The sequence below is a fragment of the Phasianus colchicus genome, chromosome 14, assembly GCF_987193195.1.
Source record: "Phasianus colchicus chromosome 14, bPhaCol1.hap1.1, whole genome shotgun sequence".
Taxonomy (NCBI): Eukaryota; Metazoa; Chordata; class Aves; order Galliformes; family Phasianidae; genus Phasianus; species Phasianus colchicus.
In genome coordinates this window covers 15,136,821-15,280,336 of record NC_143449.1, presented here as the reverse complement: position 1 = coordinate 15,280,336, position 143,516 = coordinate 15,136,821, and the positions used below count along the sequence as shown (strand labels likewise).

The window sequence follows — 143,516 nt, the reverse complement described above, 5'->3', positions numbered from 1 at the left end:
AGCACAAAGAGGGGAAGAACAGATCACTTTTTACTCTATGGAAAAGTCTTCCCACGTATGCAACTGCGTGAAAACTTTATTGCTCTTGAACTTCAGAGCAGCAACCAGCTTTGGGCAGCACTGCCTGGGTGCAACCAGAGCAGCACTGTGCTAAGGGCACTCAGAACAGCACTGTTTACAGCAAGATGGGAGAATGGACATGGCGGTGGTACAGCTGGCTTTTATCTTCCTTTCTAGTAATGCAAAAATGGTAACACCTACTGCTATGCATCTTAATGGCAGTAAGCTTCCTAATTCCTGTTTCCTGTGCTGCAAGCTGAATCTCAAGTCATCTCCAAATTCAGACAAGTTATACAAGAGGAAAAAATTCCAGCCTTGGCATGGAGCATTCTCATGTGAGGATATATGAAGAAGAAAATATGGCAGAAGAAGTGAACTGTGCACTAGAATATGGAGCCCAGAAATAAAATCTGTCCAGAGAGAGAGAGGAAAGCCTGCACTATTTTAATCAGCATGGTTTGAATAATGAGGAATACTGCTACAGCTCTTCAAAAGCCCATGTGCCATCGTCATGTTAACCATTAATCTTTCTTGTAATGTAAAAAGCCTCAGCAGACTGCTCCTCACCTGCCAGGTCCATGAACCCATGGTGAGGTGCCAGGTTTGGCTCAGGCTCTTTGCATTCATTGCAGAGCAGGTCAAGAGCTGATGCATGCAAACACTGATAGCAAATCTCTGCATTAATGCAGTTGCCTAGGTAAGGGTTTTTCAAATAGATCTGTGCTGGGGATGTGTGCCCAGCCACGGCAAATTTATAGTGACCACAGGCTGACAGAGCACTAAAATATTGAAGTCTTTGTATTGTGATTGTACGTGGGAATTGCTCGGTTGGCTCTGAAAGTAGCTATGATTCTATAAATAGTAAGTACTTTATCATTTCTTGCCTACTTTAAACACACAGCTATATTTCAGTCATGATTCAGAGTAAATCAAATAGCATGTGAGCTATGGTAGAAATGTTGTATGCACCAGAGGTATACCCTAAGCTCGTATAAATCAGCACCGCTCCACTGGTGCCTGGGGAAAGGATGCCAATTTCTGCCAGCTGAAGATCTGCAGGGCAGCGTTAGTATCATCCTCTTAAAACTGAGATACAAGTAAACACTGAAGATAATATTGCTCACTGTGGTCCTCACTGTCCTCCTGAGATCAACTGGAAAAAACCAAGCCACACAAACACACAGATAACCAACACTGTTAAAGCATTTATTCTATGTCATTCATTCCTATAAAAATATTATAGGACTGTGGGTTAGAACTGGTTATGATTTATCATAAATCTCAGAGACACGTAACAGAATATTTTGTTTAGGAATATTACCTGGAAATTAGAAACCCAATGAACCATTGATTTTCTGAACGCTGTGGATCCAAAATTTTTTCATAGCAAGATGCAAATAAGCTCAAAGAAAATTAATGTTTAGCAGAGGGGAAAGGAAAACAGGATCTATATCATATGTAAAGTTACAAAACAAAAGATTAATGAAAACCTCACTTGAAAACTCTAATGGCTACAGAAGAAAAAAAAAATACCCATAAAAAGTAATGTTAATTGAAGATCTGTGGGGAAATACACAGCTCTTACAGCACAAATGTATTTTCCTCCTTTCTGCAGCTGCACAACTTGCAATGTACACCATGCCCTTATTCCAGGTTGGGATTATAACTGGCATTGTAAAGCATGGCGGCACAGAGCCCGAGGTCAAAGGGAATCATTCAATCAGGAATTCACTCAGGAAAGCCTGGCTTTCCACAGAACAGATCTTTGCATTTCACCCATCTACCTCTGCACTGAGCCCAGCAACTTGACAGGGGCAGCATTTCTGTCTTGGCCTCAGACAAAAGTTCTTGAGCTCAAATAAAGCTTTACTGTCTTTCCTCTGAGGATGATTATGCTTGGTGTTGCAGCACAAGCAGAAAGGCTCTCGTGCAGCTGCTTTCAAAAGATTGCAAAGTGCCAAAATAATAATCAGAAGCAATGCTATTCCATGTTCCTGAGCTCTGGTTTACCAACATGCTGCTGATGGCATCGAAGAGTCTCTGCTGCTCCTTCAGGAAAAGTGCAACAGGCGCAGCCACCGTGCAGGTTCACCAGACAGCACAGTGATGCATCCACAAAAGAGTTAAAGCAGCACCACATAAAAGCAGGCAGCAGTGCTAAAAATAGGCAACAGTTCAAAAAAAAAAAAAAAGAATAAGAAGAAAAAAGAAAAAAAAAAAACCCTCAACTCTTCTTTAATAAATCCATTTATTCCAGGGTTTCATAGAAACTATATAGCTGAAATTGCTACAGGATAATTCCTTATAAGCCTTATAAGAAATGTTGCTGTCCCAGAGCCCCAGTACAAATCCTGGCAAGAATATTGGAGATAACAGATTGGATGCCATGGAAACCGAGACAGACCTAATTTGAGCAGTAACCATTGCTGTTATTTATTTAATTCTGATAAGCCATCTAAATGTAGAATGACTAAAGGTTCCTCTGCACTAAAAATAGCAGGCTGGTAATATTTTAAATCATAAATCGCTCGTGTTTAACAATATTTTGTGCATCTGACATGAACATTTTACATGCACTGCTGAAACCTCAACATTAACCCTGCTGTGTTTTTTCTACGGTAAGAAGAGTGCCTTGCCCCTTCCTTCTTGTATTAACATCCTGCATCAAGGATGGCTTCCCTCAGCCCAGGCTCCTCGTAGGAGAGCACAAGCTTGGATGTCCCCTCTGCCCTCTCAGCCTTCCCCAGGCTTAAGGCAGGTGTTTGAAAAAAGGCAAAACTGGGCCATAAGAACCAAATTCCTCATCTCCAATTGACATTAAGAATCTTCTGTGGTTGTTTGATCTGAACGCTTCCATAAATAAAACACCTTCTGGGGCACGTTGGCTTTGAGCTGGCTGACAGCTTCCATCTGTTTTTACACCCCTACCTCCCAGTCCTGGGCACCAGAAAAACAAAAACCTACAGGTGTACATGCACAATTTCTGAAGCTTTGGGATTTTACAAAGCTGATGTAACTCATGGAAGCAGTGGAGAAGTGAGGCTGCTGTTAGAGCAGGGAATGGTGGTGCAGATGGCAAAAATAAAGCAGCTGCTGACAGAGCTACGCCATCCAGAAGAGCCCAGAGCAGTGGCCAGGCTAATGATCCTACAGGGCTGGAGTTTCTTGCCAATTAACACCAAATAGCTCTGATGACATCGCTGCAGTGGTGCCAGTCTAAAGCAGCTAAGCGTTTAATGGTGTTCTGGATTTGGTGCAAAAAGCAGGAAAGTGATTAATATTCTTTTCTTTGCAGTGAGCTGAGCTCTGTGCCATTACCCAGCCATTCCTATCTGCAGAGCAGGGCTGAAGGGGAGATGTCAGAGTTGTTTTCTTCAGCGATTCAGAAGTAGGACTTCAAGAAAGATATTCTGGGCAAAAATCAAAACAGATAAGAATTGCTTTCAGGATCTGTCGCACTGGAGTCAGCATATATTTAGCTTCCATTGCTTTCATTTACAAACAGGAAGCAACGCAGATATTTATAGCATTCAAAGACCTTTTCCAATGGATTTTAGCTCCAAGGGTCTGTGCTAGGAGGGACGAACAACGATGTACTATATTTGTATACAATGAGCATTCAACCTATATATGGCACGACAAGACTGGCATTATTTTGAAAAAGTACAGGTTGCAATTGTAGGGTGCTTTTTTTACTGTTTCACTGTCTGTGTGCTGTAGGACTGTTGCCAGTTTCAGGCTTCAGTGGTAAATTATTATACTCAGAAGTGAAGGATTCATTCATCAGCCAGTGTTTAATCTCAAGTATGTTATGGCTGCACAGTGAATGTTCCATAACTTGTCATTCACTTCATCAGGGTAAATTAAATCCTGCTGGGCAAGCTCAAGGTAAAAAAATCAGATGTGGCAGTTTCCTCTAAAAACCTACGCAGGGCTACTAACAACCAGGCTTTAGCTGCTACAGAAAGACAAGCTGTTTCTAGTCCAACTTTCCAAAATTAAAAAGTTGTAGAGGGCACATGAGATCTCACATCCCGATTAGCTCTCATTAATCTGTAAAGACATTCATCTTCTGAAGAGTATCTGATGGCTGCTTTTCATAAAGGAGATCTCTCCTGAGCTATCCAACTAACAGCAAAGAAGTATTTTCTGAAAGGATTTTTGTTCAGATGGATTCACAGCGCGATAAAACACTGACTACACAAATATAATAGGAAGACGTTGAATAATTTCAAACTGAGATTTCACATAGTAGATGTCAGAGTGCCTATATTTAGCCATCCAAATCTATACTTAAACTCTTACATAAAAATGGCCAACTAGAAATTCACTATTGGAAGTTGGTTGATAGAGCTCACATCGTTGTTGTATGAGTTTGTTGCTGCCATTTCATTTTCCCACTCTCTTTAATCCTTCTCCTTTATGCCACTAAGCTTCTCCTTGCCTACTATCCATCTCCGCCTCTCAGTAAGGATATGTGAAAGCTGCATTCAGCTTTAGGAAGATGCCTGGACAGCAGCACTCTGAGGTCTTTGAAAATGTGGACCAAGATTCCAAAGGCAATCTGAAACCTTCTATGACCTGAAAGAACTGATGTGGTGCAGGCACTGTATGCCCAGCTCCATTGATCTCTGGCAACCTCAACTACCACCCAAGCAACTGTAGTGATATCCCAAAAACACGTGTCTAGTTAACCAGTTCCTTGAGTAGTGCACAACATCACGTCCTCGATTTGAACAGACAAACCTATGAGTCTGTAGACTTCTGGGGGCTGGCCTCCTTACAGACCAATATATGCAAGGTGACAATTTGTCCCCAGCAAGTATAACACAGTGATGTTTAGCACCAAAGCATTTTATCACTCTTTCATTGCTCCAAAGCTGAAGTGATTTAATCACAGTGGATGACATGGGAAGAAATAGATAATTCTGTTAATTCTAGATCTGCCTTTGACATTCAGCAGAAAGACACGAGTGTATAGAAACAAGTGTAAATAAGGTTAACATATCAAGGGAATTGCTCCTAAAATTGAGAAGTGCAGTCATCTGCTGACAACGATCTATTCTCTGCTCTCAGAATCATAGCAGGGCCATGGCGATTGTACTTATGGTTGAGTCAGCACTTCCATTATGAGCTACCATTTTCAAGAATTTATGTCTTGGTCATTAAAGCAAAAAAAATCTTGGCTGAAATTTCCAAACAGGCTCCTTAGGTTTGATCACGCCCCTGCTCCCCACCTGGCACTATCAGCTGTTCCTGCACAGCACGATTATGAGGCACTCTGGCACAAAATTACTAGCATCTGAATCGCTTTGCACGACCAAGAACAACAACTGAAGGGGCAACAGTTCAGCAGATCAGTCCCTGCAAAAACACAGGATTCTGCAGAACCCTTTGGAGAATTATTTGAGCTCGTTTCCAGAAATTCAGTCTGGCAAATGACTCCTTATCTCGCCAAGTAGCACCGTCACAGAATCAGACATGTTACAACCTGAAATCACAACTGTTAGGTTTGCAAAGTCAAGGCTTTTCTTTTTCCTTAAAGACAGCTGTTGTGGGTTTTACTGCATTTGACTCCTGCTTGAGCAGACACGCAGCCTGACAGCCCTTTGTGATACAGTACTAACAAAGCTATTGCTGGGTATTAGAAACTGTTTGTAAGAAATCATTTGGCTACATAGGCTAGATCTTCTGCAATGAAGAGATTATTCAGTGACTATCAGCTTAGCAACAGGAAGAGGCACTTTTTATCAAGAGAGGGAACAAAAGAGCAGTAGTGTGCATGTCAGCTGGCTCAGCACCCTCCTGCAGGAGCACAGGGAAGTTTAACCCAAGATTTATGTGAAGGTTCTCCACCTGGCACCAAGTCAGACCGCAGAGTTACTGAACTGCATCGCGTGGGTGAGTTGTGAGAGCCACCAAATAACACGCACTGGAAGTTACACCAAAGGCTCATATTAATCATTGCTTTGCGCTGCCAGCCTGGCTGCTAAGGCAGCTCTACTCATAGAGGCCTCTCCTGCTCATAAAGATCACCATGAGTTAATTTGAAAAGTTAATTTTAACTTATTCAGAGCCTGCAAGCTGGTTGTGTGCAGCAGCATGCAATAAACGCAACTTACAATAACTTCAATTAAACTCTCTTCACCAGGGCCAGTCCATTGTGGATGGGTTATTTTGGTCCTCTTCAGTGTTACAAGAGCATTACATCATGACCTACTTTTGACCAAGTCCTTCCCACACATCAAGGCTTCCTGGGATGGAAAGAACTTTTTTCAGTAGCTCTTCTGCACATTTCTTGCTGTGTGTGTTAGCTAACCTGCTTCCTGGGATGGGGCTGCAGTGCCTCCTGTCCTCCCTGCTCTGTTGGGCATCCCAAAACTCAAGGATTTCTGATCCTACCTACATACTCCGCTGGCACAGCTGAGGTCTAAGCATGTACTGCAGTAAGAACTATTTTGTATGCGCTTATGCAAAGCCTTCATAAGCTTTGTGTTTTCACTCCATTTTTTCCGTGATCTTTTTTCCCGAGGGAGGTTACATTCTGTTGGTTCTCACCTCTAGTCCTGAATTACTGCATTTGTTTGCCTCTTTCTCATATTCTTTCCAAAGCCTTCAGAACCGCATCCATTTCTCTTTGTCAGCATGTTTCTTTTCCTCCTGTGATCCATTGTGGCTGTCATTTACTTTCTAATGACATTCAAATGGAAGTGCCATGCTGTCAGGCTAATCGATGCTAATAACATAATTTAAATGATTGACTAGTCTTCAGAGACTGTGTTTAGTTGCTTTCTATGTTAAAAAAAATAATGAAGAGAAACAAAGCTAAAAGCCTTAGACCTTAGATAAATCAGGCATGTGTAATTTCAACCAGAAAACACCTCACAGCAACTAGTTATGTAAATATTGAGCGTGTCTCAATGAAGTGCAATTCATCTTTTCTCTGGCTTTTCCTAGCTAGAGCTAAATATTGCCATAGGGATATTTTTAAGTTAAACGGAAGAATGAATTTAAGCCTCAATGGGAGGCTTCAACATGGCAGAATATTTAAGTCCTTGTGTAACTTTAAAAGGGCATGAATAGTCCCACTGAAGTCAATGGGATTTAATACACATACTGTAGAGCCAAGTTGAATCACAGCCTGAACAAATGTTGGTTTCATCTTACAGAATTGTGTGACCTGATACCCTACTTCCCAACGTGCCTGAGCTCTGCTGACTGCTTTCCATCTCATACAGCCTGAGCACTAAACCCAAATCCTGTTTCACTTGCAGCTTAATAGGACTCCATTTTTTTTAAAGTCACATTCCAGAGACATCTTATCTTTTTACCTCCTCTATTAGAAGTAACGCCAGATATCACTATCATAAAACAAGATTTCAGGGAAAACTATTTGCCAGTCCATTTGCTTTATGCACTTGTCAGTCATTAAAGTGTCATCACTGTCATTATGCACATCTCTGCACAGCAGCAGGAGGCACAGAAAAGAATTAAAACACAAACGTGAACCTTTTTGTGTTTTACCACAAATGTGGACAGGAAACCTGTAAGAGTTCTCACAGTAGAAGCAGCAGCCGTGGGGATTTGTACCTCTAGGGATGGACACGGTCCTCATCTGACTGCAAGGAGTGACACTGGCCATGCTGGGAGCTCATGCACCATCGTGGCAGGGGCAACAGAGAGAGAGCAAGGACAGAAATGCCTGCAGTGCTCTCATTCCTGAGCTGCTGGCATCCCAGCTGCAGCTGCTGCCCTGCCCAGTTCTGCCATGCTTCAGACCAACCATCGTGCTTTGGCTTCTAGAATGAGGACAACAAAAGCTACAAGTCAATGAGATGTCTGCTGCTGCACATCTCCAGGACTACTTCTCTTGAAGTAGCATTGCGACCTACAAGAGCATCAGAGAGGGAATGGAAGGCTGCACGCTGAGCACTGTGCTGCAGGTGCTCCATCTCAGCGTCCCACTCTCTTCTTTAGCCCAAGAGGACATTAGGCAGTGCCAGGAACACACCCACGTCCCTCACCCGAAGACCCCTTTGCCTCCACCATCCTCCATTCCACCATATGGATGCAGAGGAGGAGTGTGGGCTGAGGCACTTTCTCCATACAAACCACACAGGGGGGTCAAACCTGAGTCCAAATGCTTGTCATCCAAATCACAAGTTAGCCTTACATTCTAGCAGGTCTGAGTCTGGGCTTTAAAAATGAACAGGAGGAGATGAACTCTCACTCAGGCAGAGGATAAAAGCAGAGATGTAAATATTAAACTCTCCTTGTCTTTGAAAGAATTGGATATGCATATGATAGGATTTTTTCTGTGGGCAAAATTTCTCTGTACCTTTCAAATCAGCAGCATCACAGAGAGTTTTAACCATTAACAACAGAACTTCACAGCTGTGAAGGACACACAGCTTCATCCTTACCCCGTTGAGAAGGTTTTCCAAGTTTCTGCTACCAGAAAGAGAACAGGCAAGCTGAGCAAACCTGTTTGCTTGCCAATTTAAGGATTACAATTCATCTGAATGCTATGGCTCTGTACACCAAAGCAACTAAAATATTGACAAGGCTACTTCCAGGACTGATAGTGTTGCTAAAAAAGAACTGCAGTAAATAGGGCAATTGACTGCAAGCTAAAACGGTGTATGCTTTCTGGGCTAAAAAAAATCCTCCAAAGATATTTATTAATTCATTATTCAATGATGACGTGCACAGTGCTGTGCACACTTAAACATGAGATGCTGCTGTAGCAGGCTTCTTGAAATTCTGATTTGCATAAAATATTTAGTCCATTTTCATTCTAATTAAGGTGCTGTCAAGAAGGGAAGCCATGGATCTAGGAGAGGAAAACCACATCTAATTGAAATGAGACTTTACCCCAAGCCTACAAGCAAAATCTTGTACGTGTTTTTAAAGCCTCTGCTATATTTCAGCCATTTGCAGCAAACAGCTGTAGGGCAGATCAGAGCCAGCACAGCTTGTGAGGTGGGACGTGTCAGTCGTCACGGTCAAGAGTTAGAGGTAAGATATAAAATGCAATGAACCTCTATGAAAAGCAAATCAAGCTACTTGGAACCTGCTGTGCTTCCAAGCTGGGCTCTTCTGCTACTTGAGTGGCGATAATTGTACATCTGGCTGCAAGGATTTGAGCTCAGAAGCAGCTCTCCAGTCATTTCTCAATTGCAATTGTGATGGGAGGATGCCAGGGCTGACCAGCTGAGAAACAACAGGATCAAAAGACTAATCTTTCTGAACACTGTGATACTATTTATCTCGAGTTCCAGGTTCTGATGGCCCAGGATTTTCAGCTTTTGATTGCATTTCTCCTTCTGTTTGCCATCCCACTCACTCTCTTGCTCAGGCAACAAAGGATGTCATCCACAGAAAGACACTGGGGAGAACTATGGCAGCTGCAAACCAAATTCCAAATGTTGTGACTATATTGATTATTTTTTTTACTCTATCTAGTAATTAAAGTGCTGTCTGTTTAGACAGGACACTTTTAAGGATTTCCAAAGCTCTTCCAGACAAACCTCTCTGCTTGGCCAACAGAAGATTGACCACAGTATTGCACCAAATCCTGCTGTAGGCTGTCAACCATGGTACACAGTGGGCAGTCTGAAGTCTGGGAAAGCTGGTGTTGGAGAAAGCATTGCCCTAAGACACTCTTTGCAAATACACTCCAGCATTTCACAGTTCCAGTGCAAGTGCAAGGAAAACCATTCTCAGTAGATTTGCTGCTGTGAAATAGTATGAAGAGACTCCAGAGAAGAGAGAAGCAGTTGCAGACTCCGATTACTAGATTTCTAGAGCTATTTGCAAGAATATGAAATAGATCTGTGTGACTCTTCCCACCTGCACAAGCATTGAGTAAGTTAGTAACTTTTTCCTGCTTTACTAATGCTGTTTTCATTGAAAAGAAATGGCAGCACTTGGGTGGTACCCAGTCCTTCACACAGAGTCTTCCCTCTGGAACAAGCCCTGACTCATTGCAGTGAGTCAGGCTATCATTCACTTCAGTTGTCTGATCATTTTGAACTTCAAGGCTTGGATGGCTGCATAGATCTTTTCACTTATGAGTGTCCCAAATTAATCTGTCCATTCATTAAAAACTATAATGACCTGAAAACACTCCGAACCAGAAATTCTTCCTTGCCTTTAGGAGCTACAACAGATCCCTGTCTTCACTGTGATCTGTAGGCTATCCTGAGTTCTGAAAGTGAGACTATTTGCTTAGGAAGTCCTTGATATATACAACCCATCATTTTAGATCAGAAACAAAAATGCCCAATGGATACCCACTAAAACTGACCCCACTCCTCAGTGAATCTGAGGGAATGTACTGCATTTGCATTTTGCTGGCACTGTTCTGCCAACTGAAATTTCCAGCTGCAAATTACATTTGAGAAGATGTGCAAATATTTTAGGTGCGTAATCAATATGCTGTAGATGACAAATTACAAAGTAGGAAAGGAATAGCTGGCCATAAAGCATGGCTTTAATGCTAAATTAAGAAGTCTAACACAGTGACAGCTACCATCACGCAACACAGAGATCTCATTCACTCTACTAGTGAGTGCATTATTTCAAAGAAACATTTATACTTTGCCTGCTTACCAGCACCCATCATATCAAGTGTCCCTATGTTACAGATTCTCCATCTTTAAAATAAAAATTTGAAAACTGAAAGGCTAAAGAGATGACAGCTGCATGATGGAAAGTTCAAAAAATATATATACTAATTATCTTTGTACGGAGAACTTCCACTGCAGTTTTGAAAGCAGTGGTCTGTATATAGCAAGCAGTGAACAATATACAGTATTAGGAGTAGGCTCGTGGAAAAAGCACTCCTCAATGTTTTAATAAATATTTTCATATTGAGATACAATCCTGCTCTCTAAAACAATTTCATTAGTACAACCATTCATATGATGGAGGAAGCCTCTCTGCTCATCCTCTGGACACTCTGGCTGCTGTGTCCCTGGCTCAAAGCAGGCATGCTGGAGCTCAGTGTGATGTGAGGGCATCTGCTCCAACTTCTTCTCTTGTGCCCTGGAAAGCTTTTGCCTTATATTCACCATGAAGTTGAGCTTTTGCAGGTGATACAGCACACTGCCGTCATTCTCTGGAACGTGCCTACTTCTGTGCCTCAGTGAATCTGCTGAACATCAGACATCCCTGATTACCTGGAATGCTGCAAGCACTGACTATACAAGTCTATAAAGCCTTGCCTGTGAGTCTGAGTCTAGTCCAACAGGAAGATGTCTACAGCAGCAGTTATAGGATGTCCTCTGCCTATCTCAACAGCAGCCCTGGTATAGCTATATGCAAAATAAAAATAAAATCTAAAGATTCAGTTTTCACAAGATATCAAATACATCTCCAAGTTGTTACCTACAGCTTTGAACCCTTCGCCACCAAGCTGTTTGCTAGTCTATAACTGCAAGGTGTTACATCCATTTCCAGTACAGGGAAGGAAGGGAAAGGCTAAGAGAATCCAGGGCACACATGTGTACCTCTCTGAGTTTTCCAGAAGTTTCTGAAAGTGAGTTAGGAGTCTATATGGCAGCACTCCCACTTCATACTCCACGTAGAGAAAGTGGTAAAGATCTCCTCAGCTTTGAACATCTGAAGAGCTGTGGTGAGACCAGAGGTACTCAGCAGGTTTTCAACCATTTGCACCACCTGTGATCACAGCCCTTTGGGAAGCCTTCTCCTCACACCTTTGTATTTTCACCACTGCAGGAAGAAGTATAAGTAGGACTGGAGATTTTTGCCTAGAGAATTATTCCTGAGATCAGTCTATCTGTGGTTGTCCCCTAAATTCATCAAGTTTCCCCTTTTCCTGGAGTTTGGACAAGGACCACATCAACTAAGACTGCTGTCTTGGGGGGCTGCCTGTGCATTCTCTTGATGTACGTAAGTACATGAGATGAGCCTTGCAGCTTCTCTTCTTATCTGTGGTGCATGGTGGAGGTAAGGAATTAGTTTGCAGTAAACACTACACAGTTTTTGCATTTAGAAGGGTTGAGGTAAGCAACCAGAATCAGAGGTGTGGAAATGAGATGCAGAGAGGCATTTGCTGTAAGAATTTGATGGAGCAAGGCATTATTCCCTTTCAAGTGTGAGAATAGCAGATGTGTTTTGAAGTCAGCTCCTCTAATGGAGGAAAAGGTGCTGAAACCTGACTTTTTTTTTTGAATCAGAGAGAATAAAAGAGACAGTAAAAATGACTGTGAATGAATGATTGGCCTGTCTCTCTCCTACATAAAAATACCATTAGCTCAGTTCATGTGCCACACGTTATTTACTGACTATGTCACTGAGAAGCCTGTGTTCTCCACTTTGAATGCTGCTGCTGAATGCACAAATGTGTTTTTCCAAGTGTAGGTAGAGGCAGGAGTGGCCCTCCCCAGCAGTTGCTAACACAGTTACTGGAATCAGTTTTCTGTTTAACCAGCAATGGCAGCAGACAAACAGCTTCTACTGGCACCCGAAGCTTGCAGAACAAAGCACACCAGAGGTGTTAACAGTGCAGAGCTGTCTCCTGATAACACTGAAACCTCCCTTGTTGATGCAGGGAGTGCTTGTGCCCTAGGAGCTCTTGGCAGTCTGGATATGAACTTGGGCAAACCCACAAATCTCAATACTGTGGCCCTGGCAGGCCCCACATCACCACCACTAATGAGGAAAGCAGAGAGCAGAGTAGTCACGCCAGACACACCATTGCTTCTAGAGGTCCATGAGCAACACTAAGAGCTGTTATGTTCACTTGGTCATTCCCAGCAGGTAAGCTGAGCTGCTGGCAAAACTGCCATGAGATGAGGCTTACCCATCAAGCAAGCAGGAACAGGATAACGCCCTTCTCTACTGAAGGGATAGCAGAGACCAACACTTGGCAAGGTACAAACAGTACTTATTACCATTTTGTTTGACATGGCAGTGATGAAAGCTTCAATCTGCATCCTTTAGATCTGAAGAGCTCACCTAAGGTGAGATGGACCCTTTCAGTGCCAGAACAGGGGGAGAGAACACATCATCAGATTCCTCTCTATTCTCCCCTTGTGAGAATCCATCTGGAGTACTGGGTCCCAGTCTGGGACACATGTCCCAGGAAGATGTCACGTTTTTGGATAAGGTTTAAAGGACACAATGACGACGATGATCAGAGGGCTGGAGCACCTCTCCTATGAAGACAGGCTGAAGGAGCAGGGCTTGCTCAGTCTGGAGAAGAGAAAGCTGTGAGGAAACTTCATTACACTTTCCAGTGTTTAAAGGGAGATTATAAGCAGGAGGAAAATAAACATTTTATATGAGTAGACAGTGATAGGACAAGGGGGAATAGTTTTAAACTAAAAAAAAGAAAAGATTTAGATTAGTTGTCAGGGGCAAATTCTTTCACTGAGTGGTGAGATGCTGGAACAGGTTACCCAAGGAGGCTGTGGATGCCCCATCCCTGGAGGTATTTGAAACCAGGTTGATTGGGGTCCTGGGAAGCCTGACCTGGTGCTTTAATCTAGCATTTGGCAACTCTGCCTGCAGCAGGGGGGTTGGAACTTGATGATCCTTGAGGTCACTTCCCATCCGAGACATTCTATGATTCTATGACATCAACAAACACATTACAGAAATTGCTGCTTGTTTGCTCAGGATGGGACTAGGGCCTCCAGGCACTGGCTGCAGCAGCTGCAGACACAAACAAGCCAGCAACAGCAATCATCAGCACCATTTCACCAGGAGCTTCACCTCCTCTTGGTTGCTGTCTCTAATTTTGCAGCCCACCAGCCCAGACCATTTGCTTCCATCATTCCCAGCCAGATTAGGAACACAGACAATAAACAGGGCTTCATGGAGTCACTGCTCAGTTTGCTTGCTAGCCCTGAAATTCAGAGTCAGAGAGCTCTCCCCACATAAGACAATCTGTTTCCCTCATAACCACCCAGGAGGTGTGGAGAGATGCAGAAAGCAAAGCAAGTCTTATTGCATGAGACATTTTGCAATGTGAAAACAGCATCAAGACTAATTCTTGTGTTCAGCCAACCACTGTTAAGGCAGAATAGAGGTCTGTCAGCATTCCAGCTGAACCTAAGCAAGATCTCTCAAAAACCGAGCTCCTGAATAATCAGCTCAGACATATTTATTTATAGAAATATAAAGTTTTCAAAAAATTTCTCAATAAATAGGACCTTGGGTTCCACTGCATAATAACAGAATATGAGGAATAAAAATAGGTAGAGAGCCCTCCGGGAAAGAAAGAAAAGTGAACATTACATCTGTTTGTGAAAATGCTTTTCCTGTAAAATAATCTCCTTCAAGCACATTGGCAGCAGTTTGTTTGGCATAAAGCAGCATCCTCAGGAATGGGCAATTTTTGGAAAGGTAATTAAGCCAGAGGTCAAAACACATCTGGGAAAGTAGGTATGGCAATTACTTAGCCTTGATGCTTAACAGTAGCTGACAGGCAAATTTATACAGTACCCTTTTGGGTGGTTTAGGCTTCTATTTTCTTACTCCACTGGCTTTATTGCTTCTAAATCAGCTAAAATCTAGTCTACAATGAAACTGCCTTTTCCCCTTGTAGTTAGACTAAAAAGACAGCCTTCCAAAACTCTGGGAAAACGACGGTCCAAAACCAACCCAGTCTTTAGAGCTCTCCTCATTCTGATCCAGGTTTCTTTAGGTCTCCCTAGTGCCCATCAGAGTTCCCATTTGCAGCAACAGAAGCCAGATTGGTTTAAACAGTGTCTTTCAATGATTTTTGGCGTGGAAACACATGGAGTTCTGTGCCCAGATAGTTTAACAGAGAAGAGCCAGATCAGAGTGGAGAAACGTGGAGTTCAGAAAATAGATAAATGCCCCAAGAGCACAGGAAGCAACATGGGTTCTGGCCTCCATCAGCAGCTCCTAGCCAGTTTTGGACAAAAGCTACTTAGAAATTCAATGCTGTCTCCGCTTTGATCAAGAGGTTACTTACTCTAGATGGCTCCCTCAAGTCTCTTTGCACAAGTGGATATATGGCTTCCCAGAGAAAACGTTCACAGGGACTACAGCCCAACTCCAGCCCACCAAAGAACTGTTTTCCAGTGGTTGCTGGATGAACCTGTAGAGAGGTGCAACCTCCAGCCCCATGGGAAGGAGCTGGCTGTACCATCCATGTTCACACAACGGGGCAGCACTGGCACTGGAAACAGCACGAGGGGAGCACCCAGCATGCTTCTGCTGATGCTAGAAATGAACAGGATCAGCAGAGCAAGATGCAAAGAGGGAAAGAACAAAGGGAAATAGAAACTAGCACATGGAGAAAAAATCTGCAGGCACCCTGCCTTCACAACTCATCAACCAGCCCTGCTGTCCTGAGATGGCTAACTCACCAAAATGGCAGTGGGTCTGTTTGGAACCCTATCTGAAAGCCTATGGACAGGTTTCTGTGGCTCTTCATGGAAGTGTAATACAACACCTTTTTGCGTAAGAGAGAGAAATCCGCTTTAAATCACTTCAAACTATCAAGTTAGAGAAGAGCCTTCAAATTTGTATTATTCCCAAGAAACACGCAGCATCACCCCGCAACAGTTAAATACATAATGGCTTTGATCTCAAGGGAAATGAATATGAGATAAGTGCTTCCCCTGATAGTTAACAATGGAGGTTTCAGTGGGCATCAGATAACACTAGCTGCTAAATGGGCTGCCTCCTGTAGAGGCAGTACACTGTAGTACTTGATTTCATCTTCCCCTGTCATTAGTCCCATATGCATGGCTTGCATCGTATTGCTAGTCAAGAGGATAAGCCTGTAAACACCAGACTCCACAGAGATGTGAAGTGAAGCAGTGTTATGCCAAGAAAGGCAGGCAGGATGATTCAGAGTTGCTTTCAAATTACAGGCTTCTTTCAAAGTGGCAGCCATCTGCAGTCACACAAGCTGCAAGACAAGTGCCTAGGGGAAACAACTTGGTTTCTTTACTAAATGAAGTGGAAGAGGCACCTTACTCACCCTCACCTGCTCTAACTGCCGCTGTTCCCATTAATTTTTAGGACTTAATGTTGAATAAGAAATAGAGCTCTTGGTTTAAAATCATCCTCTGTTCTTCCCTCTGCACAAAGTCAATGACAAAAAAGAAGTAAAAATTAAAGCTTTGATCCTGCAGACTCCTAGAGAGGCTTTAACCACCTTTCATGGACACCTCCGTGTTGAAATGGGTTCCTGTCAGCACAAAGCTGCTGAAGCCACACGATTTCCCCCAGATTGTCAGATTTCAGATATTCAGAAAGGAGTGGGTAAGCCCATAGGACTTTTGGGTCTCCTACCTTCGTACAGGGTGAGCAAAGCTGGATGGAAGCTTCAAAACAAACTGCATAGCCAGGGTCATAGGTCTTCCCAGTGCATCATTTCTAAGTAGCAAACACATCAATTCTAAATCTCTAAGAATCTTTAGCAATGGAACCGGACCATAACTTCCAATGACAGTCACTTGTATTATTTCCAGCAAGGAAGCTTCTCTTCAACTTCCATGATCTTGTTAGAGTTTTGTCTGCTATTTTGAAAAGGTTCCCCTTACAACCTTTCCTTCCAGGTACAGGAAATTAAAATTTGCCTTGGTTAACACAGAATTGTTATTCTAATATCTAAGCAAATAGCTCTGGTTTCTTAGAATAAAGCATGCTAATCCATCCTTCTATTATTCTGGCAAGTCTACGGTAAGGGGAAACTGATGAACCACAGCACTTTCTATAAGGCTCTGCTGTACCAAATCACGCATCTTGAGGAAGTCAAAGTGCACGTATTGTATCAACCCGAGTATCTTCAGCAACCAAACTGGTAATCTCACCCAAAGATACTACATCAAACTCCTTCAACACAGTTACGTTTCTCTTAATCTGCAGTGCTCAGAATGAAGTAATTTTCCCCCTCTATACTTCAACACATTCAGCCTAATTCTTTGAGTTTCCTTTTCAGATAGCATCAACAATATAAAAAAAATTCTCTGCATACACCCAAAATCCATCTAGTTTAGTCACTGTTTTATTTGCATTTGCTTGAAGCATAAACACCAACCACTTAAAAGCATCCCTATTTGGAGCAGGTAAAAAATAAAAAGACAGAAAAAGAAAGCAACAAGAAAGAAGAGCCCATTCCCTCTACACATCTAGCATGCAGGGCTAAATTCATTTTTATTTTAAACCACTAGCTGCTGTCTGTTATTAAGTGTACCACAGTGGCTACAGCACAGAAGACTACAGAGATTGGCAATAATGCCAGTCTGGTTGATATAAAAGGAAGAAATGGTTGAGGTCCTAACAGTTCATTCATTCATTCATTCAAGCATTGGCAGAATGGGGATGCATCAAATTTGCAAGATGATAAAAACAATGGAGAGAAGTGATGCTTACAAGTGGCTCAGGCTTATTTTTCACAAGGGCTTCTTCTAGTTTTAGGCTTCCTTTTACTAAAAAGGATGCATCAACAGTGAGATATGCTTAACATTAATCATGTATGTCAGATCCTGCAGAACATTTACGTATATTCAGGTCTCTCCCAAAATGTTATAGAAAGACCCCCACTGGAATAAGTCTTTGATCACACCAAAATGCTATTTCTGTTCTTAGAGGTGATTCAGCAATCAGCTCACAGAGCTTTTATTTCTACAGCTGAGGACCAAAGGCCTCAAAGATATGCAATCAGCTTCGCTGGAAGATCAGAAGTAAAGGACTAAAGGGCTCTGGGGCTAGCTGCATAAATCAAAGAGAGATGCTCCCATTTTGCTTCTGTTTCATTTTGCAGATCATCTTGAGGGATTTGGACCACTTCTTGAATTGGCAATGGGTCTTTCCACCCAATATGCTCTCCCTTTAATTAGCATAAATCAAAAGCCTTGATAAGCCTTCTGCATTGTGGTCATACATTTGTGTCCTCTACATGCTCCAGTCCCAGACTGCATACTTTTCCATCCAGTTGCTTTTATAAGGTTCTTCTTTTAAGTTTTTTTTGGATCACTTCCCCTCTCCCCCCCCACCTGATCCCCATTCCCTCTGCTGCTGGGCAGTTCCCCAGTTCTTCTTCCCTAACTCTGAAGTAAGAACTCATCTCTGAATTTTAGCCCATACTTATTTATGGATGATCTATTATCTTCTTTCTTACATCACTATTCCTTTCCTCCTGGAGGATGTGAAATTCAGATGAAAACAACAGTAACAACAACAAACAAAGAAAAAGGACCCAAAAATCCCCACAAGTTCTCAAGGTGTGCACACTGGCAAGATGTAGATTTGTTCTTTTCTGTGGATACGCATTTTGTAGTTTTTAAGAAGAAACCAGAGGGGAAAACAGTTACAGACAAGAAAAGCAGAGGTCTGCACCAAGCTCAGCTTGCTTAGGGCTCTACAGAGGCTGTGCTGGAAAAAAGATGTTACTCAGATTTAGCTCTGAATAAATTACCTTCTGGAAAGCTTACATTCCTTCCACAGCTAAAGAGTTCTGGTTTGTTTTAGTGGCACACACTGCAATTCATTTACCTCTGATGAGTCTGTCACCATTTGGAGCAACAATGAAGATAGAAATGGCATTTAAAACATTCACTAGACAGATTAGAGACATTAATTAAAATTCATTTTATTTCAGAAATGATAATTTGTTTTCCTTCATTCTGCCATCAACAGTTTTGGTGCCACCTTATCTCTGCAATGGAGCGTAACTACAGCAAGCCTTTCAGCTGAGATCTCAGTTACCGAGTTATTGCCTTCTGGCAACAGACACGGAGCAGCTGGGCCATCTAGAAGACACTTACTACCTGAGATAAGGCAGAGGGGATGCTCTTACAGGCTCTACTGGCAAACTCATGAGGGCTCAAACTGATGCGTGGAGCATGCATGGCACAGACAAAGCGTCTTGGCTGAAGACAAACTGCATTCTCTAGTTTGATACTCGCTTATCTATGAAATCACACATTGTGGGAAAGTCCTACCTCATTTAGTAGATAATGTCTTCTTGCATCAAGCCTGTTAATTCCTCCATCTCCTAGATGATTTCACCAAGAACTTAGTTAAGTAGGGTAGCTTTAATGCATAGCAGGAAAACATCATCCCTTCTTTGCAGAGACCCTCCAACAACATGGCTGGTCTTATTTATTACTACAGGGTTAGCCTGGAAGAAGTTTCATGGAGATGGATTCATTCTCCAGAAAAACAAAGCTGTATATTCTGATCCTGGCACTCATACAGGCAGACAATCATACTGTCTCTTTCTCCTCTTCTTCCCCTCTGTGGATTCCTCTGTGTGGAGAAGTTTCCCTATGCTGCACGTTGGTACAGCTGGCCCCTGTGGAGCTCTTATCTCCACTGAATCCTGCATGCATTAGTGGAATACAAAAAAAACACATTTTTTCAGGACTTTCCCATAAGAATCCTATCTTAAACATTCACTGCTGAGTGATTAAAACAACCTAACATGGTCCTTCTAGCTATGGTTAATCCAATGACCTTTACAGATAGATAACCTTGCAGAAGTTTATAAATGGGACCATTTTCCATCATAAGCTAATTTTCTTTGGGAGCTCACATTTTAAATGAATACTTCTCACCATTCCCCTCTTCCCAGGAGGTCACTGCACATCCCCAGGCAAAGCAGTGCCAACTTCATGTGCACACAACGTTCAGGGGGTCCTTTTCCAGCTGAAAACTCAATGCAGATTAAATTTGAAATCCTATTCTCTAACTACTTACATGTTTTCACCGCTATTGATTACTGCGTAGAAAGTTCTTTTAAAGATTTTAAGCTTCTTTATTTTTTTGAAAAAGAAAAAGTACAGGTAGTTCAATCAATGCACAGGGAGGTAATCAAGTTATCATCCTCTGAGATTACAGCAGGCCTTTCCTACATAGTTTAAGCAAATGAAAAACTGCAGCACTCTCAGAGCTCACCTCTACAAATGTGAAGAATCCAATTTTTCCAGCAGCGTGGTGGACCTGCTCAAATACCACTATTGCTCCTATAGGGTCAACCCGTGTTGAGAAAGCCACAACACCCAAAGGCCAAAGGATGTTTAAAGAAACAAATACCAAGACTTATTCTAGCTGTACTGTGTGGAAGATGAAAGTACTGTACTGATCGCTTTCCCAAATGCTGCAGTTTGACAAGAAGGCCTTCTTTAGAAACCGTGTTCACTCTTCATTTTTAATCAAATGGATTTTGTTTTCCTCCTTACAATGGGTCTGAGCCTTCTGACTTGCTGCAGAGTGGAGATGCCACTAATAAATACTAAAAGACTCAAAGCTTTAAGTGAAATGAAGGATTTGTTGGATAACATTTCACTTTCCTTAAGCTGTTCACCATTAGAATTGAATGCTTTAATTTTATGCTGATTGCTTGCAGAACTAATGTTGAGACGTTTTCCAAAGAAACCCAAGAGCCAGGAAAGCAGTCTATAAATAACTGCCTTGGAAATAAACTTCTGTGAATTGGACATAACCCAGATCAGATTTTCAAGTGTGCTGTAAATTACCCACAGCCAGAGCATAGGTCAAAAATATTTACTCGCATTGAGCTTCATTCCTCAGATTCACCTCCCAGGAGTATTTTAAATCCAGAGCCAATAATAGAGAGGCCTGAAGTTCAGTTCTTCTTGCCCTCAGCCCTGTGTAGTTATTTATTCCTGTACTGATACAGCAGTATTATCTCCTGGTCTCTCACTAGTGCATGTCTCCCAAAAAACCCAAATCATCATATGAGTTTTCCATTATATTAATACGGAATGGATTGCTTGTGATTAAAGATCTCTTATGATTAAACCTGACCTGAAAAGTATTACAGCAGCTTTAGAGAAATGCAGGAGAGCAGAGCTATGAAGCAGGAAGAGAACTGGAATCAGACTTCTGGCATTAAATGAAGGCAGAACTTGGCCCTAGATCTACGAGAGGAAGGTGGTAGCTGGACAACTTGAGTAAGACTGTGTTCCTGCTCTGCATTACTTGTACAGTGCAACCTGAGCTGGAACTCTTGGAGCCTCAAAGAGAAATGCTTGGGACCGTATTCATTTGTAGGAAGAACATACGGAGTATTTACCCGTTGAGGCAGCGTTCACGACTAGGAACTGTGCTGCTTTTTAGAAGGAATCTACACATCATGAACTCTTCATGTTTCCATGAGTTTGCCATAGCTTTCAAGGTAAAAGCTGATGCAAAGAAGCAGCCATCAAAAAGCTTGGGAGATGCTTTATGTGATTTCTAAGATAATCCTCTGCAGTCTCAAATTATGATCTCAGCCTGAGCTGTGGAACTCATGCATTTTTTCAAAGAGATGAGCCTAATTTAGAAAGAGTGTCTCATATTAGGCATAGCATCTTTTTGCTGGTTGTGTTTCCATGCATGTGAGACATTCCACTTGATTTAAGAAGTTTACAGTATGCTTCAATATTCAAACAATATATTCATAATTAGTCATACGGCCTTAATTGCAAAGAGGGCTAGCCAAACGAAGATCGAATTTTGCTAAGGTAAGATAGGGATGCTGCTTTTTAACATTACTTTGTATTAGTTTAAATGCAAATTAACGCAGCCTTCATGAAATAGAATTGTAGGCTTTTTTGGAGCTGGCAAATCAGAATACCCAACCATCCATTATTGATGGATGCTTAACACGAGAAGTACAACAGGGCACTAGGTCTTGGGGACTGAAGAGAGAACCCAAGTAGTTCAGATGTGCCAGAAAGGCCAATTCAGTCTTAACTGTGAACTGTTTATTGCATCACACACTTCTGACATTCCCAAGAAAATCTGCAGTGACTCAGAGTAGAACCAGACCAGTAGCTTCATCCACCATATGCACTGATTTTAGCAGATAACAGGGACTGCGTGGTCCCTTATTCCGAATTACATCAACAAATTAACTGCTTTGTTCAGCAGGTTCCAGAATTATGAGGAGGGCTTCTAGTTTTTCCAAGTTCCCTTCCAAGTCAGTCAGCTGGAAGAGTTGATCTTAGATCATATTATTTAAGCATAGGGCAAGCTTCAAGTGCAGCTGATGTGAGTACCTACGATGCAAGAGCTGGCTGGTGGTATCAGTTAGGGACACACAGGTTAGAAATATCCTTATCTCTTCTCTGCATATCCTCCCCTTAGATGTTAATACCACAGACTTCTTGGATTCTGAAGGGGAAGAAAGCAAATTATAAAGATAGTAGAAAGAAAGGGAGGAAGAGAAGGTGAATAAGGCACAAGGCTGCCCTGCTACAAGGAGAAAATAGAAACATTGGATGGAAAATGGTCAATGCAAATTAAACAAACAAAGGCATAGTCACAAGCACTGACAGAGTAAATGGATAAAGGAAGCATAATTAATGTTAGTAATTTTAGCTTAATATGAAGTACAAGGTCTAGGACTGTGGTAGGCCTGGTTGTGCTGGCTGAGACTTGTTTCACTCCAATTTTAATTATCCAAAATAAAGTCTGAATAAAGCAAGAGGTACCTCGATCACCCAATGGAAGACATTGGAGCAAAACAGGACAAATCCTCTCCCATGAGAGAAGGAGGAAACGAGCTCCTCTGATTGTCTGGGTGCTGCTGGCTGGAGTTAACCTCTCCCTGTAAACAGAGTCTTGGTACAGGAGCATTTCTCAAGACACTACACTGTTTATACCATCAGCAGATGGTGGTGATGGGTTTACTGGAGGATCGAGAAACATCTTGCAGAGATCTGTTTCAGAGCAATTTCCAGAGCTCACGTTTGTGTCAGCAAGCCTGCAGCAGGACAGACCTCTATCCTATATATGTGCCTGGCCTATTATAAAGATTGTGTCATCTCATGCCAAGACACAGTGGCAAGCCAACTTTCAAGCTTATATTTAATTTATTTCTTGGTCTGTATGATGATGTTCGAATTCGGTGATCTAGCTGACCCATCAAAATCTGCAGGAGCTGCTTCACTCTCAGAGCTTTGTTGCACTGCTTTATCCAGTTTGAAGTGGAGATGCTGAATTCTAAATTTAAAATAACGTCAGCAGCTGGGTGCATCTATCTGTGCTTGCACTTTATTTTCTGAAAGACGATGACCAAACTAAATCCAGATTTCCTTTTAATCTTGTCTATTTTAAATCAAACTGAAAAAACATATTAAAGCTGCTACTGTGAAACGTGCTGCTCCATGAATTAGTAATTTTGTTTACTTTCTACGCTGGGAATTTTTTTGCCTGTGTTGCTGTTTCTTACTGCCACTCAACGTGAGGAGCTTTTATTTGAATGAGACTATTTCAAAGCACTTTTACGCTCATGTAGAGTCAGGGACTTATTTTCTGACAGTTATTTACTTCCAGTAAATATTTCACAGCCACTGGATCTCCCAGATGAAAGCAGAGTTTGCTCTGTGCTCCTTTGCAGGAGTCTAATTAAAAACTGAATAAAATGGGAGGGACAGAGCCTAAACGCTAACTGGGATGGATGCGTCCAGAGGGAATTCAGCAAGGGGAGTTTGCTCCTTGGCACAGGCATTGGAAACTGCACGTGAAGGCATAGGAGTGTCCAATGCAGGAACCACAAGCCCTGAGATGGATGAGAGAGTAGGGGAGAAGCTTTCAAAGCTGAGAGCCAACCCTGCTCCTGTACAAACTGACTGCACGCTGCCATCACTGCTACTTTCTCTAGTAAGTTAATCATTGCGATGGGATAATCAGCACTGCAAAGGGCACGATGGCTGTGCTGCCTCCATGTTTGGGTGATTTCCCACAGAGAAAGGCCGAGACTTCACACTAACTAAATAAAGAGGGGGAGAAAATGAAGACTAAGCCTTACTTTCACTGTTATTTCAGAAATAGCTTGTTTGCTGTTGGTTGAGGAAAGATTACTTACCACAGCTGTCTAGAGGGCAAAGGCAAATTGAAATTTGCTTAAGGTTTTGAGAAGGATTTTTCACATAAAATAGTGCATTTGGAGACAAGGGAGATTATGAACAATCCTTTAACAAGATCCTCAAGCCTGTTTAACATTATTGATCAGTGCAACCAGAGCATGTTTAAAAAAAAAAAATCAGATTAAAATGGAAATACCTTTTTGTTCTGACTTCTCATAAACTTCATTTCTCTTTGCAGAGGAGAGCTTCCCTGAAAGACCAGCAGCTCCCAGGCCCAAGGTGATGGCCCTGCTGGGAACATGATGCTACCAGCACGTGCCAGCTGCTGCTGCTCCCTGTTCTGCTGCATCCTCCAGCCCAACACACCAGTCCCAAAATACACACTACCAGTTTTTCGTTGGCAGTTCACACTTCCTTCCAAGAAGGAATTAGCATTTTTCACTCCAACTTTGAAAACAACAAGATTTACAACTAACAAGCCAATAAGACCCAAAAGGAGAAGGAACAGGTAGCAGCGTACCAGTACCTTAGATTCCTCACAGCCTACAGAGTAGAATCATAGAATCATTAAGGTTGGAAAAGAGTGCTGCGATCCCCACGTCCATCCCCAACCCAACCCACCGTGCCCATAACGACATCCCTCAGTGCCACATCTCCACAGCTGTGGAACACCTCCAGGGTTGGGCAGCCTATGCCAGTGCCTCTCTCCTCTTTCTGAGAAGTTTTTTCTAACGTCCAACCCAAACCTCCCCTGCTGCAACATCACCTTAAACAAAAATAGCCCCAAGCCAGAAGGGACATCTCATAGAAAGCCTCTTCATAGGAAGCAGCACAGCTTGACTCTGCATTTTCAATGCTCTTCATTTGAGAGCAGAGAACACCAAATCAAAACAAACCCAGATCAGGTATTTAATTGATGTCATCCACCTAAACAACAAAGCTTTCATCTCCAAAGAGCTCACGGTGGCGATCACAACTCTGGGGATTTTGGTTTCAAAATAAATAAAAATAAACACTTAGCTTTCTATTTGGTGCTCCAGGATTTGACAGCAATAGTAGTAAACAATAAAAATTATTTGTGTTAATAGCCTTGTTTATTCTAACGATGTTGGCATTTTCTGTGGAGATTAATTAGCCATAATGTTGCAAATAGCATTACTCGTGAAATATGCACAATAAACCAAAAATTATTTGACTGACCTATGTTCTGAAGTAAAATATTTGCAGTAATGAGATTTCAATTATCCTTTGTTATGGCAGGCCATTCTCTACACTCTTCTTTATTGATAGGAGATGTATTGTTTCAGCATTTTAGCTCTATTTATTTTCTCCCATTTGCATTTTCTTATGCACAGAAAATGAGAGATGATCGTTACCTTCTTCACTTTGCATTCAATTTACATCAGTAGCACATTACCTCATCCAAACTCATTTATCCACCGCAGAAATTTGATAACAAAAGCTACTGTCAGTGATGAATAAAGATCATTTCAAGTGGAGCAAGAGGAAACAAGATGAATTATTGGTTTGGGGACCTTTTGTTTACTCAAGGAAAGAAAAATATAGGATTTTTTTCTACCTAGGCAGCACAGATCTCACAGAGCTGTAACTCAAATTCAACATCTCCTATTTACCTACAGCCGATTCTCCTTTCTGCATACAAAAGTAACTCCATGCAACCATAAATGTCCCTTACATTTGCTGCACAAAGGAACATTTTTTACATTTTTGACTTATTGAACAGAATTGATGTTTCACAAGCTCAAGCAAACACTCTTAACAACTACCCAAGGGTTGCTGTAGCCTCAGAGCAACAGAGAGCTCTCCAGCCTGTGGGATGCAGCACATCCAGCACAGCACACCGCTTCCCATCAAAGCAGCCAGCCTGTCTGGGAGCACTCGTGGTGCTGTAAAACACACCGTGGGATCCTCTTGCATCAACAATAGCACAATACCCATCTTGCTTTGCTGGGAACAAGTGAGAGCTGCCAGCTCCTCTTCCAGCCCTTGTGTTTTAATGCTCGCCTCCATCACGCACGGGTGTGATGCTGGACACCAGCTCTGTGCTGTGCACAGGACCAGCTGCAATTGGGAAGCAGGTTTTAAGGAGCAGGTCATTGGCATAAAGCCCACAAGCCCTCTCCAGAGTAAGGTGAATGATGTCAGCTCGCTTTCCCTGCAACTTCTCAAGGAAAGAGAGGAGGGGAGAGCTTTGAGCGCATTCATTTTGACCTTTCCAGAAATTAATGCTTCATTTTTTACAGCATCCAATATTTTCTCCAAAGAAATTCCTCACCTTCACGTTAAGGGAAAGTCAAAAGGCAAGAAATGGTTTCTTAAGAGTTATAAGTAACACACCATTAAACATTAAAGGTTTTGGATGGAAACCTTATTTTTGGGCAGTCTGAAGCAGGAGCAGGTGGTGAACCTGCAGCCAGAAGTCTGCTCACTCTCCCTGCTCCAGTGACAGCACTCGTAGGGTCACCTCCAAGTAAATCTGTGCTGGCCCTTTTTGAAATGTGGGCTCTGCTGAAGGCTTTGAAAGCACTACTATGGATTTTATGTGGCAAATAACATCATCTGGATAGGAATGGGCAATCCAGTGCTTTGAAGAGGCTATTGTGCCTTGCTCAACCTCCAAACCTGGCAGCAACATCTTATAGGGCATCAGATGACCCCAAAGGCTGCAGCTACCTAATACATTTCTTCAGCATGGATGTGTCCCCTCGAATAACACCCTCAACTATCATTCCAAGGCTCAGCAATGGCACATCTGGGGACCTTAAATTAAAGGGTTACCCAGAGCAAACAAACAGGAGCTTGCACTTTGGAACTATTGACCAAGCTCCACCACCTGAACAATTTGTTCCTAGGTTTGGGCAGTGGGAGGAAGATGGCAAAAATCCCCCTCATACTCTCCTTTTGTCTTCTGGAAGCTTTTCTTGGTGCCGAAAGTACAGGTGGGTTCATTTTAAAACCTAGGAAATCCTTTGCTCCTGGGGGTGGGTTACTGGCACACATAGAGGGTCCATTTGTCAGTTCACAGTGGGACAACTTGTGCTGTCTCATGAGAGACAAGGGATCAGGGGGACTGCAGCATTTCAGAGTTCTTCTATTTGAAGCTCTGCTTTTTGTTTTTGGTTGTGGTTTTTTTTTTTTCAGCTTTTATGCCAGTTTTTACACAGAAAGTTTCACAGGGATTAATTTTAAGAATGGGATTTCTCTTGAAATTGTACAGCTTGCAGAGCTTGATTCAGCCATTTAGAACACACGCACCCACACACAAAAGGAAAAGCAGGGAACATGTCACTGGTGGAGTAACATCCACAGCCTCTGTGTGCCATCACTTCTTCCTGGAATACAGCACTCACATCCATAGAACAGTCGTTGGGCTTGCCACGGTGGGAAATGCTTAAAGCCAAACCCAGCATGCATTTAACAAAGACTGTAAGGTGCAGCCAAAACTGTAGACACGATAGAGTAGTTGATGGATGTGGGTAATTGCACATAGTAATGCAGGCTGCTGCATGATTGATCTGTAGCAGCAACAGTTCCAGCAGAGCCTGGTTCACTTCCAGTGCGAGTATTTGGCTGCTGCAAGGCCTTTCTTCTTTTATCAAAACATTGCAAGTAACAGGTAAAACATGGAAGAAACAAAAATGTGCTTTTCTAAAGTGTTTGCTTATCAATGGAAAGTGAACAGTCATCATTCACCCAGGTGTATTTCCTAGAAAACTTAATAACTCAGGTGGCAGGACAGGTCTCATCCCCAGCCCAAACACCCCCTCACTTTTCCAGGTAATGATTGAGAAGTTGCTAAGCCACACATAAGCATATGCTTGGTGGCAGGATCATTTCTAGCCAGGGCAACACCTTGTGTGTGACCCCATGAGTGCCACTTTCAGTTCAAATCAAGTTCTGCCTATAAAGCAGAATGTGGGATTAGTAAACATCAAGAAAGTCAAGATGGGTCTGATGAAGGTGAAATTGTTTTCATTAAAATTAGATCTCCCCACTAAATGGGTTAATTATGGCAGTTGCCTAGCATGTTCCACCAAGAAGAAATGAAATAGCAGACCTAATGAAATGCAGCCACAATCAGAGGCATGCAACTGTGCCCATGTCTGGTTCCCCAGGCACTAACCTCAAGGAGAAGCCAACAGGGCTACAAAACCAATGAAGGCTGCTCCATCTCCCTCAATCCAACCTTTTCAGCCCAGCTTGGGTTCACGCCAGAGGTTGTGACACATGCTGGACGTAAGACAGTGACTTTCCAGTGACTTTCATATACCACATATAAGTCCCAGTCTTGCAGATGAGAGGGGATCAGACAGCCCATGGAAGCTGCAGTGTTTAAACCAAGCCAGAGTTCTTCACCCATCAATATCTAGTGCCAAACAATCAGATTAACATCAAGATTTTAATGCACTCCCCTTCCTTTTAACTGAAAGCATCAGGAAGGCAAAGGTGCAAGCTTGCTTTATAGTGATTAAAATCGTTGCAAAAACAATTAGCACTGCATTGGCACAGAGAGATAGAAATGCTTCCTCCAACCTGGGGAGCAAGGTCAGCGCTGGCTGGGAGAGGCATGCAGTAGCACCATGATGGACCATGTCACCAGGTGGCCACACTGAAAAGCTGGTGGCAACCTGGACATCCCCTCTGGACCTAGGGCCAGCAGTCTGGAGTTAGCAGTGCTCACACCACCTTGCCTCAATTTCTGTGTTCAAACAAGATGTCTCTAAGCAGCAGCATGAGAAAACCTTTGATTTTCCCTTCTTTAATAGCTTATTCCAGTTCAGGCACCTATGATAGGAGGAATTCACACTATCTGCTAAAGTTCAGTGCTCCTAATCGCTCTCTCGCCATCAGCCAGTTTCACCTACCAACTGCTTTGACTCCAGGTTCCCCAGCTTTGGTTCACTGGACTGCAGTTAAATTAAACACCAAAGAAACCTAAAGTAGGCAGTAATGCTTCTGAACCATAGCTGGCCGTGGGGCAAAGGGGGATGATGAACTCATGAGAAGGGTTTTGTGGAAGAGCAGAACCCTGCTGCCCACCCCACGGCCACTCTGCAGCCTGGCTTTCTTTTCCAATTGCAGTCTTTATTGAGAACAAAGAGGCGAACACAGTTCTAAGCAGGACAAAGCGAGGCAATTCAAACAGGCTGGAAGAGTTTATTCCTGGGAACCTCGAGAGAGAATGCATAGAAGAAAAATGCAGCTTTGAAGAAGCCCGAGAAGTGTTTGAGAATACAGAGAAAACAGTGAGTAGCCCTGCTGCAAAACAGCCAAAAGCCTTCCTCTGGGCCTCACCTGCATGGAGCGCTGGGGCGAAGCACAGAGGGGGGAGGACTGAAGAGCAAGGGGGTTGTGTGGCACCCATCACCCCTTGGTTATCATTCACAATCCATCTGTTGGTCTGGGAAACCTCTTTAGGGGGCAGGTGCTCACCGCTGGGATTACTGAGGTGGTTGTTTCCCTTCAAGCCTTTAGCTTTGGAGCCATTCCTTTAAGCCCAGGAAACAGAAACCAAGGGAAATTATTTTTTTTTTTCCTTTGCAGATGGAATTTTGGAAAATATACATTGGTAAGAGCTGCTTTCTTCACATCCACACACATAATATTCATCTCTCAGTGCATAACCAGCAGATGCTTATGGAAAAAAAATATTTTTCAGCATTTAGGAATTGTTTTATCACAGAATCACACATCCTGAACACTGCAGTTGCTCAACCTATGCCCATCCCATTTGTATAAGAAACACAAGGGAAAAAGATTACTTAGCTTTTTCTATATACAAGCAGGGGTTTTTGGAACAAACAGCACAAATATCACTGAAAAAAAAAAAAAAAAAAACAGTTCACACAGACTGCTGCATGCACTGAGCCCGGGTCACCTTCTGGGCTTCTGGTTTCAGCTGCAGCACGGAGCAGAGCAAGATAGTAAGAGGTAACACCCCTCCAAGTAGTAAATGCTCTGTTCTCAAGCAAAGATCTCCAGATACAACACAGCCTCACGCAGGTTCAATGTGAATCCCTGGAAAAGCCACAATAAATGGACCCTCAGTATAGTCTGCAGTTTCACACCAGTGGTCCTAAAGCTTTGCTTCTCTACTTTTTTTTTTTCCCCCCCAGCATTTATTTCCTCCTTTTCAACCCCAAACCCCTATGACTCCTTACCAAGAAGATTTTAATGTCCACTAAAACATCTGAAACAAATTTTAAGTACATTTTGATAACTGAACTGCTTTGTAGACTGGCAAAGCACCCAGAACATCTCTCTAAAAAGCCTTAAATAATTCAGATTATTTGGAAGTTATGCAGTCCTGCATTGCAGGACTGTCCTCCGAAAAACTGTAACGTGATGGAAAGCACAGCATCAAGGTCCTAGGCTACAGCAAGCGAGGATTTGCTCAAATGCAAAAGCCACATGCACAGAAATAAAGGAAAGAAGCTGCTTACCTTCAGAAGGCTTCAGGTATGCAGGGATCTCCAACTAGACTCCCTCACCTCCTCTGCCAACCCTTAGATAAGCTTTGGGAAGGGGTGGATCCTGGCTCCATCCCTTCCAGTCACTCAGGTGCATTGCATACACCTGAGCTCCTGGGCTGGCTCTGCCTTCCCACCAGGTGCTCAATCACTGGTTCAGGCTGTAACTTAGCATTTCCACTACAAAAACCAACTGATGAAATTCAACACTGCATTTATTTCCCTGTCACTGGAACCAATTAGCCCCCCAGAAATACTGAACACCATCTATTCACTGCCATCCAGAGACCTGCCCTACTGCTCAGTTTACAGGATCTCACTCCTCACACTTGAGCTACCAAACCCCACTTGCCCTCCCCAGGCAGCAGCAGCAATCACCATCCAATCCAAACCATCTGTGCCAACCCCAACATCACACCTTAAGCAAGACAATCCCATTCTGTCCTTGTTTGCAGGCTGCCTTCTGCATTCCAATACCTTCCTCAAGGCATTGTTAATAGCCAGGCACACTGGTAGGACACGCCTGTTCCTTGTTGCTGCCTGCATTGCCATTTCAAAGTGCCCTTTCCTGTGTTTTAACGTTGCTTTTTTACTCTTTACTCCAGACCACCAACTTTGCAATATCAGGCATTTGTACTCTTTGGTTTCTCAAATGCAGACAAGTGGGTGAATAAAAGCCTTGGCACATTAAGAAAAATTGAGACCTGCTAATAGTAGTGAAACATTCAGAAAGAAACCAGTGACGTAGGCTCACAGCCCTAGTATTCAAAGAGGTCTCCGGACCCAACGCACAGAGAGGGACAGCAGTGTTCAAACAAATTCAGATGAGTAAAACCCAACCACTCTCAATGGGACAAGTCTTCGAATTTCAGCTGTGCAACCAAGCCAGGACGTGAGATCCTCTGAGACATCATATTAGTGAGATGAAATAAGCAGAACTAACCCAATAGAGACAATGTATATAATTGGGCCCTTGGATTAAGCACTGCTGCTGATGTTCCCCCACTGCTGACATTGCTTGCTGCACAATTGTGTGCCACAGTTGAGCTTGTTTTCCATCACAAAGATGGAAGGCATGCAGCCTCCTGCTTGTCTTCAACAGCAGGCTTGCACTTGGCCACCACCAGACGTGATGGACACTCATGTTTGTTAATTCTCCTGTCTTCTCTCAAAGATGGAGATCAGTGTAACTCCAATCCATGCAAAAATGGAGCCGTGTGCAAGGATGGAGTAAGTTCCTATGAGTGCATGTGCCCACCTGGGTACGGAGGCAGAAACTGCGAGATAGGTATGTACAAGGGGCATGTCTTGTGGTTGTTCTGCCTTCTTTGAAATCCCATCTGATCCAAGTGAGCATAACGATTTTCATCCTAATCAAGGGCTGTTTCATACACACTGCGCCTTGCTGTAAGACACTGCATGAATGTGCTCATTTAGCCTGCAGGCAGCAGGACCATGAGGGGATGTGCTTTAGGGTTTAAGAGCAGATGTCCCCCTCCTCTGCCATCCCCTTCAGAGCACCAAGATGCTCTTACATGGGGCTCACTCACCCCATGCGCTCTCATTCCTCTCCATCCTCACATCAGATGCTGAGTGTGGCAGGACTATGGCAACCTCCTCGCCATGGCCCCCTGCTAACATAGTAATCCTAATTACCATCAGCAACCTTGATTCTAAAAGCAAACAAAAGGCAAATATTTTCCTGATGGCTTGAGGAGTCTGTGAAAACCAAACAGCTGATAATTTAAGCAAGAGGGATATTCAGCTCTTATATTCATAATATAATCAGAGGCTGTGCAACTCGCATAATGTGCTAGACTCACTGCACTAATAAAAGATTCTCTTTCTAGTTGTGCTTCTGCTCTGGCAAGAGAGGAGCGTACGTTAAAAAGAGCATTTCAAAGCTGCATCAAATTTAAATAGTCTCACTGCAGATTTCTCATGGAAGCGAGACAGAAACAAAAATAGCGCCCGAAGTGAGGCGTGAAAAGGATCTCTGTAAAAATAGTAAATGATGGCATTAAAATGACTACAGGAAGGGAGGTGTCCTTGAGGAGGTGGGAGTGGAGTTAATCTGCTGTGAAGAGATCTGAAAACTCACTGAGAACTAAAAGGGTGCCTGCAGATGGGTAGATTTCTACCTCTGAGGGATGGTGGTCCCTTGGCAATGAGGGGTGGGGTGGGAAAAGGCACCTGCTGTGCACTGGGATGCTCACTGAGCCATGGCTGCCCTACAGATGCTGAAAGCAGTCTGACTGAAATGGGTCCTCCACCCCAGGCTGCACCGACCTATTGGTGTCAGGAAGAGCATGTGGTTTGCATGTAGTTCCAAATTCAGAGCCCAGCAGTAATCCTAAGACAAAGCTTTCCTGAGGTACATACAGGGCACAGGGTGTTCTCTGCTGGCACCTGCACCATGGCTGGATTTCCGTAAGCACAGGGCTTGGAGGGGAGCACAATAGTGGGGAAATCACGTGGCTCTTAACCAAATATTTGCAGCAGTCCTTTGGGGCTGCCAAATTTCGGATGGCTCTGCAGGGCTGAGTGGCTCTGATTGCACTGGGATTGGTATGCAGGGATTGCTGGGGCTCAGCAGCACTTCTTGTAGGACCTCAAGGCCATTTCCTTACCCTGCTGTCCCAAAGAGGTGCTCAGCACTCTTTCACCATGAATAGGGTGAGGATTTGCAAGAGGACACAAAGCACAGTCTGGGACAGTTGTAGGCAGCCACAGGCTGAGCCCAAAGGCCCAGGTCCCTACAGCTCCCACAGGGCCATGTCAAAGAGCTTTCAGCATCTCATTTTGATTTCTTTCAGACTCTACTTGTGCTACAAAAAATGGGGGCTGTGAGCACTTCTGCAGGCATGACCCACCACAGAGGGCTGTGTGTTCCTGCGCCAGTGGCTACAAGCTTCATGAAGATGGAAAGTCCTGTAAACCTGCAGGTTAAACGTTAATGCATTCTAAGAGAGTTGGGTTAAAGTTTCCAAGGTCTTCTTCTGGGTTTAAGAATCTCAGAGAATTTAGATGCTCTGTTGGAAGCCAACCTTGTTCTCTTGCTTAGCAGATGTAAAGAGCCTGACACTGCACTTTCCCAGTGGCAGATGTGAGGCTGCACTTGAAAGACACTGTCTAAGCATGCTTTTTTTAGCCTAGGTGCATGGAGAGGAGTTCAGGTGTCCGGAACTTCACACAGAAGGCAAATGCCCATTTCAGAGGGCTGCTCACAAAGGCACATCTCATATTTCCAGATATAGATCAGTAATTTTCTGGAGACATAACTATTATGCTTGGCTATTCACAGGTGGCCATTCAGCCTGAGCTAGCTGAGCTATTTCTTGCAATAGCTACTACTTCATTACCGATCCTCCACCCAGGATGCCCTGGGTTATTATGGGACAACAGAATATCTTTTATCCTGTAAAATCATGTTCCCTGAGTTTTCCCCACTCCCAGGCTGTTAAAACAGCTCCAACTACACCAGCTTGTTCGATCCCAACCCAACAGCAAGTTCATTGAGCCAAGCACACTCAGCAGAGGAAAGAGGAGACTAACTAGAGAAAAAATGTTGTCTATTAAACTCAATGTAACATTTGGTACCATCATATTTCCAACATATGAGTGTGGCTCATAGGAATGGGTTGAACTCCTGAAGGGCTGGCTTTCAGCAATCAGACTCTCAGCCTGAGATACTTCCTATGCTTTCTGCTAATGGAGATACGTTCTTTGGGCCAGAAAGTTTCACTGCTAGCAATAAGACCATCCTTCAGATTGGGTAATTACTCTTCCTGCAAAAGCTTAACATTTCTTGACTCTGCAGCCTTCATTCTGAGCCCAACCTCCTGATAGCTCTTTCCCTCACCGAGCACTTATTGGAGCCCTACTCCTAACATGGACTTTTTAAGCAAATGTGAAATCTCTGTAGGCCACGCTCACATCTGATTTTACACCAATGTTTGTTTGCACAGTGCTGTCAAAAGCTTTTCCGATCAAAGACAATGCCTGATGCTATTTACTATTTTGACTGCCACTATCAGCAGGAATTCAGCACACACTGCGTAGGAGAGAAACGGGAAGAGCTCAGCTGAAATGAGCCCACAGATGAGGTCTTCATTAACAGGAGAATTTAAACTCAAGCATGAGTTTATTAATGTTTTCCTCACCTTGGTGCCAAGCAGGATTATCTGTACAACTGGCAGATATTATTTCCTGCCCTCTCCCAGCTGGACATTCATTGTTCTGGAGGATCTAGCTGCAGAAATGTCAGCCAACAGCCGGGCTGCCCAGCACACAGCTCCCAGGCACGCACCCCTGTGCTCTGCTAAATAAAGGCACAGCTGTGCCGCCCTGTCCAGCGTGCCCTCTGTCTTGCAAGCTTCCTTCTTTATAAAAGTAGCTCACAATTCACAAATCTAAAACCCATTCTGTTTTGTTGCTCTTTCAAATTGTCTGTATGGATGCTTTGGGCACCGATCATTTCATTTACACGCATCTCCTCGCCTGCTCCTTCCCTTGCTGCGACACTCCAAGTCATTGCACTGCCAGGCATAACCTCATCCACTTCTCCTCCAGTGCCATATCCCTGCGGGAGGATCACAGCTCCGGAGATGAGGGGAAAGGTGACCCGCACTGAAAACACCATTGAGCGCTGGAACATCACGGCCCACGATGAGGACGACGCTCACGATGAAGTGCTCGACATCACAGAGCTGCCTCCCCCCTTCCCCACCACCACCACCACCGCCGCCCCTGCCAGGATTGTGCCGATAACTAAGAATGACACCCGTGTGGTCGGGGGATACGACAGCGTGAAGGGCCAGCTGCCATGGCAGGTATGGGCTGCTCCCATGTGCCTCCATCAGGCACTGCCATTAGATCCCTCTGCATCCATGCTCACCTTCCATCACACTGAAACCTGCCTCCAAGGCTGCTTTAGTATGAGATCTCCCATCTCATAGGAAAGCAGCTTCTCTCTGCAGATGGATTTATGCCACAGCAGCAAAATTTCTGACTGGGAGTCTATCCTGGCAAACAACTAAAAGTCAGAGAGGCTTCAGCACGCTTGGCAAAGGGCTACACAGCTCCATTTTGAATGAAGCCTTTCTGAATGGATGGGAAATCTCTTTTCAAAGTAATATTCTGATTCTGTTCTCTTGCAAGCCCTGGCACAGACCAGCGCTGATTGTGGCAATGACCCATAGGGCCCATTCATGCAGGTCAGCCAGGAGGAGTACCGAAAACCTAAACCTAAGAAATCAGCACCCACAACAAAAGCATATTCACTTACTATGAGCCCACCGAGGCTGGCTGCGCTCACGAGGACCTCCACCTCACCAGACACAACCCTCTCAAATTATTTTGCTGTCCCTTTGGTCAGCTGGCAGGTGAGGGTGCCCATCCCGCAGAGGTCAGGCAGCACGCAGGAGGGATGCTGTGCGCTCCCCAGGGCCCGGGATGGCTGCAGGGCACAGGAAAGAGCCCTAGAAAGCCAGCATCGGTCAGCGGGCCAGGCTGCGAGCAGCGAGCGGTGCTGCCATCCCGTGGCTGGCGGCTGGGAACGGCCGAGGGAGCGCTGCCGCTGCGGGAGCGGTTCCAGCGGCTGCAGGGAGGGCAGGAGGAAGCCTGGCAGGATGCCATGCCGCGTGGGAAGGACAAAATGGGTGAAACAGAAAGGAAATCCATCTTTTCAATACAGCTCAACGAGTCGGCTGATGGATTTAATTAGAAGTTTTAGCGTGAGGGATGTCCTGGCTCGGGTCCTGTGAGTGGGAGGGCACCGGATGCTCATATGGTACAAGGACTTAGCATCTTACCTCCTGTTTCTCTGGTCATTGGAAAGCACTTTTAGGAGGTGTGTATGGAAGTGCATTTAGGAAAATGCGTTAAAGTGGAGTTTATCATAGAATACCTGAGTTGGAAGGGACCCATAAAAGTCACTGGCTCCAACTCCTGGCTCTACGCAGGACTATCCAAAAATCAAACCCTATGCTGGGGCTGTCTGACCCCCAGCCTGGAGCAGGGATCATCTAGGGGCAAGTGCAGCATGGCACCAGAAGTGTGTGAACAGTGCTGGACAAAGAGGGGTGGGGGCACGGGGACAGCAGGGAGAAGCTCCTGGCATGGCTGGGGCAGCACTGGCTCTGTGCAATTTAACACAACCCATCCTACAGCCAAACCCACGCCCTGCACCTCCCTCTTGGCACAAAACCCACAGCTGCTGTTTCCTTCTGCTCTCGCAGGTTCACCTGGTGGACAGCAGCGGTTTGGGCTTCTGCGGAGGATCCATTATCAATGAGAAATGGGTGGTGACAGCAGCTCACTGCCTGAACCCAGGGGACAACGTCACGGTTGTGGCAGGTGAGCACTGTGGGTGGCACCGCCGCTCAGTGACTCCAGCAGCTCAGCCCAAGTGCAGGGGATCGCCCCAAAGGCAGCATGCCCCTCCAGCAGGCTCTGTTGGAGCTCAGAGAGGCAGCAGGGCCCGGCTGCAAGGCATGGGGTGTTACAGCTTCACAAAACTAATTTCTCTCTCTTTGACAAACGGTGTTTCCCCCCCACTCCTGGTACCCAGCTGTTCCACACTGCCTGCTGATCATTCAGCACGGGGCTTTGGCAAGCAGTGCAGTGCCACGTTTTACAGCTATGGCAGAGTCATCTTCCCCAAATTACTTGTTTCCCTCCAGTATGATTACCCAGTGCAGGAAGCAAGCTGATGGAGCTGGTAACAGCTACAGGCAATGTTGAGGAGGTAGGGAAGAATCTCACTTTCTTGTATTACTGACAAAAATGAGATTCTACCTGAGCCTTGAAACACTGAATTCATATCTACAGAAATTGGCTTATCAAGAGGACTCCATCTGCATCTTCACCTTCTGCAGCAGCACAGCTGAGCCCTGGCTGTGAGCTGTGCTGTGCCATGGTGCTCGTGCTGTGGGACCAAAGCCCTGCCCTGTGCAGGCAACAGGAGACTTGCAGCTTGCACACAGGTCTTCTATCTCCCTACCTGCCTTCAGGCACAAAACTCAGCATTGCACCCACAAACACGAGAAAGTACACAGTTCTCAATGCAATTCTTTTCCCCCAGAAAAGCACGTTTCCCCCAGACAGATGTTTTGTGTTCACTGTATGTGCTCGCCAGCTCCCTCCCCTTCCCAGCTCAGCTCTGCTGTCAACCAGCTCCCCGTGCACTGCCTGCCTGCACACCCCCCTGCAGAACTGCTCTCTTTGCAGGGCAGGATTTGGGGCAGGTAGCAAATCAAGTGAGCAAAACATGGTTTTGCAGGGCTTCAGGAACTGCTGAATTTGTACTCACATCATGCATAGTGCATGGGTAACATGTGAATCCTTCACCTCCGTTCATGCTAAATGTTCAGCTTTGTTTATAGCATACTGGGAGGCCCAGAGAGTGATAGCAGGGGTGGAAGAAGCAGTCCCAGCCCTAATTCTTTGCCTCTCTGCCTTCATCACCAAAGCACGTTTATGGGTCCCCAGCAATAGCAAGCAGCTCTCACACAAGTAAAACCCTGTCAAAGTCTCCCCCACTTCTTGCATTTACACTGTGGAAACGCAGCCTGCAAAAAAGCTGACACTCACACTGCTACTGCAGCAAAAAAAAATAAACCCATAGCAATCAGAGCAGCAGCACAGCCACCAGCCCCACCTCGGCCAGGCAGAGCGCAGCACAGCCTGGAGCACTGCCTCACCTCTTTAATGGCTCCTGTCGCTCCTTGCAGGCACACACGGGCACAGGACACAACCAGGCTGCTGCAGACGCTGCTTAGAGATCGGATGTTGTGGAGATCACAGCAGAGCACGGGGAAACGCTGCAGCATGGGTTAAACAAGCTCTGTGCCTCTAGGGCTGAGAAAAGCCATCCTGCTCTCAGCATCACCGGGCCGTGGGTGAGGCAGGGGCTCAGCTCAGCACCAAGTGCCCCAGCCAAGTCCCACAGCATTCCTCTCCCTCCACCTGTTGTCACGCAGGGTGGGGGATAAGCAGCCAGCTGCAGGCACTCAGAGGCAGCTGCACCCTGCAACTGGGCACAGGGACCCATGGGGCAGTGCTACCCTTACAGCCCCACCAGCTGTGGGTCTGCAGAGAGGCATGTGGCTAATGAGCAGTGTTTTTTAACAGAGATTTGTAATTCTTGAGGCCTTTCCCTTTGGTGCTAGGGCAGCATTGTTGTGAGGGCGCTCAGTTCAGAGAGCACGTTGCCACACGCTTTGGCAAAACCCTCCGGGCCGCAATCACTGGCTCTGTGTTTGTGAGGCGCTGTGGTGATGGCTGCCGTGTGTGACGGGGATGTGCACTCACTGGGCTGCTACGGGCCTGGTGCAGGGATGGGCAGTGGGAGCACTGGGATGGCACCAGGAGGACATAGCTGTCACCAGGCCCACACATTTATCTCCACAGGTGAATACAACACGAAGGAGGACGATCACACAGAGCAGTGGCGGCAGGTGGTTAAAATCCTTCCTTACCCCAGCTACAACCGCACCAGGAACAAGCACCACAATGACATCGCCCTCCTGGAGCTGGATCAGCCGCTCACCTTCAACAGCTACGTCACCCCCATTTGCATCGGCAGCCGGGACTTCACCAACAACCTGCTGAGCAACGGGCCGGGCACGGTGAGCGGCTGGGGCAGCATGCTGTACCGCGGCCGCTCCGCCATCGTCCTGCAGGTGCTCACCGTGCCCTTTGTGGACCGGGTGACCTGCCTGAAGAGCACCTCCACCACCATCCTGCAGAGCATGTTCTGTGCCGGCTACACGGCTGGGGGGAAGGACACGTGTGGGGGGGACAGCGGCGGGCCCTACACCAACAGCATTGGGGAGACCTGGTTTTTGACAGGGGTCACCAGCTGGGGTGAGGAATGCGCCAAGCCGGGCAAGTACGGCATCTACACCAAGGTCGCCAAGTATGTGAAGTGGATCAGGGAAACCACGAGGCTCGCCTAACTGTGCTGATGTGCTGGTGGAGGGACTGGGGAGGGGGAGAACACAGGAACCGTCTCAGAAATCACTGTGTTTTGATAATTGTTTCTATATGAACCAATTTCTGCTCTTGGAAGAGAACCCAGTGTAAACGTGGCAATGCGGAAATAAAAAGCCTTTCTAATTCTAACTCCAGCATTAGGTTCATCCCGAACCCCACACACCCATAGCTGCTCACCACCAACCCCTTCCCCCACAGCACCACAGGGAGGACATGATCCCAGCACAGCTGCATGGCCCCACTGGGATGCAAAGCAAGGGGTGCTGGGTGGCAGCTGCTATTTCAGACTTCAGGATGAGCACTGAGGTGCCTCCCCCATCTCACTGCCACCACATCCAGCCAGAAGCTGATGGGAGCCACTGTCACTGCTCGTCTTAAAATCAAACGTGTGTGTGAATGCTATATTTGTGCCAAAGAAATGAAACAAAGCCAACGCTCAGAATTTTTTCAGAGCCATAGCAGAGGTGTCTTCAGACAGAATTGCATATTCTCATAAGAATTTATTTAACAACTTTTTAATCTTTAAATATAGATTTAACACATTTTTTTTTTTACAGGTACATATACAATATAGTTCATTTAAACTTGCAGTCAGAGAAAACTCTCTACTGTAATTTATAATAACATGTACATGAAGAGCCTAGTTCAACAGCATACTTAAAGGTAACAGACCATGTCATGTGCAAAGTTTCAAATGTTAAAAATCTCAGACTGTACATTCAGAGTTGCAGAGCTAGTCAATCTCATAAATTAATAAAAGCTTAAATTTAAAACTATGGAAGACAGAAAAAAGATTAAAACCGTTCATATGCAATGTGTGCTATGTTTGAGACAAATATTTACAGCTGTACCTCAAAATGTGTACTGGTACCACAAGAATTGTTACCACTATAAATTACCTCCATACTAACTTCAGAGAATCCTACTTTTCCACCTAGTGAGCGCACTGTGATCAGTTTTAAAACAGACAGAAATAATAATCAGTGACTTAAAACCTCCCTGGTTTGATTCCCAATGGCTAAGGAACACTGGGATCTTTCCAAGTCCCGCAGTGTTGCTTAGCACAGACTCAGTGGTCCTGCTTTGGGGATGTATGGGGCTGCCCCCAGCGCTGGCCATCCAACCCAGGGAAATCCCCCCTGGGCAGCCACAGCCAAGGAGCAGTTCAACCATTCCTCCATACAAAAGTGGTCACCGAAAACACTCAGTGTGTTTGAACTCAACAGTTTGATACTGTATCTAAGAATTGATGGCTCACAAATCAAAGTCAGAACACAAAGGTCCCCCTTCAGCCCATGGTATAAAACATTTTGTGTCAACGGGACAGAGCACATCCTGTAAGGCATGCATACTATCAACCCTGTTCTCAACAGTCAGATGCTCTTTGCATACATCTGCTTAAAAGTCAAACCACCTATACCTATGTTCTACAAAAGCAAAACTAGACACAGAAACACAAAATTAAACTGAGAATTCAATATTCCTTCTCTTCCTTGAAAATTCAACTGATGCGTTATCATTAAAGATGCTGAAAAGTACAGTCTTGTCACATGAACATCCTTAGTGCAAACATGGACATTTAACTTTGATTTATGGCACGTGTTCCAAAAGTACATACATTTAATGTAAACTTCAACACTTGCTAGATACAGGTTTCAGCCTTGGGACACTGTGGGACCCTAAAGTGATTGGCGACAACCCTGAGTTGTCAGTTCGACCTGATCCAAACCTCACTGAAATCAATGGGACTGACTGCAATGGGCTGGATTCAGACCCTAAGTGCAAAAAAAGGATCTTTAGCATTATTGCATCTTCCACGTGAGTCAGCCAGATGATGCTCTTACAGAACATTACATTCACATAGCTGAAGTAGATTTTTAAGAAAAATCCATCCATAAAATCAATTAAGCAGAACATACAGCTTCTTTGTTGTTGGTTTTTGTTTGTTTTTGGTTTACCAAAACTCAACTCTTTGATTTGCAATCAGCTTCAACAGTTGTCAGCTAATAAGTAGATAAAGCCTTCAACCTGCAGAGGAAATCTCAAGCATCTATACAAGGTGTACTTCTCTGATGAAACATGATGGATGTCATGGAAAACAGCAGGTAAAAATAATGAAACACTGTACTTTCCATAGTGGGGGAAAAAAAAGAGCAGAGAATGGCTTCCTTTATGACTATGAGAAGCTGCTTAGGACACCGGTCCCGTTCAGTGCAGATGAAGCTGTGGAGCTCTGTGAATGTGATGAATAGTACAGGAAAACTCCAACTATTGTGCTATTTCTCTGTAACACGTAGTTGAAAGCTTCCAAGAGCATCAAAACCAGGATGCTACTAGTTCACCCTTAACTCAAGGGGAACTAAACTTTCGCGTGTTACACAGGGCAGCATCTATAAAGTAATGAAGAATGATGTTAATGTTAAAGCATCTTATTCCAAGAAACACATTGTTCCCTGTAATCATGTAACATTTGTAAAACGTAAAAGGAAAAAACAGCACACTCCTGTGGTTCTCCCTGAAAGCTGAACTCCCATTAGCTTCAGTGAGAGCCTTGTCTAAGGCAGGACCACAGGGTTTGATTCGTTTCTGTAATCTATCACTTGATTATCACAGCATGGCCAGCGGTTATCGTCTCTAGAATCCTTATTTTGTCACTGCAAAATGGCTTTCTATGGGCACAAAATAGCTGTTCTATGAGGCTGGCTGGCATCACTGGTTGTAAATGTAGACCCTGCTTTATATTTCAAAGGCAAAAATTAATATTATCTTTAACGGACCCTGCATAATAATTCTGCTCACATAAAGCCTGTGGCTGCAATCATTAAAGTGCAAGAGTAACAGTGCAAACAGCTGTGCTACATCTGCAAAATGACAAGTGGCATTTTAAACAAAACTTACACAAAACTTGCACATTTCAGCTAACATGCTTACGCTAGCTTGCAAGAGCTCAAGCATTCAGCCACGCACTCTCATCAGGCAAATTAGAACTGTGTGGCCCAAGGTGCTATGTAAAGAGCTGCCTCAAACTCAGCCAAGAGTCTGCCCTGGCTGGTCAGAGCAGAGGGTGCACAAGCTTGTCCTCTGGGCACTTCAAGTGAGGGGCATTTTAGCATGAAGAGCACACATGCACTCACACGTGCACAAACACACACAGGGATCCCCTTAAGGCTTGGGAGAGAATTTGTCAAGTGGGATGCTGAACAAAACTAGAAGATGTCTGATATATAGCACAGGAGCAGCAACCTGGTCAGACCTACATCACACTGCAAAGTGAGAGCATCGTGGCTGCCTGCATCCTCCCTGAAACAAGTGGGTGCCAGCACCTGCCCTGGAATGGAGCATCTTCCAATAGATGCTCTGAGTGCTCCTTACGTTTGGGCTCAATTCTGCTCTATTTCATGCTCGCTCTAAAATAAATCAGCCTCACACAACCTTCATGCAGTCAGACGAAATCAGAAACCATCTCTCTGCCCAGATTTTAAAGGTCAGATGAAAAAGGCTGGAAATGCATTGGCCTCATTTTGCTCTGACGTGAAAATTCTAGAGCAAACAAAATGTTTCCTTTTGCTTGCATTTGTTTACCACTGCTGAGAGAAAAGAAGAGCAGAACAAGAGCTCAGCCTCCACAAGAGGGGAGCTGTTGTGCTCCTGCACTGTTACCATGTCACTGAGATGAAACACGTCACGCATCTGCACTGGGTTTCAGCAAGGACCTCACCTCTGCTGTCAGAGCTCTCAGTTTGCTGAGCTGGGTGCTGCAGCACAGCTGGAGGTAACATGGTTTTCCCTTCAGTGACACAGGTGCTGTCAGTTCTCTGTATCACAGGAGTACATGGCCTGTGGAGTATAAGCAACCTGGGGACCTGCAGAGCTATTTTGCTTCCTGGCCCATCGTGGAAGAAGAGTTTGGATTCTAACCCACATTCCTGACATTCCAAGGGATGTGCATCTTATGCAGGAACTGCTCCTTCTTAATACATACAGAAATTGTTTTATACTTTAGCAAGGCATCTGAAATGAGCAACATGCAACCACTATTTCCTGAGCAGTGCTTTCTTTGAGCAGAGTTCTCAACAAACTTTTTCCGTTTTGAGATCTGTGCATTAACATCTGCGATACAGAACTACTGCTGTGGCACACACATAAGAGAAACACCACAGATTTACACAGGAAACAAATCTATTCAAAAGAAAGAAGCAATGGCTAGTTTCAGAAGTTATTGCTAGGGGCACGACAGGGAAAAAATTGTTATTCAAAATGAACTCCAAGCCAGTTATCTTCCTTCCCAAAAGCCTCCTGGCTTAAATCCAGGCCAAGATTTACACTAAGTTTAATAAGGTTTTCCCTCCCACCTCTGCAATAGAGATTTAGACCAAAGTACTCTCTTTATCAGCTGTTACATGGCATTGCCAATAGTAACCACTCATCCATAAGGCAAATTAACTGCACAACTAGTGAAGAAGTAAAGGAAAAAAGCATCTGTATTTTCAGGATTCATTTGGCTGTTCCAAATTCTGCTTTGCACAAAGGCTCTCCCTTGGCAGACCTGGTGCAGGACAGCATATTTGCAAAGCTGGCAATGGCAGGGTAGTGGGACATCTACCAAATTCCTATCTGATAACTTCAAATGAGCAGAAAAGCTTCCTGTAACTTCAAGTTAATGACTGTGGGGACCAGGAGCCAAGCACTAACACAGGAACCAGCTCTGTGTGCTTTTGCTTTCAGCTCCTGAGAACGCCACAGGCAGCTGAGAATATCTGTGGGTTATGGTGTGCCCTCCTGTACCCAACGTCACTCCTCAGCTGCCAAACTGTGTCTTTGCTATGTCAGGACCAGCCTGTCCTTCCTCCAAGGGAGGCTGGCTGGAAGGACTTCTTGCAGAGCTGGAGTAAGAGCTCCATCTTCTGAAGAAGCAGAAAACAGACCCCAAACCAGGCCACATCCCAGAGCAATTAATGGCTGTAAAATCATCCACAGCATAAAATGACCTATCCACAAAAGGAATAGCTTTGTTAAATGCAAAGGTGTGGTCTGAAAATCAGTTTTTAGAGTGCATGATGGCTGTAAGGACATGCCACTGAAAAGCTCTTTGAATAACTCCAGGAAATGGAGAGAAAACATCCTACACCATCCTACAGCGTTGCCTCAAGTGCGTGTAAAATTAGAACCATGCCTACAGACTGCATACACAATCAGCAACAGAGAGAATGAGCAAAGTCAATCTTAACAGGGAAAACTAAGCCTCAGCACTGCTGCCAGATTCTAGTGACACGGCTACAAACATCTGAGAAGCAGTGTAAGATGTACAGCAGCAGCCTTCTGTGGTTCTGTCCTGTGAAATTCTTCTTACTTTGTACTCAGTGACTGTAAACCAATGTAGAGCTGCAAGTTTCTAGGATTTGGGGGTTATGACCAGTGACAAAGCAAGCCAGCATTCAAAGTTAACCAGTATTCTATTTTCAGGGTACTTTCAGGGCTGGAGGAACCTCCACACAGACTATGGTCCAGGACCTAGAGATAACTAGACTTCCTTTTTTATGGACAAAACCTTTGTGAATTTTTTTCTCTGTGTGTTCTGAGCTGTTCCAGTCACAATCCCAGCCCCCCATTTCCAGCATGGTAATGAAAAACCATGGAGTGGTGACAGCAAATACATGGTGAGGGTAATGGGCTGCTCTTAAGGCATCTTCTTGTGTCATCTGCTATTCTTCTTAATCTATGTACATTTACAACTAGAAAATGAGAAACATGATTTTTAAGACTAAAAGCCTTTCACTAAAACCTGGTAATTTGTTTATAAACTATTTTAATGAAGGATTAACAAGCAGCAACCAGCAGTGAGTGAAAGAGCAAGGCTTGACCAAGCGCAGAACTGAAGCCTTCCTTCCACGTGCTTTGGATCAGGCCACAGCAGCTTGTGCAGCATGAGGAGGTTTTGCCTAGGTGCATCCTATTCACATGGGGTCTGAGCTACAGCAGCAAGAAGGCAAAAACAGTCATGGGAATCCCTGATCAGACTCCATTTCTTCTCCTAGATCTTCTACCCAGTGCTCTTGCAATGAAACCTATGTGTTTAAGTGTTGGGTTTTTTTTTGTTTCTTTTAACTTACTAGTGCCTAAAGTCAGAGAAGTGTCTTAAGGTGCTAAGAAAAAAAAAAAATCCACAAAAAAGCAGTAGCTTAATTTACTACTTCTGCAGGCTTTTTGGAGTAGCTGCTTTCTCTCTCTCCTTTTTTTTTTTTTTTTTTTTTTTTTTTTTTACTGCAGAGGCAAATGCAGCCAGATTTAGTATATCAAGTGTAGTACAAATGGCTTAAAAGACCTGAATTGAGTTTTGAGATATTTCTGTTATGTGTATTATATGATACCTGCAACTTTGGCATTCCGAAATCTACAATCACCGACTACTATCTGCAGACTGTGGACAGGGATCCAGCCTTCTTTTCTTCTGTTTAAGTTTTTCACCAACCTTTGAACAACAACAGTATTAGTAAAAGAAACAAATCACCCCACAAGCAGTTTTGTATTGGCAGTGGGCACACTTTACATGACAGTCAGTGCAACCAACAGTCTGCTCAAATAGGGGGAGCATTTTAACAGGAGCTGTGCATTTAAGAATTCCACCCAACTAATTTTAGGTAACTAATTAAAAAACCTTCATCAGGAACTTTGCCTTGGGCCCCTCCTAGCTAATGAAGAGGAACAAGGCTCTCCAGAGCACGAGTAACCCTGCCTGGGGTCTGCATCATTCTCCAGAAGTGCCTGTTTCTCTCCACTGACTACCAATGAAGCCCAGGACAATTACTTTCCTGCTCATGTAGTGAGATCTGAACTAACAAATACATTTGGTCTGAGAACTGTCTGCCTGGCACTGGCTAAAACTGCTATGAAAGGTGGTGAGCATGCAGCATGATTGAGATACTTTCTACCTTCTTTTTGCTAACAGCAAACTGAATTTCCCATGAAGCATAAGGGCTGTAGATGCTGGCCATGAATCCCCCATAGGGCTGCTGTGCCTGTGTGTTTATACTAAGGAGAGGCTGGCTGAAGAGAGCTAGTCAGAAATCAGTCTGGAAAGGAATTACAGGCAGGAAACTTGGCCAAAATGCTGCAAAAATCAGAAGAGGGCATGCTGCCCTCTGAGACAATGAGACCAACGGTTCAACAGGCAGAACATGGGGTATAGTAATTTCCTAGGCAATGCTCCCAGTTACAAGGAGAGAACCAGCTGTGAATTGCTATCCCCACAAGCCACAGCTATAAATACAACTGAAAGATGGTTTGCAGCTATTAACCAGTTAACACTGGTTCATTACAGCCATTTGTGGGAAGAAAATGTCTTGTAATCACTCAATATTGCTATTAATAAACCCAGAGGAATAAAGCCAACAGCTTAGCTGGAAAAGGCATAAAGTGGGCACAAAGTTCTCACTCAAACCACCCATTTGAGCTGCAAGAGCACTACCAAGGGGCTAGTGAGATGTCAGCATAACACAGCCCACATACCCAAGGCAAGGGAAGTCCAAACACATTTTTCAAGGCCAAACCAGTGCGTAAGGTCCCTAGACTTGGAAAGGGAATGAATTCTCTGACTTTCTGGAATAGACTGAAACCTAATCAGAAGCTGCAAGGAGCGGACCACCGGGCAGGTGAGGCAGCATGGCACTGCTGTGCAGGCTTTTAGAGATAAGGCAAAGCAATCCTAAAATACCTACCACTGTCCCTCACCATCTTCATGCAAAAGCTGAATTTCATCCCCATTTTTCACCAGCAGATCCTCTGATCCTCTCCTCTTGCAGTCTGCAAGGGCTTTGTATTTTCCTGGAGACTGTGGCAGAAAGAGAAAAAGATTATCTACTTGAGCTACATTCAGTATCACACAGCCATTATTTCTGACTGCCGTGGGGAATGTGATAGAGCACTAACAGCTACCTTAATTAAAATTGTTTCAAGGAACTGAAACAACTCATCTGATATCTCCTCATTCCCCAAATGGAGATGCAGAAAAATGAAGACATGGAGAAGCTACACCTGTCACCCAGTGAAGCCTACTAAAGCAACACAATCAAAACCTCCAGCTTTGGTGCTTTTTCACTTCTGTACTAACCAGCTGGTTCCCCTCCTCCTCTTCGGTGTCTGAGCAGTTGGAAAGGTACTGGTTACCCGACCACTCCTCCAGCCCCTCACAGATCTCCAGGGACTGTGACATTCCTGGCCAGCCTGCAAGACAGCATGAAGCTCAGCTGGGGAACCCTGTGCCCACACAGTACCCCAAAGGAAGGGAGATGCCATACTTCTGTGGGGTTTGCTCTGGGGTGACAGGAGCACGCTGTCGAGTGGCACTGGGCTGGTGCGCTCCGAGTCGTTCTCTTCTGAGCTTATGGAGGCTCTCTGCTGCTTTCTAAAAGATTAAATATGTATAAATATTAGTTGTACATGAGAAATGAAACGAATCATAGAATCACAAGGTTGGAAACAACCTGCAAGATCATCTAGTCCAACCGCCTTCCCATTCCTATTAGTACCACAAGCACTAAACCATATCTCATAGCTCCTCATCCAGGCAACTCCTGAACACTGCCAGGGATGGTGACTCCACCACCTCCCTGGGCAGCCATTCCAGTGCCTGACCACCCTCTGAGAGAAAAAGTTTCTCCTAATGTCCAACCTAAACCTCCTCTGGTACAACTAAACTCCATGAAGATTTGTGAAGCAGGATCAGAAATAATAATGGTACTTATTAATATGCTTTTCTGAAGGATCTCAGTGCCCAGTTTCAATTATTGGGTGGACACAAAAAGAAAACTGCAGCTCAGGTTGTGCTGTCAGATGAGTGCTCGCTGGTGCCCCCATCCAGAGCCACCCCAGGGACTCACCCGTCACTCAGCTGGGAGGAGAGGTGGAGCTGGTCAGAGCATGAGCTGGGCTGCTGCTTCTCCACTGTGGGGAGGTCAGACATCAGATTTACATCCTTGTTTCTTAGCAGCTGTCGAAGCATTATTTTCAAAGCTAGGCTTTTCAAACAACTCTAATGATTATTGTTTAGAGAAAACCAGACCTAGGGACTATTACAAAGAGCAGATTTAGTTATGATTAAGATGGTATGTTAGCACAAATCCAATAGCAAGCATTCCACTGAAGTCTATGGGACTATAATATGCTTAAAACAAGGCATCTGCTATGAATCTTGTTGAATTAAGCATATGAGAACAAATGTGAAATAACTCTCCACGGTAATAGAAAAAAAAAGTACTTCTGTAATTCATTTCTACTTGAGCACTCGGCCTTTACAGCTCTTACTTATTTCCCTGTAATGTACACCTCACTCCAGAACTGTGCTACTGGGTTTCTTCTGAAAATCAATTCTCTGGTGAGAATTAGTGGATTTGAAGATTAGAAGTGTGAAAATAGGAAAGATTCTGCAGCACATTGAATGCCACAGACAAATTGGTCAAATGTACCTTTTATGAGCTCCTGCTGCTTGAATAAAATTTTTCTTATTTCATTTAACCATGCCATCTTCAGATCTACTGTTTGGGCCTGAAAGAAGAAAGAATTGTCTGAATTTTAAATTATGAATCACCCATTATATTGTTTGAATAGAATCTTACTTTTCAATGCTGCAATTATCTGAAATCCCTTTCATCCAAAGCCAACGTTATATTTAAAATATTCTTCATCTTTTTAAATTAATGATCCCACCACATCCAGGCAACACTGCAGAAACGGTGGAGACATCGCTACAACCCAAGGAGTACAGGAAAAAGCACATCTGAGCATGCAATAATTCTCTTCTTAAAATATCCAAAGGGCCAAATCTGTCATAGAATCATAGAATGGCCTGGGTTGAAAAGGACCACAATGTTTCAACCCCCTGCTATGTGCAGGGTCACCAACCAGCAGACCGGACTGCCCAGAGCCACATCCAGCCTGGCCTTGAATGCCTCCAGGGATGGGGCATCCACAACCTCCTTGGGCAACCTGTTCCAGTGCATCACCACCCTCTGCGTGAAAAACTTCCTCCTAATATGTAACCTAAACCTCCCCTGTCCCAGTTTAAAACCATTCCTCCTTGTCCTATCACTATCCTCTGAATATATGTATACCCTACATACATCTGAATTGAAGTTTGTTGCTGGATTATAACAAGGAGGAAAAAGGTCAGCAGAGAGCAAATTAAAAACAAATATCAACAAACAGTATTTTCACAAGAGGTTGTGCTCTGAACACAGCATTAGGCAAATACTTCACTCTTATAAACTTCTATTCAAAATGCTACAAAAGAGGGGAAAATAAACAGGATAAAACCAGGCTACTATTCCATAGACTAGTCAAACTACTGCTGGAAATAGCAGCATGGAAGCTAAGCCTTCACTCTGGGGGCAGTTCCAGCATCTAATTGTAGTAGAGCACGTTCATTAAAGCATGAGGCCCGCTTCCCATCTCAGTTCATGTAAGCTGCTAAGCGCAAAAAAATGTTTTTTTCAACTACTGGTCTATTTGAGACTGCATTTGGAATTAAAGGCTCTATTTCCAGGCCCAGCTTTGTCTCCATTTTTACAGCCCTGTACTGGACACTGAGGAGCAGCCACTTGGACAGCTCTGTGAAATGAGACACGGGCAAAATGAAATAGAAGAAATACAAGCTGAATGTCTGATAACCTTATATCCCAAGAAGATCAAGAGGAGACATTTCCATACTACTATTTACAAATATTCAGATCTCTGAAGGTACAAACCTGCACAACGTATACCTCTTCTCTTCCACTATACCAGATTTCAAATTTTCTATGATCCCCCTTCACGTTCTCAGTTATTCCAACTGCATTCATCTGCAAAGAGAAAAGAACCAAAAAATGAAGCATGTTACAAATCTTTCCCCTTTAAAATGAATCCATATGTTTTGCACCATGCTGAATTGGGTGAAAACAGTTTTGTTTAACGCATTTCATCAATTTTCATTTCAACACCAACTGGAAGTCATTATCTGAGTTATTCCCCCTGATTTCCATCAGCTTGCCTTATTTACCAAAGCTTTCTTATAACCACTAATAGACTTCAGGAGAATTTCTACTCGAGAATCAGTGGAACAAACTGAAAAGTTATCTCACGTCTCTTCCAGCATGACATTTCTCAGATGAGGTATAAGAAGATTATAAATGAATGGTGCATTATCTTCCTACATACTTCATTTGTGCTGTGCTATATTTTATTTACTTCAAATCCATCTGAGAAGCCCTTAGCTCCTTCGGGAATTTCAGTTCACTCTCTTTTGGCCTCTGACCCATCCGCTGAGCACAACATGCAATTACCCTGTTCCTGATATTGCATAAACTTGTTTCTTGTTTAAAGCAGATTTTGCTAGCAATTCACCACTGATTAACAGATGATCAAGAAGTTAAGTATTCCACTTTCATGTTTTGAAACAGATCTAATAATAATGGTATCATTAATTATTCACACAGGTGGCCATAAGCAAATCCAGTACAAATACAAATAAAGCCTGAGAAAGAACATCTGTTAAACACTGCTGATCCTTTCTGCTAATGTGCATAGTCAGAGCTTTTGTCTGCAAGGCTACAACAGTTACAGGTGGGATCACCCAGTCGAGCTCTCTGTCCTTAGTTATTCTCCCAAAGGTTGGCACCCCATTTCAGTGACTATGAAGAGGAGAAAGGAAGCAAGCTGCTAATTAGCTTTCTTCATTTCTTCACTGGTATAAATAGCAGAGCTCTTCTGAACTTGCAAGAAACTCCAGACTCAGAAAGGAAGGGTACTGAATAGCAAGCAGCATTTCCCAGCCCCTCTTTGTCTCTCACTGTTGTGCACAATGAGGTTTCACCGAAGTCTGGAGGTCTGTACTGACGATTAGAACTGAGATTGATCGCTGACTAAAGCCAGAGACCATTTGCACATCTACAGTCTCGCACATATCCATTCCTATTCAAAAATGCACAGGTTAAAATCTGCAGCATAGCCTTGCTATGAAGGCATTATATCTCAGAAAACTTTGGGCTTGTGCAGTATAGTGCCACAATGCCGTGGAAAGCGAGATCAGGCTCTGCTCTGACTGTAGGCAAATGCAACACTGAGATGTTGAAAGGGCAACCTAGAGAGCACTCATCCAGACTCCCATTTCCAATTCTGTGCTGCCCCTCTGGATTGGTAATTCCACTTGGTGTCCACTACAGAACGGCCCAGGCATCAAGACACCTGGAATTTTAGATTATCCTCTATAAAGACATGAAAGAAGGTACAAGAAATAGGTCTATTTATGCCACGTTGATTCATTTTAGAGTATTTTAAAATACTTCTTCCTCCTTCTGAGCAGGATTTACTGTCCCTTCAGCTGCAGTTTGCTGCAATGCAGATGGAGGTGGCTGAGCTTAATGCTTTGGGATGGCATCCATCTGCATCACCTTCCACTGTGACAAAAGGCAGACAATCTACCTTGCACTGCAATGAGTTATGAACCTGCACGCTTCAAGTTACTGAGTATCAGCTGAAGAGATACTTATTGCTGGCTATTTTATGTAACATTTAAAATATTATCTTGCTTTTAAAGTCTGCCTGTTTGGGGAAGTTTTGGGGTTTTGTTTTTGCTGTTTCTACAAATGTCCAGTTACACTGATTCCATGAAATAGCTTTCTTTAATTCTGAATCCCTGCAAAACATTCTTGCAAGGAAAATTAATTCCATGATACTACCACCAATCAACCAAATGCTGAGCTCAGGAAATGTGGTTTTGCCCTCAGGACAGCAATTCTGAGAATGCATGTATGCAGGGATGTATTAATGCTTCAGCATCCAGGCATTCACTAACCACAACCTCTCACCTTAGCAATCCAAAATGCTGGAAAATGAGCCCCTCCTAGACAAACACTGGCCTCACTTTCTGGACTCTTGAACACAAGATTTTCTCTTCTGAGCAGGTTTCTCCATGCTGCCTCTTCAGTTCTTTCAAAAGCACATACGGCAAAACAAGTGCTACAGGGAAAACAAGCTCCCCAGAAAGCAAACTATGCTGTTTGGGAAAAGCACTTAAGTAGCTAAACATATGGACTGGGATTGTTTTTAATACACAATTTGTAATGTGCATCGGAGCTGAACAGACTTATCTACTGTAACATCCTTGAAAGGTTTCTGACTGCTGGTGTCATCTCCCTCCCCAGACCCCATGTAGATCAGGGGACTCACAGCATCTGGGCTCAAAGGCTCAGCCTCCAAGTGCCTTTTTTTTTTTTTTTTTCTCCTCCATTCTGTGACATACCTATATTGTTTTTTTATTTATCAAGAACAATGAGGCAGAGTATTAAGACAAAATGCTCATGTTAGAAGTGCTCATCAGATACAATGAGCCAGACGGTCTCTTTCAGAGAAGCAGTTTGGGATTTATATTGACAAGAGTTGGCATTTATAGGCTTGGGACAATTGTTTACATCCCTCCCATTTAGCCACAGGCTATTCTCCTTGCCTGAAAATTATGCTTCTAGCTGCAGCTGGAGCCTGCCAAAGGAGAAAAGCATAGGAGAGGAAGAGGAGTGATACCCCTCCTCCTAGCTGTGCAGCAGGAGGCTGTGCCTCCTTGGAGACCAGGAACATGAGGAGTCCTGATTCTTCCAAGGGGCTGGGCATGACAGCAGTTCATGATGTCCATTTCATGCTTTCAACCTCTTGTCCTGGAAAGTAGACTAGAGGAGGGAAGAAGGCACATCTCCATCCCTGGGACTTGCCCAAAGCACTGCTTCTCTGACAGATTCCACCCCATAACCCACTACATGTTACTACATCCACCAGCCTTTCATGGCACCTCCATTTGGACCATTATAGTCCTTGATAGCAGAAACCAAGCCAGTGCACTACTGAAAATATACTCTCTGGGTTCACAAAGTTAACAGTTTACAATCCCCATAGCAATGGCCCCAAAGAAAAAATTCTTACTTTCAGAAAATGCTTAAAACTGTAAGACGAAGTTTTATCATATCCATCTCCGTGATCCTCTCGCTTCTTGCAGAAGACCAAGGCTTTCTCATACAGGAAGAGATGCCTCTGCATTGGCTTGAACCTGGCAAGATCCTTCATTTTTGTTGGACCTTTTCGGTGTCCTGTCCAAACACTGAAAGATCCTTGCATCAGTACTTTTCCTAGTTCACTCAAGTCGCCCTGGTGAAAGTATGACAAATACATATAAAAAAGATTACATCAATTAAAATGTAGGAGGACTGTGCAAACCATGAAGGGCAAAAGGGCCAGCTCTGTTCCAAGGCACGTCACTCTAAGAATAGGTCTTCCTGGAAAGATCAGATGATCTTTTGGGAGTGACGGCATGGTGCCAAGAGGGAAGAAGAGGTCTCAGACACAAGCCCACAGTTAGTCTATGCAAAGGAATACAAGTCAATAACGGGAGGGTAAGAAAACTTGCCAGCACCTAGAAAAGATCATATCAAGGGTTCCCCCACATCAGTGAGATGAGAGCTGAGCCTGCAGAGAGGTTGTGCAGAATGGGAAGAAAAGGATTTTTCAAGTAGGCCAGGAATGCAACCAGCAGCTCAGCCATCCACTCATCCCTCCCTGAATCCCTAGGAAGGACTGCGACTTCAACAGGCAAGGATCAAAACCTACTTCAGGGTGTATTTAATTAAAGGTTGAATGAGAAATATTATGATGACAGCCCAGCTCAGTTACAAGGTGAATCATTTGAGTACTAAGGTAGATTCTGAAAAAATGCTCCCAGGAACCACAAGGTGGCAAGTGTGGGAACTATGCAACTCCACATATCGTTTGGATGGGAATAGCTTCCAAAATCCTGAAATCAAATGGAAGACTGACATCTATAAGCTTCCTGATGCCATTCAGTTTGTAATTGTTCTAATGTGGTTTTCAGTTCCTACATCCTGGGACACCATCCACTTCCAGTACATCAACCAGCATTGTACAAGTTCTCTAATTACTGAAATCTACTCACGTCATATCCTGTTATTGAAATCTGATGCATAGAGTCATTGACTGATTTTAGCAAATCCAGCATTGCAACCAGAGCTTCTTGAAGTTCCTGAACTCCATCACAGCTTGTGCTGTACTTTAACAACTCCTGAAAATAGAAATGGAAGAGCATGTGCTTGCAATTGAACAAAGCAAACTCTTTTCCAGCTCACCCAAAGTTTCCAATGTCCAAGAGCAAGCTGCACTCCCTGAGTTTCTTCTTTCATATGTCAATGGAAAAAGCACTAATTGTAAACCAGTCAGTATGAGGTGTGGAATATCACTGTCCATTTTCTCTGGGTTTCTTTGAGGACGGCATCAGGTTACAGAGTGGCATCACTCTTACCTGAGTTCTTTGTGTTGCCTTTTCCTGCTTGATAAGAAATGGCAAATATGACTCAGGTTTGGCATCAGCTGCTAATACGTCACAAATGCATTCATATGAGTTTGCAGTAGATGACTGTCTTCAGATTGGCAGACAGAAGGAAGATTTTATAAATCCTGGAGCCTTCAAGCCAATAAGCAGAAGACAGAATTGGTAACACTATGACTGATATAAAATTATTCTCATTTCATATCTCCTCTGCCTGCTTATCGCCTCATGTGTATTCATTCCTCATTCAAGAAGCTGGAAGGTGAGATTCAACTACCTTCAGAAGCTACCACCCCAGTTCTCTGTAAAGTGGGAAAGTCTCTGCATCAGAATGAGGACAAAAGGATGAATGCATTAAAGATTATGGGCACTACAACAACACAAGCAGAAGAGATGAATCAACATGGTACGTTTTCATTCATCATACCCTTATGGACATCTCTGGTTCATTTTTCTTACATTTTACATCTCTGAACAGATTCAGTTCTTCTCCCCACTAAAACAACATGTTAAAAGGACACACTCCTCCTTCAGGTATGAAAAATGTCAACCTTGCTGAACGTCACTTTGGAGAGCCAAGCTAAGCAACACGTAACCTAAGGCTTTATTTAGAGATAAACTTTAACTGAAAAATAAAATGGAAAACAAATCTATCTCCAAATGTCATTTCAAAAGCAGCGTATGAAATACCTTCAGAAGCAACTGGTATTTTGTCAGGCGTTGCACTGGTTTGAGCAAATAGGAATCCAGCCCAAGTTTGTGCTCTAATTTTCTTTGGCACTCCTGAAACAAAGAATTCATATTAGGTAAGATATGTGCTAACAATCTGTAGTTATTCTAGCAGCATGAGTAATATGGTTTGAAGACTTCAAAGATTTGATGTAAGAATGTCCAATAGTTCATATAACAAAAGAGATTTCGTAAAAACACACAATATGGATGGATCTGCCTTAAATTCTTTGTATACAAGCAACTCCAACTGCCATTTTTGTGCAGCTTTCATGCAGTGGCAAACAGAATACACTGCAAAAACAGTGGAGTGCTGAGAATGGTGTTTAGGATAAGCGCCCCAGGACGACACTGCCTTGATAGCAATCAACACCTCACCTGGAAGAAGGTGCTCTCAGAGCACTGCCTCCACAGGGACTCTGACCGGGGCTTGTTCTGACAATATTTCTCATACATCTGGAAATCCTCTCGCTGCAAAGAAAGCCAGAAGGCAAGTCAGGCACATGCATGCAAGCCTGCTGGGCAGCTAAATAGAAGGAATACCTGAACTGCAACGTGCTTTTATCTCTGCTTCCAAGTATACATCTGAAAGTCAGAGTTCAGGTAAAAGAGCCACTGCTGAGAAGCAGAATGCTCCTTGATGCAAGCAGTCATGACTGCTGCTTTTCCCCATCTGCTGCTGTCCACACAGTTGCATTCCCTCCCTTGCTGTTGGAATTACATATCAGAAGCACCTCATCCAACTGACACAACTGAGATGTTGAAGAGTGCAAAGCACAGCAGAAACACTGGCCTTAAAAAGTCTGTCTTATATGTGAAAATGAGTCACCAACCCTGTCTAGGAAACAAAATCCCACTCTCTCGGGTGCTCCCAGGCAGCTTTCCAAACTGTGCAGGAATATTCTGCAAGAGACAGGGGAAGAGACAAAACGCAGCTGTGACCAAGGTACTTCTTGGGTACTTCATCATTACAGGAAATCAGTGAGGCAAAGAGGGGGAGGAGAGCCAGCACCATACTTGTTGTGGAAGTCATATATCTCAGGCATGTTTCCAAAGAGGACATCCTTCCTGTTCCTCAGCACAGGAGGCATAAGGATAACCATGGCAGGGTTGTCCATCTCAGCTCTGTAGCCCTGCAGGATGCAAAATGGGTTAACTGCTCAGTTTTTCAGGCTTTTGCTTGGCACTTCCCAAAGGTAGAGAACAAAGGGATGTGAGCAGACTTCCAGTATAATCTACTTCATTTCAAATTTCTACATCCCTGTCTTCTAGCACATCAGCCTTCAGTACATTGGCAAGTGGAGCTGTGATCCAGCAGAGAATGGCATGGGACAGCTTTTTCCTGGGGTGAGTGAATGCTGTAGAGATGTTCTGACCACAAAAGGCAAATTGCAGTCACTTTCTGCTCACTACAGCCCAACTGATCCCACAGGAATACTTGTCTGGGTTAAACACATCTGCTGTTATGACCCTGGGACACAAGTGACAAACGTGTTTGTACAGAACGTGCAGTTACAGACGCTGTCACAAGATCTGGTGTACAAGGTGATTTGTTACAGAGCAGAGAAGGCTTGAGATCAAATACCAAAATCAATGAGCTTTTTGCTCTTGCACAAGACATGCTGAACAGCAGGATCTTGCTCTCCTCAATTCCTGCTGCCTCAGGAGTCTGTCCCCTATTGCCCCACCTGCCTCTTGCAATCACAGTCTCCCAGAAGGAAGCCTTTGCTGCCAACTGCTGGGTGGAATTAGCAAACAGTGCAAAGCTCTCTGCAGGAAAATGACATTACTACACCAACACAAAACCAGCTACCAGATATGGTAAATATCCTAAATGTAGAAGAGGAGGAAGGCAGAGCCAGCACTCAGGACCATCTCTGCAAAGAAAATAGCAAAAAGCTATTGGCAGCAGCTCAGGCAGCTCATGCCAGTCACTAAGTGCTGCACAAAACTGAGGTCAATTTAATACAAGTAGCAAATGTTTGCTAAAACATACTTAGTATGTATGGCATATCTTCTTTGGCTTTTCATATTAATCTCTTATATTAATTATGGTTTAAATCAGTATTCCTTCCACTAAGCAGGCATTCTGTATTTGATTAAGGATGCAGCAGAAGATAAGTATCTGGAAAATTAGTCATTTTTATTTAACCACTGCAAGGAGGCTTCACTCTTCTATGGAAATGTTATTTTCAGACAACTTAGCTTGCCCTATCCACTGTCCCCTATCTAGACTGGACACAGCAATAAACCCACATGCCTGCCAACTGCTTTATCACATCAAGTGCAGTTTAACAAAACAAAAGCCAGCCAGTGCAAGGCAGTTCTGTGTAACTACCTGCAGCTGAACAGATTCATATGCCGCTTGTTCTCAGGTCAGAGAAACGTAATCAGGATGAGGTAATTAACAGTGACTTGCTTCATTCATCAGCAAGTGGCATTGTGGAACAAAATACATGTGTTCAAAATAGCAGCAGAGAAATTAGAATCTGCTTTCTGGATTAAGAAATGCGCTTTATACATCCACAAACCTCAAAGCATCGAGACAGAAACCTTCCAAACATAAAACACAACCTTCTTTCATCTCCAAAAGGTAAAGAACTGAGGGAGCAGTTAAAAAACACCAGCTCTTTGTACATTTTCACAAGCAGTGATAGAACTAATTACCAGTGCATGTGTGTACAAACAGAAGGCTTCTTCCTCATTCTGGATGAAAAGTTCATCCTGACACCAACTGTTCCTGCAGATGCCTCCTACTTAGAAATAGAAAGGGAAAAAACTTGAAAATTCATGACTAGCTGGGGGATCTGACAGTTTGGTAGAAACCTGTCCTGTCACATTTCTGCTTAGTTCGACAGAGTGGCAGGTGCTCTTTTGTACAAGTCACCAGGGAGCAGTAATGAGCAATCTGAAGAAGTCACTCACCGTCAGAACAGTGAACAGTTCCTCTACATACACTCTCTCAGTTTCTATAAGCTCATTTATGACATGGCTACAAGAAAGAAAAAAAGAAAAAAATATTATGTCTGCATAAAAAAAAAAAGCACAGCAATTTGTGCAAGCCCAAAACACAATGTGACCTCATTAACAACCAACGTAGGGATGACAAAATAGGCAAAAGTGCAAGAGATGACATCAAGCACTACGATGCACCACCTACAATGGTGAAAGGGCTGACCAGAAACACATCATTCAGAGTGATTTAAACAGGGTGAAAGCTTACCCTTTCAGTATATCTAAGTTGTCATCACTGTCTGAAATAAAAGACTGCAAGGAATTCCGTTTTTCCTGATAATCGTGCATTACTTCAATCTGGAAAAGAAATGGGATGGACCTGAAGGAGCTGCAGAAAGGTCACTGCAGAGGCAGGATAAACCCAGCCCTTAGTGGAGCTACAGAATCTTGGGGAAGGATGAAATAAGCTGTTTTTTTTAAGAAATCCTTTGCGCCACTGAACTTCAAAAGAGCAAAGCTTCTACTGGGCAGCCAAAAAGTCACAGAAATTTTTATACTACGTAATATCTGGAAGTACTGACAACATTCATTCATGCAGAAACCAGAGAATGATCCCCACAGGGGAAATAATTGACATGTATTTGTAAGACTCTGCATCCACACAGTTATGCAAATTCAGGAAACAACACACAGGAGAACCATATCTGTTGCTTGGCAAAACAACCCAAGATAGCACTCAGATGCTGGGCAAATCCAAATAAACTACAGGGGCAAGAAAGGTCAAATATTTTTAAAATTAAAAACAAACAAACAAACAAAAAACTTCCTTCACATCCCAATCTGAATTCAGTCAATTTTTCCCATTTTCAGATGGGTTCTTAGTCTATAAAACACATTCAGATTTCACTAGCAATTATTACCTTGCGAGAACTTGGAGTTTTTCTTGATGTTTTCTTCCCAGGGAGAGAGAGGTCAAATGAAAATTTCAAACTGGAATTAAAATCCACACCTTGGATAGAAAAAAAAATAATCATTCCATAACGTACATCTATTGTGACAGAGATGGTTCAGAGAGCTAATAAGTCACAAAGAGAAATGGGATATATTTTAAGAATGAGTGATTAATTAGCAAATACTGCAAGCAAAGTGACTCATCAGACAGAGCTTCAAACCCAGGGCTAACTTGAAACAGGAATTGGGTGTCCTCAGACCACAACAAGAAGAAAAAGAAAGGAAAAGAGGACAAAAGTAATGCACTCAGAGGTGGTTTGGTTTCAATCTACGCCATCAAACCCACACATCTCAAAGCAATCCTGGCGGAGCCCAGCATGTGTCTTTGACACTGTGCATTGCCCCAGCAGGACAGCAGCATTTTGATGTTTGGTGTCAAATGGAGGCCTTATTAAAAAGCTCTCTCGGTGTGATCTATCCAGAGAAGAACCTTTTGTCTTTCCCCTCTTCCTGGCTGTGCTCATTTCAACATGCCTGATCACTTCTTTCAGGAATATGATTAATGGAGGATACCTGTGCTTTGTGATGGAGTGCCTTTCCTAGAAAAATGTGCATCACATGAAGGCAGTGCAACGAGCACGTCTGGCCGATGGATGATGGCCTCACAGCATCCCAGAGAGGTGGTCAGACACTTACCCCTATTACTGAAACCACTGATTTCTCCTTAACACTTTCCTGCTTCTAGAAAGCTGAAAAAACCTCTGGTAAAATGGGCATTATTTTGGTTTAAAGATGGAGTTTTTTCGTTTTGTATGGAAGCTCAGAGGGCAAGCAATGTGGCATTGGCTGGAGATGAGAAAATCCAGGCTTTATTTGCAGCAGTGGCCTGTATACTGAGTAGCTTCATTCCCCTCATTCCACTAGCTTTCTTATTTACACTATTAGCTCCCTGAATTGGAGCCACTTTTACTGCTTGTATGACACCTGTAACACCTGTACAATTCACCACAGCCAATCCACACTAATTCATCATAAACAAATTTGTATCAAAGCAGATCAATGGTGTCTGATCATTTCATGCAGTCAGCTCACGGAATTTAACATTCCCACATAACAGCATATTTAAAATACGCCAACACTGCTTTAAAGTACTTCTGAATACTGATACATAAAGGGCTGCTAAAGTTGGAAGTTTTAATGATTCCATTTAACGTTAACATTGTGCTACATCTCATTAACAAAATGAAGGCAGAACATGGAGCGACCTCAGTTCAACCAGAACTGGTACCTTTATGGGCATTAATTATTCCACAATTGGGATTTAAGGATGACATTCTCAAAGAATCAAAGGGAGTTGAACATCCAGCTTGTCACTTATGTTCATGAGATTCAGCTCCTCATGTATCTAAGCTCCTTTGCAAACGTCAATCTAATTTTATGTCAGTTCTAGCCCAAGACAATTAAGGAGATTGTCACCAAAAACAGGCATATAAATAGGCTTCAGGGTATGGAATGGGTTCACAAATTTATATGTTTTTTTTCCCCCCGTATCACTAGTTCATCCAAGTAAAATGCTAGGAAAACAGAAGTGGAAGTAGACACTGCTTTCAGCTGACTTTTTTCACTGAGCAGCAAGTGAAAACAAATACTGGGCAAGCAGTCTCACCGAGCCAGCCAGAGCTGTGTTCCTGCATAAGGAGTGCAAAAAACCTTGCATTCATTTTATCAAGTCATCTTTCTCCTTTCCATATGGTCATCTCTTAGAAGTAAGAGAACATACTAAGATATTTGGTAGCTCCAACACGTTAGAGTTCAGAAAAATATTAAACACCCAGGAAACCACGGGAGCCCTTCTCATAGCTGGGAAGTGCACGAGGAGCCAACACAACAGCACAGAGTGATTCATGACCAACTAGCCCACGTATTCAGTGTGAGGCTTCCACACCCCATTTCTTAAACAGAAATGGGAAGCGAGGCAAAAATTGGAAGACGAGTAAGTCATATAATATACAACTCTACAATCAGGAGTAAGCACTGGTTGGTTTCTCAAGTTGTGTTACTCATCCTGAAAATGATTATCTGAAAATAACATGAAGATACTTTACCATGTTTAGGAGAAAATAATGGTGACTTTGATCGTGGTGGGTTTTCTGGCCGAGGGGCCACTAACTGGACGGGACGCACGTGCTTATCCAACAGCTTCTTGAAGCAAGACTGACGATTCTCAAACATGCTTCGAACATTTTCAAGCTTCACCTGCACTGACTGTATCTGGCACTGTAGAGTGAAAAAGACTTCTATGATCAAATAACTACTGCTATTTTGCACTTGGAACCACAACAGAAAATTAAAGCTGATAATGCTGCAGCGCAGTCAGATTTTGCTTTTCACTTGGGTAATTGGGGTATTGGCTTACCTTCAATTCAGCTGTTAAGACTGACTCAAAATCATACTGTAGGGATTGGGGATCATAGTTTAAGTAGGATGAAGAGCTTTCAAGAAATCTTTCTATGTCCTGGAGAGCTTTCTGAGCACCTTCTTTAGACTGGCACTTGTCCATCTGCTGGTTGGCAAGCAGGTAGGCACCCTCATCACAGCACTGCAGGGCCTGGGGGAAACACGGAGTGAGAGCCCCTGCTAAATCAAGGTATCCATGACAAGTATCATTTACTAGCTCCATATTTTCAACGTGGAGCTCATCAGTACTCGTGAAAACACAAACAGCTATTGCATTTTGACCACTAGCACAACCAGGAGTGCAAGGAGCCCAGGAGAGGGCTCTGCCCCACAGCAGAGATGCTGCTCCACAGATTAATCCCCACAGATTAATGCAACGTTGTAGTGAAGAATGCAGGGGGGAAAAAAAAAAAGTTTCCTAATTATCCTAAACAGTGAAATGGAACAGGGTCAGACTTCATTGCTTTTCTCAGCAGCCTCAAGCACGGTAAAGTTGTGTGCCTTCTGGTCTAATTAGCATGAATTTCTCCAAATGTATTTTGGATGCTGATTAAGATATCAACGAGCAGTGGAGCCACATGACTTCCACACTAACACAGAGCAGCTGTGCCTATCTACCAATCTGTCATCTTATTTTAAAGTCACTTGCATTCATTCTTAACAAATTGCTAATAAAAAAACACAGAGTTTATTTGAAAGCATTACCTCTACTGCACTGGGTATGGAAACTTCAGAAGTCAATTCATACGTGGATGCACCGTGAAAGTGTGAGCCACAGAAGCTAACTTCTGGTGTTCTGAATTGCTTTCTAGAGATGTCTTTTTTCTGCTGACTGTTCACAGCACCAGCAGACACCTGTTTGCTAACTTAACCAAGTCAAAGCACTCTCCAGGCTCTGGAGGAACACCTGCCTAACACAAATCACTGAAGCAAAGCTGCAAACTGTAGATGCTACCAGCTAGTAGAGAGGCTAACCATCTGCTCCAAGGGGCACCGTATCTCTGAGCTCTACCTGCTGAAGGCGAGTATGAAGATCCAAGGTCTTCTGCAGCCGCAACTGCTTCCTTTTAATCTCGTCAGACAAGACATCAGAATGGTGCCGCAGCTCGTTGCATTGCTGGCAGATTAAGTTGAGTGCATAGTGATGATTTGCTGCTAGCTGGTGTCCATGTAGTATCACCACTTGAGCCTTCCCTATCAGATCCTTTAGCGAAAGGAAGATAAAAGATTGCATGCTTACTGAAATAATGCCAAAATATCAACATATAACAACATGCACTTAATCTTCTTACCAGATTTCAGGTACACATAGAGATGACTGCCATTAGGAGTAGCCAGAATAGGTGGCTTATGCAGGATAAAATGGCACCCATCATCTGGGGAAAAAAAACTTTTGCCACCCAAAAGAAGGATGAAGATGATGATAGTATCTCACTAAGCTAGCACTGCTGTGAATGACTGCTGGCAATGCATTGCTGCCATTTGCAGGAAATGCAGTCTAAAAAAGGCAGCTGATGTCCAGTTTAGGCACACTATGCTTGTAAGCATGACAGAGACTTTAAGCAGCTACAACAAAACAAGTCAGGCTCTTTGTAGTAGAGTTTGATGCAAAGAACATGCTGGCTTGCCTGCAGCTCCTGGCGAGTGCAATGATTACATCTTCCCCAGTACCAGCTTTCTGCTAGGACTGCTTCCCTGCTGCACAGTATGCCTGGCTATTTGTTCTTCTTACCTCGCTCAATAAAACATCTTTCAAAAGGCAAAAAAACAAAACCCTTAGACATTCCCACTAGGGCTCTTGTTCTTAAATAAACCTCTAGGGGTTGTGTCTAAATCCCTAAGGACTTCTCTATAGCTTCTGGCCCACTAGTTAAGCACTGCCCTTTGCAGAAGTCACATCCTCAGTGGGGCTCCTGTGAATCATCTCACTTCACTCGTCTTTCTGCTGCATCTCTTTAGTCTTCCTCCTCCATATGTTACATTCAAATCACAGACGCTTAAAGATAGCGATTTTTATGCCTCTCCATGTGCCTGGTAACAAGTCTCTGTCTATTAGCACTGCTAAAAGCACTTAACATATAAATAATTCTTCTTCCAGCTCATTAACTCCCACACTTCCCCTATGTTCAGACATTCATCTTCTCTGGATTTTCATGGTGGCTCAGCAATTTATTTTAACTACGATAATTAAATATCCTGTTCCTGGTTTTCAGTGTGATCACAGCGTTGCTGCAAAGAGCACGAAGACATGAAATCAATCTTTTCCTCCATCTACTTACCAACAAACTGCACCAGAAACAGGCCATTTTAGAAAACACCTACCACCAGTACAGAGCGTGCCTCTTACGTTTCATTAGTGCATCTGTCTGTGATAGATGTACTCACCTGAGCCATACCATCAAAATGATTCAAGTCCTTCAGCCTCTGTTTCACTTGGGAGACACTGTCTCCAGTGTCGGGCAGTTCTGCTTGTTGACCCATTAAAAATTCAATGGCATTCTTGACCTAGACATACACACCCAAACAAAAAGACTGCTGCAAAATGATACAAAGCACAGACAGAAAATCATTCTCAGTTCAAAATCAATTACACTTTAGGCGACTGTTAAATCCAGTAATAAAATGAGTTTCCAAGAGCTCATTTCTACGTTCAAAGATGCTTCTTCTCAGGTAAATCTACGTGGCTGCAGGGCAGTGATACCCAAATTAGCTCTGAATGAGGAAGAACAGCAGTCTTCCCAAGTGAGTTAGCCCTGCTAGTCAGAGTTAAGGAGCAGCAGCATAAATTAAACACTCTCAAAATAGAAAGCATAAAAATCTCTCTCTTCTCCCCCTTTCCCCAAATCTTCTTCTGCACACAGAAATAGTGCATCTGTTAATACCTCTTGAAAACTTTGCTCAAACTTCCACAGTTGTAAATACTGCTCCATTTTCAACTGATGTTTTTCCCAGAAGCCATCAAAAGCAGTTTCCATTTCCCGCAGCTGCCCGAGCAGCCTGGAGTACAGAAAAAATACAGGATTAGGACAGATGGACAAGCCCTAGAAAGACAGTCTACTCAGGACCCCAGCTCATCTCTCAGGAGAAATGAACTGATATATATAATCTCAGTGGCTTCTCATGAAATCATCACTGCAGATGACAGTACCTGGGTGAAGAAGTTGTTGCCATCACCATTTAATCAGAATAAAATCTGAGAGCCCTGCATGGGGCTGAATCTGTTCCACAGCCCCATCACAAAGGCTGGAAAAAACATCAGAGTAGGTCAAAGTTGACAGAAATCAGCCAGGAAATCAATGGGTATGGAGCAAAGCTGGTATTCTGTCTGTAAGTTTTTGATAGATACATCCATGCTGAAATGGCCCACGTTTTCACTCAAAGATCAGGCAAATTAGCAACATGCTGCACTCACCTATTCACAGTGTCCCAGTCTCCAGGCCTCTCACGATGCTGGTCCTGGCTGCATTCACCCACATCAGGCTCTTCTAAATTGCTTAAAAGCAACTTTCCTTCTTTTGTGACTGCTGTAATATCTTCCTGCACAATACAAAACATTTCTGATTCAGGCTACTCTGTGGGAGGTAAGGGTAAGGCATTTCGTGTTGCTCTCTTTTCTGTTTCTCTGCCATAAGTGGAGCACTGGTACCCATCAGAGCAAAGGACTCCCAACAACATTTAGCTCCCTTAATCCTTGGATGTGGGAGAGGCTGAACTACAGACTGGTCACCGCACTGGGTGGGAACTGGCAAGCATGAAAATATGAGACCACAGAATGATTCAAGATGCACAGCACTACCATGGAGCAGTGAGCAGGAGGAATTGTATTAAATATTTATCTGCAAGTCCATGCTTTCATTCAGGTATTTCTGCTGTTTAGGGATGTGCTTTTCCGTGATGAAATGTTGCACAGCATTCTTTAGTGTGCAGGTGGCTGCTATTCCACCCGGTTACATCTCATTCCCAGAGCCCTAAATTCTCCTTTTGATGCAAAGCCTTTCATGATATGTCAGACAAAGTAGCTGAACTGTCTAACAGGTGCTAACTTGATTTTGTCCCATTCAGGATATCAAAGAGGTTAATTTCTCAGTTGCTCCGTTTAATTAATTTCTGTCAATTTTTCATCAGCTTTGCATCTAGCTTCTGTTCAGTACCACAGCTACATAAATTATTCTGATCAACTCATTATTTGGTCGCAGGAATCAGCTGCACCCATCTTGTGGTTGTCAAGAGCCATATAGGGACCCCACGTCTCACAATCTGCACACAGTTTCTCATCAGCTTTCATCTTTCATGGTCTCAGAAGAAACAAAACAAAACAAAAAAAGCCAGTGGAACCGATTTCAGCCAGAAGCCCAAGAATGTTTTTGATATTTTAAATTAATAGATGTGGCATTAAAAGCAACAGATGGCTTCTACTGAGTGCTGCTGTGCTTTATATGCAAATGAAAACAGATAATGTGCCGTATTTCACCCCAGAGAAAAGTGTGTACAGCTGACTTGTTCATATGCAGGACTAAGTTGGGTAACCCATATTTTCTCGCTACGCTTTGGACACAATCTGAAGCACAAAGTCTTATTCAGTCATACATCAACATATGCAACTGCTGTTGTACTACAGCTCTGTTCATTTCCAAAGAAGAAATAAAAGACTTGCATTAGCTATAATCGCACCTGCTGTATATGTGTACATGTCTATTCAGATACTACTAGATACAGCATCCTTCAGACGTCATTTGGGGTATTTCTAACTGAGAAATCACTTTCACAAGGACAACAAATGATTATAAATGAGAATAGATACTCTTCCTTGATTTACATGAATGAATAAAGCAAAGGATCTCATTCTTCAACTGCACAGCACTGCTATTAGCATGGGAAGCGTTATGAATTGAGGGCCTGGGGATGTGCCTATGCTGTCCCCAGGAAGATGCAGGAGCATCTTTCAAAGCTGCAAAGACAGCAGCAGCTGTCTGCTCTACATCTTCCACTAAATCCTACAGAAATATTCATCAGTCACAATAGCTGAAAAAAATCTTAAAATATTAAAGAAAAAAGTTGTTTTATGTGAAACATGAAGGCTCAGCGGGATCAAGCCCAGCATGCTCCGAACTATACGCTCACAAGAAATCTTCACCTTGAATGCCCTCAAGCAAACACAGCTTCCTTCAGACCCCTGGGGCAGCTGCACTCAGTAAGTTGCAGCTCTGCATGGAGGAGGAGGGAGCTGAGGAAAAACCATCTCCCCAGACCCACTGACGATCCTTGTGTGCAACTTTCTGCAGCACTGAGTGAAGCAGAGGAAGCCCCACCAGCCTCCTTTCTGCCAGAAGGATGAGCAAAGACCAGAGGAACAGCACATTTCAGACATCAACTTCTGTATCCAGTAAAGAGCCAATGCTGAGACAGTTTTCTGGATGCCAGCATGATAATTTACTGGAATGCCTGGCAAATATAAGTTTAACATACAGACACAGTCATGCTGTGTTCTATTTTGTCTGCCACCACATACACTTGCATGGGAGGGACAGAGGAGTGGGTATCAAACCAACAGACAGTCAAACCCCAGAAATCCCATCTTGCTGTGCTCCTGATGAGCCATACCTTGAGCTGGAAGTACTTCTCAGTGCGCAGAGCCAAGATGCGCTCAATGGAATACATGTCTTCTGGGAGCTCAGTCTCTGCCAGTTCTGTGCCAAAAGATTGTAACATCTGTGCAATTTCCTTCACGGTTAGTGCAAAATTCTCTATTGCCTGGTGGAAGACAATAATTGAGATCAGACTGGGATTTAGAACATTGCTACAGCTCATAAGGAGTGCACTAAAAGCCAAGGCTGAGATCTGCAAGAGAGTGCAGCATCCGACTCTTAGAAAAATAGCTGAGAGGCCCACTGATGGTGGAGCTGCTGTGTGCTAACAGTGGCCATCAAGACATTGCCAGCTGGCTTTTAGCACAGCTTGAATCCATAACAAGGTCTTGAAGCAGTAATGGACACAGACACCTCACGTTTTGTTTTCTGCTGCCTGTTCTTGTGCACTGTCCTACCATTCACTGAAGGTCTATGGAAGAAGCCACCGTGGGATCCATCACACAAATTACTGTAACTCCTCATCTACCATACCTCTCCTCTGGCTGACCCACACCATGAACCACCTCCTGACAGCAGAACTTAAGAAAGGTCTTTGGCCTTTTGGTCATGGACCAAAAGGCTTCCCAGACTTGCAAGCCAAAGCAGTGGTTGACACTGCAGCTCTGGCTCTGCTTTTGGAATCAGGGTAATAAATTTTAATGCAACTGAATACATTTGTATTTTCTTTAAACTGCATATTTAACAAGGAAATTTCAGCAAGTGTTTTAAAAGCACCTTACATGGGAATTTTTTGAGGCTTTTAACATGGACACTTATCTAACACATGCAGATATGTTCTAGAAGCTCATCTTTTTCTTAAATTACCCTAACATTTTTGTCATTTACTTTGTCATTTTTGTCTCCAAGTGTGAGAGCTATGTCATTGTCGCTGTAACACATTGTGCAAAAGAACAAAACTAAGAGCCAAAAAATTTTAAAAAGCACGACGGTGGCAGTGCATCCATGCAAATGGGCAGAAACTGGCAGAAGCAATAGCTTGAACCACTCCAGCAATGATGTTTTGGGCTTTTGTTTTCACAATGAGTTCCACAACTGTCTGTGTGGAGAATGGTGCAGGACTGGGGGCACAATGATTAGTCTCAGACACTTTCATTAGTGCTTTGATTTGTTGGAAAGGTGGCTGGAAACTCAACCTGCCATTATAAATCCATTCAGTGCTTAACTCCGCTTGACTCCTTCGCAAACCTTAACAAGGAAAGGTGGTTGCTCCAGAGGTTACTCTCAGCTATGCACTGCTCACTGCTTTACAGGAGATGTTTAGCTGGGGATCAGGCCTTTCCCAGCAGATTCCCCACACCCGGTGTTGAGCCCCGTTACTTACAGTCCTGAAGATGACCCACTCGCTGTGGCAGTACTCCAAGGTGCCTCCAAACTCTGGGGTTAGCTGCTGCTCATCAATATATGTCAGCAGGTCACTAACCGAGCTCAGCATAACAACCTGCAAAGAAGGCAACTCAATCAGCTGGTTGATCATTTCCACCTAAATCATACGTGGATCAAGCCTAGAACTCTTTTATGGATGTAAAAATTGAGTTTTCTCTATATGTTGCTTTTTTCTTATGTTTATGGCTTAACAGCTCTTATAGATTTGACCACTTTCCGAAGGAATCCCTGATCTTCCAGGTGCTTTCTTTCTTAAATACAAAGTACAGTGAGATACTCAGTGTGTGCCTGCATATCAGAGCTGAAAGCAGAAGTAATGTAGGTTTTGACAAGAGATGACAAGTAACCTGGAAAAATATAAAAACTGGAATATGTCATGAAGCACTGGCCATCTTCACCTAAATACAGGCCTCAATACCTAAATAACATGAGTTTTTGGGTGTCCTGATCTTCCCTGTTATAAGTCATGAATTTTCAAAACTATGGAACTGACAATCATTTTAGAGTGAAAAATGCACTATTTCTGAAAAACTCCTACAGGAAAATACTGGTTTGCTTCTGGGAGTTTGTCCTTGTGCCAACCTTAGATTCCATAAATGTACTTTTCTTTTCTTAGCTATTACGTCCATTAATCAAGGTGGCTATAGAAGCTTTGGAAAGTTTGACTTCAGAACGTAAGAGCATTTCAGTTGCTATTTTAGAAACAAATAGCAACACGATGTTGGTATGGTGTTTACACTGAGATGAAAATGGTGATTATGGGTGGAATCTACAGCAAAAGCTTTGCTAGATGTCTCTTGGCATTTCAGACATTAAAAAAATTCCAGAGCATGGTTTCATCCTCTGTGGATGCATACATCTTTTTGGAACGGGGAGAATGGGCTGATAAAATCAGCTGTTCTGCAGGGAATAAACTGTGCACAGGCAAGCAGAAAACTGCTACAGGAGAGATTTTGTAGAAACAGAGCAGTAATGGCAGAAACGCTCCAGTTACTCCTCACATCAGTGCCTTCACGTCACCCCCATCCCAAGGTTCACAGGCAGCCAACAACCACACACAAGGCACAATGCTCTGCACGCTCATACCGGTAACTTGAGCAGAAAATCCTCCTGACTAAATCGAAATCCAATGTCAGTGAAGGTGCGCTGGAAAAACCCTGTGGGACGAAGAACCATCACCAAGTGCAGGTTCCCTGGGAATGATGCCTGCAGGAAAACAGAGAGAACATTCAACCTGGGGATGCAGCATCTCCAACTGCTCCCAAACACCTTGAAAAGATGAGAGATGATTAAACCTGATGATCTTTTTCTGATTGTCCCCAAGAGCCTTTTCTGAATTCCATCACAGGCTGGACTATGCACTATCTAACACAGGTGTAACTTGTCATCTGCTCTTGCTGGCCCAGCTTGAGAGCTTGCCTGCTGGACTCAGATCCCACCACTAGCAGCAATGCTTCTGCAGGCTCACAGCTGTGTGTTTGCAAAACTGGAGGGTGACACAAAGTGGTTTAGAGATACGGGACAATTGCAGGAGGACTGTGCAGTCCTACTTCCCCTTTGAACAAGCAAGTGGTTGGGCAAGTACCTGGGAGGGCTGCTGGTAGTACATTTAAAAAGAAGTACTGCAGTCAGCACTATAAATGAGGGAACAAAATTCTGTCTTAAAAGGGAACAGAGGGGCGGAACTTTGAGGGCAATGAGACAGACTGGGAGTGCAAAATTTATACCCAAACTTGCTTCACCCATATCTATACCAAGCACACTCTGCTTGCCCCAGCTAATTATCAGGCGACATTTAATTTGTGGTACTATTTCAGAATTTCCTGTCTATGCTACCAGTGACTTTTTTTCAAGCATATGTTTTTGGCAGGTGCAATTATAGATAGATCTGCAGAAAGGATGCTTGAAAATGAAAAAGAATTTTTGAGAACCTAGGAGTCATATCATTAAATTATGGATAAGCCCATGATGAAAATAACGGAGTTAATGAAGATGTATCATTTTATCTGAGATCCAAACCAGGCCAGGTTACATTCCTCCCTATATCTTCCTCATTTGAACTTCGGAACCCTAAAGCTGTCAGAGCTGTAGATATGAGGGCTTTTTGGCTCTCCCAGGTGCAAAGGTAACCCAAGGGACACTAAGTGGTAGTGGAGTTCTAATTCTACATCAATATAAAAATAAGTTTTCCTCGAATAGACAAACATCTAAATCCATTCAAGAGCACTGGGTGAGCCTTCCCACTACATAAGCACAGCATGTGCATGCCAAGAGCAGGACCATATGGACAATTCCCCATCTCCTGCTCTCTCCAACAGCAAGACCCTGTTGAACAACATGCTCTCCTTCCCAAAACCCCAAAATGCCAGATGTGATAGTGGAATATACACCAAGAATACTGAATATATTTGGATATTTTGCACAGTGCCTTCAAGACAAAGACTGCTCCCATAAACATGCATTAGCATTGTTTGAAAAAGCCACGATTTACAATTGAGATCTGATATCCATGAACTGCACCACTACTCAACGGCTATGTTTTCTTTTGTAGGAAAGGTCAAGTTGTGATTTCTTTTACCTACAACTCCAGTTAGAAATGCACAGTGACTTTTAGGATTAAACAAGCCACATAGATTCAATATATCGATCTGCAGCTATTTTAGGTAAGAGCAAAAAAATATATAGAAAAGAATGTGAATGAAGTGCCAAATTCATATCGTTTAGAAGTCAACAACAGCTGTGCCAGGGACAAAGATTTGGCGTTAGCTTAAAGAGCAAACCATAAAACAACAAAGAGGTTTACGCTGGCCCAGGCCCTGGGTGCTGTGCCTGTGGCACTCAGCACCTGGGGAGCACAGAAAATGGCTGCTGGCCCTGGGAGAGCAGTAATGGGCACAGCATGGGAGACCTGAGCAATCTGTGCTTGATGGTTTGATGTTTGGAAGAAAATCTTTCCCTCAGAGGGCAGTGAGGACCTGGCACAGACTGCCCAGAAAACTGCGGGTGTCCCATCCATGGAGGTGTTCAAGTTCAGGCTGGATGGGGAGGCAGCCAGCCCATGGTAAAGGGTTGGAACTGAGTGGACTTTAAGGTCTCTTTCAACCCAAACCACTTTGTGATGCTCTGATTCCTGTCAAATCTGGAGACAGCCAAAGGCCTGAACCCAGCCATGCAGTTGCCAGGCCTCCAGCTTGGAAACAGGGCCATGTTGAAGGAAGAGTGCCTGAAGGCTGCAGGAGATGCCAGTTCAGCATCCTGCTTCGCTGCCTGTTTAACTACCTCTGAAAGGAAGATCAGCTCTGCTGCAACACCACAGACAGGCCCCCCAGCCCTGCTGCAGGACACAGCTCTGTCTGAAGAAGTCCACTTCTGACCCCCTGCTCAGCTCAGGGTTCAGGAACTTGAGCTTCCCATATTAGCAGAGAGAAAACTATTGGATGCTTCCAAGAACCTGGAGCGGTTTCTCATTTTGAGACTGAGAAAAATCCCTGCCTGGGATGCAGAAAGCCCTCACTGAGGGAAGCACTACCAGAACTGGCACAACCTTGTAAACGTTCTGAATGAACTGAATATTTACAGCATGAATATTGCACTGGAAAGTATCTGGCAAGCTTGGCACTACCCATAGAAGCTGGCTGCCTCTCCCACCTCCCCAGGCCGGCTGCCTGCCAGGCCCAGCAGTGCTGCTATAACCAGCCCTGCACACTGCACTGCCCGGCCCTGAGATGCGAAGCACCTCTTCAAGAGAATAAGTGTCTTGGGACACCTATGGTTCCATGAGTGCAGGACACCAGCAGGTGCTACACACGAGACCATAACCTGACGTATCTGCTACAGAGTAGATTCTGACTTGAAACCACTTTATGCCCCATGCATAACACCTATATTTCCTTTGACGCCTGATATACTTCAGCCAGAGGTAGGTGCATTTCCAGGATGGGTTACTTGATTTCCCTTTAGTTTAGAAAGTGATAGCAGGTTTCTTAGATGATTCTGTATACATAAGACCAAGGTCAGCATTTCTGAGTTGTTAGAAAACAAGAAATCCTGCTATGCAAGTGATACCTTGTGTATTTCAAGCATAGAAAGAAAAAAAAAAGCAAACAAGCAAAAAAATAACTGCAGAAAGACAGCTACCAATGAACCCATGTCCTGTGCCCTCCTGCAGACTTAAGAGGAAGGATGAAAAGTTAAAAATATAGACAGACAGACAAGCAGACCAGTAATTCCTCAGAGATAACTTTCCCAAAGGGACTGCGTGCATTTCCATCGCTGCTACAATTCTCATTCTTCTAAGGGCTGAAGTCTGGAGCTCTGCAAACCGAGCTCTGATAATACTGAAGTTAACAGGGAGGTGGGGAGGGAAGGCGAACAAAACATACCAAAAAATGTTCCCCATAATATAAGCAAGAAAGCAATGACAAATAGGTCCTAAAATTTGCCTTATGCTTTATCTTATGACACTGAAAAGAATTTATGCATAATAAACCACCTAAAAGAATCCTCTACACTCTTTGTCTTTTGGTATTCCTCTGCAGCGTTGGAAAGACAGAAAACTATCAGGTACCCAGCAACATCTCAAGAGCATTCCATGGCAAAGAACACGTTCAGGAAACTCCCTATCCTGAGCACACAGGCATGTACGCTTTAAGGCCCCAGATCAGCAACTGCTTACATGCACACCCAACTACAGCAGTGCTGCTACAGTCAATATAGGTGAGCTGGGTTAATGCAGCTCAGGAAAGGACACAGACTGAAAGCATTGCAGTTATTAACTCCTTACTGAATGGCTTAATACTATATTTAATGTGGTTTTACATAACGTTGAGAATGGCTTTCTGAGGACATCGCTCCCTGCAGTTCACTGGGCCATCCGTGAGGCTGGAGATCAATAGACCCCAAGCAAAAGTAGCGCCTGCCGGTGACTTTGTTTCAGAGCAATGGGAATCGAAGCTAACGGTCCTTATGCAGACGCTGAAGTTCACGACTTTCTTCTGTCCCTTAAGGTAGCAGCCACACAGCAATAACGCCAAGCAGGGCCAACTCCAGCCTCACCTCCCCGACAGCCAAAACGCAGCTCCGGAGCGCCGTGCCGCCTTGATTCCAGCGGGCTGCACGGCCGACCCCGAAGATGCCGCGAGCACCGGCGCCGCGCAGCAGGTCCCGCCCGGGCCCTTTCGGTGCCGCGCTTCCCCCGGCTGCCCGCACCGCGGAGGAGCCCCGCCGCCCGCCGGCACTCGCATCACTGCGGAGCCGCGCGAAGGTCGCGGGTGCGGCGCATCTCCAGCCGCCCCCACGGGGCCTTTCCCCGCGATGCCGGGCCGTTCCGCGGGCACGCAGCGCCTTACCGCATTCCTCCGGGGCCTCCTGCCGCCCCGCGCGGGGCTCCCCTCGGCCATGGCCTCGCGGCCGCAGCGCTGCGGCGGTTCCGCAGAGGGACGCGGCGGCCCGGCTCCCTGCTTCCCGAGCGCCGGCTTCGATTTAAGGTGGAATGCCAAAAATCAGCCTCGGAACGGGGCCGACTGCCTTCCGCCACGACCGAGCCTGAGCGATTGCACCACAGCTTTCACCGTTCTGCTTTTCTTTTTTTTTCTTTTTTTTCTTTTTTTTTTCTTTTTTCCCCCTCCCTGCTGCTCTCTGAAGCACGCGTTCTGAAGTTGATTAGGATTTCGTGTGCGAAGGAATGCAGTCCGTAGCAAAACCTACGGCTTGAGCCTGCTGGCAGGGTCTTGCTTTCCAAAGCAATGGCACAAGCATGAGCCCGTGCAGTCAGTACAGAACGGCATACACAAAGGAGTTAAACAAAAATCTGTATTCTGATAAAAAAAAAAACAAAAAAACAAACCCTGGATCAGATGCGTGACTGCAGAGCTGCATATTCTTATGGTGAAAAAATAGGGCACTGTATTTCAAATGCAGCTTATTTGCACTTCTTTATTCCAGAATTACGCAAAGATCAGAAATGCAGCATGCACTATAGTTTGACTGCAAGTAAATCGGGATGTAACCTTTTGTGTTACTAGCACAAAGGCAAGTCCAGCAGAACCCCTCTTGGTCACAAAGACAGCCTTCCAGGGCTGGGCCCTCTGGTTTTTAAGGCGAGCTTCCCAACTCTTAGCATTTAGCAGATTCCTGCCTCTCACTGCCCTCTGCACACAGCTGCGCTGCAGTATTTGCACACACAGCCCTGATACACCCCAGGCAAAGCTTCTGCTCTGCGTGGACACAGGTACACTAATAGGGTGTGTGCTCAGAGGTCACACAGTAATTACATTTCCTGATGGAACACGAGATGAATGGCACTTCTGTTTGAAGCTACAAATTAGGACAGACAGGATTTTTTTGTGCTTGAAACTTCCCAACTATGCAAAGCACCAACATCACCCTTAAAGGCAGCTCCTGGTACTCCCACTGGTTCAAACACCAGCAGCAGAACTGAATTCTGATGATCACTTTAAGGAATTTTTTTCTATTTTTAAAATGCTGCCTTTTCTCTCATGATGTGTGCAAATTCATGTTGCAATGTTCAGAAGAGAAAAAAAAAATACAATCAAATACTGACAGCAGTACCTTATGCACAATGCAGAAAGGTAATGGCAATCCTTCCTTCCATTGGATGCCTATAAGCAAAATGTCACTAAGGCCAAGTCCAGCTGGACCAGGAATGCCACGCTCTAGTTCCCCATGGCTCAACGTGTTGGTGAGTTGCAGAAAACTTGCTTTTGAGTTATGCTCAGAACAGGCAGCACAAACAGTGAATGCAGCGGTGCACGTTTAAAACAGTTTTTCCACCCAAGCCCACTCTGCAGCCTGCTTTAAGATTCCAACCCTTTCAGTCACTGAAAATTAGCTAAAATATACTCTCACTAATAACCAGTGTCTAGAAAGAATATATGTGAAGCCAAATTCTCCACCCAACAAAATCACAGAATGTGGCACAAAACACATTTGGGCCACTAAGGGAAAGTACAAAAACAAGCAAATGAATTGGTTTAATGCTCAAACAGCTCATTTATGCATTCAAATGAGGCACAGAGCCATGACTGAATTAATCACAGGGCCATAAAGCAAAATGCTACCGAGAGAGAAAGCACGAGCATCATTGCTCCCAACTCCTAATGCTTTCTGAAAGTGGCACAAAATGGACACGACTTCGTACTTTGAAAGAAATTACCATTAAAGAGGACTTACTGCAATTTTTTGGAGAGTCATTTTGACAGATGTCCACGTGTCCAATCTTCTATCCAGGATTAGGATAAATTTGGTGTCCGACTCATGTTGACTATGGGATTAAAAGTAAAAAAAGTAAATGAATAACATTTTGAGGGAATGTGACTTTGTACCCTGCCTCACCCTCTCCCCTACCCCCAAAAACAATCCCAAGAACACAGAAAACAAAGCCCATTTTGACATTTCCACAGGTGTCAGACAATCACAGAATGGTTTGGGTCGGAAAGGACCTCATGGGAACCCTGCGGGCAGGGCTGCCACCCCCTCAGTCAGACACTGGGTCAGGTTCCCCGGTGCCCCATCCAACCTGGCCTCAAACACCTCCAGGGATGGAGCGTGCTGCCAAAATACATTTGAAAATATTTCCTAGAACAGACTCCAGCAGCAATTTGGGAAGTCCATCTCATGGCTGAAGCACTGCCTCTGCAACAGGCAACGCTATTTGCGTATCAAAATCCTTTATGCTGGTTTGAAATCCCCTCAGGAAGTGGGGAGCTCTGGGGATCCACATGCTGCAGTGTGACCCAGTGCAGAGGTGAACTGTGAGTGTAACAAATACAACCTTGTCAGGATATCTGGTCACAGCTCCACCAACAGACACACCAAGGGTACCTCCAACTGCAAACTGGAGTTGTGTTTGCACGTGTGTAAGGGTACACCACCCCTACAAACACACACTATGGATATGTTAGGTCAAGCTCAAAGTGCAAAGGTTCGTGCTTTTATGCAATTTATGCATTGTCATTGAGGCATACCAGAAAAGAGCAGAGAAAATAAATACTGTGTTTTACATATGGGTCACACACAAAACCTTGGCACATAAGTAAGTGCGAGGTAAGCTTACACACTGTCATCTGGAATCAGGCTCAACCTTTCAGCCAAAAGCCTATTTTAGCCAAATTGGTTTTGGCAACATGGAGAAGTCTTTGCACACTTGTGTCAGGAAATCCCCAGCAAGAGTTTAGTAACAGCAGCAGGTGGGAGAGGGCCAAAATGATCCTTTTGTGTGAGGTTCACTTTGATAATGAGGATAGAACTGCTTGATTTTCCAGTGTACAACTTTAAAAGGCAGGTCTCTGCACAGGATAGCATTCCCCAACCCTTGGCAGTATTAAGACAAATACGGCATTTAAGCAGCACTGCTGTCATTGTAATAAACCCCTTCAAAAATAACACCAACAAACCCAGAACCCAAGCAATTCTGAAAAGGCAGCCAGACCTTAACACAATGTCAGTTCATCAAAGCATGTCCCAGTACATCATTCAGTCCAGACAAGGTTACATTCAGTGAGCAGCCTCTCAGCAAGCTCATCTACTTTTATCAGTTCCCTTACATACACAAAGAAGCAAGTTCTGAGCTGTACAAAAGTTCTGAAATCCACTATGGGAAATTTTTAATTTATTTTAGGGCAAACAGAGCAAGCCTATGGCTATTTGCAATCCAGGCCTTGTGGGTTGATCAGATTTCCAGTCCCATGATGTACCTTTCAGACTGACAAGAAAAATAAATCAATGCATTCTCACAAATGCTTGCAAGAGGCAGCTTTATTTGCATCCAGCAGCACATGATGGAGATGGATAACCAGACAGAGGCTTCCTGTCACTTTTTTCCTTACCCTTACTTTTGTATGTGTTGCAGGACACACCGGACTAAAAATAAAACTTGGGAGCTTTTGCAGGAGGACTTGAAATTGGATCGCCAAGTCTGCAACCGGGAAGTTGCTCACTGGGCTGGGAGGCTGCTGGTGGATCAGAGCACACCCCAGCACTCACTGCATGGTACTGCTACTCCGAATTATTGTGGCTTCACTGCTCCATGTCCCCAGCTGTGGCTGTATGTCATTTTTACTCCAATATGACGATGCAGGTGAAATACACAAAGTTTGTCTAAATACCTAAAAGCTGCATCGTCAAGATCACTGCCAGGGTCTCCTTTCTGCAGAGATCAGGATTTGTCCCACTCTCCTGTGCCTCTCCTTCAAGCACATCATTGTGCAGTGCTATTCAGCAAAGCCCATCCCTCAGCACATAGCCCACCGCGTGTATTTTGACTGGGGTACATGGAATGTGGGAACACACTATTCATCTTTCTATATCATTATTCTGCATCATCTTCTCTACTGTTTTTCTCTACATGTCTTCCATACAACCACGTCCTGCATTATGGTCGCAGAAGTCCCAAAATCAAATTAACTGAATACAAAACTCAGCTTCCTCCTGGCTCTGTCACTAACACGCTCACCTTGTTAAGTGAAGAACAGTCTCCACTTGTCACCTCGAGGAGAAGCACTCCATGAAATTCAGCTCCCCAGAATACTACAGACCCAACATCCCATGTGGTTCCCTCAGACTGGTGTCAGCAGGACAACTCATAGTCATTGCTGCTGATTACAAAGAACGGCGTGGTGCACATGGTTTTGATGAACCCATAGCCATCCATAGGTACATGGCAGGGAAGTGTCTGTGTATTTACAACTCATTCTGCACAGCTCTGTGCAGTCATTTCAGACTCCAATGTTGTTAGAACAGCCAGGTACTGAAGCAGGCTGCGATGGTGGTAGGAGGACTAGAGAAGCATGATTAAAGTGGTTTTACAAATAACACACTGAGCACGGCTGAATCACCAGAAAGCTCTCAGCTCTCATTAGTTTCCTGATTGAGTTTGACCTATTACAGGGACAGCAGGACTGCTAATCATGCTAACGCCAGAGTGTTTAAAGTCACATGGAATAAAAAGCCCTGAAAGATCCAGGCAGAGAAGCACACACACAGCTGGGGGCAACCTGCCCAGCAGGACGGGACGGAAAGACCCCTCTGCAAGCCTGACCCAGGAGGAGCACAGCTTCACAGTAGATCAAGAAAGAAAGAGAGACCAGAAGCCCTTTTTATTCCTGCAGAGGTGGCAAAACAGACAGTACTTCTCCCGAGGCAGCTGCTGATAGAAAGCTCCCATCTAGCTGCTGTCAACCTACTCTCCCTGAAGGCAGAAATTTGCCAAAACAGGCATTATTCAAGGAAATTAAGCATTCCAGGTAACTGAGTCAGGCTCAGCAGCAAGTAGTGGGAGCACCATTAATCTGAGCACAGAGCCCTGCATGTGGTCGGGACAGATTGCTGGCTGCTTAACCCTGGGATACAGGCACATAATGGAGCTGCAGCACGCTGCTGAGTGATCGGGTGTAATGGGGACCCCAAATGGGTTTGTTCCTGTAATTATTCTCTTCCTTTGGTTACATTTCTCTTTTCCACAGTAATGACTCTCTATTTGTACACGTCACAATATTACTCTGGAGAGGAATGGCATATTTAAGCAATGACACATGTCAAAGCTTAAAAGAAAGCCTGTTGCTAATTAGAAACTTAATAAACTGAACTGATGATATATGCAGGCTGGAAAGTAATAAGGATGATGTCCACTTTTTATCTGCAGTTACTGGCACATTAAATACCACACCTGGACACCGCAAGAACTTGCAATTAATTGCTTGTCTTCTCCCCTGCCCTAGGAGCTGAAGACACCCCTCGTGCCCACTCACAGCATTAAGCTGAAGATATTGCACCTGGCCCAGGTCAGACTGACACTGCCCATCACAGGTGAGACAGAAGGCGGCCACATACCTCGGGACTGATGTTAGATACGTTAAGACTTTAGTTACAACATCCTCAGGCACATCGTTGAAGCGAGAGTTGTCAGGCAAGGTGATGATCCAAGCCTTGTCCTTCCCTCGGCCACCTGGAAGGAAGACAAGAGTTCTTCTGTGGGTGTTTTCTGGGAGAGCCAGCAGCAAAATCCAGGTGCACAATCCAGGTCAAAAAACACCCCACCAGCCCATAGACTATGTTATTACAGAGGGTATTTACATCACCAGAACAGACAAAGTAGGTCAGATTCTGGCACTGATGTCAAGCACAACACACATGCACAGGTGGTAGAAGCAAAACTACTTGGTACCAGATATTTCCTTTATTTGTTGAGCACACTTTACATGAGACAGAAATCAGAAATGCAAGGAAAATCCATGCATTTCTGCACATTTGAGCTTGCACATTTCAAAGCAAAATATTTGCAAAGCTTTGAGCATTTTGAAGGAACAAGTATTGTACAGAGACAGAAATCTAATACATTCCTTCGAGCCACCTCAATATTTTATTAACAGCATTTCTACTGGCAATGAAGACTGCTTGACAGATAACATCCCGTATGGAGTATCACTTTGCCAAGCAGTTCATCTGGAGTATTTAATTACAACACAAAGAGAGAACATGGAAGGCTCCTGCTACTTACCAGAAAGAAAAGCAAACTGCTTCATCAACTCATCACTGATGTCCTTAGCACAGATGGGTGCTGTCGTTTCTGAGGAAAAAAAACAAATGCAGCAGTCAAAAAGAGAGGAACAAATCAAAAGCAAACACATTTATCAACGTGTTAACACAAAAGTGGGACTTACACCAAATGCAGCTTCCCCAAACTAGGGAAGAAAGCCTCTGACAAAGGATTTATGGTTTTCTATTGACTCTAGCAGGGTGAATGCCATAACTCTGCAGTAAAAGTATTCTATCAAACATGCCTGGGGAGAACTGCTTGGGATGCTGAGAGTTCTTCCCTCAACAGAGAATTCCTCATAGAACTTTCATACTTTGCAGTTACCAATTGCACCCACCTGTATTCCAGTGCATTCCAGCCACAGATAGACAATGGGATGAGCAGCCAGGACCTCTGCAGACAAGGTTGGGGTTTTCATACTGTTACACTTCTTAACTTTGAGCAAATAAGCTTCTGGAAGCAGCTGGGCTGTTTACAGCTGGCACTGGGCCACCTGCACTGCAAAAGCTGTTGTTCTTATGTTCACTATTAGAACTCTTTTTAATCAAATAATGGGAGAGGCTGTTTTAATACCACATTTAGCACACCGTGACCATTTCAGTGGCAGAGAAGCACATCAGAACAATATGCATAATTTCACCTTTCACTGGGAAAAGCAAACAGAAACCAGACTCACTGAGCACACGGGCATTATTCTGGATTATCTATAAATGGAACAAGAGCTGAAAATTAAACATCTTTGTTCCTGCAAGGAAACATTTTGAAACATCTATACACATTAAGGACCTTTTGCTTTCCAATAATTACATTTTAAACATTAATTGTTTTAGGGAGCCAGTCCCAAGGAGCGTTCTGTTGGCTGTCCTAAATCACATTGGCCAATACTTCAGCATGTTCCACCGTAATCAATATTTATTCTATTTCACTTGTTTGCCAAAGCTTTCTGGTCACTTCGACTTTACCTAAGGGTTTCTCAAGCACTGCTTTGGCTGCCCTGAGCTGCAGCATGGCAGCCCCATGGGGCAGTAAGCACTGCATGCCTTTGGCCCTCCGTGCCACCCACCTGTTCCCTTCTGTTATATGCACACGTAGACAAAATAAGTTTTTTGTTGATGAGGGATTGGCACTCATTCTTGATTTCAACAGGCCTTAGAGTGGTAAGGAAGAAGTTTGTTTTGCAAAGACATTTCAAGTATTTCTTGCTCATTCAGTTGACTGCTTCACCTAACTCAGGGGAAAGCAGTGGTGATAACTTTCTTCTGTACTTGTTCATGTCAATATTTTCATACTGATAAGAATCACATGAATAAGTTAATGAGCTCCAACACATGAAATATACAATAACAAACACACTGGCCTTGGAAAACAGAGAAGCCCCAAGGCCAGGTGCATGTTTATCTTGGCTGCCTCCGGAAGGTGTGGGGCTATTCAGCAGCAATGTGTACATTGGTAGTTCAGGTAAAGCTCACGGCACGGCCCACACCTGGTGTTTGCTCCCCTGAAGATGCAGCCACTGGGGCACTGGGTACAACACAATGCCCATGTGTGTCTCACGTGCACAGCACTAAAGCCAAACACAGTTGCAGGCTTACAATAAACACAGCTTTTGTTTGCTACTCTGAAGTGATAAGGGAAACAGAATCATAGAACTGTTAAGGTTGGAGAAGATCTCCAAGATCCCCAAGTCCAACCCCAGCCCACCCCCACCAGACCCATAACCACGTCCCTCAGTGCCACATCTCCACTGCCCTGGAACACCTCCAGGGTCGGTGACCCCACCACCCCCCTGGCAGCCTGTGCCAATGTCTCACCAATTTTTCTAAGAAATTTTTCCTAACAATCAACTTGAAATGCTGGTGCCAAGCATCCTCTGGGCCACGTGGCCAAGTTCACAGCATGCTGTGAAACTGCATTGGATGGAGTTCCCTCTATGCTTTGAGAGCTGTGGTTTCCAGTGAGCGCCTGGCTCCCAGGTTCACAGAAAGCTTCATTCTTGACTTGAATATGCAGATGAGGGCCAAAATCCTACAGCATCATCATGAATTCGAGTTTCTTGCTTCTCAATGGATCAGGTTTTTGGAAAAGAGCATTCAGCACAAACGGAAAAAACAGGTCCTTTCAAGTGGTCTCAAGTTGAACACCTGAAATTTAACTCCTTTGAGGGAGAACTAGTGAAGTCTGGGGGAGCAGCTCCCCTGCAAACCCACGCCATCCCAGCAGGCAGGGGCAGCCCAGAGGAGCAGCAGCTGCCCTTGGTGAGGTCGGAGCGCAGTGGGCTGATGGCATTCTCTTAGAGCTGCTCCTCAGCCAACTCATCCCTGGTGCTCGCTCTGCATTTGTCATCAAATGCATCTTTCTGGAGAAATGTTGGAGAAAAATCAAGGGATTTGCATGTTGCTGTGCCCATGACACAGCAGTTGGATGCTGCAATCCTATATAGAAGAGCAGCCTTTGCTGTCAAATATTGACCTCTGGGACAAAAGCAGTGAAAGACAGTGGGGCATCAACAATATCCAGCTTTTAGGGTCTTACTGAAAGCAAACAGCACCTAAACAATACATTGTCATAGCAGTATAGCAACTGCAATGGCATTCAGAAAGAGGACAGCAGTCATCTGGGTCCAAATTCACTCAGAACACAGCAGAGACTCAATTAAACTCCCGAGTGCTTTGCTTTCTGGTAACTATTGTTTTCTTTTCTATTCTAAACTTTGCAGGTCCACAGCATCTGCAGACAGCAGCTGTGTAATGCATCTGCCAAGCCGATGTAACAGCGCCTTACATTTCACAACATTGGCCAAGTATTGTTTGCAACTATAAAATAGGCCTGGAGATAGCTTTGTTGTGAATGAAGAATAATAGCTCTTCCTGTGAGTGTTGCTGCGTAGCCTAGGAAACAAAACTGAACCAAATTAAATGACAAGCGTAAAGGATCACGTTGAGCTTCTCCATGATCTGCTTGTTCTCTGTTTTCTGTCCATTTGGACGTCTACACCCAAAGCAAAAAGGTTTATTTGGTGTCAGGGGAGCCTGCAAATGAGTGTATTTGTAACCTATTTCCATACCCCTGGTGACTTTCTGGGTTAACCGTGGTCATCAGCTGGCATCTGGAGTCCTAGCAAGTTCCAGCACAGCCCCAAGTGTAGTGCAGACCCACACAGAGCAGTGACAGCCACAGAAAGGTGCTGTGCTTGGGGAGCGACAGTGAGGACTCCTTCAGGCTGACGAGGGAACTCATTTGCGTGGCCAGCATTGCTGGGAGCTCCCAGACAGCTGCTGGAGCATGAACTGGGCTGGGGTATGAGGATTCAGCCCTGCCTTATCTGCCATGCGCAGGAGTTGGAACAGAAATCACTCGGAGCAGAGCACTCCATCTCTCAACCCAATGCAATGCAATGGATGCTGTCTCCACTTCTCCTGTAAAAGTTGTTCTGCATCGCAAAATTAAATATTCACTGAGGCAAAGAATGGAAACGTAGCCCTACAGCCAGGCAGAATGACCACCACAGCAGCCTGCCATTTGCCCTGATTCAGTCCAGATAGACATATCCCATCCCATATCTGTAAAGAAGCACTCAGAAGGAGCGAGCCTGCAGCCCAGCACTCAGGAAACTCATTCTGGATACGTGTCATGTGAAATGTAATCACCTGCAAAAGCCCAGGGGCTCCACCAGGAAGAAGGGAAGAAATCCATGCCACAGCAGTGGAGGGAACACCTTGCTGCAGGAGATCCAAGTCCTTGGGGCATCCCAGCCACCAGCTGCTGACCTTTCCCACTTGAATAATTTCAAAAAATGCTGGATTCAATCCAGTACACAACAAGAACCATTGTTACCCTTCCTACCAGCCATATCCAGAAGGATATGGAGGGAGACACTATGAAGAACACCCTTTCACCCTACAAAGTTCTCTACCGTGCACAGCCCGCTGGTGAGAGGAGCTCCCCACAAAGCCTGCACAACAGCACTGTGCCCACTGAGGGAGCTTGCAGCAGGCTGCAGGGCACAAGCAGTGCAAGGACAGCAGGCACCCCTGCATCCCCTGTGCATCTCCCCATGGAAGCTTACACCTGGATCCAGCCTGATGCCTGCACCCGTCCCAGGCTGAGCACAGCAGGGCAGGCATGGGCACACGCAGCAGCCTGGCTGTGAGCCAGCCGTGTAAGGCTGCTGGTTCTGCTCGTGCTGTTCAGCACAATGTCTTCGTTAAGGAACATATAGCAGATAATAGGACATTGTACTGCTCAGAACATAAGGCCCATTGTGTTTACAAAAGGCTTATTTGCAGAACCTGGTTTGGGCAGAGGACTGACAGCTGAGGTCTGGAGGCCCCTTCCTGGTTCTGAGACAAAATTCTTCAGTAGCTGGGAGTAAATCCTGCTGCACTCACATTTGCAAGTGATCTATGCTGCATGCGTAATCTTTGGTTATTTCTAACAGCAGCCATGCAGCAATGATCCACCTCGAGCCATGCAAGTACAGCAGCACGCTAAGCCCAGGCACATTCAGCAGCTTGCAGTCCCAAACCATGCCACCACTCCCCAGGCCAGGCAAGTGACACAAAAGAGCCATTAAAATATTGATGACAGAAAGCTTCTGTACCTGGAATGCCATGAGCCCCAGTACCCACCGCAGTGCCGCATGGGGACAGCTCCTGCCCTGCAGCCACGGGCTGCTGACCGCTTACCACCACAGCCACACCACATCCAAACCCACTGCGCACCTCTCAACAAGCCTCAGTCCACGTGGGTTTTTCATTCCACGTGGCTCCCAGGTGTCTGACAGAGGAAGGAACTGCAGCCACACATGCCCAGCACCAGCACGGGGGTGGCACAGAGCTCAGAGCCGGCAGGAGCAAAATACAGGGTGCAGACAGGACAGATCACATTAGAAGCATCATCACAGGTGGGAAACAGAGGCAGGAACATCTGGCATGAGCACCTCAAATCCACCCAGGGATTCAACAAGCATTAGAAAGCCCCAGGAGGGTTAGTGCATCGCTGTGCTGGATGCCCCTTGACTGCACCTGGCTCAAGGATACCTTAAATTATCCTTTGTCAGAGCAGGCAGTTTTTTAAGGAAAGGCTCCAACTGCAAGCTCGTTCTTTTGCTTTTCCCCAAGCACCCACTCTGGTGGAATGTAGGAGGCAGGATATGGCAGCAGATGGTCCTCCATGACCCAGTGCCTGTGCTTCTCCTTCAGGGCCTCCCAGGGCTCCACTGCAGAGGATGCTGCAGCTCAGGCACAGATCTCACACCTGGGAGTAGCTACCAACATCTGAGAAACTGAACAGCAGAAGAAGAGTGAATCTTCTTTGAAAGACTTTAGATTTATAAAGAATGATAATAGGAGTGAAAACACAGAAGAAAATGCTACGTTGTGGTCACTGAGCAGTTCCACCTGAGGAGGATCTCCTCCAGCCAGGAGCAAACAGTGGGCAAACCGCAGCAGCTCTGCTCACAAAAGGCCAGCCAAAAGTAAACCAAACAACAGCCAGGCTTACACGTTATCTCCTGTTATTGCTGCAGCTCCTAACATGGGGGAACTGAGCACTGGGTGCTTGGGTCTGCTCGCATCCAACCAGGCAGCCTGCCTCCTCACATCACCCCTAACTAAGCAAAAATGGGGAGAGACGGAAGGCAGCTCAACCATACGTGAATTTGCATCTATTGCAAGAGATGTAATAAAAGTTTCTCAACACCCACCCTGGTGGATTCAAACTCAGTGTGGGAGCTGAGAAAATTTAGCTCCTCGAATTTATAATCCTTATGAGCTCCAGTGTGCTCTTGCTTCTCTCCTGCTCCCCGTTTCCATCACTCTGCCCTTGTGCAGGCTCAGCACCAGGTGCTGCACACAGCAGCTCCATGCTCGCCTGCCAGCTGTGCACCAAAGCTGTGCCAGCAGTGATCACCTCCCAGGTAATGCCATTGGCCTCCACCACACATCACTTTCAGTACAAATGACTTCCCAAGCAGGCTGCTGCAGAGCCAAATAGAAGCGAGTATATGCATCAATAACTGCACATCAGCATCCAATACTGCAGAAGTGTTGGTTTTTCAAAGCCAAATTCTAGCTTTGTGCACCAACAGAGTAACTCATCATATGTGTATTAGCAGTAAATCCTCGAGCCCAAGAACACCTGCTTTGAAACCCAGAATTAAGTGCAGGGAAGTCACTGGAACAATGTATTCACTTTCACAGCCCACAGAGCAAGGAAACCAAATTATACAGCCAGGTTCCCACAACGGCATAACCTGGGAACTCTGCTGCAATTTCAGGAAACTAAAAACAACTGCCCTCAATTGAAAACGCTCAATTCTGTCCTTCCCCCACTGAGCAAAAGCCCATATTCAAAGCCTAACTGTCTTTCCTGCAGCAGGAAGAGGTTGGCAACACAGGAACAGCCCAGTGCTCCTGCGTGACCCCATCCCGGGGACAGCCCCACAGCTCCCCAGCAAGGGCGGTGTATTGGAAGGCTCTTCTTCTTTCCCCCCCTGTTTCACACCTCAGTTCCTCCCCTCCCACACAGCCCTGCTGTCACTTCACTTCTGTCATTGCACATGAATGATGAACGGTTAAACCACAGTTGTAGCAAACGTGACCGATGGAGAGGAAGCGCATCCTACGTCTGCTGGCCCCACTGCCAGTGTCCCACATCCCCTGCAGCACCGGGGCAGGTCTGGGTGACAACAGCACTCTGCTTCCACAGGGCATGAGCTCTGCACGTGTGTAAGGCTCCATGAAGGAAGGAAGAGCTCCAAAATCCTTGGGATGTGTGCATCTAACTGTATGGCAAATACGGGAGGGAGTAAATCACCTTGTGCTGGAAATAAGCAACAGGTTTCCAGTACCGATGTACAAAGAGAAATAAATAAAGCACGACCCCAGATGGGGCTCAAAACTCAGTGAGGAGGGAATAAACCCTCTGATTTAATATCTCATAACTTGGGTGAACTTTATTCAATTTCTTATCTTTTTTCATGCCTCACTTTAAGAATCTATGTATATCCCACATCATATGTCCAGACCGTGCAGCTCTAGCCATACAGCTGTGCCTCTGGGGAGACATTCTGATATTAGAGGTCATCTGCCAAGAGCAGCTCACCAGGATCCCACTGCCCAGTACCCTGCTCCTACAAAACACCATCTGTACCCCATTCGTGTGCCACTAGCCCTTGTGCAAGCACTGTGGGTGCTCCATCACCAACATCAGCACAAGAAGAACTGGGATTGTTGTATTTTCAATCATAGCCATTCAGTGGCATCCTCTGTCACAATGATCACCTCTATGCTTCCCCATTGCATTCACAGATGCAGAGTGGCATAGGGCAGTGTGTGATGGGAGCAGAGGGTGCTACGAGGTGAGCATCCCCTGAGAGCTGCTCCCAGGAGCAGGGGATGCTTTGCTAAGTCCACACCTGCAGCCTTCCCTCCTGATCAATTCCTCCTGTGCCCTGTGCTGCACTTTGCAAAGAGGTCAAGGGAACTGGAAGGAAGCTGTAAGCCTTTTTGGGTCAGTGTGTCTTTCTTGTGCCTGGCACGGCTCCAAGCGCGCTGCCAGCTGTGAGCTAATGAGGAGTAACGAGCGCCTTCACCTCCCAGCAAGGTACGCATCGTCCAGTGGCAATGGAGTCACTCAGAATGCCACCACCTTCCCCAGTTATTAAAGATCTCCCTGCAAAAATCCGTTCTTCCCGCAGATAAACAGAACAACAAAAAAGAAGTCAATGCTGTAGTGTATTAGCAGATCATTGTCCATCAAAGGACGCATTGTTGAGGCACAAGAGCAGCTTACAGCCCAGGGCAGCGGGTCAGGCTGTGCCCTGCCATTACAGCCCTACAACCCAGCACATCCTGCAGCTCTGGGCATCCCCTGACATGCGGGTCTGGCAGTGCCTAAGGCCCAGGGATGGGGCATAAGGCTGACACCATCTGCACGTGCTCTACACACACCACTGCTCTGCCACTTCGGAAGTTCAGGAAGGGCACATAACCATCCTGATGGTTGCAACTGTGGGAAACTGGAGAGGGGGGCACCTTTCTGCTTTATCAAAGCCCATCTCCTCACTTCAGGTTCGTTGGAGCAACGCATTCCAATAACAAAAAGGAGATGTCAGCAGCACAGAGTGACACAGCCTCTCCTTAAAGAGAATGAGGCCACTCAGCACCGGTAATGTGGCCCACAGAACCAAAAAGCCCAGAGCCCTCGATATCAGCCTGCGCAGAGCCCACCGGAGCCTTCCGGACAGGCGGACTTCAGCACCCGCAGCGCTACGCCCGCATCCCGCTGCTGAACTCACACTTTCCGTGCGAGAGAAGTTACCACCTGCGTGCTCCGCTCGGTGCCCGCCCGGAATAGTCCCAGCCGCGTTTAAACGATCTCCATTAAGAACGTGAGCGCAGCTCCACAAATAGACCCGGGCCGCCGGCGGAGGAGCGAGCGGCGCGCACAGCCCTGCGTCCCCACGGAGCCCACGCGGCGCCCCGAGCCGAGACCCCGCGGGGCAGCAGCGGGCAGCACCGCGCGGCTGCGCCCCGCCGTCCCCGGGTACCCGCAGCCCTTCGGGGAACCGATCCCCGCGCCCCGTCCCCGCAGCCCGGGACTCACCGGCGGCGGCGGCCTCCAGCAGCGCGGCGGCCCGCAGCAGGCAGTAGTAACGCTCCATCTCCCCCGCCGAGGTACCCCCCGGCGGGGGCCCGGCCGGGGCCGGCGCCAGGGCCATGCCCCGCGGCAGCGCTCCGCCGCCGGCCGCGCTCCGCCGCCCCGAGCCCGAGCGCCGCCGCCGCCGAGGCGGGGCTGGGGAAGTGGGAGCCGCCCCTGCCCGCCCCGAGCCCGCCCCGCCGGGCCGCCCGTCCCGCCTCCCCCGCCGTCTGCCCGGCGCTGCTCCTCGCGTCCCGCCCCGCCGCGTTGTGCCCGGCGGTGCTGCGTCGCCCTCGGCCGCGCGGGGGTTGCTCGCGTCGGGAGTGCTGTGGCCCCGAATGTGCCCGGGGCGTGCAGCCCGAGTGCAGTCATTGCTTCTCATTGCCATGCCTTCTGCGTTTCCTATTGCAAAACTAGATTTTCACTTGATCCGTTTCTCTTACTCCCATCTCCAAAACAAACAAACAAAAACCCAAAGCGCCATGTTTTCATCCTCAGTCAGCAGTATTTTAGAAAATTCCTTGAGCAGTACTGAGAACTGTGCCAGCAATAGCGTGGCCAGCAGCAGCAGGAGGTGGTCGTCCCTCCATACTCAGCTCTGCTGATGCCACACCTCAGTGCTGTGCTCAGTGCTGGGCCCCTCGCTACGAGAAAGGCATCGAGGTGCTGTGGGGTGTGTGCAGAGATGGGCAATGGAGCTGTGAGGGGTCTGGAGCACCAGTCTGGTGGGGAGCAGCTGAGGGAACTGGGGTTGTTCAGCCTGGGAAAGAGGAGACATCACTGTCTACAGCTCCCTGGAGGGAGGTTGTGGTGAGATGAGGGTCGGCCTCTTCTCCAAGGTAACAGTGATACAACAGGAGTGAATGACCTCATTTTGCACCAGGGGAGGTTCAGGCTGGATGATAGGAAATAGTTCTCTGAGAGAGTGGCCAGGCACTGGCACAGCTGCCTGGGGAGCGGTGGGGTCACCATCGCTGGAGGTGCTCAAAGAACGAGGAGATGTGGCGCTGAAGGATGTGGTTAGCAGGCAGTACTGGTGGTTAGATGGATGGTTGGACTAGATGATCTTGGTGGTCTTTTCCAATCTTAGTGAGACTATGATTCTATGATTCTAAGCCATGCACGGCCGCAGCAGACCAGCACACGCCGCCCACCTGACCCAGCAGTTCTCACATCCCAGTGCCGAGGTTCAAACGATGACAGCTCATTGCCAACAGCAGCCAGAGCTGCTCAGGAAGCCAGCACAGAGAAGTGGATGTTCCTGTTTTTCCAAACCAACCTTTTAATTATGCTCCTTACTATAATAGCAGCCTTTTTCCAACACTACAGCAGCTGGGGCTATTAATTTAGGACCAAGGTCTAACGATGGTAATATGGAAACACCATATTTCAGCAGCCTTTGTCCCTCCGTGCACTGATACAGAATTTTCCAAGGAAAAACCACCCGCTCAGTCAACACTCCTTGTTTGTTACAGCAGATTCTCACTCAGCTGGGTTTGAAACATTTTCTGTCTGGCCATAAGACGCACTTTGTACAAGAAGGAGAGGGAGTTCATGTGCAGTTACTCATCGAAAAAGCCCAACTCAGGAGCACAGCAGTAAAACACAGCTATAAAACAGCCACGTGTGATGCTGTGAGCATGCAAAGACAGCTGTGCTGCATTCCTCTCGTCCTCTTATCACTGAAAAACTGTTTTCCCTCAGCTGCAGCAGCTCACGCAAAGTGAGGCCCCTCCGAGGACATCACGCAATCACACAACGGTTTGAGCTGAACAGACCTTAAAGATCCTCTGCTCCCAACCCCAGGGGCACACACCTCCATTGGGCCATGTTGCCCTCCTGGCCTCTCAGAGCAAAGCATTCCTTCCTTCTACCTCATATACATCTCCCCTCTTTCTATTTAAAGCCATCACCCGTTGTCCTGTCACATGCCACCATTCCTGCAGGGCTCGTGTAGGCACTGGTAGGCCATAGCTGTGTGCTGCAGCCTCTCCAGGCCACACCATTCCAGCTCTCAGCCTTGTCTGCACAGCAGAGGTGCTGTAGCCCCCCAAGCACCCTTCCAGCTTCCTACAGACCCCCAAAAGTCTCTCTGTGTCTGCCTCTGTGCAGAGGGCTGGGCTGGACAAGGAGGCAACGCTGGCCTAAAGCCTGCATGTCTCAAGGCTGTACCTCCTGGTGACAGGATCTCCTGTGGAGATGGTTCTGAATAAATGAATCAACTATTTCTCCCACCACCTATTTTATTCTAATTCAGGGAAAACCTATTGCTACAGTGTTATTTTCTTGGCTTGGCCCAATCTTAGCCCCTGGACGGCCACTGCAGGCACACTGCTGTGCTGCACAGCATCAGCTCTGCCAGTGCTGAACTGGAGGTTCCTCTCTGCACAACAGATCCTCATGAGCTGCTGACTGTGAGCCCAGCCTTTCACCTCCACGCCCAGACTCTGATGGACAAAAGGAGACGGAACAGATTTAATTTTTAGGGTGGTGCTGGGAAGTGGAAAACCTGAGCCAGCTGAATGTCGTCTGGAGCCTGCCCAGCCAGGAGGGACCCTGGCCACACTGATGCCAGCTCAGCATGCCACTGCTTCCATCGGGACTGGGATTTTATTTCACCTGCTGAACCAGTGTGAAAAAGTAAAGGAACTCCCTCATGCTCTTCCCCCATCTTTTTCTCTGCCTAAGCCAGCCTATATTGCTCTAACCCCTGCTTTTGGACAGAACACACACACACACAGGTGCCCACACGCCCTTCCTGCAGGCCACAGCATATTTTCCAGCTCAGCAGGTTACCAGCAGACACGGTGCTAGCAGCAAGCCCTGAGCAGAGACCAGAACAGAGGTTGGCACTGCGCACATCATGGGTGCAACCACACCGCCAGCCCTCCTGTCAGCATCCCAGCCCTCAGCAAAGTGGCTCTCCTTGCTGAAAATTGCCTTACACAGTAGTACTGAATCTCCATTTTAAGGTGAAGTGGTGCACAGATGTTTTAAATACTAATTTGGAGCTTGGTGGAGCACCACTCTCACACTGACTACTCTGCTGCAGTCCTCCAGCCAAGATTCACTACCATTCCACGTCAGCTATTAAGAGGCTCAATGCGTGTATCCAGTTTCCAATAGTACCAGCTTCTTCTTAAAGGTTATAGTTTGTTTTAAATAGCACAGCCATCTGTCCCGTGGAGGCTCATGGGAGCTGGAGAAATCGAAGCAGCCAAAACAGAATTTTTCACACTGACTGTCAGTTTTCATTACGAACATTTCAGCTTGAATCAGACACGTGTCCTAAAAAGTATGCGATTTTTTTTGTGCCTCACACCAGCATCACAAGACCTGCTGGAACCAATTGCATTAGTGGAGTCTCATCCATGGAAACAGCTGCCCTGCACTTCACAAGCTGCGTGCACCTTACCAACCACAAAATAACCCTCACTTACATGTTTCTAGCCTTTGAGCTCAAAAAAAACCCAACCAACCAACCAAACAAAAAAACGTGAAATAAATAACAAAAAAAGTTAATTTGTTCCAAGTAGCCATAACACAGACTCAGTGCAGAGCATTAAGAAAAAATCCTCATGCTGTTACCAACAGCACTGCCAATACTGTGCTGAAAAACAACACAGAACCAACCAGTGGTCCCTTAGCACAGCATCACTGTGATGAGCCCAGCCCAGCCATGTCAGCATCTCATACCTCCATCAAAATGCCCACCATCCCACCCATGCAAACCACAGCCAGGGAGGCTGAGGAGCATCCAAGGAGACAAAACAAGATGCTGTATTAATCAGAACAACATACCAAAGTTTATTGATTACTTCAAACATAAGTTTCCGTAATGAAAAAAGAGCAAGTTGCATTCATAAAAGGTAACATTCACATTCAGTTTCTTTTATATAAAGCAACATAAATGTATAAAATTGCATTAAAGTGAAAAAAATGTAAGGTCGCAGTCCTTTTTTTTTTGCAAGAAGCTGAAAATGTATTTTCTCATTGCCTGTATATAATTTACACTTTCTATACACTGCATGTTTGTATTTAAAAAAAATCCATAGCTGGGAAATCGGATGAATGGTGCAGTATTAGGTAAGGTTTTCAACAGTAAGTGTTTATACAGATTCAATTTTAAGCCTGTACGCAACTCCAAGTCATTTATAATATTCTCGTGACAATTAGGATTAGTTTTTGAAAAGCAGCTATGACTACACCACGTTTCTCTATTATCACATTACATTTTTAGAGGGAATCTTAATTACTTTGCTTATCTTTCAGTGTCACTAACCAGTGACTAAACTTCAGTGGATTAATCTGAAGACCCCCCGCTGTTTTCCTTCAAGTTTCCCCACCGATAAGCCTGTACTGGCCTTTCAGCTCCCTAACGAGCACCATAACAGTGTAGCTCATGTTATGGCATATGAATAATGATCACAGCATTACCACCACATTACTGCTGCTTCCCCGTCTTGCTGGCTGATGCCCTCCAGCTGGTACCACCATCTTCCTTTGCCTTCTCTGACTCCAGCATGGATTTCCTGTTTCCCCTGATTTCATGATACATCCACAACCAAAATTCCGTTCTGCTCTTGCTGCTCAAATAGGGTCAGTTCCTCTGCTGGTCTGTGGAGCTCTACCTGTGTGCTAGCTGGAGATCCAAGCCCAAGAAAACCTGTTTTTCCCCAAAGGAGCTGCTATTCATAACATTTCCCATGAACACCAATCTGCTTTTCAGCATGCATGCCTTGGGGGTTGGATGCGCAGCAGCAGCAACAGTTCGCTCCAGACTGATACCGGGTACTTGGAAATGACAATAGAGATTTGGTTCCTAGAAGGCTTCATCTCAGCACAGGCTGCAGCCATTGGCCTGGTGCAGTTGCTTTATTTGGACATCACACGTCCGTGTTCCCCCTAACCTAACAGCAAGGCTTCCAGCTGCATCTCACAGGAAGAGAATTTGACCCAAGAAGAACACAAGATAAAGCAAACTGAGAAGCGGGCTGTCAGGCTTGGGACCACCAGGGCTTGGAATGGTTTTGAATCACAGGAATTGCATTTTTCAGCGCCCGTGTTTTAAAGGATATGTAAACACAAGTCAGCAACTGTGTATTTAAGGAGAAAGGTTAGATTTGGCATATAGAGCATCTTCATTGTATTCATCGCATACTTGATCTGTAGGCACCACGTTTTAGCAGTAAAAGTTGAGAATCGGGCAAGGGCTGCAAGTTGAATGCTAGGTCCGTGAGACGAGCTAGAAAAAAGAAAAAAGCTTTGCCCATGGGACACATGCTGGGAGCACAGCTCCTGGCTTGCATGCAGCAAGGGGTGGAGCTGCAGTCACTGGCGAGGTGACCGCGGTGGCGTTGGGCTGGTGCAGAGTGAATAACACAGCAGACCTGTCCATGTCCTGCAGGGCAGCCACAGGGGCTGTGCGTACCCCTCTGCTCCTCCCACTTGCAGCCTGTCCCACGCAGGCTGAGTCCTTGTGTATCCATGCATGCCTGCAGCTGATCCGCATCCTGTTTTCACAGCACCAACCGTGAGTTCTGCAGCCAGACAGCATGAGACTTGATTCTTCAGAAAACTAATAGTCTGTCCTTTAGCAAAATCTGAAGAAGGGAATGATTGATCTGGCTATAATTCATCACTTCTTCACACGGAAGCGAAGCAGAATCTGCTGCAGGCAGAGGTGAGTGAGCTCATCACAGTATTTCCATGGCAGTCCCCAGCTGTGGGCTGTACCCAGCAGGGCAAGGGGAAGGCAGTGCAAAGAGCACCTTCCCATGCAGGGTGCTGGAACACAGGGCACTCCAAAACTGCTTAGGGCTCAAGAGAATGAAAAAGCTGCTTGTTCCACACATGGACATCTGAGAAGTCTGAGGGTCAGGCACCTCACCTCTGTTGCACCAACCTAAAGGTAGAAGTCCTTGCTAAAGGTAGATTTAAAAAGAACATGCCAATTAAAAACCAAATTAAATGTAAAATGAATCCATGTATTCCTTTTATTTTAAAACCGACTTCTTTTTTTCTTAGTGCAAATAAATCAAGATGCAGTGTGATGCCTACAAGTTCACTGGCACCATCCATGTCCCTGCAGCTGGCTGAGGACACACTGTCACCAGAAATCCACAGCATTTCAGCAGCTGCTCACTGCACTACCACAGTGTGGCACAGCCACAGCAGCCAGGAGAGCTGGGCTGGAAGCGTGGCACAGCCCAGCATTCAGGCTCTTCCCTCCCCATGAAATTTCCTTTCACCACTTGCAGTCCCGGCACGTTTCCTTCCTTCACCTTTTGCCAAGAGAAAGCCCGGCAGCACGGAGGAGCAAGCAGCTGCAGGAGGATGCCCAGCACCTGGGCTCAGAGTCTGTGCTACTTCTTTGGTCAGGCAAAGCAAGAGGCTTCGGCAGCTCCCTGCTGCTCTCGGGCAGAGCTGCAGTGGTTGGAGGAAGCCCCCGTGTGACGCGGGGAGGCATTGCTCTCACTCTGATCATGCTGCTTTTGAAGAATTCCAAAAGATGCTCTCTCAGTCTCCAATAACACAGACTTCTGATTTGGCAGAATTATGTTTTTCGTTTTGTTTTGTTTTTTTCTGGGGGGAAGCAACAAGACCAAAGATGAAGAGGTACCGTGGCCAGTGCCTGGCTACTGCACTGCTGCTTACAGTGCTTGGTAATACTCAACAGAACCAGAACATTTTCCTGCAGGATAACAACTGCACTGTTTGGATGGAGCATTTTAAAGTATCCTGAGAGGATATCTTTCTGCCACATTAGTAAGAGCATCTTCAGTCTTCACATAACCATTCTCTATACGTTTGTATGACACTAATATAGGCAGATCAAAGATGCCAGTCTGCAAAAATCAGAAGGAAAACGCACATGTATTGCAATTGTCACATTCCCAAAAGCACAGTAAGCCTTTTGGCATATTTTAGAAAGGAGAAAATAAATAAATAAAGGGAGAAGAAGAATGATTAGCCCACGATAAAAGTGCCAAACCTCACTCACAGCTGAATGGGAGGGTGAAGGACTCTGCATGGGCTGCAGAAGGCAGCACAGAACCCAGCAGCACCGAGGCTGATATTGGCAGCCGTGCAGCTGCCCTCTCCATAAAGTGGGCTCTTTGCAGGCAGCCATGTGTGCAGGGGTAAGGGTTACAGAAAATCCTTGTGTTGATGTTTGCAGCTGGCAGCACGCAGCCGTGTCACATCTCACCTGTAGGCTGTGAATTCAGTCAGGCACTTTTATTTCTCTGCAGCAAGAAGACAGCTGGTGGCTTACTACTTACTACATAGTAGGATGCTCCCTGTGTGTGTAGCTGCATACAGACACAGAGCCATGCCTGCTGTACGCTATGCTGACATACAGACAGGTACACACTTAGTTTCAGTCCATTCAGATGAATTAAAAATGTACTCATTTCTATCTGACACAACAGCATGCACCATAGAAAATGGGATTTTTATACTATTCAGATGCAATTCTGGAATCATTTTAATAGCTTAGACTTGAATATTCCACTGCAAGTACATCAGTGCTTTTACAGCCCAAATCTGTTTTCTCATGCTCTTAATGTTAGATCAAAATATTGGCTGTATTGAAGGATCTGCTTATATAAAGCAAAGTGCTTTGGATTGAGCAGATCTGTGCACATACAGGATTCTGAAGAGTAGGACATGTCCCCAAATTAAAATGCATCCCAAGCATTGCATCTCCGTATCACAGACAGGTGCCCCACACCATCAAGAGGATTACGAGAACCACAGTTTAATTGATTTGGGGATTACATTTGGTTAATCAATGCCTTTTAAAACCATCCCAACTCCTTAGGGCAGGGTACCTGTTACAACACATTAGACTCATCTGAGAACGTTCTTAAAAGAAGTGGTGTGACAGAAGGTCTGGACGACTTGGGCGCCTTCCTACTGCTCTGCAACAGCGAGGCAAAAACACTTGTAGCACATGTGACACGTTACCCTTTTGCTGTCCAACAACAACAGACACACTCACGCTTCTTACAGCCAGCTACACCGTTCCACAAGGATGTAACACCACACGCTCCCTAAATACCACTGTGATCATACTGGCTGGGTTTTCAGTGCAAGTGGCACTGCTTCCCAAATAGTTCCCTTTAGGCTTTGAGGTTTATACTACAGCTGCTTTCAAAAAGGAGCCTGCCTTGATCTTCTCACAACCAGTGGTTTTGTAACAGTGAGTGACAGCAGGGATGTGTTTGAGGTGCTCAGCCTGCGGGAAGCCCTCCGTGGGCAGCGAGCCAGGGAATGCCACTTGTGGCTTACTGCTTGTATACAGAACAGCTGCAGTGATAACAGTTATGTACAGGGCAACAAGGGCACTTGGGAAGCTCCTCTGAGATCAAGCAAGCACGAGCTGTTTGCCAAATCACCCAGAAGACAAAACAGAGCCCGCACTGCTCCATGCCTTGGAGGAAGTAGCATCTAGCCCACTAAAGCCAACCTAAACGATGTAGCAGCACTGATTTCCATGAGTAGGCACAATGTACCTCATCTGAAGTGTAAACCCCAGTTTGTGACTGATGCCTGCCTGTGGTTCCCTGAGCACCTTGGGGACGCTGGGCATGGAAGGACCAAGGGGGGAGACAGACAGAACACTTAAGCAAAAGATTTAAATGAAAGCAGTAGGTGTGGGGAAGAAAGCAAGCTCTTGCCAGGTGAGCAAATCTAAACACAGGTTTTTCAGCAGCGATGCATTAGAAGGAGGAAGCAGAAGAGTAAGCAGCACATACTGGCTCAGAGGGGAAATCACCTTATTCACTCCAAGAAAAGCTGTGATTGCTGGAAGTTTGAGAAAGCATGAAGATAGTGGATGTTCCTGAGGAAGGAAGGCGCTTCGTTACCTAGTTCACAACAGCACAAAAGACAGAAAATTGCAGTACAAGACAGAGAAAGGCAGAAACCAAAGAAAATACGAATGCGCCTTGCAGTTAAAAACAAACAAACAAAAAAAAAAACAACAACAGAAAAAACCCCAAAACATTTCCACACAGAAAATTTAATTAAGAGTGCAAAGCTGGCACTGTCATACAGAAACCCAGTCCCCTACAGTTTAAGGGCAAGCTCCACAACCTGGCTTCGGTCCATGCCCTCCTCCCAAAGGGGACCTGAGCTCCCAAGGTGTGGGCTTACGTAACCAAGTGAGTGCACTGATCTGGCTTCTCATTGAAGGCTTCCCTTGGGAAACTGATATTTTCCAGTGTTACAGTTAGGATTCTCAAAAAGGGTCTTGATTTAAAATCCCCTACCTGTGCAGCTGAGCTTGGTATCTGACAGCTGACACAGACATCTAGAGCTGGCATCTGCTCCAGGCATTTTGTAAAGCTCTCACTTGAAATGTACATTTAAATAAGGCTCAGCCTGCCTTTAGTTTAGTATGCACATATGAAGAGACTTTTCTAGTTGACACTTACTGTTGATTTACAAAACGATTTCACAAGAGCCTTTTTAACACATTTAAAGCACTCTCAAAAGCAAGTATTATAAGTGGGAATGGATCTGGCTAAGAGCTGGAAGCAAAAATGGGCCTCTAAGAGCTCAGCTGTGTCTCAGTAACCCCCAGATCCCCCTTCTGGGACAGAGACCTCAAACTGCCCCATGGCTGCAGCTGACAGCAAGTCATCCCCATCCTGCCCAATTTAGAAACTGTCAATTTATATACTACTGAACTGTTCTTAAGAGGAAGGGAGAAATAGCATGGAGCTGGGAAGAATTTAGCTACAGTTGTTTTACCATCTGTATTGCTCTCAAATTCAGTAGCTCAGGTGGTGGTGTTTCTGGTCTTGCAGATACATATTTTACTTCACTGATACCGTGCCAAAGTTGTACTTCAAAGATTATGAGGGAAAAAGAAACTTTATGATTTCATTGGATATTTAGAAAAGATAAGCTTGATTAAAAAGTATAAAAGAAGCAAAAGTAACAGAGGAGGCACATGGCCAGAAGCAGCAGAACCCCCTGCAGCCACACTGCTGGGCCTGCTCTGCCACTGCCCAGGGAAATGCAGAGTGGTGTCTGGAGGCCAGCACTGGTCAGGCAGCACCCAGTGCAGAACTTGCTGGAATCACAACAGGGAGAGGTGCAGGAGGGAGGCGAGCGGACAGAGCGACAGGGGCATGGCTGGGGGGAGCAGGTGCTGCCTGGGGATGGGTCTGCGGGGATGCTGCCACCTGGGGATGCTGCCCAAGGGATGGGGACTGGGTCATTAGGGGGTGGGCACCTCCCTGACCAGCTTCCCCCTGGCACCTGCAGGATACAGCCATAGTGAACGTCTTGGGTATACTGACATAAAAACAAGCAGCTTGTTTCAGTACTCAACACAGTGGTTTGGATCGGTTTGGGTTGGTAAAGGGATACTGTGCAGACAGCAGTTTTCCATCCAGTCTACACAACTAAAGAAAGGCACTCGTAGAGTCTCTCTTTGCTAGAGATCTAGGCAGTATTTTTAGATGAACTTCTTGACATCTCTGGCATGTGAACGAGCGAGATGAGACTCTAGAAAGCCATCCTTGAGACATGAATGGCACACAGTTCATCTGGTGCTTAATAGAACAGGCCTTTGTAAAAACACTGTGCAATATTTCATCTTGTTCCTTACCTGATGACTTCTCTCTTTTATACTTTTTAAAACTATTAGAAGAATTTCTGGGAAAAGGCTGATAAAGATCAGCAGAATTATTGCCAGCCACGTGGAAACAGAAGTCAGCATATGAGCAAATACAAAATACATTCTTTGTTGTTTCAAGAAAGGCCTGAAAAAGAAAGGATACAAATAGATTGTGGTTAATACCATCAGCCCCACGTGTTTCCCAACTAGGTCAGACTGGGATCAAGGTGCTGGCACTAATACTTCCCTGCCAAACACAGACAGACACTGGCTGCCCACTCTGCTCCCCATGCATCTCCTGCTCCCAGCTGTGCTAATCCTGGAGGGCTGTCAGCAACCTCCTGGGACTGCTCTAATGCTTCTCCATACAGACCCTTCACCCTACTTCTCAGCCTAGCCACTCTTCCTCCCTGTGGCTTTTTTCTCCTCCCCAGCCGGCCATTACGAACTGTTGGTCTCAGCCCTCCTATGAAGCTCTGACCCACCTTCACTGCCAATTTTCAAGACTTCTCTCAACAGCAAATTGCCTTTGCTGTTTTCACAACAAGTTTCTAAGGCCACAGCTACCTCCTCCTCCCTGTCCCATCCACCTTTCAGTCCTTTACAATGCTTGCTGCCATAGCTCAATGCTCCATTTTTCTTTCTCCTCTTCTGTTCCTTCTTTTCATATCACCAGATTTCTCTCCACCATGGCAGCACAAGAATATGCCATCTAACAGTGTATAAAAACCCAATCCTCACTGCCTATCACTATTATCTGCTGCGACTGGCACTCAATAATCAACACATGCTTATCATGGTCGTAAACACTGACATCTCTATAAATCTTCTGACAGACAAAAAGAGGGGAGCTGCAGTCACATTCCTCGCAAAGAAGGTGATGGACATCCCCTAAGAAAGTACCACAGGAGGAAAAGATACTTGCCAAATGACTCCTCCCCAGAAGAACGAGAAAAACACGTAGAAGGCAAGGGAGCCCCAGATCACAAAATGGTTCATCCATGTCCAGAATCGAGTGTCTAAAGCTAGCTGTGTAAGTAGAACAAAAAACAACACCAGGCAGAACAGGCATTAGAAGCAGCATGTATTCAACTGTGCCCATGTTTCCTTTCACAGTAAGGCTGAAGTTTTCTAGTCAGCCACCTCTCTGCATATGTACACCAGGGAAGTATTTTCAATACCTACAGACTGGCACATGAGCGACAGGGAAACAGTTTCTAATTGCAGCTGAGAGCTTTTAACGGAACAAGCTTGATGCAACCTCTGATGCTAGAAGGACTGTGTAAAGGTTGCAGTCATTGCAATTGCCTTCTGCCACCACCTGCTGTCCTGAACCAAACATAAAAGATCTTTTACTTTTGTAAGGTCTGATGCAAACTGTTCGTTCTCAAAAGCTCCATGAAACAAAGCAGTGTTGCTATGCTTGTTTGACAGATGTACTTTTCTGACCCCCACGGTGCAGAGCAGCAGCTGGAACAAGGTGGGCAAACCCAAATACTTGGTTGTTTGTCTCCTCATTCTCAAGCTTAAAGCCAAGTGAAATAAAGTCAACTGCAACCAACTGGAGTACTCAGAAGAAGGCAAAAAATATGAAAATCATTTAGCAGAACATAAGCACTTGTGTATAAGCACATTCTGCATGGTCAATAACCCAACAGTCAATAAGCCACTTATGTCCTGCATGTATGGCAAACAGAAGATGGAAGGGTTGGGAGGAAAGGTATTCATAAAAGCATCTTCAACGTATTTATCACACAGGGTATTTAGCACACATTCAAGCAAAAACAAGTGACTGGAGAAGAAGGGCAAAATCTAACCTTGAGAGTGACAGTGAACACCAGCACAGTGAAAACGATCGTCCCAAAGGTCCAGTTTCCAAAAACCTGGAAGACACAGCGTGTTGTCACACGTGCTCCTACCCACTTTGAGAAGAACAGAAAGGAATGACGACACAGTGCAAGCAGGGAGCAGAGGGGATGGAAGAATGGCGCGACTGCTACTCAGGACTTGGCTACACTAACCCTGTGCCATGCACTACCACAGACAAGTGACCGGCGTTGTGACAGCGACAGACACAACCTCCTACTAACAGCAAATGTTGATCGAGAACACAAGTCATTGGGACCACCTGTATTTCATGATTTCTTGATAATTTACTCAGTTTCTGCTTTCTCGTAACACAGAACCACCGCAGCACCTCTACTGGTTGTGCTGGGCCAGTCCCAGTTGCAGAATGCACCAGTGGGTAATTCTCTGTATGAGAATGCATCGGTTTGGTTTGTGGATACTAGTGACTATGCGCAACAAAGAAAAGCAGATACTGTATATAAATCCAAATGATGGCAACGAATGGGACAGATGCTTACCAAAGGCTGTCAAGATCTGAATGCATACATTAAAACAGAAAGTGAAATGTAAAAGTTTTTAAAAAACGCAAAAAAAAAAGTCAATAGGAGCGAAAAAGGAGTCAATCAAACATACATGGATATTATGAACAATTGCTGGTAGCAGTTCTTATAAGCATAAGTGTTTACAAAACAGGACAAAACCACAGGGCTTATGTGAGTGCCACACAGACCTGGCCTCTCAAGGCATCTGTAGAACACATCGGGGCTTACATGTTCTGTTCATACGCAACCACAATGGCTATAAATACAGAAAGGCACGGAATCTACAACACAAGAGCATGACTACACATAGCTGGGGCCATGAACGTCGGCACTGATGCAACACGTGCTATTCTCAGCTTTCCTCCATGTGCTGTACCCTAAAAGAACAAAAGCTGGGGTGTTTTCAAGGCCCACGAGTGATGGTGTCAAGAAGGTCTCCATCAACTGAACCCTGCTAACACCTCGCTTTGGTAGAAGGTGTCCCAGGACAGCACAGCACACTGTGTGTATGGCTGCTCTGATGCCTTGCCCTGGGCAAAGCACCATGCAGCAGGAATCTGCTGTAAGACCAGTTCTTGTACTTAGAGAGCACAACCACCGCTGCACTGTTGCCATGGTGATTTGGAAAACGTTTCAAGCACTTGCTGCAGAATCACACCATAAGCAATGCTACACCGCCGGACACATCGCACAGCTTAAGCATGTAGATATTTGCTGTCAGGCAGATAAGAGAGGCAGGGCACAAAAGAAACACTCAGCCTTCTCTTTTTTTTTTTTTTTGGGGGGGGGGTGGGTTGTTACCTTTCCATTATCTTCCAATGATGAATTTTGAAAAAGAAAATAAACCCCAAAGAAAAACACGAGTCCTTCAAAGGCGCCCAGGAAGGTCCAGTACAAAAAAGGCCTCCACTGCAGCATGGCATTGTCAGAAACTTTCCTGCCAAAAAAGCAAGAACAAGAAAATCACCGTTATGTGGAACCTGCTGCAAAGCCCTGCGTTTCTGTGGGTTTGATGTGGGCGTTGCTGCAGGAAACTAAGAAGTAAAACACCCAACTGTCTGCCAGCATGCAGGACATAAACAACATCTGCTCTGTGTGGCTGCTATCATTTAAAAAAAAATAAATAATCAGAAGATATTCGAGAGATTATTATTTTTTATCCTTCTGTATATGATGCAGACAAAATCCCATCCCTGTCTGAGCAAAGCAAAATGCTGCCCCATGCCTTTTGCATAGCCACTCTGCTTCCTCAGCCCTTCCATACTTCACTTCTGAATTTTAAAGCCAGGGCTATGCTGAAGAAACATATGAGAAGTGGTGAATCTGTGGCACGCTTCCCTCTTTTTGTTGAGCCCACAAACTTTTTTGGGAAAGCTCTGCAAATCTCATTCCTGGTGTTTTTTTTGCATAGGCTGAAAATAACCCCCTGAATCACTCCGTGGGTTTTAGCACGGGGGGTTTAGCAGGAGGCTCCTGGCTGAGCACAGGAGTGACATCTGGCTGCAGACAGCAGCAGCTCCCTGCACCATGCATCACTGTCTTTTCAGACGGTCCTCCTTAAAATCTGAGGGTTGATGAGGGATGAAAGCATGTTTATAGCAAAACCAAAAATCCTCTCTTCTCATTTTGTCTTCCTAACTACAACTATCTGCAGCAAGATGCACTCTGAAAGCAGGCGTGGTGCTGAACTTCTGTAAATACAATTTCTAAAGCAAAACACTACTGGAATCCCTTGTACTGCAGTGACAGTTCTCTAACATACTGTACTTTGGAATCAGTCTGATTTGTCTGTGCTCCTTACCAAAAGCTATTTTTTGCAAGAAGGGAAAATGCAAAGAGCTGTTCAATGCAATCATTTTGCATTCCCATTTATGTCCTGCAGCACTCATCGTAAACAGGCTTTTACTGTGCCTCAGATGAGAGATCTGCACTGCAGCAACTCAGCATTTATACAGCAGAGGCACAGTAGTCATTCTGTATTCAGCAGCACATGAAAAGTCATGAATATTCAAACTGAAGCTATCTAAATGCACAATTAATCTGTTTTCCCTCAATTCACATACCCCAGTGATCAGACAGCCTGCAGGTGAGAGCACAGGAGTCTGCTATTATTGGTCTGTGCTGCACAAGATTCAATTACAAACGTATTTGAAAATACGTGCATTTTGCTACGTGTCTGGAGGAGCTCAGAAGTTTAACCATAGAGCTGAGCAGTTATTTCAGAAATAATACCTTACCTGCTGCCTGAAAGACTGCACCCAGGTACCTGCATGGAAAGGGGTGGGGGAAATTGGAAGCATCTGGGGTCTCGTAGGGGGTCAGGGATACCCCAAGTTGCAACCAAGGGAGGAGAGAAATATGCCAGCACAAGAGATGAAGACCATCTCTTCTTACACAGTGCTATCCATGGCAATGTGGAGGTAATTGTGAGAACAGTTATCAGCTCTCATGTTCTGAAATGAGGATTTGGATTTTGGGGCATTTATCCACCTACACAAGCTGAGGAACTGCCTGCCTGAGCTGGACTTCAGCAGCATTCACCTTCCTGTAAAAGAACAGATCTCTTCTTCTCAAAGCTAGATTTCCCCTCCATCCATTATGTGCTCCAGGAAGTGCTTGGCTCACATTGCCCAGCTCAGAGCTAATACAAATGAATGCTCTTGCCAGACTTGCAGCTTGCTTTTACCTATGGATGAAGAATTCCATCTGCAGTTTGTTTTTTCTTTACACAGACAGAAGTGCAACTTGTTGGACCAGATACCATTAAAGAGAGTAAACAGAAATAGGCAATACATAAGATATTGCTCAGCTCTAATACGAAGCACTGGGGATATAAACAGCCTTTCTGCAGTTCCACAGCTACCCTGTCCCTATCACAGGGCAGGTACACTGGCTCAAACCACCCCAATGGATTGTGTCCTGCACCAACAAGGCTTAAAGTGTACTGAGGCCCATCCAGCCCCTTGCAACTTACATATACAGCTGTGGATCTGAGGTCAGTGTGTCAATATTGATGTGCTGCTCCAGGAGGCTGTAAGCCAGGATGGGGAGAGATGTGAAACAGATGTTGTACATGGTAAGGTAAGCAGCATCGTACAGTGGCTGAAAAGAAGGGGTAAAATGAGACAGAAATTCCACTTGAAAAGCCTTCCCAGAGACAGATTTGCAGTTTCCAGCCCTTGTCCCTGTATCCACCCCATGGACTCATCCCTTTGTCACAGATGTGGGTCACACTCTGTGCCTGTCTGGGCTCCAGCATGACCTCCAGAACAACGTCATAAAACAGCCGTTACTGCAGCTTTTCTGTAGCTGCTCTTGTGCTGCTGTTTCTATTAATACACTTGATGTCTCCTGTGACTTTCTAAAGACTTCTTTTTTAAGAGGAACTACAGTTTTTCTTTTTTCTTTTTTTTTTTTTAATAAAAAAGTGGTTTTGCTGAGACAGGCAGAGAACAAAATCTTACGCTTTTAAGACCAAGCAGACAGAAAAGAACAGAAACAAACAAATGCCACAGCTATTGCCTCCAAGCACCTGAGCCCACCTGTCACAGAGGTCTGTCCTTCTGACACTCATCTGGACTAAGTGATGACACTCATCATGTGTCTTATTTACAGGATGTTACAAAAGAACAATCTGTTCTTCTTTTTGTACAGTTTTAGTACAGGGAAATGCAGCAGATGAGAGAAAATCAGGAAGTCTTTGAAAGACTTTCCAGAGTGTAAGTAGCAAAATTAGATGCTGGCAAACCAGCTATGACACCTCCCTGGTACTTTGGGAAGGTCTCCATTCATGTTTAAGCAACAAAAAAACGGGTCAGGGATGGGAAAGGAAAGTAAATTTATTTGTTTGTTTTTAATTGCAATTAATTGCAATTGCTCAAAAACATGGTACTGAGCAAGGAGGTCAATTCCTAATGTCAACCAAAGAAAGATGAGGAGGAGGAGGGATGATCAAAAGTCAAGCTTCTGCTAGGAAGCCTTGCTGTGTAACTGCCTTTTTATCCTGTCTTTTTAGACACGTTACTGGAAGTTACCTGCTGTGAGAATCCACAGAAGAACTGGTATAAAAATTGTGGTAAAATGAAGCAAAGGTTCTAGAGAAATGAAAAAAGAAAGGTTAGCAGGGAAGCATTCATGAGTTTAGTGAATGCTTGACTTTTCACTCTAAATCCAATAATTTTTCCCATTTTCAGACAGTATTATCTGATATTGCACTATCAGATAAAGCAGGACACTGTTTTCTACCAAACTCTACACTGTTCCAGTAAGCTTCTAGCACCAGCAGAAGACAAGGGAAGAAAGTCACACTCTCACATTCCCCTGTATTAAGGACTTTCAATTAAAAGGCACATGGGAGACACACATCCACCCCTAGTGAACAAAACAGAGTATTCTATACATCTTTCTGTTTTACACTATTTCTATTGTCAGAGAAACCCACAGTGAAAACAAAAATAATGACCTGAACACACATCCTTACCTTATAGAAGAAATACTGTACAAGGTGTGCTATTCTCACGTAATACAAATGCCCATGTGCTAGTAGCAATTTTCTTAAGTGTTTAAACTTTGGAACAGCATAGTCACTGTTTCTTGCAGCCTGACGTCCTTCTTTGCCTTTTATTCCTGGAGACAAAAGCAATGCAAGGACTGAAATTTATACTGATGCTACTTGTGAAATTTGGTCACATAATTGAGTGCTTCAGGTCATGACAAAGGCCATATTTCCTTTGTGGTTTTTTAAGACTTTTACACTTTAGACATGTCCTTGTCACCCTGTGTACCCAGCCACTGCAACTGACCCTGGGAGCCACTGGGAGAGCAACACTAAAGCTCTGCAAGACTTGGTGTGGCCTTGGCTCTGTGACAGACACTCCTCTGGAGTTTTTAACCTGAACTTGGGTTGCTAACTGAGTTCTTACGTAGGAGCATGTGGTGACGAGCATCTCAGATAAACCTGATAAAAGATAAGGTTTCCCCCAGGCCTGCCCACATCTAGCAGCATGGTTATTACACTGCAGAAGCTCAGCCTCCCAAGAGATCCCCCTCAGAGCAAAGCTCAAGAAAGCTGGTTTTGTTCACTCAAAAATCACATCCAAATTAACTACAGTGAAAGATTCTATTCATTAGAGGCTAACATGCCATTTCCAACAGTCAAAAATAAAGAGGGTGGTTAGAAAAGAAAGGACATCCCTCTTCAGTGGTACTTGAAAAACTGTCAGTACTTCCACAATCTCTGACAACAATCTGCAGAAATTTAGATATGAAATTCAGCAGTTTTCCAGCCTGACATCAGGCATTTGGACAGGGCAGGCACAGCACAGCCCAGCATCAGCCCTAGGAAGATGCACACATTGCAGCTGCAGTCAGAGCTGCCAGGCTCCTGCACATATTTGGGTAAAGGACAAATGCCAGCTTCAGCTCAGCTGAGATGAGTGGGTACAATCCCACCAAAACCCTCAGCACTGGATTTAATAGTGAAGCAAAGGTCAGAGGAAGTTACTTGTTTCATTTAAGATAGAATCAACCTTTGTCTGCACAGAGGACAGCAGAAAACCCCACTGTTTCCCCAATGGGAACTAAAGTGTAAGAAGCAATCTGCAGTTAACCACATGGTAAAGACAAAGAGCATGTGCCTATCAAAGGGCAGCAGCCTACCACGATCCCAAGCACTGATCTGGACCAAAAGCCCTCTGAAAGCAGCAGGTGACATCCCCATCTGTCAAGTGGGATTGGTTCAGCCATGTGTGATCAGTTACAACAGAGAACGTAAGCAACACAGACTGACAGAAGCTCCAGGTATCGGATGGGTGTATCAGGGGTCTTACCTATTCCAACATGTGCTTCCAAAATCATACTAACATCATTCGCACCGTCCCCTACTGATAGTGTTATCGGGCTCCCTTTTGTGTTCTTCACCATTCGCACAATCTGAAGATTTAAAACAGGACAGAGTTCAGTATAGTTCAGTAGAAAATAAACAAAAAAAAACCACACTGAAAAATACTCCACCTCCAGAGACCTCTGCAACTCCCCAGATACTCCTGAACAAGTAACCTAGCTCTATGGCAGCAAAATAAGAGTTCAGATTAATCAACACCCTCACTATTTCCTTTGCAACCATCAACCAGAGGAAAAGCCAAGACTCAGTTTCACAGGGCTGAAGGACAGCATTTAGAAACAAATCACTCCCAGCAGCAGCCTTTCCTTCCCCCCTGCCAGACCCTGCTCTCTCACAGAGATGTGGCCTCTCACGCACTTCACGTATGATTGTGGAAGACACTCATAACCTGGAACAGGGTTAAAAATGCACTGTTTAATCATCCTTTATCATCAGCTGGTGTAAGGAAGTCGTGGACTACAGAGTTGGAAAGGAAAAAAAAGAACAAATGGGTTTTGTTTATTCCTAATTGGCTCGGGCTTGTGGCTTCCTGCAAGCATATTTAAGAAAGGTTTTATATTCATAATTGAAAGACTGGTGTGTTTCCATAACGCTCTGAAGTTCAGACAAGGCTAATACATAGCCTGGGGAAGTCCTAGCTGATCAAGATGAGTAAGCTTTATTTAAAGCAGCACTGCAGGAAATGTAGCCTCACACCGTTATACAGAAATAATCAGAGGTTACATCTATCAGCTACTTCCAAAAAAACGTCTTTAATGAAAGGAATACTTGACTACAACTTGTTGAAGGTTTTTTTTGCTACCCCAAAAGTCTTCCTGCTTCATCTTCCTGGCAAATCTGTAACTCAGACTGTTCTAGCAACACTGCTGCATTTTGAGTTTCTGTGCCAGACGCTTCGTTTCCTGCTCCCTGGGGAATAACAAACTGCTTTGCAACACCCCTCCTGGAGCCTTTTGCTCAACTTCAACATCTACTACCCAGTGATGGCAGCTGACCCCCCAAAAACAAGAAGCCAGATACGATGTGGTTTGCAAAGTTGTCTCACTACAGGTTTTGAAGCCCACCTCCAGATCAGGTCAAGTCCATCCAATGGAGTAAAGGTGCGTTATAACACTTAATGACATGCTTCAGTTACTGGGGGGTGGGGAAAAAAAGGAAATACCTGTGCTTTCTGCAGAGGAGCCATCCGGCAGCACAGAACTGCAGTACACTTCAGGCAGATTTGTAGAAATATGTTTTTGTAATGACTAGAACTGGAATCCTGAGAAGGATTGAGTATCAGCGACAGCGTTGAGCCATCTATAATCAAGCCGTATTCTTGACTCAGTGTCCAGCTTCTAAGGCACAACGAGGAACAGATTCGGAAAAAAGCAATCAGTTACTTGAAGAAGTCAATCTAGCTGCTTATATCATCTCACTGGAAAAGGAACTACTTGTATAGTAATCTTTCCCTCATCCTTTCTGGGGGGCTTAGATATCATAAAAAGCCTGGATTTAGCACGCGTCCTTCGCTAGGGGAGCTGCATAATTAAATTCAAAGCCAGCTAACACTAGAGATAACGATGCAAAGAAGCAAAGCAAAGGAGACAGCAAGCAGCGTGTCTCCTAACAGACACAGGCTTGGATCTCACCACTCACCTCTTCAGGCTACCCCGGGGTTTGGGAACATCCTGGATCAGCCTTTTGTGGTAGTCCATCAGCAGCTCGTGCAGCCGGTCCTCCTTCCTCTCGCTCTCACCCACCACCCTGGCTGTCAGCTCCAGCAGCTCAGTGCTAGTCTGGAAGAGCCTGCAGGCATAGCAGGTGGACTTGGCAGTCTCCATCTTGTCCCCTGTCAGTACCCACACCTTCATACCAGCAGCATGCAGAGCCTCGATCGTCTCTGCTGACTGTTCCTGCAGCCTGAGTGCAAAGAGGAAAAAAAAATATCACTGCTCAGGATGGCTTTGGATGCAAGGCAGACTCTGAGCAGCTCCACGCTACTGCGGTGGCACGTCAATGATTCCCCAGCCTCTCTCATCCCAACAGTGCTTCAAATCCCCAAACCAGCAGTTCACCAGGCAGGGAGTCACAAAGCTGGGCTGACACCAAAGTGGATGGACTCTCAGCACTGCACATGTCCTGGCCACCAGGCCACCTTCACACCAAGAGCTAGCACACAGTCCTGCATGCAGAAGCACCACCACACCGCTGGACAGAAGCAGGATGACCCTGAAGCAGCTCTACATTATATGCACAGCTCAAGAGAGTTGTGATAAACGAGACCCTCAGAGAAGGCTGTGGAGCCCTTCCCTGCAGGCCCCAGGCAGGAACCTCAGAAACATGTTTCTGAGATACAGCACTTCATGGGCGTAAAGAGGCTTAGCCAACACTGCCTCTTAATCCACAAAGCCCCCTAAGGCATCCTTATTTTGCAGGTAGGGAATGTAAGCTAGAGAGAAGTTAATTGATTGTCCCCACACTGTAGAGACTGCTGCCACAGGAATAAGGATTAGAGCTCAGCAATCCCAATTTTTTACATGCAGACAAAAATTACTGCATTATACTACAAGACCCAAGAGTCAAGAATAAGAGGTTAATTTACACTGCACTTACTGTAACAGCACACAAAACTGAATTTTTTTGATATGTAAATCGATGCATGCATTCATTCACTTTGTAGAAGTGTGAGTACTTCTGTGGTTTCACTAATAAATCCTAATTCCTACAGTAGCTGATTTTTACATAGCTAGGCACTATGTAACGGGTTGTACCACAGAGTAATTGCCCTGGATGCTCCAGGCCTCTGCCCTGCTGCTCAGCTCTCACAGGGATGCTTCAAGTTTTCTCCCACTGCTCCCAGGCTGTCCCCTAACCAAGGGAATGCCAACCCAGGCTGAAAAGGAATCTCACCACGCCTCACACAAGAAAGCAAGGGCCCACCACAACACAAAGTTGTGGAGAAACCATTGGTAGCAACGTGCTTGGTCTGTGTGCTGGTGTCTGTTTACCTGTCTTCTACTGCAGTCGCCCCAATCAAGTGCATGTCTGCTTCTGTATCTTCAAAGACCTTTGCCATCTTTTCTTCCCTGTCCTGCAGAGCCATCTTTGCTTCATTAAGCTGCCGGTCAATCCTGTCATACTCCTTTTGAGTTAGTTCCTTGAATGCCACACAAAGTGTTCGGTAGCCATCCTTGTAGGGGTGGAAAAAGAAGCAGACAGCTGCCCTTAAACCCTGATTTGTGCAGCTCCCCACATTAGGATCAGCACTTCTCCCATCAGCACTTTGTCAGTACTGAACCTGACCATAACAGTACATAACGACAGTTGGATGAAGTCAGAAGACAACATCTGTGTTCACACAGGAACTTCTTCACATCAGAGCACACACACATGCATGCAGCACAGCAGACAGAAGCCAAGGGCAGGGCCAGAGTGGAGATCCTACATCCAGCTGGGACAACTGAGTGCCCCCACACCCAGAGCCAAGGAAGGGGCACTCCCCCACACCACCACCACTGCCAGATCAGCCTCCTAGGCCAGGCTTCTCTTCCACCTTCACATGCACATCACAGCTGACACAAAGATTCCTCCCACCAGAGCAAACAGTGTGCTATTGTTAGTGCTATTTTTAGCTTGCTCGGGAGATGCCGGGACACAACTGCAATCAAACCCATATAAGTATATCAAAAGTCAAATAAACATGGAAGTCAAAGAAACAGAAAAGGAAAGAAACCAGGCTTCAAAACAATAAGGAGTGACACTTGGATTTTCAGTACTTCCCTCCAAAGCGAGGTCACATCCCTATTTTTGGCATACAACTTTCCTGAGCCCAGAGCCAGCCATACCCCCACTGCATGCTCACCATAGCATTGCGGTCCACATGGACTTTAGTTTGTTGGATTTCTTCTTGCTGCACTCTTGGAAAAATAGAGGAGTCTGCTCCTTTACAGAAGAGAAGCAGCTTTCCTAAAAGCAAAGTTATAAATAGTTTATAGCAGCCAAAAGCCATAGAAAGGCTTAATGGACGTTGGCTTCAACACCAGCAAAAGATACAGAAGAAAAAGTATGGCAGAACTAAAGGAGGAACACGTAGAAGCAACCCAAAAGTGGTCTGTCACCTATACAAAATATTCTTTGATATTGGGCTGGACTACTGAGCGTCACTACCTGTCCCTGAGCAAGCTTTCTGCAAAAGGCTGGACAAAATGCGTTAACGTACCTAGACAGCTCAGAAAACCCAGCAGCCTCAATTCTCTGGGTTACAGTTCATGGCATTACATACACTCAGGGTAAGAACAAAGAAGGTGTGTTTCATATTTGTGCAGTTAGCTGTACCTGAGGTGGTTCTCACAATGACACTCATACGGCGACGGACAGGGTCAAAGTTCAGTGTATGGAGAAGCTGATACCTTTAAAAGGGAAAAACATTGAGCTTAGGCTCAGTACAAGGAAAATAGCTCTTAGGACAGCTCCACACTGACTATCCAGAGAAGTGAAACTTGCCTGGGGGGCAAACAGTAGGGGGAGCACTGGGGTTAGGCAATTCACTCCCAGCTTTTTGCATGCACGTGGATATCACAGGAGCTGTGAGCACAGCATAAAAACAAATTATTTTCCATCTGGGAGGGGCAATGGTAGCAGTATTACACTGCTTAGGCTGTGACCTGCTTGAAGGCGCAGCTGCTACCCATCAGGTTCTGGGGAAGGAAGGAGACTGCAAGGGCAGGACACACTCAAGGGATCTGAAGGCTTCTGCAGGACTGACAGCAGGCCTCTGCAAGCAAGTCCTTCAGCCTGCTCACTGCACAAGGGAGCAGGGGCTGTGCAGGTCAGTAACTGGTCTGACAACCTTTGCTGAGCAGTTTTGACCTTGCCTGGTTTACCACATTGATTGAGCTTAATTAACCCACATGTGAGACAAAGCTGAACAGAGTCCATTTAACCCCAGCAGCAATATTCCTAGCAGGCCCTGTGGCACTTACATTTCAGTTTCATTCTTTTGGTTTCGGATTTTCATGAAATCATTTTCGAGTCCTAGAAAAGTGAAACCATACCTGTCAATAAACAAGAGGACAGAACAATATTGAGAGCACCCATTGGCATGTGTCACACATTAACAGAGTTCTCATTTCAAGATCTGTATTGCTGAGGACAGGTAAGAAGTTACCAAGCTCGAGCTAGAAGGCTTGGGCAGCTGCTTGCAGAGCCAGCTCTGACATGCTGTTATCACTCATAACCCGGGGAGCTGGACATCACAATTGCAGAAGTGCCAGGAGGCTCCATACATGATCCTCTGCATTTCCAGCAGATTTACAAGAAACAAAAAAAAAACACCAAAACACCATCAGATTCTTACTTTTCAGCACCTTTCACCAAAGCAATTTCATCTGGGGAAGAGGAGATGTAGGTGTTTTTGCACTCAGGATGTCCTATCAGCCCATCCACCTGGTCTGCTTGTTTGATCCGAACGGTGTGGCACAGGCAGAGGGCTCGCAGGAACAGCTCCTCTCGGCTCTAGGGATGGAGAAAAGGCCCATGACCAGCTCTGTGCCATGCATCCCATCCCCTCTGAGCAGCTGGTTACCCCTGCTGTGTGTATGTATTTCAAAACAAAAAAATCCAGTGCCCTCCCCACAACAGTGTGGTCATGTATTGACCCCTAGCCTGGAGCCACTAGCAAAACACATCAAGACACAGATTTCTCACCTTTTCTGCTTTGCCATAGTACTTCAGGGGTCCGTCAGTCTGCGAATAGCCATCAACCTCCGAAATGCAGTCCTTGTACTTGTGCCCATCTATACAGCACTCAATGAACTCCATGCTGTTCTCCGTCAGTGTCCCTGTTTTGTCGGTGAAGACAAATTCCACCTAGAAGAGAGCAGAAAGACCAGACACCCACCTCAATGCACTGCTGCAGCCATCACTGCAGCAGGGCCATGTGTGAAAGCAGCCCTCCAAAAACTGCAAGGCTGGGGCATTTTGATACATCTGTGCCAGCCCTTTGCTGCTCTCCTAACCTGGTCCTCAGAAACGTGCAAGTGCCTTGTGTGGGCACCACTGGGCATTCTACCACTTCCCTCATCCTTCATTTTTCCATCAGTTGCACAGCTGTCAGGAGGCAGCTTCCGAAGACTTCTAAAACTTCCTTCAAGGCCCTTTGTTCTCCTTCATTCTACTTCTTGGCTGCTTTGCTCTGGCTCCCAGTGCTCATACAGCTGCTGCTGAAGGTCTGTTGCCTCCCCTGTGGGACTTCCTTTTTGGTGCCATATTATGTACACACATAATTGCTTCTCCAAACTGACAGTATTTTTAAAAGCAAAATAAAAAGCAGGAGGCACTGTACATATCCCACACTCAGAAAGAGAAGCTATAGCTGCTCCAGCAAAGCCAGCAGTAGCATGGCTGCACATGCACTGCATGCCCAGGGAGATGACTGGGTAGGTGTGTTTGCTAATCCTTGAAGAGACAGAGAATTTTTAATTTTTAATTGAAGCGGTGAAAGCAAACCATCCTGACACACTAAGTGCTGTGCCTGATATTCCCCAGTATGGAAACAATTGGCATGACCCAGTTCCTCCTCCTTCATACACTATTTATAACCTTACCCACTTCGTGCCGCAAGCAGAATCACATTAAATGGAAAGTGCCACCAGTCTGGCCGAAGCCCTGTACTGCTGGGACAGCATGGGACTGCCACAACAAGACTTGTTATCAGGGAGAACGTTACTCCAGCAGCAGTGGCCCATGAGTTGGTTTTCACAGCTATCAAGAGCTCTGAAACATACAGATGCACAGAAACCACCACCAGAAGCACCGACCACCACAGCAGGAGGGACAGTAATGGTGTGCATGCTGGTGGTTACAGCAGAATCTTCTGCCTTTCCTCCTGTGCTGTTGCTCCCCTGCCAACATGGGGATGTCTCTCAAAGCAGATGCAAACAGAGCTTGTTCTGACCTGTCCAAGCTCCTCGTTCAGGTCTGAGGTGTTCACCAACGCTCCCTCTTTTATTTCTTCATCGTACATCTCTTTGTCCCAAGAGATGAAGAAGGAGCCCAAGAACTTCTGCATCTCTACTGTAACATACATGGAAACTGGGATAATAAAATTGAAGAGGACCATAAAGGACAAGAAGTCTGTGAACATCCGCAACACCTGCAATGGAAAGACAAGAGGAAGATGCAGTCAGTGCTCGTCAGGCATAACTCAGGGAGACAGCATTTTTTTTAAATGTTAAATAGAAAAAAGCCCTCTGAAAATAACTGAATACAGTTAAGACACAGGACCAAATTGCACTTTCCTCTGATGTAGAAAATCTCCTTCCCATTTGCAGATATATGAGAGTGTAACAGAAAAGCACACAGAGCTGTTTCCACCTGATCAAATCTACATTTTACTCAGGTACATATATTGTTTTCAGAATATTCTGCTACGAGCTGATTCTCATCTCAGGTATCTGCAGCAAGCGGTTTGAGAACAGTCAAGACTGATTCTGTGACATCCCCGAAGTCCTACTCAACAATCAACTACATCAGCTGACTCCCACCCACTCGCATTCACTCTTTCAGGCTTGGCTGAATGCGTCTCGGCAAGTTTAAGAACATGGCTGACATGGCCTCAATTTAAGTTTATCTACTCAAAGCTGAAAGATAGCTCAAGTTCAGATAAGGATCCAGGTTAAATCAGCTGCTGCATTTATGTAATATCTCTGTGTGGTGGAAACGATGTTATCCTCCTGCTGTCAGTAGCCTGCATGCATTCGCCTGCCCCCAGTGTGATGGGGACAGCAGAGTGCGAGCGGGGTTACTGCAAGCCTTGCTAAGAGCTTCACTGCACACAAGCAAGAGAAGCAGGTAGTAATCAAGACAGGAGACAAACACAAACAACAGGAGAGACTGCAGTAAGTGACAGCGCCTCCAAAGAGCAAGCAGGCATCACAGGAGTGGCAGCAGACGTGATCAGATTAAATATAACTGTCAGAATAAATACGGCTGGAGGAGGTGCTGAAATACAAATCCATTTACCTTGAACGTCTCTCTCTCTTTTTTAGTCTTTTCATTGTACCAAGGCTCATCGTTAAATGGATTACTCTGCCAGACATATTTCAGAGTTGTGCACACAGTAGCTTTGCTCAATAGGATGCATAAGTACACTATCAAGAAAGCGTTGATAGATCTGAAAAATAGGTTTATTTTTAAAATTCTTGCAACTACTTTCACATAGAAAAATCATGCAAATAAGCAGGAACAAGCCTTCCTTACTTTTCAGGAGGGAATTACAGAACAAGTGCTTTGGACAGTGCTAATATTCATGGTCAGTTCATATAACTTAATATTCCCTACGTTTTTTTATTTTAAGGAAAAAGCTACTAAATGATGCAGCTACTTGTAAGATATGCTTGATCAAACGCCCAGATTGCACAGAAAATCAGAAAGCATCTGAAACAACAGGCGGCAGATTAGGGGATTATTTCTGTGCAAATCACCCATGAAGAAAGCCACAGCTTTTACCAGTTTTTGCCTGCTGTACTCACTTTTCCACAGCAGAGCGTTTCTGAGATTTCCCTTGGTAGTTCAAAGCCATTTTTGTTTCCATTCCAGTATAGACTGCCACTCCTGCAGAGGATTAAAGCAGAACTCATCAGGGACTCGCAACCCATAAGGGACCCAGCTTTCACCGAGCCATCAAGGGCATCAGTGTTTACATAGAACTTGATTCCCAGTTCTAGAAATTGGCATTACCCAGGGGCTGCTCAACTGCAGAAAGCTCAGTGCCTGCTAAGTAACGTTAGTTACATGCATCCCTGAGCACTGACCAGCTGAAGGATCGTGCACAATTAGAAAAAAGATCAGTCTTCTCTAACAGCCTTCATCCTAAATTACCGGTGTCTAGACCTGTGACTCCGGCACAAGCATTTAACAGGGGAGCTGGAAGCAGCTTTCTGCTCTCTGTAACCCAGACACAAAAAACAGCTTGCTGAGGTCCATTAACACAACCTGCACAGCTTGGCAGCACTGCAGATATAAGCAGCACCTCCGCATTTCACCCCCAAACTTTGCAATCAACATAGCTCTGCAGTCAGCTGGTGTACAAAAACAACTGCAGAGCCCTGCAGATAAGTATTTTTCCTCCCTAAATTTCATGATAAATAATGACAAATGTAGTTGCTCATCTGATCTATTTACATAATCATAATTTTTAAAAACTGCTCACCATAAATCTTCTTGGTATTTTTGAGGGTAGCACCTTTCAGCAACAAGTTTTCAGGACCCAAAGACCTAAAAATAAAAGGTTATAGCAGAATGTCACTCGAAGTTCTTTACAGTTTAAATCCTAGAGATGAATTATAAAGCTAAACCGATGATTTTTAGGAGTTGATCACTTTATTTAAGCTTTAAATTGGACGCTGCATGACTCTGCCTGTTTTTCCTTTTACATACTTTTATTTCCGTTTCATTTCACGCAAGTTATCCTCAGTGCTCAAAGTTCCAAATTTAATGGTGGATTCTCAGTGAAGTTTTGGAAGGATAAGTGCCAAACGTTCAGATCTAACAAGTCCTGGTACTTATGTAAAAACTGTTTTAAAAGCATTGAAAATGCCTTCAGCGCAGTCAATCAGCAGCACCACCATACAAGATGTAATTTTATTCCTCTTTGAATGTCCTACCCGTGACCCTCAGCTGCTTCCCTTTCTTCAGCTAATAGTGCTCAGGACAACCAGTGAAGGAGACTGGAAATGCCCCAGTCTACATGCACACGTGTGGTGGCCCTGCATGCTGAAGCACTGGGATCCAGATCCTGGAAATGTGATGTAGATGTCTATTCAGATGCCCAGCATCTTTGAGGGGGGGAAGTGAGAGCTGCAAGACTAACCTGGCTACAGGCTCTTGGTTGCTTCTGTACATGATGATCCTTCCAACAAATCTGTAATTAAAAAAATACATGAGAATCCTATATTACAAACACATTAATATTATAAAAGAGTACTACAAATGCACTCAAGAGGCACCATCAGGAGATGGGAACTAACATGGAAGTTCGTGCACTTGAGAGGTGAAGGCTTTGAAAGGGCCAATGCACAGCCCACCCAGCCTGAGTTTCTCTGGATGCCACCCCCAGCCCGCTTGAATGAAGGAGTAAAACACACAGCAGCAAACCTCCTTTTAAAAGAGTTTAACAACTGAGACAGTCTAATCCTAGAAGCAGTTTCAGCCAACACATTTTACTTGGAAGGTACATCATTCATTTTAGTGAGCTATGACTTATTTCTACTGATCAGGCTGAGGCTTTGCAGGACAGGCAACTCACCGGAGTGGTGAGGATGCTCACACTTACTTGTAGAGGTCTGGCTGTGGCTGCTCACACTCAATGGTGGCTGTAAGGGAGTCTATGGCTTCATCCGTGCAGAGCACGGTGGTGTCCCGCACTGCATAGTGAGTCTGGGAGGAGAAACACAAGATGATCAGCTCAGTGGCAGCCCTGGGAACAGCTCAGGTGGGTCCCTCCTCACCCAGTATCTCTCATCTCCCCAGCATGCCCCTGGGATGCTCCTGGGGTAAGGAGAGGGCAGCCCCGCTGCTGGGGAGCAGGCTGAGCATTGGCAGCCCCAAAGCTATTTTTAGGTGCTGTGAAGCTCCATCGTTCACAATTAGCTAAGAACTGCACAAGAATGTGTGCACTGCTTGCAAACACTATTTATAGGAGCTACCGGAGCATCTGAACCACTGCAGGCTGTGCGACAGGCTGCCTTAATCTGTCTTCATCAACAAATTTATTAACGAGCTTCCTCGACTCATTTGTGTTCCTCTCATTGTGCACAGTGTAGCAGTTCCTCCCACGAGGCACACGGTCGTGATGCTATAAACACCCACCTGAATGCTGGTGACCTGCCTGGATTTTTGTACTGGAAGCACACACACTTCTGCTATAAATCACAGCTCCTGTGAAGCAGCCCAGAACTGTTCACACAATGCCCAATATCACATCAGGCCCCCGTGCCAAGCTTTGCATCCACTGCTTATGTCTCCATGGACACTGTGCAAATACTGAATGATGCTTCAAAGCAGCCTCCTAATCACTCCCACAATCTTTACATCCACAGTCCCTCAGCCTATTTAGAAAACACATGCTCTTTGAGATAACACACAGCTGAAGATTCATGCTGCAAAGACAGAGCCCTGCCACAATCCATTTTATAACTGCTCCAGTTCCTAGGCATGTTTTTGTATATGCATGACCTAACAGGCACCAATAAACATCCAACAGGTAGGCAACTGCTACCAGTGTGGAGGAGGTTTTGTGAGTACCTGCATGTGCTTCCCTCACCCTAGCTCTGCTGCACACCCTGGTTCCTAATCTTAGCTGTTTCCCCAAAAAGCACTTGTTTTTCTATTCCCTCCTGCACCTTCCAACTCAGTCTCCACCTTAATTTTGTCAGGAAACAGGAGACAGCTCCCCTTCACCTACAGGAATCCACAAACTGAGAAAAATACAGTGCTTAATATAGAAATATAGCATTCCGCTTAAAAACCTCAGGTTCTAAGAGCCAAGACTCTGAAAAATTTATCTCTTGCACACAATACACCTGACACTAACAAGCAGTTGCCTATTTAACATGGATATCTGCTTATGGCCTGACACCTCTCCAAAGCTGAACTCCTCCTCACTAGTACAACCACTCAGTACATCAACACTGCATCAGCTCACACACAAAATTATCAGCACCAATTAACAGCCACCAATTAAGAGACAAGCTGGAGACCCCATACAGTTAGATCAACACTGGTATTCCCCAACTTCAGAGTGTGCTGGAAAGCATCATGAAATTTCAAAGTAACTTTCATTCTTACTACTGCAGTTGCTTAAATCTGCCTAACTATTCGGCTGTGAACAAATTCTCATGTCTTGTGACCATGTCTTTATTATTTCTTTCCCTCGGAGAGAGGGAGGAAAATAATGAAAGGAAACACACCAAAGAGGAGATTGAGCAAGACTAATATCAAATTTCACTTCTAATTCAGGGAAGAGGAAGGTAAACAAACAAAAAGCAACAAAAGAAAAGCACAAATTAAAAAAAAAAAAAAATCAAAAAACCCAACTGAAAAAGAGAGGGAGTTTTCTGCTCACTGGTGAGAAATTCCCCAAATCAAACAAGATGCAGTGCCTCAGAAAGTCCCAAATCACACCAAAATATGTCCATTAAATAACAGAAGCGCTGGCAGGTACTGAAAAGAGAACTATAAGCTCAAACAGCTGTAGCTGCTGCTTTACCTATATGCATCAGATCTCAACACATGCAATAGGAGCAGGAAAGCAGTACACATAGCCTAGGACGGACAATAATGCAGCTAAGCCTGATAATAATTTATTGGCGCTATTTAGCTATAGACATTTATTCTGATAAAGACGGAATCAATTTGGGGCAGTGCCATCAGAAATGGTTGTTTAAGAAAACAAAGAAAAACAAACAATCCACAGAGCACTTGGCTGCTGACTCACTGGATGAACAGACGGAGGGAGGAAATGTTAAATATAGCCATGGCCGTGGGGACGTGTGCTGCAGGAGCATCCTCCAATTAATCACCACACACACACACACACACACACACACTCTCTCTCTCTCTCTCTCTCTCTCTCTCTCTCTGCACAAGCACTAGCCTTGGTTGCATGCTGCCCATCCATTCCCATCACCTTGAAATTTGACTCGCCATCCAGACTCGCTGTAGTGACGTAACAGGTCCCATCAGTACTACTTGAGGCCAAAAATATCAAGTCACAGGGGAAGGTCTCATCTGCTTTCACTTCTACTATGTCTCCAACCTGCAAGAAGAGAGACATTTCAATGAAAAAAGCCTCTCTGATATTATTAGATGCTTACAGATTTAGCTCCTCTCAAAGTCTAAAAGAAATCACCTTGGCTAAAAGAGGAATCAGGGTGTTCAAGATCAAGACCAAAAGTCAAAATTACTTGGAGGATCAGTTCTCTGCCTGCCGAGAACCCCAGCAGCCTGGCCCTTGCCATGCAGGTGCCCCAGCATCAGAGCCCACCCAGTGCCAAGGCAGCCTGCCCACGCAGCACCACTATTATTCAGTTCTCTGCTGAATCTTGATGAAGTCAGAGACTCTGCACTAATCTGAAGTGCAGGGTGATAAATTAACGTCAAAGCCGGTGTGCTTTCCTGGTGTCCTTGAGAGAGTTGGAAATAGAAGAGGACTGCCTGTCCCAGACAAATGCGGAACACTGACAGATCTGTCATTTGTCAGCACAGGCACAGCTTTTGCAAGACAGCTTCTCAAAAGCAGTCAAACAAAGGAAGCTTCACTTATTAACTGGGAAGGACTCTTAGAGTAGCTCACGCAAAAGTCAGAGAAACCTTGTGCAGCTCAGGGAGACCACAGCACATCCCTGCTGCAGGCATCAGCGTATATCATAGACCCCAATGTCCCACCTGGTGATAACCACATCTGAATTGTCTATTAATGGTTACCTTGATTTTTTCGCTCTCTTTCTGCACTTGCTTCGCATTTTCAACAATGAATACATTACTCTTGTTCACTTCATTGTCAGCTCTGTGTCTCAACCAGTCTTCGTACCCCTAAGCACACAAATACAAGCATCAGAACCCATAATGGAGCAGTAAACTAATCAAATAGGATGCATTAGGAGGGAGAAAGAAGGAGAGGGGGGGGAAAAAAATGAGTAAGTTAAACAGTCCTCGGAACTCCTTCATGCCTGACTAAACATCAACCAGAGTAGCTCAGACTGAATCAATTTACTTTAAAAACTTCATATGCATATTTGACAGATTCAGAACAGATTAAAATAACACACGAAAAATAATCTATATGCAGTGCATGCAACGAGCAGCTAAATTACTGTAACATGTTTCTATTATTCTCAGTGTTGGCAAGAACAGGCTGATAATATGAATAATATGCTTAGCACCCTGTGACTCTTTCCTATGGTAACGCAGGACAAGTCTCTTCTCTTCAGTCTTCACTAAAAGAATAAAACATTCATACTTGAAGCAGATGGATTTTACTCTAGCTCTCCCTCTCTGGCCCCTGCAGAAGAAACTTATCTTATTATTTAGTGCTTCTGTGGAGGAAATTCAGAGTGGCACATTTGCATGTGATAGGAGAAAAGAGGTCTTTCAACACTACAAGAAAGAGGACTACATATTTTCAAGGCTAGCTGAGTTTGAACTGAACTGCCCCTTCTATTTACCAACAAGGCAGCAGAGCACTGGCTATATTTGGAGCACATCTCTGTACTCTGCAAAGAGTTCAAGAACATTTCTAAAAAGAGAAGAAAAACTCAAGTAAAGTCAGACCTAGAGAGGCAGCCACACTGCTTATCTTTACTAACCACCATAGTTTGCTTTCAGCAATACAAAGAGGTGGATGCCAAACAAGATACACCAATATTCAGCACGAAGAGACCTTCTGAGAAGAGGTTCCCAAACTCTACCAGCCCATGTTGGTTATTTACTCTGCCACACATCCCAGAGAGCACGAGAACACGCCTACAGGAAGGTTATCTTCCTCTCCAAATTACTGCAGGTACCTGTTTGATGGCTGTGACGGTGATCACGAAGAAGAGCGGAAGGCCGCTGGTTACCGGGCTGGTCGGGGTGTCCACTATCACCTGCAGACAGTAAGAGCAGACTGGTGACAACCTGCTTCGGGCAGCAGAATAAGCAAGAACTCTGGCCATGGGTGCAGAACGGTGCTTGGTACACTTGGAAAGAACCAAGGCAGGGAAGGAGGATGGGGCAGAAGCAGCATCCATATGTGAAGAGCAAGATGCTCACTGAAAATCAGGAAAAAACATTTCTCCTCTTTGGCAGTGAAGAGTAGGCACATTCAAACCCCAAATCATGGGCAGCTGCAAGCAAGAGAGCAGCACCAGTCCTGTTGAACCACTGACACTGAGATGCTAGAAGTGACACAAACCAGCCTTATTTACCAAGGAAATACACTGTGAAATGGAATACAAACATCTAAATAAACCAGAGATGAACATTTTGCCTTTGGGCTCTGATGCGTAGTTCAGAGCATGATTTAAGCACAGCATAGAGATCACATGAGGGTCAGCAGTTGGAGTCCCTGAGCTGGGCACAGCACTCATGCTGGGCCTCGAGCCCCCCAGGAACAAAGCCCAGCAGAGCCTCTTCAACTTTAATTAAACCCTGGGGATGCGGGAAACCACTGTTTGTTTGACAGCATCATGACTTGGCCTGAAGGGGAAGAACAGCAGAACAGGTTCATCATTGGGATGGATTCACATCAGAGCAGGAAGAGCTGCACCACTTCCACACTGATGAAATTCATCACAGAGGTGTCCTCTCCCAAGGGACAGCACGCAAAGCCTTTCATCTCACAGCTGAGGGCCTCCAAAAGCAGGTGCCTCGTGCCTGCTCAGTGCCAGCATAATTTTAGCAGCAGGAGGGCAGCAGCCCAAAAGCAAACAGAGAGTTGAGAGATGGCAACGCCTGCACCCAGCAGGCCTTAGGGACCGCCAGCAGCACCACTCCCAGCATCACTGCAAACACTGTGCAGGGACCAAAGCCACCAGAGCAGACCGCAGGGCTTCCCCAGGGACACCCCAAAACTAAGGTACAGGAATTTGGCTGTTTACTTGGCATCCCTGGAGAGGAGGGAGAACAGGAGGCAGATGCGGAGGGCTAGGAGGGAAAGGGACAGAGAAGCAAAGCAAGCAGAAAGGCTTTGTGTCCCACAAAGGGCCTTTGTTGTGCTCTGTTTGTTTGCATTCTCCTAGCATGCTCACAAACAACAGCATCTGTATGTTTGTTGTTTCAGGCTGCCTCAAGCGCAGCACTGGGAGCAAGCTACGTGGAAATTAACTCTTTGAAATGCTGCACGCTGCAATTTTACTCAGCACAAAGCACATGCAGCAGCCAGGTCAGGGGTGTGAGGTAAGCAGAGTGAGAGCGATTGCTGTAAGCACAGCAAGTCCTTCAGGAACACAGCCCCTGGTTGATCCTAATGAGTGTCACAGCTTACAAACAGAAGGCTGCAAGAACCACGCTCTGGAGAACCTCAAGTGAGCAATGGGAATTATGGATGGCACACCCAGATGGCCACTTGAAGCATGGGGTCAGTCAGCCTACATTTATCTCGCAGGAAGCGGGCGGAGCAAGGGAGAACTGAGGAATATCTGCCCAGGGCTTCCTGAGTCTCTCACTGCTATGCCACGTGAGTTTTCTGCACTGGACAACATACAGCTGCATGTATTTAAACAAACAATATGATTTCTGTCCACACAAATGAACACATGTATTGAATTAAGTCCCTGGAATAACCCAATGATGTATATGGAGGTTGCTGCTGCACTCCATACAGAGCCATGGCTCAACACTGCTGCTCCTCCTTGGCTGCTGGTGGGAAGCAGAGGGATGCAGGAACTGCATGCCAAACCAAAGGCAAACTCCCCTGAAGCTATTTTTGAGATATTTTAGGTCTTCAACAGCTTAATTTGGATCCACTTAAAAGTAACAAAATCCTTCTGTTACTTAACAGTTATTACCAAATTCATTGTTTACAAGACTGAAGACCACAATCCACAAATCATCTTTATCTATTGTAAGAAACATCTTTCATTCCTAGCACCTCCTAAATAAGCTGATTGCTTCCAGCTTGCTCTCTACAAACACACCTTGACCACACTCTGGGCACTGTTTCCTCCAGGGAACTCAGTTTCCCCTGGGTATTGCAACAGAAGTGCCAAAGAAACAGTTATCTGTATCCCTATTAGTGCACTAATTAGCATCTTATGTTTAATATGTGTACTTTTCCTACCTCTCTCTCAACCAAGAGCTGAACTTGCAGCTTGGCAACAAGTACTGCCAGGCTGTGCTCCTAAAGCAGCACTGGGAGCAACTCTAATAATTTACAGTAATTTGAAGATAAACATAAACACTGAAGCTTTAGATCCATTTACCACGCTATGACTATTGATATTTTAAGTGACTAGAATTGTTGTGAGTGCTTTTTTTTTTTTTTTTTTTTTTTTTTTTTTAAGATCCAGCAGACCCAGAAACGATGAGTGTCAGTGTCAGGGACCCCTGGGGACTCAATAGGGTAGCAAGTGTGTTAGTGTCATGGGATTATTGTTCCACTGCATTTGGGTTTTCCCCTCCAACAGAACATGACAGTTGCTTCCTTATTTTGGAGGCAATCACAGCTCACAGAGTAAAAACAAGGAGGAAGAGCAAGACTTTTCTCTCACATATCTGTGATTAAAACAGGCAAGCAGCAAAACTATGGTGAGTCCTGCAAGTGGAATCAAGAGCAAGCCGTGTCCTTAACGTCCAGAGGGTCAGCAGACCAAACACAACACATCACTGAAAGGCCATCTCCACCAGGACATCCCAACTTCAGTGCCAGCCAAGTTACAAATTCCCTCTGACACGAGGGAACGACGCCAGTAAAATCAAGCGATGGCAAACAGCTGATGCCAGGGTTAGCTGCCCTCCTGCAGCACTGCCAGGAGCTGTGCACAGCCGTCACCTTGGGATCCCCTGCTTCTCTAGCAGCTGCTGAAATGGCCATAAACCATAACTCGTTGCTGTCAGGATAAAAATGTGAGGTCTTTTAAACATGCAGACTTGGGGAGAGTGATACCTTGAGACCTGACCCAACAAAATTCCAGGAATGCCATCTAAATGCAAGCTGTTCACAGTGCTACTTGTGAGCTTGCTGGGGGAGGATTTTTGATGCCTCAACACCAGTCCTACAGTAAGGTATCTGGTAAAGCTCGTGCTTGAGTATGGGATTTAAAAGGTGAATAAATGCACTGTGGTGAGTCTTCCATACTTCCCATTCCTTCCCCAGAAATGCATTCTGACAGCCCAATTTTCTTTTTGGTTGACAGAACAGACAACAAATATTTGGGTTTGCTCAGCTTGTCCCTTAGCGAAGGCACAAAGCAGAGCACAAGTTCACCCGTGTATAAAATCTGCTCTTCGGTCTGTGGAGCACAGCATCCTGAACATCATATTCCCAAAGCTCTTGCTATGTTTGTTTTCTGAATTTTACTGAATACAGCCCCTCTCCCCTGGCTGCCTTGAAACTCACTGTAACTAAGATGTATGAACTTCATATTATCTGGAATATTCATGTTGCTATAGAGCAAAAGTAACAAAGATGATTAAAAAAACCCACAATCCTAGATCTTAATTCTGCAGCATTAACCATACATACCTTTACTGGTTGACTCATGTAAATGCCTCAAGAGTTGACATAGTTTTAAATTATTTCAGCAGACATTTGAATACTGCCTCAGACAGGCCCCAAAACTGTAATTGTTACTATGCTTTGAATGGCTTACCAGAACTATAGTACAGCTTTTAAGGAAAACAACTGCATTTATGAGCATCAAGAGGCAGGTTTCAGCTCAATTCTTGGTGCTCAAGTTGTGCTTACCATCAGGAAGTAAAAAGAAACACCCCTGGCACCCAGTTTGGCAATGAAGGCTCTTACCTGCACGAGGAAGATGATGAGGAAGTAGAAGTTGGCAATTCTTCTAAACTGCTCAAAGAGGTTTTTCGGGAGGAAGTTCCACACTGTGTACTGCAGGGAGAGAGGAATGGGCTGTTGGGCACCTTGCAGCTCCCAGGTGCCAGCACAAAGAGATCAAGACACAGAGTTTACTGTAGGCTGCAAATGGGAAGTATCTGCACATGACTGGACACGAGTTCTCCCTTTAAGTTGAGGTAAACCATGGCAGCAGGTAGAGGAACCACTGCTGCCATCCCCCTCGATGGGCACAATGCAGCTGTGGTTGAGCTCCAAGCTTCCACTTCCAGCACTGCATCACAAACTCTGGCCCTCTCCACCACTTCATTAAACAGCTGAAATTGTTTTGGAGTCAGGTGGTTCTTCGTTTGCTGGTTTTTAAGTTAGTCAACTCTTCCTGTTTTGTCAAAGTAACCCAAACCACACGGTTGGAGACAGTGGAGAGCAAAAAAAGATAAACACCATGAGATTGGTTTCAACAAACAGCTTCTACATGGGCATTTCAGGAGACACAACTTAATGAAAAGGTAATGCACACTGCAAAGATTTTTTTCCAAATTAAAAGAAAATCTGGAGTTGCTGTCCTGCTTAGACAAATGCCTTCTTGCCCATGCAGATCCATTATTAAGCTGCCCTTTGGTATCATTTTAAAATGCAGCTGAATCATTTGCTTAGAAAATGTAGAATTTAAGAACAACATGGAAAATAATGGGTCTAATATCTGATCTTTTATTCTGCTTTGAATAAACAATGAATATTAAGCAGCCAAGTCTCAAAACCAATGTTCATTTAATAAGAAAACACTGCTCACGTAGGAAGAGTCCATGTGAGCAAATGCAAATGGAAAAAAAAAAAGAAAAAGGGCACAATATTCAAAAATAAATCAGAGAAGAACTACTGAATTAATGCTAAAACAAACCATTTATCAGAGAGAGAACTAAAGCATGGGAAGGTGATCTCTGAAGGATCCCTCTTGCACATCAGGGGAAAGTCAATGGGAATGCTATACACATCGAAGGTATTTAGACTTCAGACTTGTCCCCAGCATAAATGCAGCACAGAGCCATGAGGTACAAACAAGATCCAAGCTGTATAAATAAAGAAAGGAGAGGAAGAAAGCCTGTACAGCTTGAGGATGGTAGAAGCTTAACAGTATGCTCAGCATCATGGCTCCTAAGTAACACTACATGCATCCAGCTGTGTTGACAATATCGGATGCCACTTGTTTGATATTTCACTTGAATTGGCTTCAAATCTCTTGAAAGAACTTCATGAATGTCATGGAAAAAGCTCAGCAGAAGGTAGACGGGTGTCACCATAGTTTTCCACAACAAACAAAAGCTATATTAATACAGTATGAATGTTTCCCCTTTCATCCAAAGGGATAAAGCAAACATGGTTATTTTTGATCTGCTTGAAGAGAGAAAAACCCACAAAACAAAAGGCAGGGGAATCATATGTATATGTCCATTTATAAAATAACCCCCACTGCCTTTCACAAATCTAAACAGCTGTCATCTCACATGCTGTACGACACCTGGCCTGCCCTTTCCATAAAAAGGGAATGCCTAAAAACCACAAGGAAATACCCCAGCTTGCAGGTGCTTTGCTCTCATCCAGCCCAGCAGATAGCTTACCTTGGAGGAGACAATCCTGTTGTCGCAGAACTTCTGTGCCACGTAGGCATCTGCCTCTGAAACCGGCCGGTGCCCGACCACCACAGTTCGTGTACCGACCCGCTTCTCCTCCCCAGCACACTGTTGGGACAATGAGAAAAGGGGACTTTTAGCTTCTAGCTCAAAACAAACAAACAAAAAAAAAACCCCAACAAATTAATATTTGTAGCAACAGCTTCCAGCTTTTGGTTGTTCTTTAGTTAACTTCTCCATCCCACCAATAGTGGGGAACCGTTCAGCCAAACCAAGTGGCTACATCACAGTGGTGATGGGTTGATGGCTGGACTAGGTGATCTCTATGGTCTTTTCCATGCTTACTGATTCTTTGATTCAAGGCAAAGCTTCAGGCTCCAGGCTTCTCCCCAGGGCCCCACAAGGGTTAGAAGCTGCACCTTCCTTCAGGCTTTTCCCCTGCCAAACCCTCAAGCCCACCTGGAACATCTCCCTGCCTCCCTCAGGACACAGACTCAGGACTGAACTTTTTAAGAGCTTAATGCTATTTTTGGATGCTATTTTACATCCAAAATAAAAACAGAAATAACGAAGCAGACGGTTTCGCATCACAAACTCACTGCACAGAAAGTTTATTTTAAAAGAATAAGCACACATTTTAACTGTTATACAAATGCCCGTTATGTCAACAGAACTTCAGGAGAATGGATGGCTTTTCTGCTTAAGCAGCAGTGCATTTCAGTCTCATTTGCTCTGTGCAGGTCCAGAGACCCCTAGGCACGTGGCTCGGAGGGGAAGGACCAACTCAGATAAACACATTTCTTTTAAATATTCTAGCAGAACCCAAGTGTCCCATATCTTAGTGGCTTTTTTTCTTAGCAGAGAATGGCTGACTGTCTGAAACTGCAGCCCCAAAAAGGAAGCATCAGGGATGATTCCTATTTTCTTACGTTGTCCAAATTTTAAAAGCCCATCTATCAATACAACCATGAAAGTCAACTGAGGCTCAGCATTCTGCTATCAACTTTTTTGGGATGAGCTGGGAACAGCTACTGCTTGATGGCAATGGGCCAGGTGAGGGCAGCTAATTACCAACAGCACTTATGACCTGAAGCAATCAGAGCACTACACAGAGATGGCAGAATTAAGCTTTCCACTCCAAACAATTCCAACCTTCTTAGCCTAAATTTGTACCTCTCTCCTTCCCTGTCTGTGCACCTCCCACTCCTTCATCAGACCTCCCAAATTTCAGTGAAACTATTGCGGCACCCTGCACAGGAACAGGTTGGCATGTGGTCATCTTGGTAAAAATTAGCAAACTTGGGTAAAAATTAATGGCAAAGACCAAGTTCAACACAGGATGAATTCGTGCTCTGCAGAAGTGAGCTATGGAAACCAGCATCTGTGCTACCTGCTTCCTTCAGAAAAAGTAGTGGGGGAAAAAAGAAACACATTTAATTTAGTATGGTTGCAAGAAGCACATCAACTAATCAAAAGGAATTCCTTTCATGTGTGCTGAAGATATCTTCAAGCCACAGAGTAAAGACAAATAACTCACAGAAACAGATCTAACAGAAACCACAGGCATTAAAAAAAGCCATCTACCAAAACCAGAGATAATGATACTGTACAAGTACAAAGCTGAACCATTTGAATGAAATCACAGCTTATATTAAATATATGCAGAAGAAAGATTAAACCACATTACTCGGCTTAGATCTCATGAATAGTTTAAAGCCTAATCACTCCTGCATTGTTCCACGTATCACAGAAGTAGTAGAGAAGGCGACACGATTTACTAAGAAAAAGCCAACAAAAATAACAACTCCCAAACCAGCCTGCTCTGTTTCATTTATCCTCAGAACCAAGGAGAACAACATGTGTACAACTCTAAAAAGCTTCCACAAATTTCACATAGCCTCCTCAAACTGCCAGGCAGCCGCAGCAGCGGCTGAGCACGCCGACCTCCCCGCCTGCTCAGCACTGTTACCCAACCAATATATTTTTAATTGAAATTCTTCCTGCCAATTTTTATATTACTCTGTGCACTGAGTCACTTGTGTGTGAGTACAAGCAACGCTTTGACAAAACACTTAATAATTTAGCAGCTAAGGCTATGCTTACCCACACGGACCACATGCTAGGCAGATCTCCCGATCTAAAGAGCGAGCTCCATCGATCTGCGAGAGCTGATAACCTGCCTTGTCCTAAGGGGAATATCCCTGCGTTTGCAGCTCTGAGAACCCATAGGTCCAGCAACGAGCAGCTGGAGCTGAGCAAAGCTCAGGGCAGACAGAGGAACTGGGACCAAGGTGACTTCTGCTGGGCGGACACATGTACAGGAGGGGTGGCCAGGAGCAGAGCACGGAAGAAAGTTGCCATTTAAACACAAGAAAAGTGGAAAACAGTAACAGTAGTGGCTCTGATCAGGTGCTCAGGGGATCCATCCCAATGACCACCAAGCAACTTGCACCTACAAGGGGCATGGAAGGACAACATGATGAAAAAAGGACAAATGCCATGGAAAAAAAAAAAAAAAACTCTTCTACACCAAGAGCAAGGGTAGCATGATCAGCACATAACCATGCTGCAGGGGGCTCAACGCCTGAACCTTACCCCTTGTCCCCAGCAGAGCATCCCCTACCCAAATTACACTGTTCTCAACAAAAGCCAAGGCACAGAGCAGCAACAGAAGGTCCCCTTTCCCTTGCTGCATGCACCCATGGATATGGCACTGTCACATTCAGCAAGGACAATGGGCTTGGGAAGAGCAGAACCCAAACCAACCAAGATTCCTGGAAAAGTTGATTTGCCAAATAAAGCCAGTGATAAGAGCACGGAGAGCAATGGAGGGTGTGGAGAACAAGGGAAAGAGCTACTTGAAAGATGTAAGACGGGTGGAGAGAGGAAACCTAAGTGTTCTTTCTTCTTTTCCAGATAAATTCCCTGCAGGAACCAGCCCTTTCCTGGAGCCAGAAGCACAGCCTGGCCCCAGGAGCATCAATGGGGGAAGCCCTGCAGGCACAGGCCCTGATAAGCACATGTGGGGAAGCGAGCTGTGCCAAAGAGCCTGGAAATAGAGCACTTATGGCTTTGATTAATCTGCCAGCGAGAGGAGCCAGACACAGGCAGTGACCCTTAGTTCTCCTAATGAGAGGCCCCAGCCACGTGTGCTGTAACAGCAGCATGAGGCTGGAGGTCTGCCCCAATCCTCTTGGCTAAGGGGCCTCCACCTTGCCCCCTCACCAGCACGGGCTGGAAAATATGGGACAGCATGGTCATCTCACGTCCCCCATGATGGTGACAGAAGCAGGCAGGGATACAAGAGATCAGCTGGTGGCAGAGGAAGGAGATGCCTGTGGCTTCTGGCAGAGCTGGGAAATCCCGGTGAGGCTCTCAGTGCACCCCAGTGCAGCCCGTGTTCCTGCTCAGCCTCACACTCACCAGTCACCATCCTGCCCTTTGGCCAACAACTTCATGGGTCACTCACTGCCCTTTAATTAACTTCCTTTTGCTCCAAACCTGGTAGTTTGAGCTATGGAAAAAGCCTGCTCTGACCAGAGCTGGAGGCGGTCGGCGCGTTCCTGTGTTGTGCATCCCAAGAGACACGAAGCACTATGGGGATGAAAAAGCCTAAGAGCTTTTCGGGTGCTTTTTTGCCTGTCCACAAATCATGTAGCACCACATTTTCCCAGCACATACACCGCATCGTCCGTAATTACAGCTTCAGCTCAGCAGTAATTTGCAGAAGGTCAGGATCAGTTGTGATGCAGAATGCCTAACAGACCAAAGCCAGCAGCTACCAACTGGGAAAACCTTACTCAATTGCTGCTATTTTGTGGAAAGTATGCTGCTACTGTTCAAGCACAACCACTGCCCTCTGGAAGTTTTCGGGATCTCAGCTCTTCCCTCTGCCTTGCAGGAGCCAGGGTTACAAAACCCTCCTTCACATTGCAGCAGCATTTTTTTTTGGCAGACCAAAATAAAGTTCAACCAGCATGCTGCCGGCATCTCAAATTCAGTATCGCAGGAACACTCCAGAGCTGAGAACAGAAGAAGGATTTTGAACAAGAGCCCAAACGCTTTTACAGCGGTCACAAAGAAAATACAGCGAGGTCTTCCCTCCTCCAGACCTCTCCCCCTCCCCTCCCAGCTCACGCTGTGCACACACGTCTGCTTGCGGGCAGCTATTTTGGAAAGGCAGAGAGCTCTCCAGAGCACAGGCAGCGATTTGCTCTGGCAGAAATTAGCAAAAGAGCAAACTGGATAAAAATAAAAATAAAAAAGCTCAAAGTTTGCAACTGTCAGTGCTTGCATCAGCCCAAACAGCTATAATTTGCTGGTTTTCTAGTTGTTTTCTGGTCCTTTCAAAGCCTTGGTTCTTCAGTTATAAAAACAACAACTAAAATCTAAATGCCATGGTATGCTTGGTGACATTTCTGTAACCCCATGCCCCTCCAGCCACCCGAACCTGTCCCAGCTCTGACTACAGGAGAGCAGCCCCTGGGCAGCCAGGCACTCAGCCCCAGCTGCTGGGACCCTGCCTGTTTGCCCCTGCTCCTTCAAGTTAAGTTCTTCCTGTTCTCAACAAGTTAACACTGTTGTCTTCTAACCCTGCCCCTGCTGCTCTGCAGAGAAACATTTACAAGGAAGTAATGGGGAGGGGGGAAGGGAGAAGAGATAGAGATATCACCTGGTTCAGCCCTTGCTCCCAGGCAGAAGAAGCTTTAGGTGCCCCAGACCCCATGCGCAGTATTCTCCTCCTCCAGGTCACTCCAGCAACCAGATTTATGCTCTGGGCTGCACATGCGGCTAGACCAGCTACTGGGAGCAGAGCAATTAGCCCGGCAAGAAAGGAGCCCTCAACACGTGGCCTGTAATTGTTTATCCTCAGGAAATCCTTTTGGCTCCTGTTCCCGTCAGGCTGGGTAGCAGAGCCGCACAGTCAATCCAGCCCAGCACACGTTACCCATCCACAGCACCGGGATCTGACAGCCTGCGGGCAGCACAGCCAGCTGCACAACGTCAGGGGTTCAAAGCAGGGAGAAATCAGTTCATCCGTGGGAACTTAAGCCTCCTGGAGCAGAGGACTGAGCCAGGCTGCCTGCTGGGATGCTGGTGCATGAGGGATTTCAGCGTCACGGCCACGGAAGCAAGCGGGGTGCGAGCTGTATTGCTGTGTGCAGAACTGGGCAGCATCCTGGCTGGGATATGGTCCCAGTGACTCATGGCACATGCAGCCCAGCCATTCCCATCCTGCCCGACCCCAAAGCCTCTTTCCATAGACAGGGAAAGGAAGAAGGGTGTTTCTGTCCTCAGAACTATCAGAACAAGTTTCTTCACATGCACAACTTCCTATCCCTGCATGTTCGATCTTCCCACCCTGCACTTACCGGAATGGTATCTGTTAAGTGAAAAGTCCCACTTCCATCCATTCAACTTCATTTGGAAGAAGCCACCCAGCAAAAAAGGCTGAAAACGAGGTGCTCCACAAAATTAGTTGGGCCAACAAATGCGCCCTCGCTGAGCAAGCATTCATAGAAAAGGTGAGCTGGGAGGAAGGGGAAGAGAGGAAAAAAGAGGAAAAAAAAAAAAAAAAGGAAAAAAAAAAAGTAACTCCCTTCAACAGAGAGAGAACAAACCCAGCATGCAGAACTCTGAGCCAGGAAAGCAGTGCTGCAGCTAAGGCTGATGCAGCCCGGCCGCCCGGCCCCGCAGGACGTTACATCACCGCCCAGCCCCACGGCTGTGCTTTGTTCCAGCCCCGGGGAATCATCATCAAAGATGGCAGAGCTGCTCATGAAGTGGATTGTATTTCCCTCATTTAATTTCCTGGCAGTGAGGTTTTTTTTTTTCCCCCCCTTAAGCCAATTGAAACTCAGGCAACAAGCAGTACATGGCTTCACCATACGCTAGCAGCACTTAATTTTTATTACCGCTGAAAATAGCCTGGATCACAAGAGCTAAGAAACGCTTTAAATCATCTTGTCTTGCCTGTTGCACATCTTAGTCAGCTTTTACATACCCTGTATGGTGCAAGAAAAACAGAGTGCTCCTGTTATGCAGATCTGTGTCTCCCACAATATTTCAAACAAATTGTATCTATTAAGCAAGCACTGCCTGTCTTCCACTTTGCTAATGCCTCACACAGTTTTAGAACTGGAACACAGGGAGATAAGGCCAGATAAGGCAACTGCTCACCAGTTCTTTCAAGACACACAGCAGGAAATCAACAACCCCTCCAGATACAGCCCTATAGCAGCAAGACAAAGGCCACGCCAAAGAGCCCTCCACTTAAATCCTGCAAATTTCAGCTGAGCCTACAACAAAGCACTGCTCACTCAAGGCTACAGAAGAGGCAAAACTGGAATCTCGTTGAAGTTGTGAGCAAAACAAAATAACTGAGCCTGATTTGCTCCCCAAATGTCCCACCAGGACAGCCTCCCAGGTGCTCAGCCTTGACTTCAGCTGCAAAAAAACAAACAGACAAACAAACAAACAAACAAAAAACCCTTTACAAACAGCCATGGCAAAGATAAGTGCATTAACCTTCCATTAAGGAGAACAGAACAAATGTCTCTGACTACAAATGCTATCAATTACAGCTGAATGTCAAGAGTGGGCATGCTTTTAGAGTAAATCAGCTTCAGTTGAAATTCTACCTCAAAATGACCAAAGTTTTGGAAAAAAGAAATGACTGTAGTCAATGACATACAACAGGCACCCAAAAAAGACATCTGAAGTTACTTCAAATCACACATCAGTTACTGCATGATGAGCTAAAAAAAACACTTATAGTATATTGGTTCTGCAGCTTCCTCAGCAGGAAGCACCCATACATAAGCCTGGCAAAGAACGTGGCAGCTGCTGTTGTGTAGGGCCAGCTCCCCCAGTTTACCTTCATTGCCTCATGGCACGATGTGGTAAGCAACAGCACTGGTGAAAGCAGAGGGGAAAAACCACACAAATCCAAACAAAACATGCAGGTAGGGACGAACCTGAGAAGCTCATCCCAAATCAGCTCTGATTAAACCTCTCAGAAAGGACTACTCCATGGCAGCATGCAAACTGAGGCTTCACTGCAGGTTTCATCTCTGGCAGTGAAAGGAGAGGAGGAAAAGCCTGGCCCAGGACCACTGCCTCTGTCCCAGTCCCATCACATACCAGCTCCCTGCCTAAGCTTCCTTGATTTTGGCTAAGTCCAAAAGAAACTCCACAAGCAAATGCATATTTTTATATATATATTTAATGCACCTTTATCTATATTTAATGCATCTAAATTTTAACGTACAAAGATTTTTTAAAAATGCATATATTTGCAATCATGAGGTGTTTTCTGCTCGATGAAGTGCTTGGTTAAGGCAAGTTTCATTTACAGCCTATGACTGCTGCAATAAAAGATACAACAAAGCAAGAGAGCACAGAACATTTTGAAAGCAGATGTATTGCTATTGCAGCAACTTCACATCCAGGACAGTGAAAGGAGATTTTAAATGCATATTGATGTTTTTCCCTTCCATTTGTGACAAAGCATCTTCAAGCAAAATTTCCAGACAACTTTCTGGCCACAGTCTGGTGGAGTTGGCAGCCTTGAAGGTAAGATCTGAAATCCACAGGACCTGTCTACCACAACCCCAACCATGTACCCAAAGGATGAAAACAGGGGCAATGCTGTAAGTGATGTCTTTTATGCCCCTCCTATTGTTACAAAAGCTGTTCCCAAATACCTGCATCCCACTGGAAGCAAAGGGGAAAAGGCAGCATCCAGGGCTTTCACCACATGGACAGGCTGAGGACCACTTTCACCATGTGCTCCCACCACTCAACAGGAGGAAAGGTGCTGTAGGTCAAGATAAACTGTCCTGTGCAAACTAAAAAGCAACAAAACGAAAGCAAAGCACCCTTCTGTAACTGCAGCAGGCATCAGCCTCATGCAGCACAGAGAAACTCAGGCAGTGCACCAGGGCCAGGCAGACCAGCACTGCAGGGAAAGCATCACTTTGTAACACAAATGGGTGACTGCAATCCATGTAACAGATTCACACACATCCTGGAGCCACACGTACTGCAAAAAGCAAAGTACTAGCTAACTAGATCCAGTATTCATTGATTACAGTCAGTGAATAACCTGGTGGTCAGGTGCCAGAAAAGCCAAAATAATTCAGCAAACTGCAGTGCAGTGGTTGAGGAGAGCAGCTGGGCTGCATTGTATTAGTAATGCCATCCTGCAGATAGCGTGCAAAGAACCACAGGAAAGCAGAACTGCAACAGAGAGGATATCATGGAGTATCACTGTGAATGGCATTAGAGCAGCCGGTCACAGACAGCGCTTCCCAGTGAGGCCCAACCTCAAGCACTGTGCTTAGTTTGGGCCTCTCGCTATAAAAAGGATTCTTTTGTTGCTGAAGGATTCAGAGAAGAGCAACAAAGCTGGTGATGAGAGTGGAAAACAAGAGTTATGAGGTACAGTTGAGAGAACTGGGGCTGCTCAGCCTGAGGGGAGGTCTTGGTCCCTCTGTAAGGACGTGTTAAGATGTTGCCAATCATTTCCTGAGGTGACAACTGATAGGATACAAGGAAATAGCCTCAAGTTGAGTGGGGAGGTACAGACTGGCTATCAGGAAGAATTTCTTCATGGAGGTGGATGAGAGTGGTACTCAGGGATGTGATTTGGCTGCAGACTGCAGTGCTAGGTGATGGTTAGACCTGGTGATCTCACGGGTCTTTTCCAACCTAAGTAGTTCTATGATATCATTACTACCAGAAGTGGCTTACGATTACCAGCTGTGAACTTACTGCCCACCTTGCCATCAGCAGGACACACCTCCTGATGGGCACGGTGTCCTCATGGTTAAGATGCAGCTGAGCAGCCAGTCCCACCAGCGCACGGCTCACACAGCGCTCACTACTGACACAAGTGCAATGGTGTGAAAGGCCCCAGCAATAACCCTCAGCCCCATTGGGCACAGAACCTCAAGGTTGGGGTGCCCACAGCCCTGCAATCTCTTGGCTATTAACACAGGGGCACAAAGAAGATAGCATGCTCATCAGAGATAAGAGGAGCAGAGGTTGCAGTTCTCCCAGTTTCCCTGTGGTGACATTTAATTATTTGCAGAGATCAAAGCCCAGATGTCCAGATCCAAGTCCACTGGCTGGGCAGAGAACACGCAGGTGAAGTCCAAAACTTGTGTGCTCTCAGAGAGCCACAGCACTGGCAAAACCTGCCAGGCAAAAACCAGCCTGTGCTTCCCAGCAGTGGACCTCAGCTATCATGGAAATACTTCTGACATGAAGTACCAGGAGAAGCAGCTTTCAGTGAAAGGTCTCACATAAGGTATTTTGCAAGCTCGAGCTGTGCCAGCACACAGGCAACTACTGACTGCCCTGGAGCAGGGCTCAGTGGGGGACTCTGGTGGGCACTTTCCAGCAGAAGGCCATGAAAGGTACAGCCAAGCATGGAGATGGGCACAGGCAGAGCTCCCAGCACTGGCACCCGCTCCCTAAACACAATTAAAATACAGAAACTCCCTTGGAAAATCCCCTGAAATGACATTTCCTGGGAAAAACAAGTTGCTTAAGAACACACTCCATCACCCCAATTCCAAGTTTCTTGGAAGACACAAATCCACCCTTCCTAGACAACACGCCCCAAGCACTTCCTCCTCTCTGTAAAAGGATAAAGTGTCCAACTGCATGCAGTTCATCAGCACCAAGGAACAAACTGCCAAAGGCAGGCTGCTCTCAGCCATGAGCCTCAGCAAGTGAGACCCTTGGCAGAAAAATGCTCACAGCAATTCAGCACCTGTGGCTGAAAAACATCATCACTGTCTGAGCAGACACTTGTTTCACAGTGAAGGTTTCTTCTGGTTGAGACTCTGATTATCTTCTCAGCAAGCTTTGCTTTTCCTCAAGACAGCAATTTCAAAAACCTCCCCAGCAGAGAGGATGCAAACAGTTACAGACAGAGAGCAGCAGCTTTAACCAAAAAGAAAGCGCATAAACCAAGGGCAACAGGATTACATTAAAGACAAGTCCGAAAACCCTGCTATTAATAGAGGGCCTGTTTGCTTTTATAGTTTCCACTGTTAAAAGCAAATTGCCACGCTTGCAGTTGCAATTCAGCAACAAGCCAGACTCTAAACCTTGCCCATACAATGCAGCAGATCATCATTATTCTCAGCAAAATACAACTGGAGTCAGAAAGGGTTTCAAGTGAAGAATAAAATGCAACCCCTGCACATATCTAATTCTCAGAGGAAGTTTCTAAACACAGAGGGTTTAATTGGCAGCATCGCCTTAACTCTGACCGGTGCTTTCCAGCTCCTCTTTGCAGCAGTTTCAAACCTCTCCAAACTTGAGCTGCACACATGAACATTTCACTTGTCTGAGGCTGGGTTTTTGTTTGATTTTAATTATTTTTAGCCAAACAGTTGAGCTATTTCTGGGAAAAAAAGCTCCCGGTAGAAGAATGTTCTGCAACTTTAAAGAAAAACAGTTACACAAGTTTGAGAAACAGTTTTTTTTTCAGGGTATGGGCTTTGATAAGAGACTCAGCTGTTCAAAGGAGCACGTAGGAGCTGGCAGGCACAGACTAAAACCTATGGTGCTCTTGGGGTGAGGAGACTGCTCACAGCTCATGCACTTGGGGAAGCCTAGGGCCACTCAGGGCTGCTCCCCAGGTATTCACAAGCACATTCTTAGCACCCTTCCTTACGGAACAAAGTCCCACCTTGCATCACAGAACAGCAGATACAACAGCAAAACGTATCATGGCCAGCTGTCAGGAAAAAGGAGAATCACTCTTTGACCAAACAGGGGGTCTGCACCATGGAAAAACAAACAGACAACAGCCCAGTACCACAGTGTCCTGCGTGCAACAGGCTGCTCTGCACCTGCCCCACCGCTCTTGTTCCTTTCTAGCTTCCTGATTTCAGACTTCGGAGTCTCCTCTGTGGTAACACGTGGTCTACACTGCAGCTGCTATCAGCAGAATTCGGTTTGAGTGTGGCAAACAGCGTTATCACGCTAAGGACACTGTACAAAACAAATTCCAGCAACAACGCTTTTATTCATGAGAAGTTAAAGCCGCTTCATTTAAATCCATGCTCTCTTGAAGCATGAGATTCAGCCGAGCAGAACAGCCACCCGGAGTCATGGACACCCCACAGCGCTGCATGCCCAGACCCAGCCTGTGCTGCCCGTGGCTTTTTTGTCACTTTAAGGAGAGCAAAATGCTTGAGCTGCCAGTCAGGCACAAGGTATTTGACATGCAGCCTTGCTCTCAAGGTGCTAGCGTGGCTGGACTGGGGAAAAAGTGGTTCTTGAGACTTCCCCTTCCCACTGATGCTCCTTATGAGAATAGGAGCTGCATCACACACTAATGTTTGCTTCACACTGTTTAAAAAAAATTTAAAAGCAAGCATGAAAGAAAATAACAGATGTGTTCCATATCCTAAAATAGACAGTATTACACATTTGCTGCAAAAACTAGCGATGAGTGTAAATGAGCACCCTCCACCACACACACTCTCATGCAGTTCTTGCTTCTGCACTCTGCCTAGCTAGGCACGGGCATCTTGCTGTTGTGGTCCCTTCCCTTCTCACTTCCTTGTGGTCCACCACATTGCATGGGGAATTTTATTTTTCTTTCTGCCATTGGAGTGCATCTTTGTGGAGGACAGCTTTCCTGTGAAGTATCAGATTAGACCAGTCCCAGGAGGGCAGTGAGCAGCACCCACTGCCTGCCCCTTCTCCCCACTCAGGAGCCCCAGGCTTCTCAGGAAGGATCTGATCAGCCTGTCAACCTCCGGCACACACCTCTTGAGTCAACACATGCCTTTTCCCAGGCCTTTCTTCTGTCTTTGCTCCTCCCCAGAGGACAGGGGGGCCAGGCAGCTATGGCTTAGGTGACACAAGGAGTCAAAATGCTCTGATCACAGAGATTTATGCCCTGGGGAAGGTGGAGGGAGCAAAGCACTAGGTCGGTGGGGCAGGGCAGCAGAAATGCACCCAGGCAGCCCCCACCCAAGCCTTGCAACACCAGTTTTCCTCTGCATGGGGTTTTGGGGCAAATCACGTAAGATGACCTTCAAAATACAAAGGGGCATTGTACAACCACCTTGCCCAAAGCAAACCTCACATTTCTTGCCAGGCACTGCTTGTATGCATGGGAACTTCCATCTGCAGAGACAAGACCCAGCACCTGGCTGCTCCAGGAAGGGATTCTGAAAGTAAATTTGCAATCGTTTGCACAAGGGAAAAAGCCCTCCCCTGTCACGGGCTTAACAAAAGCAGCAAGCAAAGCTCATTTTGGAGGACATGAGAGAGCAGGCGGTGAGGCACTGCCAGACTGCTTGGGTCACTAGCTAGCAGCCACAGGTAGCACAGGAACCAGCTCCTGCATGCCTGTCCTTTGTCACCCCACTTTGTGGCAGTACGCATACAGTTTTGTAATTAAATAAAATGAGCCCCAGATGGAAAACCTCCACATTAAGCAGCACAAAGCACACAAATACAAGTAACAGCCTGCTACAAAGGCTGCACAATGCCAACCTAGTCTGCTCTGGTTACTGTCCAGAAAGACACCAAGCAGCTGAGCCCAGGGCATTGCACAAGGGACATGCAGAGGACAGCCTGCCTTCCTGACCTGTGGGCTATTGGCATCCACGTGGCACTGACAGCAGTGAAGGTGAGGAGGAAGCAGGTGAGACATCATCACCAAGGCAGACCTGTGGGAAGACACTGGCATCACAGAACTGATTTGGCCAAGGCAGAAGCAATGCAAACCCACTGAAGAGATGTCATGTTCCCCAACTTCAAGTCAATGCTATGAGATCAAACAGCTCACCAGCACCCAGTGCTTACTAACATCACCACACAAGGGATGCAGGTTTAAATAAAAGCAAACAGCAAAAAGCCCCCAAAACAGCAGGGCCATGAATAACTTCTCTTTGTCAGTTCATTGGTTCTTACAAAGCCTGAACCTGCGCTCACCCCGCTGTACTGGCAGCTGCAATCCAGATCCCTGCCTGCCAGCCACAGCCTTGGCCCCAAGGTATGGCTGCACACTTCGAAGAACCCAGAAAGGTAATTAAGGAAAAAAAGCACATTATCTCCAATCCACAACATGAGGACCTGCCCTGCCAACCTCCAGGTACACTGGAGGATGGAGGGAGCTGCAGCTGCTCATGGAGTGCAGACCCCAACCTCTCACCATGCGCATTCTGCTGCAGCCTTTCCACAAAAGGGATGCAAACAGAGTGAGACTAAAAATAAAACCCCAATACCAAAATCCGCTTCCATAAGAGAATTGAAGTTATATTTCAAGTTGACAGTATCTCCTTAAAGTGGATTAACCGTGGCAATCCAATCCTGCCTCCCCACAGCGATCCTGGCACAATGCTCATTTCAGCAGCAGGGATCTCACTGGTGTAAACTGAAGCTCAGAGCCCATTTCTTCCTGCAGGAAGCACAAGCCCGTGTCTTGTGAAATACACCTGAAAACAGCCTGGCATTTCTGAGCCTCTGGCAGAGGCCAGGCAGTGAAGCAGCAGCACCATTTGTCAGAGCAGCCTTGCGGGGACCTCAGCACAAGACAGTCTCCAGCCTTCAACCACTGCAGTGAGCTTCCCGCAGTGCCACAGCACAAGCACCTCAAAGCCCTGTGCTGCCCATACAGCCACAGGGCTGAGGGCAGCCCCATGTCTCTGAGCTGCCCCATGATGATGTGCAGCAGCAGCAGGAGCTGCTATCTGCCCCAGCCTGAGTTGGGCAACCTGTAGTGGCCTGATAGCAAGCAGGGAGCACACAGAACTGGGAGAAGCATTCAGCAACTGCTGTCCCAAGGGCATAACAGAAGGCTCCTATTCCTTTTAGCGCGAGGAAAATGAAGTCAATGATGGAGCCAACCATTTATGACATCCATGAACCCCACAATTGTCTCAGCAATTCCCCAGCACCTGCTTACACACAGCAGCCAACTAAAATCAGTTTTTAACAGAACTCCAGCGCTCTCTACTCGAACCACCTCCTGATGTGCATTGCAAGCCTCCATCAATGGAGTGGTAGCATGCAGCACCAGGCAGGGCTGAGCCTCAGTAACTGGGGGCACTGAAATTACATCTGTTACATTCGTGCCTGGGGCCATCAAACCAGAGTCACAGTTGCTGCATCTGCTGCAAGGCCAAGCCAAAGGCTCCAACAGAAACACAACCTAAAAGCGCAAAAACAGTAGAATTAACCACCTTCACTCCTAGCGCAACCTAAAAACGAGGAGAGTTCCTTATGCTGAAAGCCCGGCATAAACAGCTTGCTCAAAAACAGAAGTTAACACAGCAACAAAAATCATTTTTCAGCATTTTTCAGCCCTTGCAGCAGCTGAAAGCAGAGTACATTGCCCTGGGGCCAACAGGGGCACACAGTGCACCCATAGCACACAGCTGCCATTTGAACCCCAGCAGCTCTGCTGCGCAATCAGCAACACTGCTGAGCACACAGAGGCTTCTGAAATGATGCAAAAGCCCTGTTTTTACACTTGCTGCAGAACAGGAAAAAGTGAGTAATTACAGAGTCCAGTCCAAGCAATGAGGTCACAGGGAAATCTCCAAAGTAGCTTATGTGGCACTGGGGAGGTTTTTAAGGTGTTACGGGGGGACAAGAAGCACTGGGAAGAGCAGTGCTGGGCGTGCTGGCAGTGGCTGGGTACCTCCATCCTGCTGCTGGCTGCACGGGGCTGGTGCGTGCGTCCTGCGACGGGGAAATCCCTCTGTATCAACTTTTTAATGGTTATTATCGGGGGGGCGGGGGTGTATATTAAAAAAAAAAAATCATAAGGAATTAAAGGTTCCTGCTCCTGCAGCAAAGCCAGCGCCTTTCGGAGCCCCGCAGCGCCCGAAGGGGAGGCTCCAGGATGACGAGGGCCGCCCAGCAGCGCGGCGCTCGGAGCCCCTCGGGAAGCGCGACCGAAACACGCGGAGACGCCGAGCTCCCCCCGCCCGGCCCCGGCCCCGCACTCACCAGGCGGCTCAGGCTGCGGCGGAGCATCGCGGCAGCGCCCGGCCCCGCCGCCCTCACCGCCGCATCGCCCGCCTCGCCGCGGCCCCCACGCCGTCCCGCCGGCCGCGCACCATGCCCGCCGCGGGGCCCCGCCGGCCGGCCGGCTCTCCGGGCAGGGCTCCCGGCGCTGCGGGCCGCTCGGCTCGGCTGGCGGGCACTTCCCCCGCGCCCCCGCTCTTGTCCACGGCCGCCCGGTAGGCGGGCTCGCCGCGCCCGGGGCAGCCTGGGAGCTGTAGTGCGGGGCCCGCGGCGCGGCCTGGGGAGGGAACCCCCCGCCTGCCCTCGTGCGGTCCTCACGCCGCTTCGCAGCGCTCCTGGCGGTGCGCAGTGCGGGC

General features: G+C 45.4%; 3 protein-coding genes across 13 annotated transcripts; 1 reads left to right on the top strand and 2 right to left on the bottom strand.

The window, feature by feature from the left end:
* Positions 1-26,750: 26,750 nt before the first annotated feature.
* Positions 26,751-39,508, top strand: F9 (coagulation factor IX). The gene is made up of 8 exons (XM_090150308.1): positions 26,751-26,851; positions 28,995-29,158; positions 29,457-29,481; positions 31,557-31,670; positions 33,199-33,327; positions 34,955-35,214; positions 36,622-36,739; positions 38,795-39,508. The coding sequence occupies exons 1-8, from the start codon at positions 26,785-26,787 to the stop codon at positions 39,340-39,342; spliced, it is 1,425 nt and encodes a 474-aa protein (XP_090006434.1). The 5' UTR covers positions 26,751-26,784; the 3' UTR covers positions 39,343-39,508.
* A 362-nt stretch (positions 39,509-39,870) lies between these two features.
* Positions 39,871-89,180, bottom strand: MCF2 (MCF.2 cell line derived transforming sequence). 4 transcript variants are annotated; one of them, XM_090150306.1, is made up of 30 exons: positions 89,019-89,180; positions 80,373-80,441; positions 79,706-79,820; positions 76,049-76,139; positions 69,944-70,063; positions 68,796-68,912; positions 67,428-67,577; positions 65,239-65,363; positions 64,709-64,823; positions 64,212-64,331; positions 62,839-63,030; positions 61,786-61,977; positions 61,475-61,646; positions 59,339-59,427; positions 58,687-58,775; positions 58,389-58,455; positions 56,481-56,596; positions 56,297-56,366; positions 55,842-55,934; positions 55,425-55,517; positions 54,345-54,470; positions 53,321-53,542; positions 50,119-50,211; positions 48,841-48,919; positions 48,256-48,319; positions 47,674-47,780; positions 47,487-47,599; positions 47,095-47,207; positions 45,748-45,848; positions 39,871-45,349 (listed from the first exon to the last, which is right to left on the bottom strand). In XM_090150306.1, exons 1-30 carry the CDS (start codon positions 89,131-89,133, stop codon positions 45,330-45,332), a joined length of 3,348 nt encoding a protein of 1,115 aa, XP_090006432.1. In that variant the 5' UTR covers positions 89,134-89,180; the 3' UTR covers positions 39,871-45,329. The 4 variants fall into 4 exon arrangements, with proteins under 4 accessions (XP_090006432.1, XP_031450132.1, XP_090006433.1 ...); XM_031594272.2 differs by having other exon boundaries at positions 39,886-41,769; XM_090150307.1 differs by lacking the exon at positions 89,019-89,180 and adding an exon at positions 80,749-81,050 and having other exon boundaries at positions 39,886-41,769.
* A 6,433-nt stretch (positions 89,181-95,613) lies between these two features.
* ATP11C (ATPase phospholipid transporting 11C (ATP11C blood group)) lies at positions 95,614-143,281 on the bottom strand. 8 transcript variants are annotated; one of them, XM_090150304.1, is made up of 31 exons: positions 143,143-143,246; positions 140,774-140,855; positions 128,137-128,256; positions 126,464-126,553; positions 122,526-122,606; positions 121,447-121,554; positions 120,650-120,778; positions 118,295-118,398; positions 117,833-117,883; positions 117,173-117,237; positions 116,493-116,574; positions 115,984-116,134; positions 114,917-115,114; positions 113,668-113,829; positions 113,318-113,475; positions 112,944-113,015; positions 112,297-112,370; positions 111,824-111,927; positions 110,970-111,151; positions 109,618-109,881; positions 109,142-109,316; positions 107,906-108,008; positions 106,558-106,703; positions 106,112-106,171; positions 105,052-105,179; positions 102,879-103,014; positions 101,505-101,570; positions 100,613-100,716; positions 99,679-99,832; positions 96,887-96,976; positions 95,813-95,899 (listed from the first exon to the last, which is right to left on the bottom strand). In XM_090150304.1, exons 2-30 carry the CDS (start codon positions 140,840-140,842, stop codon positions 96,890-96,892), a joined length of 3,423 nt encoding a protein of 1,140 aa, XP_090006430.1. In that variant the 5' UTR covers positions 140,843-140,855; positions 143,143-143,246; the 3' UTR covers positions 95,813-95,899; positions 96,887-96,889. The 8 variants fall into 8 exon arrangements, with proteins under 8 accessions (XP_031450137.1, XP_031450140.1, XP_031450138.1 ...); XM_090150302.1 differs by lacking the exon at positions 95,813-95,899 and adding an exon at positions 97,834-97,924 and having other exon boundaries at positions 96,798-96,976; XM_031594277.2 differs by lacking the exon at positions 96,887-96,976 and having other exon boundaries at positions 95,614-95,899.
* Positions 143,282-143,516: the final 235 nt, after the last annotated feature.

Coding starts and splice junctions, on each gene's coding strand:
- ATP11C (XM_031594277.2), bottom strand. CDS start 140,842: ATGATGTCTCACCTGCTTCCTCCTCACCTTCACTGCTGTCAGTGCCAC. Junction 115,115..115,983: donor AAGAGAGAGAGACGTTCAAG/GTAAATGGATTT, acceptor TTTCCATTGCAG/GTGTTGCGGATGTTCACAGA. Junction 105,180..106,111: donor TCTGTGGATTCTCACAGCAG/GTAACTTCCAGT, acceptor CCTTCTTTTCAG/CCACTGTACGATGCTGCTTA.
- F9 (XM_090150308.1), top strand. CDS start 26,785: ATGGCAAAAATCCCCCTCATACTCTCCTTTTGTCTTCTGGAAGCTTTT. Junction 26,852..28,994: donor TCTTGGTGCCGAAAGTACAG/GTGGGTTCATTT, acceptor TTCCAATTGCAG/TCTTTATTGAGAACAAAGAG. Junction 29,482..31,556: donor ATTTTGGAAAATATACATTG/GTAAGAGCTGCT, acceptor CTTCTCTCAAAG/ATGGAGATCAGTGTAACTCC.
- MCF2 (XM_031594272.2), bottom strand. CDS start 89,133: ATGGCCCTGGCGCCGGCCCCGGCCGGGCCCCCGCCGGGGGGTACCTCG. Junction 65,364..67,427: donor AGAAGTACTTCCAGCTCAAG/GTATGGCTCATC, acceptor TGTATTGTGCAG/GAAGATATTACAGCAGTCAC. Junction 47,208..47,486: donor AGGAGGAGGGGAACCAGCTG/GTTAGTACAGAA, acceptor TTTCTGCCACAG/TCTCCAGGAAAATACAAAGC.